A 136,098-nucleotide genomic window follows, 5' to 3' on the forward strand; every position below is an offset into this window, starting at 1 on the left:
ATGGGCGGGGGCATTGTGCCACTCTGAAGGCCTAGGCCGGTGTCGAGGGCCGCTTAGCACCATCCAGGGCTAACGCGCCTGGTTTCTTGAGGCCCGAGGGCAGCCTCGTAATGACCCGCAGGGGGTGCTGAATCCTCGCCTGGCCCGCTCTGGCGCTTGGGACAAGCCGGGGCCTTTCCTTCCCCCTTCCCTCCCTCCGTACCCCGGCAATGACATCCGCGAAGGAAGCGAAGGCTGTTCCCGCGCTGCCGCAGCCGGGGGCAGCAGAAGAGAGTCGCCGGAGCCCCCTGGATCACCTCCCTCCCCCTGCCAATTCCAGCAAACCTCTCACACCCTTTAGCATCGAAGACATTCTCAGCAAACCTTCCGGGCACAAAGCCCCTGCCGCCCGCCTGCTGGAAAAGGTTGCCGGCTCAGCTGGAACCCCGCGGAACGGTGTGCCAGCTCCCGACTCTCCACTCTGCGCCCTGGAAGAGCTGGCTAGCAAGACGTTCCAGGGGCTGGAACTCAACGTGCTTCAGGCGGCTGAAGGTAAGGGCGGTTGGCGACCGGAAGGAGGTGGGCAGAACCGGAGGGGCCAGGCCGCTAGTTCCGCTCCCTGCTTGCTCTGCGGGAATCTGGGGGTCACTTGCTTGCAAAGGGGTTGAGAGCGTGAAGGAAGCAGGGCTACTTCCACCTTGCAGTGCCCTGGAATACCCCATCGCGGCAGCGCTGAGTGTGGAGAAGAAGCGTAGGGTTCTCGCCCGTCGCCCCACTAATGATTTGTGGCCGCAGAATTTCTCCCACGCCACAATCCACAAAAACAGCCCGGGTGGCGCCTTCATTCCTGCTCTAAGCCCAGCTGGTAGCCCGGGAATTTCCTCGTTCGACTGAACCCCAGAAGCTCTGCCTGCTCCGACGATATTCCGCTCCAAACTTCCCAGGGGAGCTCCGCGGGTGGCGGGCCGGCAGCAAAGCGCTGTCGCAATTGTTTCCGAGCTCCTACCGGGCCGTTTTCTCCGCTCCCGCTGGGCGACCAAAAACAGGCGTGTTAAGGTCCAATCTTAGCGGGAGTATCCGATAATCCAAGCCGCCGAACTCAGATGCAAGTCCCGCTATGCACTGAAGCTGGCCTCCCTTGCTTCCCACGGCCACCCCCTTCCGATCCTCCGCCCGGCGTCTTCAAGAACCCCAATTCTTTGTTACCACATCCAGGGAATGCTTGGAACTTGAAGGCCTAGCGATCCACACCCAGCTCAACAAATCCGTCCGGTATCAACCGGTCCTTCCCACTCGGTGGGAAACTTTTAGCCAGAATCTGCATCCACTGTTTATAATCTTTTTGTTTCCCAAAACAATTTTCCATCTGAATCTCAGTTTTAAAATGTTTATTTAAATTGTCTATCCTGACTGTATTTTTTTAAAAAAACCTGATGTTGGTTTCATTTAAAATCATCATCGCAATTATTTTAATAATAAATATTTGGTATTTTAATTTAATAACTAATATTTCAGAACTTTTGGAAATGGTCGATATACAATTTAAGATAATAAAACAAAATAATTAACAGCACCGTGCTCAGAATTTGGGCAGTCAAATTGAAAGATTTCTCCCTGCAAAATCTCCTTCCCAAAATGAAATTGCAACTGTGAGCTACATGAGATTACTGAAGAGTAACTATAATTATTATAATCATAATATTATTATTATATACAAGTACAATTATATTTTATTACATTTTTGCACCAATGCAGTTTACAATTTTTTATTATGGTCTTATTTTATTATATATTAAAATATAATACACAAACACATCTAATCTTAAGAATTTATTACACATCATTATTTATCTTAAATTGTTTTCCCTTTTTCTATCAGAATTTTTTAGCCATTTCAAGAAACCCTTATTTCCGTACTAAAACAAGGAATATTTTACACTCCTCTTCTTCCCTGCTCTGCTTTTATAATTATTTAGCCTTCGGCTATTTTTTTCAAAAGTGCAAATTGAAAAATGCCTCCCAAATTAATTCCTGCGCTCAGTTTTGTTGAAAAAGGGGCAGGCAAGGTCAGCTGATTTGCGCTTCTTTTCATCAATCAAATCAGTTGATTGCTTTAATTTCAGGCTTATTGTAAAGATCTTTGTTTTTTCATTAGGCGCTACTGAAACGCAGTCTTGGACGGTGTTTCTGCATTTCTTCTACCTAGAAATGGCTAGAAACTAGAAGGCACAAAAAACAACTTCTATTAGTGGAGAATCCAACATTTCAGACACGGGTCAGGAGGTTGAGAAAAATTCGGCAGGAGAGGCCAGCCCTTCCAGTCCTTTATGTTCAGAGCAAGTGCGGGATTCGCAAAACAAGGAAATCAGAGAGAGCAAATCGCTGCCGGTCGGTCTGAATCCTGCTTTGAAATTTTGGAGAGCGTTTTGTCATATTCTACAATCAATTTCTCTAGGCGTTCTTAACACATCCAGGACAGGCTTAACCCCTGCGGACCCCTAACTCCGCACTCCGGGCTAACCCCCCTTTTTCTGCCCCTCCCGGCTGGAGGATCGGGTTCTGAGGGACCGGCGACAAAAACATTTGCCCGGCGGGGGCGGAGGGACCCTGCCAAGCTGTAAGGCCTGGGACGGCTTTGATCCCTTCCTCTGAAAGGTGGGAGAGATCAGTGGATAGATTCAAGGGATTCTCGCCAGGTCCGCTTCCGAAGGAGCTGCTGCCTTCTACGAACGCCTGTGCCTGCCCGAGGTTTTCACCCGAGGCCTTCGAGTCCCTGCCAGGAAGGGGAGGCTGCAATTAAGACATGAATTTCCGCGGGGGGGGGCGGGGGCGGGCAAGAGCCTCTTCGCCCTCCTCCCCAAACCAAAGACAAGGATTACCCTTCCTTTTCGGGCCTAGGTTTGGCTCCAAATGTTCGCATCGAGATCGCTCCCGCCATGCAATATCGGAGGAGATGCGCGGAAGGGGCCTTTCCTGCGCTCCCGAAAAGGGGTTTCGTTTTGAAACAGGAAAGAATTGTAGTCTTCAGTGGGGTGCTTTGCAGACGGGAGCGGGCTCCGGAGAGGCGCACCAGGGACCTTCTTTCCCTTTCTCCTGACGCCCGAAGGCCTCCACACCAGGAGCGCAGGAGTGCTGTGATGGTGCTTTTTCTTTCTTGCCCAGGTGCCCCCCCCCACAGTTACATACACAACAGGAGGGTGACTTTCGCTCCGGGAGACGATGCCCGCAGTGGCCCGGGCTTGGTTTGGACGGAGGAGGAGGAGGGAGGGGGAGGAGAGGCAGCTGGTCTGGGCACTCCAGCGCCCTTCTGAGTCCCCGCTCGGCTTGCCTTGGCCCTGGCGCGGCCGAGAGCGCGGGCAAATTGACCAGTCAGCCGGCCTAGTAACCTGACACAACGACGACTTCTTCTTGCCTTTCATGCAGGCCGGGACCAGTTTGGCGCCTTCGGGCCGCGCCCTCCGTCCAAAAAGCGGCGCAAGTCGCGCACGGCCTTCACCAACCACCAGATCTACGAGCTGGAGAAGCGCTTCCTCTACCAGAAGTATCTGTCTCCCGCCGACCGAGACCACATCGCGGCGCAGCTGGGTCTGAGCAACGCGCAGGTGATCACCTGGTTCCAGAACCGCCGCGCCAAACTGAAACGAGACCTGGAGGAGATGAAGGCCGACGTGGAATCGCTAAAGAAGTTGCCCCCCGCAGCCCTGAAGAAGCTGGCCAGCATGCCCGAGCTGGAGCCCCCGGGAGTCTCCGGACCTGCTCGAGCCCGCGGGGGCAACCTCTCCCGGACGTCGCCCCCGCCCTCACCCAGCGCCTCACGTCACACCACGGACCCTTTCTCCGACGGCGAAGAAGAGGAGGAGGAGGAGGAAGAGATCGACGTGGGAGACTGAGGGCCGGTGAGGGGGCGATACGGGAGGGAGAATTGCCCCCTCCAGCTGCCGCCTTCCCCCTTCTTGCCTCTGAATAGCAAGGCCGCTTGAGGAGTACAAGACTGGGCTACAAAACCGTTCCTATCGCCCGTGCCTCCCCCGGACTGCATCTGGCCCTCCTGGATTCCCGCAGCCTCGTCCCCCAACCGCCATGCAAGGCACCTTAAGCGCTCCTCCCATTCCTGATCCGCAATTCCGCATGTGCTGAACGATCGCCAGGCTCCCCTCCCCGCAATCGTCCCTCCCGCTCTCCTCCCCGGCCCCTTTTTTTGGGGGGGGAGGTTTTGGTGCAATTTTTAAAAGTTTAATTTTATTGTTGTTGTTATTGTTATTATTTTTCCAGCGCCCCATTGCCCCTATGGCCTCGGCTATTTTATTTGTGAGTTCGTGTCCTTCCTTGGGTGAGGCGCCACTGGGGCACCTGCGGAGCAGGAGAGCGGGTGACATGCAGCAGATGGCGGGCCGAGCTAGAGTAGCCGCTCGCGTCCTTTCGGAGCCGTGGTGAGGCTCGAGAGATCTGAAGCCGGCATCGCTGGGCCTGCAACCTGGCCTACCGAGACCGCCATGAGACCCCTCCAGGAACTGATGGCAACCCGGCCTTCTGCACCTCCGCCGCTGCTTCTCCCCCATTTTTCGGTCGCGTGTGCTTGTACATATTTGGAATAAAAGGACGTACTTGATGCCAAACCCGCTTCCAGCATTTGTGTGCTGACGGGGGAAGTCCGGGGGGGGGGAGCCGAAAAACTAGTTAAAGTTGAGGTGCTACAAGAGTCGTAGAAATGGCAGAGGCCAGAAGCACGCCGTTGGGGAGTGGCTGGGGGATAGGGGCCCGACTCTTTCTTGGTGTTGGTAGAGGAAAGGTCTGGAATCTCGTCTGACTCAGCTGGACGGGCTCAAAGCCATCGGAGAGAAGGTCTCGGAGATCTTTGCGATCTCAGGGTTGGCCTGGATCCCTGCTGGGGGTTTGCAGGCAGAAAGCCGTTCGAACTGAAGCAGCCTCGGAGGAAGCCAAACGACCGGGGCGGGGAGGGCTCCCTAATGAAGAAAAATGGAGCAGAGCCGAGGCCCCGACAGAAGCTGAGCGGGCGGGGCTCCTCTCCCGCTCCTCCCCGCAGCGCCTTCACCCAGAACAATTCAATTAGCCGCTGGGAGCCGCTTCTGCCATCTGCTCTGCCGGTGAAAGAGAGCAAGCCTGCCCCACCAAAGGACGGAGCAGGCAGGGAGCGACGACCCAAATTGCTGGTGGACTCCCCCAGGAGAGGTGGGGTCGTGAACTAGACGCTCGGCAACCTGAGGTGCCACAAGCCGGGAGCCAGGCAGCCTCAACCCCGGAACGCACGATCCTACTCCGCGAAGGCAAGCCCCAAAGGTCCGCTGGTTCGCCCCACTTGTTCCCCTCCACAACTGGATCGCCAAGGACCCCGCGGGGCTTCGGGACCGGCGGCGTTTGCGAGGGGGGAGGCTGGATGGGACGGGCTTCCGGCAAGTCAGGGCTAGACAGCGGAGATGAGGGTGGGGGAGCTGCGGCACCCGTGCTCGTGACCTGGCTGGCAGAAGGGCTGCACTGGAAGCCCCATTCCCCCGTTTCCCACGGAGGGTTGCCAGAGGGGGTCGGCTGAAATCGAAAGGAATGCCTGGAGGGGAGGGCTGGAGGAACGGCTAAGCTGACTCAAAACCAAACCCCGCCACCGCCAGCAGGCAGCTCCCTGGTTCTCGTCGTCCCAAAGCAGGAGGCCCAGCGGCGAGGAGAATCCCCAGGGAAAAGCAGCGGAAGCCTTTCTGGGCAACCCTCCGCCAGAAGGACAGGGGCAGGCGAGGGTCGGCTTCCAAACGCCGGATTTCCTGAAGAAAAAGTCCGGCACAAGCAGCCGGAGCGGAACTCCTCCCTTCCTGGGAGAGGGAAGACCGCGGCGAAACAAAGCGAGGCCGGACGACGAGCAAGAGAATTGGGGGGTGGGGATGGGGGTGGGGTGGGATGGGATGGGATGGGGGCTTCCCTTCATCTGGAAGGCCCGCACCAACGGCTCGGTTCGCCTGTCCAGACAATCGACCCGCTCAGAGAGGTTGCAAAGCTAGAAGGCAGGCAAAGTCGCTTGCTCAGTCTGGATCACGAAAAAATAGAAATAGCAAAGCTGAATAGTCTGAAATAATTCGAATTGTACGGCCAAGGGAAGCGCCCCGTTTCTCTACCCAGAACTGCCGGGGGAGAATCTGCACAAGCCAGACACAAAGGGAGGCCCGGGCCGCCTCTTCTTCGAGGCGGCTGCCTGGCCTTCCTCGACCTTCAGGGCGCCTGGGGACAGCACATCAGCAGCCCGGGGTCCTCCGGCCAGGAGTCTTCTTCCGGCTGCGAGGTGGGGGTTGTGGAGCAGGGTCGAGGCCCTCGGATGCTTATGGAAGCCCCAGAAGAAGAGCGAGGCAGAGCAGTGTGGAGAGACCACCTGCCAAAAACTAGAGGAGCTCAACGGGGCAAGTGGGGAGGGAGAAGCCTTTAGGCGTCTCTTTGTTCCACAATGGTTTCGCCCTCAGCAGAAACAAAACGTTCCTCCTTGCAGTCTCCCTGCAAGTAAATGATGTTCATTGAACAGGAATGAGTCTGGCATACACGTGCACGTAGGCATCTGTCCAGGTGCCCTTCCTTTTCCTTAAGGAGGAAGCTTGTCTGAGTCAAGGATGCAAATGGCGTGTGTGTGTGTGTGTGTGTGTGTGTGTGTGTGTGTGTGTATGGGGTGAGGGTGGGAGTGCAGCCTTCTTGTGGAACTGCTGGAATGTGGAATGGCGGGACAGCGGTGGGTCTCTGGCAAGTCTTTAGTTGGCTAACAAAGGCACAGAGGCAAAAGCAGGCTAGAAAAAGCTAAATGCTTAAACAAAGATAAAATACTAGAATGGGCTCCTGTGTCCTTCTGCAATGAGAAGGAGATGGATTTTCACAAATTCTCAGAGGGCCAAGCATAACTTCCCAGAGTGTGTGGATGTTCCCTGACCTGGACATCTCACAGGGAAAGGAAAATGGACAGCTTTGGGGAGTGGGCTCCCTTCTCAATTTGGATCCCTCAGACAGTGAAGCCCTAAGTCACAGGGAGGGGGGAGTTGACTTTAAAGTTTTCTATGCAGAGTTAGCCTGGTTAACCAGCTAAGAGCAGCATTTTGCATAACTTGCAACTTCCGGCTGGCAATATCAACAGGATACTTGGAGGGCATGAGGAATCAAATGAGTTTAGGAAGGGCTGCAGCCTGGTGAAAGAGGGCAAAATCTTCTCTGAGTGGCTACAGAGAAGGATGGTGCCCAAATTCCAGGCCTTCTTTCAAGAAGGAGTCTGAAGGCCTCTGAAATCAAGGCCACCTGTTTCTCTACATCCACAATAGAATTTCTCTACATCCACAATAGAAGTTCATTGGGCATTCCAAGGAATTAACTCTTTCACTGGATGGGAGCCCCATTCCAAAACTCCAGGAACCTCTGCCAGTTGATACAGATGTTGAAGAGCACCGGAACCAGGTGGGTCCCAAGGGGGACTGGGGGCCAAAAAGGAGCCTGTCACCCTGGATGCTACCTAGACTTAGCCTGGCATTAAGGGCTGCTTAGACATCTGCACAGCAAGACTCCCAGATGGCCAGAATGCCCTCAGTAATGGCATCCCAAACAGGAGTAAAGCCCTACAAAAACAAGAGGTCCCCAGATAGGCACCCCAGGAAGGCAGCTACACTTCACCTGATGTGTGATCCTTAATATGGTCTAGCAAGGGAGGTGGGACTGTGAAGGAGTTAGGGACCCAAAGTCACCCCGGAAGGAAGGGGGATTGTTGCAGGGAGAGACCCACATTAGTCTGCAATGGCCAATGAAGGACGAGGGTATCTTTTCTAAGGGTTACATTTTGTTGAGAAGCTTTGCATTTGGGCAGCAACAGCATTTCTGTTGGGTCTGACCCTTGTCTCCCCAATCCAGGCCCAGCTCACAGCTATCCGGAGTCTTTCCTCAGGAGGGGCCCTTGGCATCCCTTGCGGGATGCTTCCTTGATGCTGTGATAAACGGTACAGGAGGCCTTGTCCTCGATGGAGGAGCTGGGTTGGCTGAAGCACACCCATTGTTTCACCAAATCTGATCTGGTCACATGACTGATACTAATCCCTTTGTATCAGCTTAAGCAGGTGATGGAGGAGTGAACTGGAAAAAAATCAAACTGACCTGTCTGATAGGGGCAAAAATATAAGTGCTTGGTTTAAGACTGGAAACCTTTTATGGATTTTTTTACTAAAAGTGAAATGATCATTTGTAGATTCAATGACTGAAAAATATGAGAATTGAATAAAGGGCTGAAGGAGTTTTTGGAACTATTAAGAAGGAGGGGAGATGGTGGGTTTGTTAATGTTTGTTGAAAAGAATGTCAGAAGTCTACTTCAGCCTTTTAAAATCACTTTTTCGTTTTTCTTGCATCATCATTTTTCTTTCTTTTTTCCTTCTCTATTCTGTTCATGAGATTTGTTTTTACCTATGGAAAAAAAAACTTCAATAACTTTTTTTAAAAGAAGGAATGAAGTGGAAAAATCTTGAACTAAATACAATAAGAACAGGCAAGTAAATAGAGTTGGAAGGAACCTCTTCTAATCCAATCCCCTGCTCAAGCAGGAAACCATTTCGGACAAGTGGCTGTCCCATCTCTTTTTAAAAAGCCTCCAGTGTTGGAGCACCCACAACTTCTGGAAGCAAGCCGTTCCACAGATCCATTGTTGTCACTGTCAGGAAATTTCTCCTTAATTTTAGGTTCGTTCGATATCTCTTTAATAAGCATCTATCCATTATTTTTGTTCAGCCCTCAGCTGCTTTGGAGAAGCTCTTCTCTGTGACAGCTCCTCATATATGGGAAGGCTGCTATCGTGTCACCCCTCTTGTGACGTAAAAGGGTTGTCAGAATTGGAGGAGGAAGGAAATCTCCCCGTCAACAGAATCCTCGTTCGAAGGGACGTTGGAGGTCTTCTGGTTCATCCTCAGATGAAGGGTGTCCAACCTCTGTCTGAAATCCTCTAGAACGCCCCCTGGCCGCCCCCACAATCCACAAGTTGGGCTGTTCTGCCGTTTAAGTGATCTTAGGCCAGAAATGCCTCCTGGAAGGACTAGGCTTCCATCGGCTGGTCCTTGCTCAACCCTCAGGCACGCGGACAAGAAATCCATTGCCTCTGCCCTACGGCAGCTCTAAACATTGGAAAGCTGCTACCAGGATCCGGACCTCTCTTGGAGCGCCCGTGTAGAGGGAGGCCCTGCTGGGCCCACAGAAAGGAGCTCCCTGGTGAGCGTGCAACCCAGAGCCTCCCGGGTCGAGGGCAAGGGCGCTTCGGAAGGAGAAGCCTTCGCGAAGAAGAGCGGTCGCCCGCCCAGTTCCTGCCAAGTGGGAGACCCGCGCCTTACTTGACCACGAGGGGCGAACAAGGGAGACACCCCCCCCAGCGGCCTCCTCTTCTCTGGCCGTTGTAAGAGCATAAGGCTGTCGAGGACCCGGCGGCGAGGGTGAAGCGTGTAGTGAACCGGCGAGGGTGAATCTGCGAGTGCTGTCCGACTAAAAGAAAGCCCAACGCAGACATTTAGTCGTTGCTGTGCCTCCCGGGACCTTAACACCACCCTCGGGCAGAAAACTGACGGGCAGCTCGGAAGACGAGCTGGAAGAGCGAAGCCCTCTGTCCGCCGCGGCCGAAATGCTCCTGGTCCGCAGTGCCTTTCCCCAACGCCCGAGTGAGCCAGTGTCCCGGAAAGGCGCCCTCCGCAAGAGCCCTGGGGTGGGAGTGAAGGGCGCGGGCACCGCTGCCTTCAACGTTGGGGAACCGGCCGCCTCGGGGGGCCTCGGAAGGGCGTCCGGTCAGCAGTGTGACAGTCGCTCGAGCGGCATCGGCGGGGGTGGGGGAGAACACCCCATCGGCTGCCGACCGAACCGCCCCGCGGCTCCGCTCTCAGCCCGGCTCCTTGTCCAATTTTCCGCTTGATTAGCTGTCTGGCTGCTTCCTGACACCCTCCGTGGTTGGTATTAATTTCCTCTAACTGGTGATTAATTACTCTTCCCGTGCCTCCTCCGTCATGTGCATTTTAATCCAATTCTCTTGGTAGCCGGAGAGTGGCAGGGAGAGTCTCCAGCCCCCTCACCTGGCGACTCCCGGGAAGCACGACCCAACTACACTTACCTCCATGGGGGCACCTTCTTTCTCCCCCTCCTCCCTGCCTGATGCTCCCTAGGGGCAGCAGAGGGAGGATGCCCCCCCCACCGTAGTGAAGTAGATGAAATAAATAGAAGGCTGCCCTCCCCCATCTTTTGAGGGGATCAGGCCCAACGCATCAAGCCCTGGCTGACACCTCCCCCCCGCCCCCCCCCAAGGAGCCCATCTGAGCCAGAGAAGCTGCCTCACCTGCCACAGCCAAGGCAGCCCTACCTAGGGAATTGCCGCCTAGGGAAGCCCAACCTTCCCTTCTCCATCTGCCCTCCTGAAAGGCCAGTTTTGCCCAACCTCAGAAATAATCCCAGGTAGGTCAGAGATTGATGATGCCCCATTCTCTAAAGATGGATGATGCCCTGTTCTCCAAAGTGGCCAGCCTTGCAGGCCTCAACTGCCACAAAGCCTTTGCTTTCATCATTTCCCACTCTTCCTTGGAAGGAAGGTGCCCAATGATCCTTGCAATAAATGGGGTTCTCCTCCTCCAAGCAGAATCCAGGCAGTTTAGGGTGTCAGCAGTGGGATCAGTGACCTGCTTTGGTCAAGTCTGGCCAGGACGCAGGGGATCCTTTGCATCCCTTCCTCCCTTGAACCAGCCTACACAGGACCAAGTAGAGTAGGGAGAGTTGTGCAGGGTTTAGGTGGTCAACAGGATAGCTTTATGTACCAAGGTTGTTGGTGCATGGTTTAAGTGGTGATTGCTGGCCCCGATGCTCATTTTCCTAGGGAGGCCTGCTGAGAGTTCCAGACAGATTGGCTGGTCAGTCCTTTATCTAAGTGGGATGCAGCAAGTGGGGTGGGAGGGCAGGTAGGAAGGAAGAAGCCAAAGCTAGAATTGTATCTCGACAGTAAATCATGGAAGCCATGGTTGTATCCAGTCTAAGAAAGAGAAGGACCAAGGGTGACATGATAGCAGTCTTCCAATATTTGAGGGGCTGCCAGAGAGGAGGGGGTAAACCTAATCACACCAGGATCAAAAGTAACAGGGGGGAACTTATTAAAGAGAGATCTAACCTAGAACTAAGGAGAAATTTCTTGATGATGAAAACAATTCATCTGGTATCTAGACGCTGTGGGTGCTTCAACACTGTAGATTTCTAAGAAATGAATGGCGGAGGGTCTCCTGCTTGATTAAGGGGTTGGACTACAAGACCAAGGCCCCTTCCAACTCTGTTGTATAGTTACAGTTCCTGCTTCCTGGGCCAAAATAGAATAATTTGACCCAGGTACTCTGCAAGTATGTTGTTACCTATGCATCTGCCTCTTGCCCTGTGCAGCTGCAGCTGAGGCTTCCTCAGGATTTCTTAGAAAGGGGAAGAGACGCTATCTCTTGGGCTTCACCCTTCACTCAAACACACACACACACACACACACAGAGCATGGATTTGGTCTATTTGTCTTTGTGAACAATGAGGCACAGCCACCCACAAGGAATTCCACACCCCCACCCAAGGCCATGTAGAAAAGCCTTGTGTGTGCACATGTGCTTCATGCTCACATTCCCCCCACTTCTCTCTGGATCTACGTGGGCGCTCAGGTGTTTCCCTTCTCCTCAGCTCTTCTAAATAGAAGTCTGGACATAAGATTTCTTTTTAAAGGATATTGTGAGATAAACTGCCATATAAATTTGATATATATAAATAAATTTTTAAAAATTTATTTACAATTTAAAAATAGACTTTAGAAACCTTTACCCATAACCTTGGATTGTCCCAGGTCACTGATTCTACAGCTACTACTCAAGCTGAAAATGTAAATGACCAGGGGATAATAAAGAAATAAAATTCCATCTCCTGAAGTCAGGCCGAACTATCCGATTTCAGCTGAATTGACAGAGAAATATGTTTGCCAATTCCCCCGCACCCACACCGCCTCCCCCAAACGCCATCAGAAACCAGCCATGCAGTAAAGCAAATTGACTAAATACAGACTGAGCATAGTGACAGGGGCTGAATCGGCCTAGTCCAAATCTCACATCGCGGGGGGCCATCAGATAAGAGATTCTGCAGCCTTTAAAACCTCCCTTGCTTAAAACAAAATGGGGAAGCCCTCGTGAAAGGGTTACAAGAGCAATCAAAATCACTTTTCAAAATTCATTAAAAAACCAAAAGGAAATGGCGGAAAGCTTGTCTTCCCCTTCAGGCCACGGGATGAGGTGGCTCAGGGAAGAGACAGAGACCCCGGCCAGTCTGGGTGAGATGGACGACAGTTGTGGAAAAGCAGCTCTGGAAGACCCAGCAACCCCAGCTGGCAAATGACCCCCAAACAGGTCAGGAGCACTTCTGCCAGCCACAGATTTCCCTGCCTCGGTACAGATCCAGCCAACAAAAGGCTGAGGAGCACCAAAGAGAAGGTGTTTCTCTTCTGGTTCTGCCTCTTGTCCCATAGAGAGAAGCCCCGCTTTCCTTCTGTAGGTCAGGCCTCCCAGAGCAGGGCTTGGCCCATTACCCCATGCCCCTGGCCCGCTGCTCTCCCTTGGGGGACTCAAGACCCCAGGCAGCCTCAGTGTTCCCTGGGATGCTGGCCTTCCTTCCCCAGCTGCCTGAAATCCACATCCTGGGAACGGAAATTCAGATACCTGAAACAGAGACCCATGAAATTGGGGGTGGGAAAGGCATGACCCGTGGAGGAGGGGCTGGTGGCAGCAATGGCAGCTGCTGCCGGGTCAAGCGGCAGGACCCTCCTGCTCCCTCAGCAGCACCAAGAGCCTGTGAGGGCTTGACTGCTCCTTTCCAGGCCTGCTGGGGTGCAAATGGTTCCCTGGAAGGCAGCAGCGGTGTGTGGCGGCTCTTTCAGCAAAGGCTCAGCAGCTCCGGAGGGGATTAGCAGGACAACAAGTGTTCCTGGCCCAGTGCCAGGCGCTAGGGGCAGAAAGATTCCCAGGAGGAGAAGCAGCAAGGCTGGCAGGAGGGCTGGCTGAGGTTAGTTCTGCCAGGGAAGAGTGGAGGGTTCACGGCAAGGAAGATTCAGGAGCAACTGACAGTCTCAAACTGACACAGAAGGAGAAAACACAGCCAAACCACAGAGGAGGAAGGTGGTGGGGGCAGGGCAGACACCACCCCGAGGAGCGGGCGTGAAAGAGGAAGCCACACAGAGGCCCAAAGGAGAGGAGAGGAGAGGAGAGGCTGAGGGCAGAACCAGTTCCAAGCACAGGAAGGGCAGACTGTGTCTGGGAAGGGAATGATGGGCCCTGTCACCAGGGGAGGGAGGAAGGAAGGACCAGGTGGGTCCAGCTGTGGCTGAAGGGGGCCCACAGAGACAGCCAGCTTCTGACCAAGCCTGGGGCCAGACAGCCACAGCACATGCTGGGTGGGTGGGTGGGTGAACCAGCACCCTCCACCACAGGGAAACCCTGAAGGGGGAAAAGCCACGTCTTTTCATACGTTTATTGTGAACCATATAAAAATAAGGCAACCAACATCAATTCCTGAGCAGGCTGGGGAGACAGGGCTGGGCAGGTGGGCAAAGGGCCCCCTCAATGAAGGCCAAAGAAAAGTCTTCTCTGAGATGTATGTGAGGAAGGCACCCCAGAGCACAAGAATTTGCGGCTTGGACCCTGCGCTCTGGACTGGCAGCTCCTCATTACAGGAGGGGGCCAAATCTGGAGCAGCCCCGAAAGTAGAGTGGGCCGAGGCAGGCTTCAGAGAAAGGAGATCCTGCTCCCTGGTTTCCTCTGGGGCTGCCTTCAAGAGTCTTCCCCCTCCGCAGCAGGTTCCTTCTAGGAAGGCAGGCAGGGCCCTCCCGCCTGGGCCCCCCAAGGATGTCCATGCAAGCCTTGATGTCTGCCCTCACCCCAGCGCAGTCTTCACGCCCAGGAGAGGCAGTGGGGGGGAGGCTGCCTTGGATGGGGGGCATGGTGGCTTGTGCAGGGTGCTTCAGCTGCAGAATGAACTTACGTCCTTCCACTTCCTCCCCCTGGGAGAAAGGTAAGAGGAAGCCACGGTGAGGGAGGCACCCTGAGAAGGCAGGGCTACCGTCTGGAATGCAACCGCCTCAACACAAAGGGCCCGTTGTCCTCTTCCTTCTCTGTCCTTTCCCTACTGGGCACCACAGATTGCGTGAGGAGAGGACCTGACCAGCGAGCCCCATCCCTCCATGCTTCCATAAAGCAGGGCAGCCTCTCCCCAATGGGGAAAGAAAAGCGCCCGCCAGAGACCTCCTCTCTGCAGCTCCTCTGAGTGCCTCTTTGGCTGCCTGAACCAGCTTGTCAAGCCAGCCAAGAGGAGAAGCCACTGGTCTTGTCCCGTTCCCCCCACACACCCCAAGGTTCCCATCAAGGGAGATTCCACAGCTGCCCCGACATCAATGAGGCCGCCCCCACTTTGGTTCTCTGCCTTCTCATCACCTGGGAGCAGAAATGCTAAGGGCCACATCCGGTTCCTTGGCAGGCAGCCCTCCAACCCGCTACCGGCAGCAGTGGGGGTTGAGACCCCAGGAGGCCCAGGCCCTGGGGACCCAGGTGAATATGTGTATCCAACGCTCCCCCCACCCCCGATTCTGACCTCCACCTCAGAGCTAGAGGAGGGAGGGAGGAGTCACACCTGCAGGGCCACCTTCGGCGGCCTCTTTGTGGCTGTAGTTGACGAAGGCACAAGACTTGCGAGGGAGGCACCGGATGGAATCAATGGGTCCAAACCTGCCCCAAACAAAATAGATGCCAAAGTTGGTCTGCCCTGGTGGCCCCCTTACTTCTACGGGATGCCTCCTGGTCACCAGAAGGTGGGAAGAAGCCACAAGCAGAAGCCCCAAAGAGCAGACCAACTTACGGCTGAAAATAGTGAAGCAGAATTTGCTGGGTGATCTTGGATGCCAGGTTCCCCACCCAGACAGCGAACCACTCCCAGCAAGGGAGTACGTCAGTCACCCCCAGGAACAGGAGGCCCACACGAGGCTCCACTGACCACTGGGTCACTCTACCCTCACCCAATTCCAAAGGGACCCTTGCCTCAAGGGTCTGGGGATCCATCTGATTAGCCAACCTGCTCCTGAGCAGCAGCCATTGCGAGGGCAGTGCCAATACCCCCCCCCAAAAAAGGAAGAAGCATTGGGAGGGGCTTCCTCTGCTTCCTCCCCCAACCCCAGTCATTGGCAGTTTGGGAGGGGCAGCTCTGGAAGGGGTGTGCTGGCAGACTCTGGGCTGGTGAGCCCTCCTGCGCTCTCTGGATTTGGCAGTGGTGATCCACTTCCCTGCCACATCCTAGACCCAGCTGTGTATTTGACTGAGGGTCCCCTGAGTAGCAGAAATGGCCCAGAAGAGAGACGTGCTGGGGGCTGCCCAGTTAAGAGTCTAAGCAGAGTCAGAAGAGGGAGGGGGCTGTTGAGAACCAACAGCTGAATGGACACAGAGAGATTCTGCCTGGTGGTAAATCAACATTAACATGCTTAGACCCTGTCCGAATGTTTGGCTGTAATTTTGTTATTTTAGATTCGCTTTTCAAGAGAGCCTGTGTCCCCCACAAGCTGAGCCTGGCCTGCTGGGGCTGCCACCTCTGCTCATGTGCAGGAAGAAACCCAAATGTTCCGGTAAGATGCTTCCTCCCCCTTCCCAGGGCTTCCTGCTCCTCACCTGACTGGGGCCTTTGCAGCCAGAGGTGCCAGCAGGGTGGTGGGAACGGCCTGGGCACTGCTGTTTGGCCACCACTGACCCCCTGGCTGCTTTCCTTGACCGGCAGGGAGAAAAAGAATGATGGGTGAGGGCCAGCAATGGTTTGGTCTCTGCACACCCGCCAGGCAGCCATTGTCCACCCTGTGCCCATCATCAGCATACTTTTAAACCAGTGGTCACCAACTGGTGGTCCTTGGACCACTGGTGGTCCACAGAAAAATTATTTGCATTTATTATATTGCAGTAAATCAGGGGTCCTCAAACTATGGCCCCTGGGCCAGATACATGCAATGAACATTTGTGTTGCTGTAGAGGGTCTTCCCCCTTCGGGGTCTTTTTGTGTGGATCGGAAGGGGACAGAAATTCCAACTCGGGGTCTGTTTCAGCCTCCTGATGTGGGGCTTTGGGCGAAGGATGGAGGGAAGTGCCGCTGGTGGCGAAGAGCTGGAGGATCTTGTTCCAGTAGGACTGCATCATGGCCTGGAATTGGCTGCCATCTCAGCCCACTGATCCTCCAAGCACCGGTAGCTGGCCTTGCACCCCCACAGATCTTTCCTCTGCTTGGAAAGCCTATGCTAGTAGTCTTCACTAAGGTGTTTCTGCTGAGCCTCCTTCCCTGTCAGATCCAATTTGAACTGAGGCAGCTGTTTTGCCAACTGCTTCTCGTGGTGGCTACTTAGCTCCAGCAACTGCTTCCTGTTCGGGCCGTAAGGAGCCCCGGCATGGGACTTTCCAAAGCACATCCCAGACAGAGCCCACTTCTCCCTCAGGCACCCCTGGGGCTCAGGGTTGGAAGCAGAAACTGGCCCCTTCCTCTCCCCTAAGATCCATTCACCTGACGCTGTGCCCAAAGCCTCCGAGGCCAGGGACTGGGAAAGGGCGTGGGAACCCAGCGTTTTCTTTCCCCCAAGGACCCAGATGTGGAGGCTCGGGAGACCCCTGGCTGTGCAACGAGACTTGCTGGGCATCTGATGCCCATCACTCTCCCTCAGTCCTACCTCCAGCATGAGGTCCTCGTGAAAAGAAATGACAAATGGCAGCACCAGGGCACTGATTCCTCTGCAAAAGGAAGGAGGACAAACGCTCCACGTGCTCAGGGTCAAACCCAGCTTCATGTGGATTTGGTCCAGCTGCCTTCTGTGCTGGCTGGCCACCCAGGGAGCCTCCATGCCACCGGCCACTGCCCTTGGCCATGTGGGACAGGGACAGGGCTGCTGCTGCCGGCACAAAATGAAGCCTCTCAGGAGGGGTGGCAGAGCACTCGAGACGCTCTTGCATTCAATCCTAGCAAGCAAAGCATTTCCCCCATTGCCAGAAGAGGGCCAGCACCCCCATTTTCTCTTTCAGCAAGCAGCCCACTTCCAATGGGATGCAAGCCTCCTCTCAAAGGCCCAGCCCCTCTGACATACCCCCACCCCCTGCAAAAGGCCCGGCCAGCGACCGACATGCTCCATTCAAAGGACCAACAGGGATGGAAACATGAAACAGAAGAGATACTGCAGGGTGGCAGGAAAGGGAGGCCAGCTTTGGAAAACAGAAAGGTTCCTTCAGATGGCCAATAGGGCTCTGCGGTCCCTTCTGACCTTCGTGACCTTGTTTCTCCAGGACTGCCTACCCCTCAGAACTTCTGCCATCCTCAGCCTGTCTCATCCGTGAGAGATCCAGCCGCCTCGTTTTCGGTCACCCTCTTTGTTGGTTGCCCTCATCTTTTGTGACTCTTCCCTGTTGCTCTCTGGAGGGAAGCCATGTGAGGTGAGGTGTCTTTGCCGCTTCAGAGTCCAGCTTGCCCTTCCAGCGGTTCTGTGGCCCGCAAAATCTTGAGCCTTATCTCAGCAGGACGGGAGATGAACGCCCATCAGCCCTTAGCACTGCCCCTTTCTCATACTGGAATAAAAATTGATCTTTTCCAATCCCTTGACCGCTGTATAATTGCTCACAAACTGTAACAGGATTTAACCAGGTTATGCTGCAAAGTTTGAAACTGTTTGGCCAATTCATGAACTCCTACAGCTCTGCCACCAGCAATATTCTCCAGGCCCATTTCCAGAATGTCTGGGCCTAGTCTGGATATCACATATTCCTAGGTCCCCTAGATTTGGGGAGAGGCTTTGTTGTATCATTCTTCACAATCTGAGCTACAGTCAGGACCAGGTCTTGGATTTACTGGCTTTTTCTCTATTTTTGCTAGTCAATTCATGTTGAAGTGCCATTTTTAGGTCGCTAGAAGAAAATATTGGCTACAAGCCTTGAATTTCCTTTGATGAATTTTCTCCTCTCTCTTGTTTTGCACAAGGCCGAAATTCCTTTTCTTCCAGATATGATTATATGTCTAACTTAAGCATTTCACTCTCCCAGATGTCACAAAGTGTTCCAAATCACCGTAGAAATGTTCACCCTCCATGTCCTCTGCATCTGGGATGGAAGCACAGGAGCGGCCTGGACTCAAACGAAGATGCTCGTCTCCTTTGGAGGGATGTGTTGAAGTACTAAGTTTGTCAACAATAACAGCCAGCCCATTTCTTCTGTAATGTTCTTCGCTGAAGGTCCGAGTCTCTTGTTATGGCGGAGTGGCTCATTCAGGTTATTTCAGTTTTCACTCTTGACCTCTCTGCTCAAGCTTGTGAATTTTCTCTGAGTCAAGGACACGCAGGCAGAAACAGTGTCTCCGCTTCCCCCTCCATAGCAGCTGGGCACCCTCCTGACGTCCATCCAGCCACCCCGAGAGCCCCAGGGCTAGTCCTGCTTGCCCTCCACTTCTCTAAGCTGCCTGCTCATCTTCCAGCATAACGCTGGCAGTGTCCGAGCTGCGCACCTGGCTCGCTGGAGAGGTTTCTGCATCCTTCTCCAGCAGATGGAAGAAACCTGGGGGAAGCAACTTTGTTCTTTCTTTACGGCTGCCTTGAAAGCAAAACGAAGGTGCAGATGAGTGATAAACTAGACAGGGCTGGCGAGGATGCGGAAGAGAAACAGTGCACAATGTCATCCAGAGCAGCCGACAAAGACCTTCAACTTGAAAGGCCTCCTCCTCCTCCTGCCAGGCTTTCTGGCCACTACAAACCTAAGATGCAGGCCTCCATCCAGGTGGGAAGAGGGTAAGATGAGAGGCCCTTCGGGGTTGCTCCTCCTGAATCATCAGGAATGTTCTCCTCCTCCTCTCCCCCAGCCCCCTTTGCTACAGCTTTCCTAGAGGGAGGGAAAGAGGGTGGAAAGCACGCCACTCTAAATCACAGTGCTTAAAGTGCTTTCCCAATAAACAGGGTGCGCTGGCAGCATCCTTAATTTAACAAACTAAATGCATTTTTATTTATCTGCATTTCTTAACACACCAAATGCAGAGTCCCCTTGCAACAGCAAGATGTCTTATTCCCTCCCTGGCTACATCACACAGTCTTATCACTACACCAAAATGCTTACAGCTCCTTTCAGTATTTCCATTTCTGGCTTGCCTCCAGCCCAGAGAGGGGGAAATAATTGTTTCCTGAATTTTGGTCAAACCTTCCCTGTGAGTCTCCATCTCTCCTTTCCAAATGCAGCAGTGCTACCCAAGACCATCTGACTCTGCAGGGCTCCCTTTCTGATATTGCTAGGTCTTCCCTTCTCCAAGGAGCTTCTCCCTCAACCCTCCCTGGCTCCACAAACCACAAATAGAACACCAACCTCCTCCAACAACTCCCTCCATTTCCTAACAGGTCTGCCATTTTATAAACTTCCACCAAAACGTGTGCAGCTAAATCAGGCACATACCAAAGTGCCTTAATCAGGCAAGAAGCTTCCTACACATCACATTCCATAGTTTGCCAAACAGCCAAATCTCTAACCTCAAGACCAGCTGGCCACGCCAGGCATCCTGGTCCCAGCCACCAGCTTCTTAACATGCTTAATCCCCTTTGGACAATCCCCTCCAATCCAGTCATTCAGTTCAAGGGAGATCAGACAGGTCCTTGGGATCCCCTCTGGCATAGCTACCTTTCTCTTGCTCCCATCCCTGGGACACCGATCAGGAGTGGAGAGCAGCCCGCCAGCGCCCCCTCCAGGCCACAGTTCTTCCTTCCCACCTTTTTGGAGAGGTGCCTAGAAGCAGGAAGCAAAGCAGACTCCATCCTTCCTGCAGCTTCAAAGGAACTGACTGGTGTGCTCAGAAATGCTTCCCAAGACAGGAGGGGAGGTTTGAAGCAAAGGAGCAGTTTTAACTGAATTGTGTTAAGGATGACACACATTTTTAAGAAGCAGCACAACCGTTTTCTTAGAAGGTAACTGGATTTCTGTCAGGAAGACTTTGCTGCCACCATCCTCATCATCCTGGCCATTAACAGGGATTTCACCTCACTTGTACACAGCAGGGAAGTAATTATAATGGTTTGTGGAAGACAGGATGAAGACCTAGGTAAGTCTACAGACAGACAGGAGTTGGCATGCGAAAAATAGGAGGCTTAGGGGTTTTTTAATTAGTTGTTTTAATAGATTTTTTAAGGGGAGTTTTAGAGGGGATTTTAAGGGTTGGGAGGGGGGGAGGGATTTGACGGGTAGGGGAGAGAACCCGTCGGGGAGGGATCCAGCCCCTGTGCTTGTTCGCGACATTATTACATCTGGTCTGAAGGCAGGGGGGGAGGGTTCTGTTCCAGGACTAGAGGCTCGTTCAATCTGTACGGTAAGTGGGAGAGGCAGATATGGCGGAGGGGGGGGCCGTATCGAGAGTTGGGAGCACGTGCTCGATGTTTGAAGGCGATCACGTGCTCCGGCCCCTCAGTCCCTACCCGTTCCTCGGGCGGCCATGATCCTCAGAGCTTGGATCTTCGGTTGATGTTATGTAATGCCCGGTCCGTGGCTAATAAAGCTCCCCTGATTTGCGATCTTATTCAGGGGGAGTCCGCGGACTTTATGGGCATTACGGAGACCTGGTTGGGTCCAGAGGGGGGGGTTCCCCTTGTTGAGCTGTGCCCTCCAGGTTTCCGAGCATTTCATCAGCCGAGGGCCCAAGGTAGGGGTGGGGGGGTGGCGGTTGTCATTAAGGAAGATCTAGAGCCGAGGGAGGCCACTGTTCCTCAGATTGCCGGCTGTGAATCCCTCTATGTGAGGTGGGGCCATAGGAATCAGTTGGGCTTGTTGATCGCGTACCTGGCTCCTTGCTGCGTGACCACAGCCCTGCCCGAGCTGTTGGAGGTACTTGCCTCTGTGGCGGTTGAGACCCCCAGACTCATAGTCATGGGGGATTTCAACCTGCCATCAGCTGGCTTGTTATCGACTACAGCTCGGGAGTTCCAGGCTTCCATGACGGCCTTGGACCTGATTCGGGTAAATGATGGCCCCACGCACATGGGGGGAGGCACGCTGGACCTGATTTATATCTCTGGACAGTGGTTAAATGATCTGGAACTAGATGATTTAGTAACAGAACCGATGTCATGGTCCGATCATTTTCTCCTTCGCCTAGACTTCCGAACCGCCATCCACCATCGCAGGGAGACGGAACCTATACGGTGGTTCCGTCCCAGGCGCCTGATGGACCCTGAGAGGTTCCTGACGGAGCTTGGGCCATTCCCTGAGGATCTGGCCCACAGCACGACTGAGGAACTAGTTGCGGCCTGGGAGCGGGCCGTGGCTGGGGCCTTGGACCGTGTCGTGCCTTTGCGACCTCTGACCCGGCGCAGATCTCGTCTGGCCCCTTGGTTCTCCGAGGGGCTGAGGGAGATGAAACGCCGGAGAAGACGTCTAGAGAGCACCTGGAGGTCCAGTCGTTCCGAAGCTGATTGGACACTAGTTAGGTCCTATTCTAGGACCTACCTAGTGGCAATGAGGGAGGCGAGGCGCTCATACGCCTCCACCCTCATTGCGTCGGCAGATAACCGCCCGGCCGCCCTGTTTCGGGTGACCCGCTCCCTCCTTCATCAGGAGGTGCGGGATGACCCGTTGCAGGGACGTGCCGAGGAGTTTAGTGGTTATCTATACGATAAAATCGCTCAGCTCCGGGATGGTCTGGACCGAAATTGGGATGATCCAAGCGAGAGAGAGGAGACACGTCTTGTTGAGTCTGTTTGGGATGAGTTTGACCCTGTGGCTCCCGAGGACGTGGACAGGTTGTTGGGGAGGCTTCACGCCACTACATGTTTACTGGACCCGTGTCCTTCCTGGCTGGTACTGGCCACTCAGGAGGTGACACGAGGCTGGCTCCAGGGGATTATCAACGCTTCTTTGTTGGAAGGGGTTTTCCCTGCCGCCTTGAAAGAGGCGGTGGTGAGACCCCTCCTCAAGAAGCCCTCCCTGGACCCAGCTATTTTGGGTAATTATCGTCCAGTCTCCAACCTTCGCTTTGTTGCGAAGGTTGTAGAGTGCTGTGGCGCGACAGCTACCCCAATACCTGGATGAAGCCGTCTATCTAGACCCGTTCCAGTCTGGCTTCCGACCCGGGTACAGCACGGAGACAGCTTTGGTCGCATTGGTGGATGATCTCTGGAGGGCCAGGGACAGGGGTTATTCCTCTGCCCTGGTCCTATTAGACCTCTCAGCGGCTTTTGATACCATCGACCATGGTATCTTGCTGCGCCGGTTGGGGGGATTGGGAGTGGGAGGCACCGTGTATCGGTGGTTCTCCTCCTATCTCTCTGACCGGTCGCAGATGGTGTTGACAGGGGGGCAGAGGTCGACCGTGAGGGACCTCACTTGTGGGGTGCCGCAGGGGTCGATCCTCTCGCCCCTTCTGTTCAACATCTATATGAAGCCGTTGGGTGAGATCATCAGTGGCTTTGGGGTGAGATACCAGCTGTACGCTGATGACACCCAGCTGTACTTCTCCACCCCAGGCCACCCCAATGAAGCTGTTGAAGTGCTGTCCCGGTGTGTGGAAGCCGTACGGGCCGGGAGGGGGAGAAACAGGCCCAAGCTTAATCCCTCCAAGACGGAGTGGCTGTGGATGCCGGCATCCCGATTCAGTCAGCTGCAGCCGCAGCCGCAGCTGACTGTTGGAGGCGAGTTACTGGCCCCAAAGGATAGGGTGCGCAACTTAGGTGTCCTCCTGGATGATCGGCTGTCGTTTGAAGATCATTTGACGGCCGTCTCCAGGAGGGCCTTCCACCAGGTTCGCCTGGTTCAGCAGTTGCGCCCCTTCCTTGATCGGGATGCCTTGTGCACAGTCACTCATGCGCTCGTTACCTCTCGCTTGGATTATTGTAATGCTCTCTACATGGGGCTCCCCTTGAAGTGCACTCGGAGGCTTCAGTTAGTCCAGAATGCAGCTGCGCGGGTGATAGAGGGAGCTACGCGTAGCTCCCATATAACACCGCTCCTGCGCAGACTGCACTGGCTACCTGTGGCCTTTCGAGTGCACTTTAAGGTTTTGGTTACTACCTTTAAAGCGCTCCATGGCTTAGGGCCTGGGTACTTACGGGACCGCCTGCTGTTACCACATGCCTCCCACCGACCCGTACGCTCTCACAGAGAGGGACTTCTCAGGGTGCCGTCCGCCAAGCAATGTCGGCTGGCGGCCCCCAGGGGAAGATCCTTCTCTGTGGGGGCTCCCACACTCTGGAACGAGCTTCCCCCGGGTTTACGCCAAATACCTGACCTTCGGACATTTCATCGCGAACTGAAGACACATCTTTTCATTTGCGCGGGGCTGGCTTGAATTGAATTTTATTAATTTTAAGTTTTTATTAATTAATTTTAAATGGGGTTTTTAGTTTATTGTATATTTTTACTTTTCAGGCTAATTTTAAAATAAGTTTTTTAATTACATTTTAAATTGTACATTGTATTATCTGTTTTATTTTTGCCTGTACACCGCCCTGAGTCCTTCGGGAGAAGGGCGGTATAAAAATCAAATAAATAAATAAATAAATACTTTATCCACAAAGTGTGCTGCACACAAGTCTCCCTGGTGCTAGATGCCCCCAGAAGCCAAAGATTCTCCCCATCCTGAGCACCACTTCTCAAGACCAAATTCAGCCTGAACAACTACCTGCACTGGGGGAGAGAGGGGGGGTCAACTGGCAGAAAATGCTTGAATTCAAGGCCAGACGCACAGATTCCATCCAGGGCCCAGGATGACAACAAAGACGGGCTGGGGCAAGGTAGGCCAGGCCCTCCAACAATCCGATCTCACCTGCATTCCTGGGGGTTCAGCTTAATAGCTTCGGTAAAGAGGAACACGGCCTCATGAAAGAGCCCCTGCTTTGCAGTTTCATTTCCACAATCTGGAGCAGGAGAAAAGGATCATTTAAAATGAGGAAAATGTTATCATAGAAGTGGAATTAACCTTCTGACCGTTTCGGTGAGGAGCTGGCAGTTCCCCAAATGTCTTTGCATAACATTCCAGGGCCCTTTGCCCAAAATCCTTAAGACGGGAAATGCAGGACAACCATGTCATAGTGGATGCCCAATTGGACTTTTGAGGGAAAAAAAACGAAAAACAGGCAGGCCTCCACAAGAAATTAACCACCCATCCAGGTTGTCCCACTTTGAATAATAACCCTGCCCATGACTGATCTCATCCCCCCACCATCATTATATGCATCCCTCCGACTTACCAAAATTTCCTGCCCAGCCCTCACCCGACCCAGACCAATGCTTTACTCTACAAGCAAGAGAGCCCCACAAAGGACCTCCAGGGAGGGACCTGCAACCCTGTGGGGCACCTGAGCCTGCGCCCTTCCCATTGGAAGAGACTGTGAATCCCACCCCCACCCCCAATAACCAAACCGAGCCCAGGAATCTGAAATCTGACCAAGTAACTCTCTAGCTCTCCTTGAAATGGGGCCATTATCGCCCCCAGACATCTGGTTTCAATCTCTTAGTGGGTCTTAAGCTTTGAGCCCCCCCATCACCCTCACTGACTCCCTCTGAATAAGTTCCAGTTTCTACGACTCTCTCTTATAGCTGGTGCCAAGAACTGGCTGTGATAGCTGAGCCAAAGGTATCTGACCAAGGCAGAATCAGTGGAGGCACAAGAGCTTTCTGGGATTGTAGAAACCATCCTTCTGCAGAGGTGGCTGAAATCTCCATTGGCTTCTTTGCAGCAATATCGCATGACTGGCTCATATTCCATATTCCATCTGCCATCTAATACTATTCTAAAACAGTTTCATTATTATCTTTATCAAGCCAGGACCTCTATTCTGCAAGCATGAGTTCGATTTTTGTTCCTTTCTTGGAGGGTTTGTTTAATTTTTTTTTTTAAATTTCAGCTCATTTCCCTATCTTATCTAAGTAATTTTAAACTTCATACTGTCTTTTAGGGAATTCTCTCCCTTAATTTTACATCATCTGAAAACATAAGAATTTCCTATCGCTTCATTCTATTTAGTGTGGGACCCAGAATTAAAGTTTGCAGCACCCCAATTTCTCTAATATGAAGAGGAACTGCCAAATCCAGGAAGCGGCCTGCTTGGGCAGGCATGGAAAGGTCACAGCAGCTCAGCTTTGGTGGGAAGAAAGCGTTTCCAGCCGCTCACCTGCCAGCACCAGGCTCTGCTCCACTGCAGTCAACTGGAGCTCTGAAGCCTTCTGAAGATGGGAGGAGGAGGAGGAGGAGATCTGATGTTGCCATCCAGGCTGCCCCATGGCCAACGCGAGGGCTTGTAAGCTTCCCCGGCTACTATTTTTTTGTTATTTTTGTGGGCTTAGGTCATTTTACTGGTTTTGTTCCATTTTGTGAGCCACACACTCTCATGTGTATGAGATGGCTGGCCCACAAATTTATGAAAGATAGACAGAGCAGCCATTGAAATCATACATTTCTCCAATTCTGCTGAACAGAACTGAGAAAATAACCGCACCTCCAATGCGCAAGGACTCAAATTCACGGCTGCAGATTTCATTTCTAGAAATTCCACAGGAGGTGCCATCAAAGAAAAGGAAGACCGAGTATTTTCATGCTGGATAGGTAGCCAAGTAGTCCAGGCACATCTGGAGACCATCAGATTAGGAGGTTGGTTTCCGGAAGACAGGAAATAATTCACAAAACGCCAAATTTTGAAATTTATTTTTATCTCACCTTTATTACTTTACTCATGGCAGCCAACATACCCAATCCTCTTCCTCCTCCTATTTTCCCCATAACAACAACCCTGTGAGGTGGGTTGAGTTGAGAAAGAGGCCCAAAGTTACACAGCTAACTTTCATGGCTAAGGTGGGACTAGAGCTCAGGGTCTCCTGATTTCTAGCCTGATGCCTTCACCACCAGTATCACTTCTGTCCCTACTGGCAATCAAGAAGGAAAGAAGCAGCCTATGAACGGGCCCTAGTGGGATAGGGAGGGACACTCACCCATCATAAACTCTGCCAACCAGCTGCAGACCTGTGTGGGGAGCGAGGGCTGGCCGGCCATTAAGGCAGCATGGACCTAAAGACTTAAAAGTCTGCATTCTTTTCAGCCGGCCTTTCCCTGATGCAGTCACGGGTTTCCTTTCAAATCCTGTAAACTGATAAAAGGGAGAAACTTTGGCTTTGTAGCCGATTGAAACCATCGGCTTGCTTTGCAACAGCAGCGCAACAGACGAGATCCACGGAAGATCGTGCAATGATCTTCCAACACTGAAGAACATAGAGAAAAGAGCAAGTAAATGCTTCTGGGGCAGGAGAAGCATCGCTCTTAGGAAAACAGCCACTTTTTAGATTCTTAGCTTTGGTAAAGGGTGGCTGATCCATGTACACATAGCATGGGGAAATTAGAAGCCTTTCCTCCCTCTTCCCCGTTCTACAGCTCAGAGCATATGAGCTAATGGTGAAATCTTACAGTGACTATGAAAAGTCACTTCCTAAAAGACAGAGTGCCAGTTACAACAGAAAAATGGGTAATGGAAAAATGGACACTGAGGGCTGCCAGTCAGATATGCTTCCTTCATATCAGCATGCGGGAAACAGGAATGGTAGGGGGTTGCCAGGCTGGCTCCTTTCAGAAAAGGGGGCTGGCCTGGAGAGCACTTGGCCCGGCACTGGAACACGAGTCCTCACCTCTGCCTTTTGCTTCTTCTCTGCCTTCCTCTCCCTGGGGTTTTTTCCTCCTTTCTCCTTCCTTGGGAGCATGGACTGGACATCTACTTTGCAGCGAGCTTTGGAGACAAAAGTGCTGGAGAAATCCAGCTCCTCCTGTGAGGAAGAGATGGAAAGCAGCAGCTCAGACAGTCCAAACAGTCCAGACATCCCTTTGGAAGAAAAACTGAACCAGCACTGCCACCACCTTATATGATACCAAACCTTGGACTAACGTGGCCAAGGCCATTTCGCTGCAGTTCTAATGGTTTGGTGTTGGCTATAATGGTTGGTGGAGAATTAGCATTTTCTCTGCCTGCACTGGGGCTCCTGCCTGGGGAAGCTTCATTGAAATTCCCCTCTGAGTTAGGGAGACCATCATACAAAGTTAAAGTTCCCTCATCTTGTCCAGCTGAAGATTTGTTCTACAGAGAGAAAAATAAAACCTTGAAGGACCTAAAAATTAACCTGCCATCTGGACAAAGGAGTCAGGATATTTGCAGAGTTGCAAACCAGCACAGTCTGCTCAGATCTCTGTCTGAGCAAAGCAATTGGCTGGAGTGTCACAAGGCTGCACTGAAGGTGATTTCTCATTCGGGGCTACTCTCTGATTAAGGTTGAGCTCCACCGACTCACTGCAGGCAGGAGGCCCACTGGGCAGAGCTGCCAGCAAAGCCAGGCGATTCACTCACTGCCTCATTCTTTGCCTTTAGCTCCAGGTTCTGCTTCTCCTGCCTCTTCCAGTCCTTCTGTCTCTGAGGATAAGCAGAGAGCATCAGGTTTCCCAGCCACTCAGCTCCCAAATTCCAAGAGACAAACAAGCCACACTGGTACAGTTATCTTCTTCTTCATCCTTTTCTTCTCAGCCTTCTTCTTGAGGCGTTCCACTTCAGCGACCAGCAATTTCGCATTCCGCTCAGCCTCCTGAAAGAGAGCAGGGACCAGCCTCCTCACCCACCAAGCGGCCCGCCACCACTGCACATTGCTGTCTCCCAGGAGCAGCGGAACAAGGAACAGATAGAAAGATAAGGGACCCCATGTGCCGAGGGCTACACCTGCCCGTTGCCTGGCACCAAGGATAATGTGCCAGTTAAGTAAGCTAGCACCACAGAAAGAAACAAAAACTAACTTCATTAGAGAAACCACAACAATGAATGGGATTCTTCTTTAAGTAGGCCACAACGTTTCACATTTTAAAAACGTTGATTCAACAGCAGTTTCTGGAGTCCTCTGGGAAATGGTCTTGTTCAGATCAACAACTATCAGGGAATGTGGTAATTCAGACCTGGGAGCGTTCCAAAGGTGAAGTGGGTCAAATAAGCACTGACTCACTTCAGCTGTAAGTTGCGGTTTCTGGAGCAAAGCCAACCCCAAAAGAGCAACGTCCAGATGGCTGCTTTGGGGAGGGGGTGGGTCAGAAGGTGGGCAAAGAAAGGCCCTCTGAATGTGGTGTAAGGACTATTCTGAACTTCGTCATTGTCGCTGTCTTCCCAGTTGTCATACCTGGCATAGTTAATCACATTATACCAGCAAGGCTCTCCATTCAAATCTGAAAGGGGACAAGAGACTTGAATAAGCAAGACAGAAGCCCATCTGATTGAAGCCTTGAAGCCATCCAGTGTTGCCAAGCAGAAAGGAATGTAGATCTGACCGTGGACAGGGAAGGCGGACACAAACATTAGAGACTCACCCCGGTCTCTAGAAGGTGGAAAGCATGAGAAAGGAGGTCAGTCAAAATAATCCTGTCTTTGTTTGGCAGACAGAAGCCTGGGCAAGATTCTCTAATTTTCTTTCCTAAAACCATAAGGCGCGTTCCTGGAATTCCTGCAGTTTGTTTCTTGACCTGGCCTTGCTTGAAGGGCAGACATCAACCTGGAAAGTCTGTATGAACATTCAAAGCCTCGTTCATAAAGTTGAATTGAAGACACAAAAACATTCTAGTCTGTCTGTATCAAGAACCTCTTATTACTTTGGGTTGCTGAAACAAGCCAAGCAGTTCCCAAAACTGGGCAGTCCAACATTCTTCTTGGCTCACCTGTGAATGAGACCACCTGAAGCCTTTTTCTTTTTGCTTTCAAAGGTGCCAGGGTTACCTCCCTCCCTCTGTCCCGGGTTATCCGAGTTATTCTTTGGCTTGTTTTCCACCTTCTCCGGTTCCAAAGGCCCAGGAACTCCCAGGGCCACGTTCTCAGCCTGCTGCCAGTCGACCTTATTGAGCAGGGAGGGTTCAAGGAGAACGGATTTCTATTCCATCTCTGCTTTTCCACCGAGCCCGAGGCTGCCAACCCGCCGCCTCTTTCCCCCACAGCCACTACCCTGCGAGGCGGGCTGGGCCGCCTTCCGAGACTTTCGCCCCAAAGACGCTTCCGGGCGCTTCGCTCGGCTCTCCGCTGCTTCCCTGCTCATGGCGAGACAGTCTCGCCTATCTCGGCCAGGCCCTTCCCGCAAGCCTTCTTCCGCGCCCGTCTCCCCCGCAGCTCTGGCCGGCTTGCCTCCAGCGAACGCCCCGCCAACGCCCCTCGCAGCCCACTCTCCCCTCCACTCACAGGGGCAAGGCTGGCCCCGCCGCCACCGCTCCCACTGCCGGACAGAGCGTTCGCCCTCCTCCTCTCCTTCCCCGACCGCCAGCCGCTCCATGATCCCGCCAAGGAGGGCAGGCACCGCGGCGCCACTGGAGGGTCCCTCTGGTGGAGAGGAGCGGCGCGGGCATCGGCGGCCTTTCCTCCGGAAGCGGAAGGCGCGGCCTCCTTCCGGCAGGCAGCGAGAAGCCGCCAGTCTGGCTCGACGGCGGAGAAAGGGCGGGGCCTGCTGCGTGAACGCATGGGAGCATGCGCAAAGAGCGCCTGATGGGGAGTGGGAGGGCGAAGGCTACAGTTGAACCGGCGCCCTCTCAAGTGGCCGCGACCGCGAGAATAAGGAGAAGAGCCGTTTGTGCGACGGGCTCCCCGCGACTCAGGCGAATATAGACACAGACACGGGCCTCGGTTCCCCCCACCCCGGGAACACCCGACGGGGTCCGCTTTTCAGGTGTCCTTGGGGGACGGACGGGGGCATCGCCCCGGGAGAGAGCGGCTCCCTCCGCCATCGGTCCTCGGAAGGCTTCACTTCAGCCTCCGGAAGCGCTACGCCTGGCGGGCGGAGAAAGAGGGTCTCCCGGGCTGGGCGGCGGCGGGGTATTGCTGGCGGAGGGATAGTCCCCTGATTCGCTGCCTGCAGCCAAACAGCCTCAACCGCAGCAGCCCCAGATTTCCTGCGTGTGAACAGAAGGGCCTCCTGGACTGGCACAACCTGCCAACCCTGCAAACCAGGGTGAAGGCTCGGTTCTAGGCCTTCAGTTGCCTCGGATGTTCCTAAACTCAGGAAACTGGGCCCTGCAGGGCAGGCTTATACGGCGGCTTATTCTGTATTTTGGCTTTCCGGGGGTGGCTTTTGGTTGGGGTGTCCCCTTCTTTTTGTAAATGCGGATATATTTCAATCAGAATAGAGCTGGAAGGGATCGTGGAGGTCTTCTAGTCCAGCCCCCAGTTCAAGCAGGAGACCTTACATTATTTTAAATAGGTGGCAGTCCAGTCTCTTCTTAAAAACCTCCAGTGATGGAACACCCACAACTTTTGAAGGCAAGCTGTTCCACTGATTAATTGTCCTCCCTGTTAGGAAGTTTCTCCTTAATTCCAGATTGCTTCTCTCCTAGATCAGTTTCCATCCATTGTTTCTTGTCTTTTGTTTCTTTGAAATGTATTGGATGAAAAACAGGGCTGAGACTGCTTGGACTGACAGCATCTCTTTTAACCCTTAAGACGTTTCAAGTGTTTATTTCTTGTAACATCCGTCCTGGAAGTTAGTATCCTGCTTTGTTTCTTGCTAGTCTGAAAAATGCTGAGAGAATAAAAAATGTTGATCATTGAAAATTATTTTATTGTATAGATCACTTACATTTACCATGTTTGTCACTGTCTGCTTCCTACAACAGGAGGGAGTAACTGGCTCAAGGTCACCCAGCTGGCTTTGGGACTAAAACTTGGGCTCTCAGGTTTCTAGCCTGGTATTTCAACCAGTACACGAAACTGGCTGTGTGTTTTAGATGAATATATTAATATTTTGAGTTTTCCTTCCCCTATATTTCACATGTTTATATTGCAATGGAACTAAAACCTTGGTAATTATACTACTCCGGTTGTCTGCTGAGTCAGAGTTTATAGTTCCACCATACATAATATTAAAACACACAACATAGTACAATATTCCTATGCCAAACAATCATAAAACTACTAATCTATAATGAGAACAGAATTAATGTTAAATTCAAATTGGAACTACGAAGGATGAAAATCAAATCAAATACAATGAAACAACTAAGCCAGATGACCCAATGAAGAGCAAAAGTTGTTAGGAGCAATTGTGCTGGTGGGAAAGGACTTGGGGGGACACCCCCCTTCATTAAAGCCAGGGAAACCAGGACGTCCTTTCTTACCATCTGGCCAGGAGCCCCCCAGAGTGGCTACCTTCACACCAGGCCAGGGCTCTTGCTTGCACAGGTGTCCTTCAAGGCCCAGGGAGAGGCTGGGGCTTCCAGCCTGATTCCCAGGACGGTTTCACTCTGGGAATATAAGGGAGTATAAGGGGGAATTGGGGCCTTTACCTAATTTAAAGGGTCTGTATAACAAACTGGATCATAAACTCGATAGGTGGAGAGGTTACCTAACACATTAGGCCATGAACAAAAAAGAAGGGAATGGAGTTTGTGGGGTCTTCCCTAGAGGCTCCCGATGACATCCTTGAGATGGGTCTCAAGTGCAGGAGCAACGGTAGTTTCCCGGATGCGCCGTACTCTTGGCACCGTACTCGGGCCTTCCTGCACAGGACATGAGATCCTGCTGCTCTGGCAGCGGTGGGGAAGGGAATGGGATCCGCCGCTCAGCCTAATCCACCTCACGGTGGTGGTTGAAGGGGAAACGGAGGAAGCAGCATGCTTGCAAAAATAAGCGCCTTAAACATCTAAAACCAGCGCGGTGATCGCGGGCGCCCTTGACTGAATTGGGGCAGGAGGGGTTTCCGAAGGCGGGGCTGCTGCTGCTGCGTTTAACGGGGGGTTCGCACCGCCCCCTCCCAGTTCTTCACCCCGCCTGGACTTCCGCCTGCCCGGAGGCCTCGCAGCCGCCCCGCGACTTCAGTTTGAAACTTTCTGCTCAGGGCACGAAACGCAACCAAAAAACGCTAGAAAACGCAGAAACCACGAAACCTCCGGGAAAAGCAGCCGCGCAGCAGCCGGGCCGCCAGGCTAGGGCTCGTCACCCGCGGTAAGGCCGGGCTCGGGATGCCGGCCGCGCTCCGGCCCCAGATCTGGGGATGCCTCTCGCCGACCGCTCCGGGCTCCCCGCCTCTGCCGCTCAGCTCAGCTGGCCGCCCGCCAGCCCTGCTGCCCGCCCCGCCCCTGGAGCCGAACCGCCCGGCAACGGCGCTTCCGGCGAAGAGTGGCGGCTCCAGGCCCGGCGGGCTGCCTGGCCCGCCCGAAGGACCAGCGCATCCCCAGCCCCTCGGGGCCTCCCTGCGGCCCCTCTCTCCCCGGAGCGCCCCGCGGAAGAGGGCGCTGCGTTATGGAGCATCGCGGGCGGCGGGACGCCGGGCCTGGTAGGCCGACGCATAAGCTGGGGCTGCGCTCCAGTGCCCACTGGCTCCGACGCCTGCCAGAAGCCTCCGGCTGAAGCGCGGCGGGGACTCAAGGGGAGGCCCCTTCCCGCTTCTGGAAGACGCCGGGGAGGGGGTTGCCTTGGCCTCCTCTCGGGGCTCTACTGTGAGGGCAACGGACCCGGGGCTGCTCTCCGCGGGGCTCCCCCTTTTTTCTCTAGGTAGACTCCCCCGCCAGGAAGGCAATGGCCTGCTTGTCCGGGAGGCCTTCCCTGCAGAAGCGGGGGGGGGGGGGCACCGAGGAGGGGCTTCTCCCCCTGGGCCTTTATTTCTGCTCCAGGACCTCAGCCAGAGCATCAACACTTGGGGAGGCCGGAGGGTGGAGGTCTTGAAAGCAGCTGTTTTGTGGTGGGGAGCGGGTGACAAACCCAGGCACCCCTTGTTGTCCCCACAGGGTCCCGTTTGTGGGCAGAGATCACCAGGCCTTTCCCTGAAGCAGAAGTGCCCACGCACGTGCCCACGCATCACCTGCTTCTGGCTCAGCCTGGCAGTGCAGATCAAGAGGAGGAGGGTGAGGAGGTGCCCGGCAGCCTGGCCCACCTGGCCCAAGCAGACAACACCTACCTGGGGATGAGCTGCTGCCTGCGCACACCAGGCCTCCAAGCGGTCCCAGATCCGGCCAGGGGGGCTTTCTCCTACTGGGCCAGGGGAAGCAGTGTGGCCCATCAGCGCAAGACAGTGGACAACCTGCTGCAACACCAACATTGCTTGCGCTTAGCTCGGCACTACTGCCGGCGCCTTAAAGCGGCTTCTGACTTTGTGCGCCGCTTGATGGAAGCTGAGTGCTGTTTTCTGACACCGGCCAGCAGGCAGAGCACTGATGGGGGCCTCCTGCTGCGGGGACTCTGCCAGGAGCTGCGGGTTCACACCTCTCACTGGGGCTGCCTGCAGTGCCACCTGCACAGGGACCCCTGGCTGAGGCCCCTGCTGCTTCAGCAGCCTGAGGCTGTGCAGCGCATGAAGCAGTCCCTCAGGGTGCTGGCCCTGCAGGCGCTCTGCCTCCTGGAGAGATGCTTGGAGGCCCTGCTGCAGCACTCGGCCCCTGCCCCCATCCTTCTGCTCTCAGAGGCCTTCCGGGGCCTGGAGAGCTACAACCAGGGGCTGAGCGAGTGGGGCCTGCAGGGAGCCAAGCCGGGGCCTGGGGCTCCAGGGCAACAAGGGGTGCAGGCCTTCTCTGTGGAGAGGGTGCTGGCTGTCTTGGCTGCTGAAAGAGGACGCCTGGCCGGCGAGAGACTGTCTCTGCTGCTCCCTTGGCAGCAGGCAGGGACCAGCAATCCAAGGCCCACAGCCGCTGATACTTCTGGGGCGGGTGAGGGCCTCCCTGCACACCTGCAGACCTTGTGCCGAGAGGAGGAGGCGGCGGTCACAGCTCTGCTGCCAGAATTGCTTGCATCTACTGGCGGCCTGAGACATCGCCTCCTCCACCGGCCCAAATGGGACCAGCCCCAGGGGCCCCCCGATGCAGCTCAGGCCCTGGCCCCTACCCCACTCCCCAGGTGGAAGTCTTCTGATTGGCTGGATGCTTCCTTTGCCGAAGCGGCTGCAATGCTCTGCGCCGAATACCGGCCCCTCTTCTGGAAAGCAGTGTCAATTTCCTGGGTGCGCCAGCTGGAGCTCCAAGCGCACCGGGCTCGGTTTCATAGGGGAGCCGGGGCTGCCCTGGGCCAGCAGGTGACCGACGCTCTGGTGGAGGGTAAGTCAGGCACGGGGGGAGGGGAGGTCAGGGAGATGCAGGCAGCTCCAGAGGTTTCTGCAGGACCTTGAAATGCCTCCTTGGGCCCTGGCTCTGCCTGTCTGAGGTCTGCCCTGGTCAGATGAAGACTGGATCCTCAAGCATTCAGATAGTGTAAGAAATGTAGCATGGCAGCAGGATTCCCATTTTCTGGAGATATTTGTTTCTTGCCAGTGGAATATTTCGTGGGATTTTTTCTCTTGAGTGGATTTTGGCTGTGTGACACTCAAAACGTTTCCCAGCACAAGTGTTGCCATCTTGGCCCCAATAAGTGCGACTGGAGGAGATGTGGCTTGTTCTCTGCCTGTCCCCAAGTTGGGGTGTTTCTATTTTCGGCATGGGGAGGGCTTCTCTTCCAAGAACATTCTCCACTCAGAGTTCCTGTTCTGTGGGCGGCAGAGGTGCCTTCCATGGAGGGGACTGTGAAGCTTTGGACACCTTGTGTGTGTTGACATCCACATAGGCCCTTTTATGCGTGCTTCATGAAGCACAGGGTGGAGTTTGCATAGCTATGCATGTTGGTCATTTTGATGAACGCTTTGGAATTTGGCAGCTCTCAGACCTTCCACCTCAACCTCCCCGATGCCAGGGAATGTCCCCCAGGAGGGCCCCGCCTGCCTGCTCTCAGACTCTCTACCTGCCCCATGAAGTTCTGCCCTCCTTCGTCTTTCCCAGGACGAACAAAGGCTTTGCCTCCTGTCAGACTGAAACTATCATGAACGTCTGTTTCTGCTTCCAGCTTGCCTGCCTGTGGAGGCTGCAGAGGAACTGAAGGATGTGGCACTTTGCCTGCTCAAGCGTGATGCCCTGTGGCAATGGGACCCAGGTAGGGTCCTCATGGGGGAGAGTCGGGGTGGGTGGGCTGTGGGCAGCCTGGGTTGTGATGGCTCAGGTTGGGCCAATTCCCATCCTGTTTGGGAGCCATCAGGGTTACTGATGCAGGGAGAACTGCATTCCGACCCTCTTTGCCCAGGGTTCTGCCACGCTCTGGGCTCCAGCCTTGTGGACAGATGCTTTCCCAAGCCCACGACTGTGGCCTGCAGCCAGACAGGGCAGGTTTTGCAGAGCCTCTTCCTGCTCCTGGCCTTTAGCCTGAGATGCCTGGAGATCCAGCCTTTCCATAGTGGCCCAGGTGGGTCTTTCAGCTTGTTCTTTGCCTTGGTGTTAAGGGGAGGCAGGTGGGGAGGGCTCTTTGCCAGCTGAGCTGGTTTCTCTTTCACAGGGCAGCACCTGATCCCTGCCAGCTTCCATCTGCATCTGCTTTCTCTTGCGGTGGTTACCTGCCATGCCTCTTCCTACTGGACCATGAGCAAAGCCTACCAGTACTTGGCCTCCTGGTCCCTCGGCCAGTTCTTCCTTGTGGTCCAAGGGGATCTGCAGGTAACCTGAGCCCTCCTAGCCCGCAGTTGACAGAAGCAGGCCTCGGTTTTCCTCGGTTGTATTGTATCCAATGGAGCCTGGAAGGAGGCCTTCTGGAACTCACTATTCCAAAGACAGGAGTTTTTGATGGGCCTCGCCATGCAAGCGTTCCAGAAGAAGGGTGGTTGAGATGAGAGGACTGCCTGGGTGGGAGCCCCAAAGGAAGTTCCTTGTTGTAACCTGCAAGGACAGAAGCTTTTTTCTTGCAGCTGCTGAAAACTGAAGCCAGGAAGATGTTGGTGCTGGTGAGCAGAGCCTTCTTGGAGGACAGGTGGAAGCAGAGCCCTCTGGCCTCTCATCGGGAGCGGGAGCTGAGTCTGCAAGTCCATTCGGCAATCACCAGCATCCAAGTAAGCCTGTGGCCTTGGAGAGCTGGAGTGAGGAGCCTGTGGCCCAGGAAGGTTGTTGTCTATTGGGGCAATTGAGGAGTCCAACAAGGTCAGGAGATGCCGCCATAGGCTTTCTACCTTTGTGCAGGAACCCTGGTCCTAGCAGGCCCATAAGGATGCTTGAAAGTCAGCTCTGGTCTCCATTGCTTGAAATCTCAGCTGTTTTGGTGGAGGCAGAAACTCCACGTTGCTTCCCTTCATCCTCTCCACTTACTTCTTCAGGGCAGCTGCAGCAGCAGCAAGAGGAGCAATGCTGCATACCAGGGTCTGCCTCCCCTAGTTATTTGTGGGTGAAGAGATGATAAGTTCATCAGAAGAGCCCTTAGCCTGATTTCATCTTCGGCTGCTCTAGTTTGTGGGGGGTGGGGGGCAACTGAATGCCCTGGAGAAGCTAGCGGGCCTCAACCAGAGAATGAGAGGCCCCTTCCACTCCTGGTAATCAGTGTCGTTAACCTTGTAATTCAAGGCATAGCAACAGTTACCCATATTAGAGCACTCAGTCCTCCATGTAGGGGTGCAGTCCCCTTTAAAATTTGTAACACTTTGCTAAGGTCAAGCAGATGACCTCCCTGGCAGCCCCCCCACTTGGCTCCCGATCTATGGAAATATTCCTTTTTTGCCGTTGGAGGCATTTATTGCAGGCTGCAGCTCATTCTGAGCCCTTCCTCACATGTTCTCGGCAGTATCTGATAACTTTAAATGTCTCCCCTTTTTTCTTTGAAGAGCTAAGCTTTTCAATCGGCACCTTTTAGTATCCTATTTAGTGTTTACTATCCTGTTTGCTGCTTTCTCCACTGTGTTGGAAGTCCTGTTCTTATATTGAATTCTAGACTCTTCTAGCCCTCCTCCCCTTTTTTTTCTTTAGTTTAATGTCCACCACTTGCTGAAATTGGTGAGGTGCCTACAGAACCTGTCCTCAGTCTTTGTGAGAAGTGGCCCCTCTAGCCTTCTTGTGGGGGGAGGTAGCAGAGCCCACGCTCAAGGAAGAAAACCTGCCTTGCTGGCAACATCTATGTAGTCTGTCACTTTCCACCCCTTCAAAGACTCAGCAAAACTTTGGCAGCCTTCCGTGTTTCCTCAAAGTCTCTGGAGAGCCAGTCAGGTCTCACCACAACCTTGTTCACTCCCAGATGGGTCTTTTGTTAATTACAGCTTGGTTGAAAGATCTTGGCAGCTTCTCTGCTACGCTAACCCTGGCAGAGGAGACATCACATGAGGCTTGGCTCCTCCCTTGCTGGTCTTCCTGAGTCGCCCTTGAATTTCTGGGGCCTGTGGGTGTGTGTGTGGGGGGGGGGGGAAGCAAGGCTTACCTGCTCTGCAGAGCTGTGGGTGGCCCTGAGAGCTGCTGCCAGTTGCTGGCCTCAGTCGGCCCAGAGAGGAACCTGATCTCTTGTTCCTGGACTCACAGCTTCCCCTTGTTCTCCTCCCCAGTTTTTCTTCTCTGACTGTCCTAAGGAGCTTTTCTTGCTTCCCCAGGGGAATCTCCCTCCCTTCCTCCCTCCCTTCCTCCCTCCCGGAGCCCTGAGCCTTTCTGCGAGGCTTTCTTCTCTGCCTGAGGTGGCTCCGGCCTGGTGTGCTTGTTTCCCGTTTGCTCTGGTCAGGAGCTCCCAGGTGATGCTCGGCTGGTGAAACTTTGGCTTGGAATTTCTGAGGAGGATCCGGTCAAAGAAGCTGGTTATAGAGAAGTAATAAGGGCAGTTAAAGGGCTAGAAGCCAGATCTTGGGATGAGAAGACTGGAGTGTGCAGAAGAACTCTTCAAAAACTCACAGAAGGTCCCAGAAATTGTTCACAATTCTTCTCAGCCACCCCTAAGAATATAGAAGTGTAGATTTATTTACAGTACTTCATTTCTGTGCCTTGCTTTCTGAAACTCAAGCTGGTGCAAATAATACTTCTTCCTCCAATGTCTCCCAACTATCCGGTGGGGTGGATCCAGCCAAGAAAGGGGACTGGCCCAAAGTCATCAGCTGGCTTGAGCTTGCAGCCTCCCAGATACACCATATTGTGGGCTGCAGGAAGGCCGGTTCCAGCTTAATGTTACAAGAGATTTTCCGACAGATCAAGGCAATTTCACAGAGAAGGTAGTTCCTTGACTGGGTGGGCCCAGGCAGAAGTGGGGCAGTTGAGTTTGTTCCCTGGGCAAAGCGGGGGAGTGGGGCTCTAAAGACCTCACTGATGTCTTGAGCCTGGAGGAGGAGGAGGAGGAGAATGCAGGAGAAAACAAACTTGGGTTCCTGGCATGGGCAGGCCTGGGGCTGGGCCAGGATAGTGGCATGAGGCAGTCCAGAGTTGCACATGCCACCCTTTCTCACCCACAGCTTTTTGCAAATGACGTGCTGGAGTTGTTTTGTTTGGACTGCAGACGTGTGTCAGCAGAGGTCTTTGGACAGGCCATGCCGCTTGGCAAATACTGGCGTCTCGCCCTCCAGGCAGGTATGCGTGAACGGAAGGTGGCAGAGGTCTAGGGCTCTCTTTGCAAGGCTGGGCACTGGTGGTTCATTCAGGCTGGCCAAACCTGTTCCTCTGACCAGCAGGAGGGTTTGCACATCCTGGAACATGTGGCTCTCCTTCAAACAGCAAGGAGGGGATTTGCAGACCATCCCAAGGGGTGGGGGGACCGGGTGCTGAAGAGGGACAGCAGCCGTTGCCTGCCTCTGACTGCGCCTGCCCTCCCTTGCCCTGTCCTTGCAGAGCCGCCTTCCGCTGCCAGTGAGTATGCCCAGGCTGCAGCCCAAGCTGTCCTAGCTCCAGTCTTGCAAGGCGTCCGGTGGCTGCCCCAGGATTCTCAGGCTCTGGTCCTCAGCCAGGTCACAACGGCCTTCTTGGAAGTCTGGATGGAGCACATTCTGGCCCAGAAGATCAAGTTCAGGTGAGTTGGCCTGTCGGAGAGCCTTTGGCTGGGTGGGCTGGTCCGGCCAGCAGACACCCTTTGTCAACTGACCCTTTCAGCCTCCAGGGAGCCCTGCAGCTGAAGCGGGACTTCGATCTAGTGCGCAGAGCCCTGCAGTTGGAGGAGTATGAGCTGCCCACAGAGGTGAAGCAGCTGGTTTTCTCCCTTCGGGTCTTCCAACAAATGGACAACGCTGTCGCCTGCCTCCTCCAGCAGCCCAGCAAGGGCACCTTGTCCTCACGCACCTGGGACACCCTGCAGAAGTGCTGTGAGTGCCGCCGGGGGGGGTTGTGGGAGGCAGAGCTGCAGGAGGGTGGTGGGTACTTTGCCCTCTCATCCATGTGGCCCTATGGAAGGGGGGCACTTGACTGGCTAGAGTGGAATGGGCAAAGGCTGGGATTTGGAGCCACAGGCCACAGAAGGGTCCCAGCTCAGGGGAAAGAGCTGGGCATGGCTGGCATGGCTGGGAAAGAGCCCCAGATACCCCAGTGCAAGAGCTCTTAGTGCTCACCAATCTATGCTGCCCAGGGTTCTTGCCATGGCTGGCTCTCTTGCTTGGTGGCCTTTGTCCTGCTGCCTCTGCTGAGTCCCCCCCACTTCCTCCTCCTCCACTTCAGGCTCACGTGATCGGATGCGGTCGTGGCATGGCAGCCCAGGCAGCCTGAGCAACCTGGAACACCTGGAAGGGCTGTCCGTCCATGCTCGAGTTGGGCCAGAGAGCTGGGCAGCTGACTTGCTGAGCCGTGCCCCAGGGGGTGGCACAAGCTCCGAGACCTACCTGAGCCTGGCCCAGCAGGAGTGGCTGGCGCTGCGGCTGCATGGGGCCCGCCACTGGTGGATGCCCGCCCTCTCATGCATGAACCACCCTTCAGAGGCTTGAGCAGCAGCCGTGGATCCAGCTGGCTTTCCAGCACCTGATCTCTGCCTGCCCTGCATGAAACAGCCCTCCCTCCTTTGGGACGTCTGAGTTGCTGGGCCTTCCAGCCTCCCTGAAAGTGGGGGCTGGAGTTGTGGGAAGGAGGGCTTTCTTGCTCCAGCAAGATTATGCAAACCCCCACCCCCCGATTTTGATGAGCAAATCCACAAGAAGCAGCCTCTTGCTCTGACTCAGAGCAATTCCTCGTCCTGGCTGGGCATTCTGCAGGATGAAAGAGGCTGGGCTGGGCTGTAGGATGTGGGAACAACTGGTCTGGCTCCTGGGCCGCCTTCTGCTTGAAAGAGGAGGGAGCCAGGTGAGGGGCTGGTCCTGCAGGACACTCACCGTCTTGGTTCTGTTACCCTTTCCCCTTTAGGGGGCATCTGGGACTCGAGTGCTAGTAAGTGCAATTGGGGTATTTCTTGGGGTGTTTGGGAAGGGGAGGGGGAGGCCTGTGCAGGTGATGCAAAGGCCTGGCCACCTCCACTGCCTGCCCAGCCTGCCTTGCAGGAGACGCACAGATGTTATGGCTTGGTCTCTGCTTCTGTGAGGCCAGATTTTCTCTCCTCAGGCAGGGATCTGAAGGTGCGCCATTTGTCCCTAGCCCTCCAAATCCTTTTCCTCTTTGAGGCATCTGCGTCTGACCATCCAACGTCTTGGCCTTAACAAAAGTTGTTACCTCTCAGACACCAAAAAGCCCTGGGTGGTTGCTGGTCTTTTGAAGCTTTTGGCAGCTGTTTGTCTCTACACTGTTGCTGGGCGGCCAGAGGAGGCAGCCGGGTGGCAGCTCAGGCAGGTGTCCTGATGCTCAGGGAGACTCGGGAGCCCCTTCCTGGCCCGATGGCCTCAGAGGCTGGCTGTCAGTGATACATTTGGAGATCTTGGCCTGGCAGAAACAGATTACTGATTTCTACATTCATCTTGTGTGAAAGATGAAAGGCTAAAAAAATAAAGGTTATGATATACCTCGCAGCTTCCCAAGGTGGTTTGTTCTATAGATAGCATCTCTCTGGGGAAACCCGGTGTCATCTTTGGTTGGGGTTTATTTTTCTTGGCTGATTTTGTTATATGAAGTCAGCCTATGGTTAGTTTATGGTTTGGTGCAATGTGTGGACACAGAACATGGGTTAAATTGGTTAAGTATACAAAGGCAGCCCTATTCAATCCCTGAGCCTGAACCTGGCAAATGTCATCGATGCAAGAGTTGATCCAGCAAGACTGGACTGAAAAGCTGCCCACTACCCTGGCCTGGGTTCCCCCCTCCCCAAAGGCCTCGGAGGTGCTATTCTTGACCTGCCCAACCACAGAGCGGCAGGCTTTTTCTGATTTTAAGCGAAAGGAAACCTCTCAGACATATCTGGAATTTAAAGAGAAAAAGGCTTTTAATACATTCTGAGAAAAAGGTAGGATTTTGTGTCGGGAGAGGCCGATCAGGCAACACCAGGTCCCACCCGGAGGTGGATTCAGTAGGTCCTGCTTTCCTCCCTCCCCGAAGAGGTTCGCCAATGCAGCAGTTCTTGACGGCTATTGCCCGAGTTTCCTTCGGGGCAAATGGGGTGGTTGGGCTGGGGGAGGGAAAGTGGGGCTGAGCGGAGCCCGCCAAGACTGGGGAGACGGCAGCTGGAGAATACGGTCCCGCTTTCCCGATCGCCCCGGAGACGGAGGCTGTCCATGGGGAAGGGGGGACGTTGGGCATCACGAGCGCTGCCCGCCAGGCTTTCCCGCAGGGCGGGCGGGCGGGCTGGCTGGGGGATTGCGGGGGGTTCGAGCCCATCCTTTTTCCCCTTCAACAGCCCTTTGCCTTCTTGCCTGAAGAAGCTTTTTGGATGAGAAGCGAAACGTCTTCAAGGAAAAAAACAAGGTCCGGTTGCCTTTTGAAGGGGGGGAGAAAAAGCACCTTTGGGATAACCGTGTCCCAAAGCGCTGGGAAACAGGCTGTGCCGCAACCAGGCCGGGAGGGAACCGGCGGAGCAGCGAGCACGGCTTCCCGGGACAGCCACGACCGAGCCCTCTGCGGGAAAGCGCCACGCCGGCCGGACTACCAGTTCCGGCAGCCTCGGCGCCCTCGGCCCCGCCTCCTCCGGCCGCACTTCCGGCGGGGCGGGGCGGGGCGGCAGCGGCTGGCTGGCCTCTCTCTCGCGCTCCTCATGTCGGCCTCGGCCATCCCGGCCAGTTCGGGGGAGCTGCTACGGGGCGAGCGCGGCCCCTTCCCGCCGGCAAGTGCCGCGCCCCTCCCTGCGCACTGGGCCCCGTCCGGGCGGGGGCGGCTCCCCGCCGCGGCGCTGCCATTGGCCGCCCTCCTGGCCGCCCCCTCCCCCCGCGGGCGCGGCGGGGAAGCGGCCCCCGGCCTGCTCCGTCCCGCCGAGCGGCTGCCCCGGCCCCGATTCCCGGGCGGCCCAGAAGGCGAGCGCTGGCTGGGCGGGAAGCTCCTCGGGCTGCGTCCCCCGCCTGACTCCTTGCCTGCGCCCCCTCCCCCCAGCAGGTCCCGGACCGAGCGGGCGGCGAGGCGGCCGATGCGCTGGCCGAGGAGCTGGAGGGGGTGGACGGAGAGGCGCAGCCGTGGAGCCTGCAGGAGAAGGCGCTGCACGAAGCCCGGCTGAAGGCCAAGGGGAAGCGGCGGCTGCGGCGGACCTCCTCCCGCGATTCTCCTCGGGAAGGCCTCCCCGAAAAGGGGGAGCCGGAGCCGGAGCCCAGCAGCCCGAAGGGCAAGAACCACGACCGCAAGTCCCGCATGGGGAAGGGCCGCGGCCTGCCCAAGAAAGGTAGGGTGGCCCCCGGGCCAGTTCGCGGGGCGGCCCTGGAGCTCGGACGGTGCTGCCCGGGGAGCAGGCCTGACAGCCCCCTCCCTCTTTTCAGGCGGGGCAGGGGGCAAAGGCGTCTGGGGAGCGCCTGGGCTTGTCTACAGCTACCAGGAGCCGGATGCCCGGGACCCCAACTACGACGAGGCTGCACAGGTACCGCCTGGGGGGGCTGCGTTTAAAAAGCCTCCCGGGCAAAGCTTGGAAGTCCCGGCTGAGAGGGTGAAAGGAACAAAAAGGCCCACTGGGCCTTCACGGCCCCTCCACTTGGCCTGGCTGGAGAAGGCACTGTGCTGGGGGGGGTCCTTTAAAGCCACTGCTGGCCTCTTAGTTGTTCAGGAGGCTTGGTGTTCTCAGCCTCTTCTCTTGGAGGTCCCAGCTGAAGCAGACTTGGGCAGTGGTGATGGCCCAGAGGCCAGGTAGCTCTTGAAGGGTCAGGGCTGAGGCCAAGGAGAGGCTAGGCAGGAAGCCCAGGAAGGGGGCTCTTTAATGGCTGCTGGACTTTTTTAGGGAAAGACGGTCTATGCCACGGTGGTGCCTGAGCTGGAGGAAGAGGAGCTGGAGAAGACTGTGCAGCCGATGGTCCTGGAATATTTTGAGCACGGAGACACCCTGGAAGTGGTGGTGAGTCTTAGCAGGAGTAGAAACTCCCCCCCCCCAGTTTTTCCAGGCAGGGAACACCCCACTTGCAAGAGGGAGCCTCTGGACCTCCCACAGGCACAGAGCCTAAAAGAGGGGCTGGGTTGTCTAATCCAGCTCTTCCTTCCAGAGGCTCTAATTAGTACACTTGTCTCTAGTTGAGATCACTGAATTCAGGTTCACTCGGTCAGACAGTGGAACCAGGAGATTCAGTTGGAGAGCCAGCCAAAAGAAGAAAAAAGTGAAAGAGGGTGTCTTGATGAAAGTGGGGAGGAGGAAGGACGACCGTTTCTGAGGCTCTTTCAGGCTGGGCCAGGGTGCTGCCTTCAAGGACTTTCCTCCAAGCCCGTTTCCTCTCACTTGTGTTCAATCATCTTGGAAGTCTGCTTGAGAGGGAAGCCAGGAACTGCTCAGGGTGGCATTCCTGGCACAGGGGAGCATCAGGTGGGGTCCCAGCAGAAGAGCTGATGGAAGCAGCACCTCCAGCCTCCGAAATTAGCTTGACTTGCAGTCCTCTGGGTCTGAGGGCTCCTGTGAGGGCTGTTCTTAGGATCTCTCTTGCTGAAGCCAAAGCTTCATAAAAAGCTGACGGGTTTCTTTTTAAAAGTTCTTTTATATCTTGAAAGTTGGATAGAATTTTTAACACAGATGGTTTCTTTTAATTGGGTCGACTTCTCTGGAGCAGTTTGACCTGCTGTGTGTTTTGGCCTTTCATTGAAATGAGTATCTCTGCATTGTACAGGCCTTTTAAATCATGTGATTATCTTTGAAGATAATCTTGCCTTTACTAAAAGTGCAGCTCCTGCGAGTCAATTTAAATCCTTCACGCAAGACGAGTAAACTCAGTGTCTCTGCTGCTTGCAGAAGCCCTGAGAAGCATATGGGACGGGCTCCGGGGACCCAGCGAGGCCACACCTCAACTGGTAGAGGCACAGCCCTCACCCGACCCCTCTTCCCTCCTTTATCAGGAGCTGCTTCGGAATCTGAACTTGGGGGGACACAAGGCAGCCGTGTCCTCGCTGGCTGTGGTGCTCTCTCTAGAGGGGAAGGCCAGCCATCGTGAGCTGACTTCCCGCCTGCTCTCAGACTTGGTGGGGAAGGTGCTGAGTGCTGAGGACATCGCGGCTGCTTTCGACGGAATGCTGCACGACCTTCCCGACCTCATTCTTGACACACCTGAGGCGCCGCAGGTCAGTCCTTCCCAGGAAGGGGAAGGGGGGAGGGCTTTCCTCTTCTGAACACTGTGGCCCCTGACTTTAAGGCCCCTTGTCTTGCCTGTGCAGATGCTGGGTCAGTTCATTGCCCGGGCTGTGGCCGACCACGCGCTCCCCCTCAACTTCCTCGAGCGCTACAAGGGCCGTGTGGACTGTGAACACGCACGGTGAGAAGGCCGGCCTCATGCATGCCATGCACTCGGGTGGAGGGAGGGCCACCCCCAGGCTAATGGGAAGTGTGTGAGAGACACAAAACACACAGCCCGGCTCTTCCCTTGGTTGCTGGATATGCTTTTCTTTCCCTGCAGGGCTGCCCTGGATCGTGCTGCTGTCCTCCTGCGCATCAAACGAGACGTCAATCGGCTGGACAATGTGTGGGGCGTGGGGGGCGGCCAGAGGCCAGTTAAGCATCTGATCAAGGAGGTGAAGAGCTGGAAGTGGGGGGTCTTAGTTTGCCCTTGACTGCCTCTCTGGCGGTTCTCAAGAGGCCCTTGGATGCTTGGCCATCTGCAAAGTGCATGGGGTTCAAGATGGGGTGACTGACAGTGGAATGTCTTTGGAGACAGGCATGCGGAGGGAGGGAGGGAGGGAGGGAGGGAGGCTGCTCCATGCTCAAGGGAAACAAGCATGCAAAAGACCTGCGGGCCTCAGGAAGCAAAGGCTGCAAAATTGCAAGGCTGCAGGAGAATAAGAAACCATTTCCAGCAACAGTTCTTATTAATGAATTCAAGCTTGGTACTGAAAATAGCTAAATGGGCAAGTGCCAAACCCAGTTTATAAGACTTATTAAAATGCACTGGTGAAACACAGAGCTGCTCCCTGCCTAGGAAGGGGTGCTCCAATACATGGAATAAAGGAGAGGGTCCTTGGGGCCTCAGGAAGGATTGTGCGTAGTGCTGTGAAGTGGGAAGGGGGTACAGGAACTATAAAGAGTCGGGGGTGGGTGGGGCTGTGGGACTCCAGCAATCATATCCTGAAAGCAGAACCCATCCAGGCTGGGGTCTGGTGCAGAGCTCTTCTGCCCTCCAAAAAGTCTTGAGAAGTTGCACCCAAGACTTGACTGGACTGCAGCCCCTAACTCCCCTTCCCCAGATGAACCTCCTGCTGCGTGAATACCTGCTCTCTGGAGAGGTGTCTGAGGCTGAACGCTGCCTGCGCCAACTTGAGGTTCCCCACTTCCACCATGAGCTTATCTATGAGGTAAAGAAGGGCAGGAGCTCTCCTGTTCTGAAGCTGGTGGGAAGGGAGCACACACGATCAGGCAGGGCAGGGCAAGGCAGGGAGCTCTTGCCTCCTTGGTAGGCTGGTGCCTAGTAGGGCCTGCTTTGCTGGCCTCCGGGCTGATGGTCAGCAATCCCTGCCTTGCCCACTCTTGCTGTGTGCTCATGCTCCCCCCATGTTCGTGGCAGGCTGTGGTGATGGTGATGGAGTCTTCGGGAGATACGGCCGTTGCCATGATGGTGAAGCTGCTGAAAGTGCTGTGGCAGACGGGTCTGGTGACCCTGGATCAGATGAACCGGGTAAGACCTGGAGGGGCTCCAGCTGAGCCTTTGTGCCACCCACAGGGTGGTGGCTCCTGAGAACCTGCCTGTATCAAGCCCCCCTCTCCCCCTTGCCATCTGATTCAGGGCTTCCAGCGGGTCTACAATGAGCTTGGAGATATCAGTCTGGATGTGCCGCTGGCCCACAGCATTCTCGAGCGGATGGTGGATCTCTGCTTTGAGGAGGGTGTCATCACCAGGCAGCTGAGAGAGACCTGCCCTGCCCGGTAGGTCCTACCCAAGCCTTTTTGCCTGGGTGGGGGGAACCGTGTTGGCTTCAGGGAAGGACTGACACCGCCCGCCCACCCCCGACTATCTGTGAAACAGCTTCCTGGCCTGTTTAAAGAAAAATGTTGTGTCCAGATGTTCCTCTTTAAGGGCTGTTCTGCACACAAGAGGCAGCCAGTTGAGATGAGAGAGGATCAGATGGTCTTGTGAACAGCTCAGAGGACATGCTGGTCATCCTGCCCTGGCCTCTCACTCCCCTCCTTCTCCTCAGGGGCCGGAAACGCTTTGTCAGTGAAGGAGACGGCGGCCAAATCAAGCAATAACTGGAAGATTTCAGCACCCCCGCTTGCCCCCGCCCCCAGCAATGCCTTTAACCCAGCCAGACCTGCCAGTCAACAGAGGAGCCTAGAAACCTTTGCTGAGCACCCACTGTTCCCCTCCCTCCCTGAGCAGCATGTCCAGTGGGTGGGAGGTCTTTGTGGGGAGTGAGCTAGGGACATGCACTTCTGCCTGACCGATGGTGGTGGGGGGCATGGTTCCCTAGAAGCAGGAGAAAGAGGAAGGCTCATTCTCCCACAGGGCATATCCACCTGTCCACTCCCACAGTGCGGCTGCCACCAGCAGTGCCTCTCAGGAAGCCTCAGGCCAGCTGGAACTGTCGCAGTGGTGGTGGTGGGGCTGTTTGGATCTGCTGGGCAGCAGGGCTGAGAAGGCAGAGGAGGGGCACTTCCCTCGCAGCCTCTGGCTAGCACAAACCGGTTTGGTTCCTGCCTTGTGCAGGTAGTTCCAAGGCACTGTGGGAAGGACAGCTGACTCCCTGCAGCCAAAGAACCTCCTGTTCCCAGGACCCCTTAAAGCCCCCTTGCCATCCACAGCGGGGGAAGGGGGGGCCTGGCTGGGTTGAGAACTGAGGAGAGAGCAGCTGAGCACCACAGGGCTGATTCTGCCTGGGTTAAAGGGGAGCTGCTGCTGCTTGGCACTGCCCACAACTGGCAGAGAGGCTGAACAAATGGACATCAGTGTGGGAGGGAATTGTGCCAAACTGCTTAATGGTCTTGCAGGCAAAGGTTGTAGGGATGGGTGAGTCTAATGGGAAATTAAAATAAATGGTTTACTCAAAAGGGCTCAGGCATCTTGTCTCTTGCTGAAAACAGAATAGCTATTTGGTTATTTGTTTTTGGAAGTAAAGAGTGGCATCTCACTCACGAAAACATGAGTGTAAGGTGTCTTACAAGGAACCTCTCCTTCCCCCCAATGTACAGGATTCAATGTGCAGCTGGAACTCCTGAATAAATTCAAAGAAAGAGCCGTTTTCACATGAAATGCTCAATTGTGAAATTATAGATTTAGAACATAAAATCATAGGGCTGGAAGGGACCACTGGAGTCTAATGGTCCAACCCCCTGGTCAAGGCAGGAGTCTTACATCATCCTGGTCAAACTTGTCCAGTCTGTTTTTGAAGACCTTAATTGATGGAGTGGCCACAACTCCAGGAGACAAGCTGTTTCATTCTTTTCATACTTCTAGGCTGTCACTCTCTTTAACAAGCTTCCACCCATTATTTCTTGTCCTGCTCTCTGGTGCTTTGGAGAATGTCAATCTTCTCTGATGATTCCTCAGGTACTGAATAATAGTTTTCATGCCTCCCCCTAGTCCTCCTCTTCAATAGGCTAGACGTACCCAGCTCCCTCAACCATTCATCATACAAATTTAGCCTCCAGACTGTCATCTTCCTTGCTCTTCTCTGCATACTTTCTCGGGTCTCTTGTATGGTGACCAGAACTGTCACCAGTGTGATATAAAGTGTGATATAAAGCAGTATTATCATTTGTGATCTTGACAGAATAACTGTTAGGAAGGACCTTGGGGGGTTTCTACCCCATGCTCACAGAGAAGACCCTCTACCGTTTTAGACAAATGGCTGTCCAATCTCTTCTTAAAATCCTCCCAAATCCTTGGAGCGCTCAGTTTCTGAAGGGAAGGCCTTCCACTGATCGTTTTCACAGGGAGTTCCAGATTGCTCATCTCTCCTTGATTAGTTTCCATCTGTTGCTTCTGGTCCTGTGTTTGGGTGTTTAGAGAATAGATTGACTCCCTTTTTGTGGCACCTCTGAAATATTGGAAGACTGCTATCATTTGTCTGAAACTATGGCTTCTCCTGCTTGAGCTTGGACTAGAGGACCTCCGAGGTCCCTTCCAATTCTGTTATTTCCCTGGTTCAGTGATTTAGTCGCTTTGTCAAAAGCTGCGATAAGATTTGTCTCTGCATCATGAGGAGAAACGGGGGAAGATCGTCTTCAAGAAAGGCAGGGCTACTCTCGAACAAGCCGCCTTCACCTCCAAAGCAACGGCCGAGGTTGCAACCGGCAGGGAGGGGAGAGGCGCCGACCTGCTCCCGAATCAGGTGGATGCTTGGGCGCAGCTTCCCCTTCCCTGCGCTCCCCGTTGGGCTTAGCCAGCCGTCTCGAGCGCCGGTTGAGCCTCCGGCCTTAAGAGCGAAGCAGCCAGGCCGCCTCTTGAGGGACGGGAGGCCACAAGGAAGCTACCCCGGGAGCGCCAGACTCCACCCCCACTTCGGGGGCGAGGCTACGCCCCGAGCGGCGGGAACTCGCTTTCCCAGAGTGCCCCGGGGTGCGAAGGCGGCGCGAGGCCTGCCGGGAGAGGCGCAGGGACACGTCGGGGTGCGAGCGTGCGTGCGCCGGCCGGGGAGCGCGAAGACGGATGGCGCGCGAGCGGCGGCGGCGTGCGGGCCCGGAGGGCGTGCGGGCGCAGGAGCGGGGGCCCGCGCGGCGGGAGCACGGGACGGGCGGGGGCGCGAGGCCGGCGCTTTTGGTGCTGCCGGCGTTGCTGCTGCTGCTGCTGCTCGGCTGCGGCCTTTACGCCCGGTGGGGGCCCGCCGCACGCCTGGTGGTCCCGCACGCCTCGCCCCGCGTCCTCCAGCCCGGCAGCACCGGCCCTGCGGCCGCGCCCGCCCGCTTCTGGGGCTCCTACCGGCCCCAGGTCTACTTCGGCATGAAGACGCGCAGCCCGCGCTCGCCGGTGGCCGGTGAGGAGGCGGGAGGGGGGCTGTTGCGGCTGCCCGGCGGCCCTTGACCCGCCTGCTGCCGCCCGTCACTTGTGGGTCCTTCTCGCAGGCTTGATGTGGCTGCAGCAGCTGGAGGGGGACGTGAGGCTGCGGCACACCTGCGAACAGAGCGACGGCCTCCCTCGCTACGGCTGGCTGCTTCACGACGGCACCCATTTTGGGGTGCAGGAGATCCAAGACCTGGGCTTCAGCCTGCAGACGGAGTTTGTGAAGCGTCCCGGCGGGCAGCACGGCGGAGACTGGAGCTGGAGAGTGACGGTTCGCCCAGAAGTGAGTGGGGAGAAAGGGGCCTGTTCCACTAGCGCGGATTTCCTGAATGAAACGTTTCTTATTACGATGCGTCTGTTCCACTTCCTTCCCGGTGGGAGAAGGGCGGTTGGTGGCCTTCCGGCTGCTTGCCTGAGCAACGTGGCTGCCCTTAACTGCCATGCCAGGTCAAGCTTGGAAGTTCAGCTTGCAGCCTCCGATGACTGGAAAGGACTTATGGCAAGCCCCTCTCCTCCACACCATGTAAAAGGAAGCAAATAAAAGCTGTTTTTTTCTCTTGGCACTCCAGTTACAACCACAGCTGTAAGGAAGCAAGAAATTAAGGGGGTTGTCTGTTTTCTTGTGTCATCTTTGTGCATTTAGAGGACGGGGCCCAAGCCCCCCTTCATTTCCCTCCTTTTCTACATGGCAACCGATGGGCAAGGAAGACTGCAGCCTCTTATAAAGGAGAAGAGTCGGCTGGCATCACTAAGAGGACAGACAGAAGAATTGGGAAATTTCACTGTGACATTCAGGCCGCCCACCACAGAGGCTGGCATCCCTCTTTATGCCAGGTATGGAACATTGTTGCTCAGGGAGTGAGGGGCCAGGCTTTCCCACAGAGATTTCCCACAACCTTCTCTCTCCCACTAGGTACAATCACCTGCAGGCGATGGCGGAAGGACTGCATCGCCTGACTGACGTGGTGAAATCGAGCCTGAGTTCGCGGTTTTCCTACGCTCCACCGGGGCTTCCCAAGCGCCATTACTTTGGCGTGGATGTGTACCACAGCCAAGCTGGCGACAGAGAGTTACGCAGCCAGCTCCTAATTCACCAGGTGACGGTGGCTGTGCCCTGCCGCGTGGAAGTGGCTTTTGAGTCAGGCAGTGTGCCTGACCGGCCAGACCGGCTCCTGGCACAGACGCTGACGCAAGAGCTGGACAAACGTGTGGCCGCCTTTGAGCGGCGCTTTGAGGAGACCTTCGGCCTCTCCCGCAAGGGCTTCTCTGGGCAGGAGCAACACTTCGCCCGGGCTCTTCTCAGCAACATGCTGGGCGGGATGGGCTACTTCTATGGGCACTCACTGGTGCAGTCCCCCTACACAGAGGCCCCCCAGCCGTACCCTGCAGGGTCTCTCTTCACAGCAGTGCCCTCCCGCTCCTTCTTTCCCCGGGGCTTCCTGTGGGATGAAGGCTTCCACCAGCTCCTCCTCGCCCGCTGGGACCCAGCCCTGAGCCAGGAGGTGCTGGCTCACTGGTTCGACCTCATGAATGTTGAGGGTTGGATTCCCCGCGAGCAGATCCTGGGGGACGAAGCCCTGGCAAAGGTGCCTCTGGAGTTTGTGGTGCAGCACAGCCAGGCGGGCAACCCCCCCACTTTCTTCTTAGTGTTGCAGCAGCTGCTCAGGCAAGGGGCGGTGGAACAGAGCTACCTCCGCCGCATTTATCCTCGCCTGCAAAGCTGGTACAGCTGGTACAATCACACGCAGGCAGGACCCTTGCCCTACACCTTCCGATGGCGTGGCCGGGACCAGGACACTCAGCTTTTCCTGAACCCTAAAACCCTGACCTCTGGGCTGGATGATTATCCCAGGGCCTCCCACCCCTCGGAGGATGAGCGTCACCTGGATTTGCGCTGTTGGATGGCCGTAGCCTCCGCTGTGATGGCCGAGGTGGCCACACGGGTGGGAGAGGCGGAGAACGACTACACGCACATGGCTGAGTGGCTCACAGACAATGAACTGCTGGAGCGGCACCACTGGTCAGAGGGACTGAGCACGTTTGCTGACTATGGCAACCACACCCAGGCTGTGGCCCTGGAGCGCGAGCACCTTCGGCCCCCTCCTCCTGGCCAACCCTTGCCCATTCCAAGGCTGGTCCGAGTGGTCCGCAAGTCACCGCGGTTGCAATTTGTGGGAGGGGCTCTTGGCTATGTGAGCCTCTTCCCCCTGCTGCTGCAGCTCCTGCACCCCAATTCCCAGCAGCTGGGCAGCCTCCTGGCAGACATGAAGAACGAGCAGAAACTGTGGACACCCTTTGGCTTGCGTTCCCTGTCGCGTAGCAGCCCCTTCTACCTCAAACGCAACACAGAGCACGACCCCCCTTACTGGAGGGGAGCCATCTGGATCAACATGAACTACCTTGCAGTGCGGGCTTTGCATCACTATAGCCAAGTTGAGGGGCCCTACCAGGAGGAGGCAGCCAAGCTATACCATGAGCTGCGCACCAATGTCATTGGCAACGTCCTCCAGCAGTACCTGGACTCTGGCTATGTCTGGGAGCAGTATAACGACAGCACAGGACGCGGGCAAGGGTGTTATCCCTTCACGGGCTGGTCAGCTCTGGTTGTGCTCATGATGGCAGAAGAATACTGATTAGCCCGCTGGTGCTCCTGTATCCCTGGGCAGCTCAGCTGGAGTGGCTGGTGCAGGATTCTGGCAAAGGGACACGGGCGTTGACCTTTCCCTCTGCCCTGCTTTGAGGGTTGGCATTCAACTCGGAGAGTAAAGTGGCAGTGCCTAGATGTAAGCAATTTCATATTGAAATAAAGCCGAGAAGCTTAAAAGCTTTAGCTCCCCTCCTTTGGAAGCCTGGGCAGCAAAGCCATCCCTAGTTTTTGAATGGCTGGACAGGAGGGGGTGGGTGACAACTCCATATGGCCCTATAGAAAAGGGAGGGGGGTTACTGCTACCGCCAAGAGACAAAACCCCAGTAGCCGCTCTTCCACAGGCTCTCTGAAGCCAGCTTAGTAGGCTGGCCTGCTTCATCCACCACTGAAGGGAACGTTCTCCATGCCATTTAGAGCAGCTTCACATGATGAATGAACCTGGCAGGCTGGATGTTACAACTGGTTATTACACTGATGCCCCACCTACCACCAGCACACAATGGAAAATGCCTCCGAGTCAGGATTTTCCACATCTGTTTAATAAGAAGCACACAGTGCTACCAGGTGCTGGTAGGACACTGGCCAACGGGAAGGCCAGCTCCCCGCTCCCAGGGCAGAACCGGTGTTGGCAACAGCCATCCCTTCATGCAACCAGCAAACCCCAGTGCAACCTGGAAATGGGGAGGTGCCGCGCCTTCACCTTCGCCATGTCTTACATCAAAGCTGGAGCGCAGCAGGAACCACACATACACTATCACTATAGTTATGATCCAGCAGGTAGCTCCCCTCTGCCCTAGCTGCTGCCAAGGGCTCTGGGTTCCTGTCCCCAGAAGGCTCCCAAGCCAGCACTAAGGAGGGAGTGGAGTGGTAACGGCAGAGCAGGAGAGGACCAAGGAGGCATCCATATGGCTGGGCAGAGAAGTGAGGATAAGGCGGTAGTTCTCCACAGTGAACAAGAGGCAGCTCAGTCTCCAGGTGGGCGGTGCAACAGAGCACAAAAGCCCCCCTTCAGACAGGCAACGTTGGTGAGGTGGCCAGTTCCTCGGCGCCCCCTTCAGAGGGCTCCCCGTGCTGACTGCAGGCCGCCCCTTTGCCAAGCAAGCGCCCACCCTCCTCTTCCTCGCTGTCCTCGCCCGCAGCCTCTTCCTCGTCTTGGCCTCGGCCCACCTCGATCCCGGAGTCCCCAGTCAGGCGCCGGTGCCGCGCGTAGCTACTTTCTTCTCGGGCGTCGGGCCCCTCGGAGAGGCGCCGCGAGTCGCTTCCGAAGAGCTCCACGTCTGAAGAGAAGAGGGCCTGCTTGTGGGAAGCGGCCGCCCGCTCCCAGCCGTCCCGCACGGGGCGGCCGCAGCTGCCCTCGGCCTCCCGTTCGCTGGGGCTGGTAGCCGACAAGGAGGTGCTGCCGGGGGAGGTCAGGCAGCTCGACTCGCAGGAGCAACTGGTGCAGTTCTCGGAGCTGCCGCTCAGCGTCAAGGTGCTGGAGCCCCCGAGGACGGCGGCGGCGCTGCTGCTGTAGGGGGGCGGCGGCGTGGCGGGGCGCCGGGCCACCTCCTCGTAGGCCGGCAGCTTGAAGGAGGCCAGCATCCCTGCAAGGGAGGAGAGGCGAGGAGCTCAGGGCCGGGAAAGTCGGGCGGGCCACCCCTCCTGGGCGCGCAGGGCGGGCCACTCACGGAGCTCCCCCGCGGAGGGCGGGTAGTTGCAGGCACCGTGGTAGGCAATGAGGTTGATCTCGCGCTGCCGCTGCTGCTGCTGCAGGCGCAACTTGGCGCGGCGGTGCCGGTAGGCGCAGCAACAGCTGAACAGGATCAGGACCGTCCAGAGCAGCCAGAACCCTGCGGGAGGGACAGGCGGTCAGCCGGGCGCAGAGACGATGCCGCCCCCGCCGCCCCGTCCCCCACCCCCCCGCTTACACCAGAGCTCGTAGTAGTAGATGCAACAGCCGGTCTCGCCGCAGCAGTGGCCCGTCTCGCACACGTACGGCTGGCTCTTCACGCCGGGACAGAGCTCGCGGGCCTGCCGGGATACAGCAGCACCGTCAGCCCCGCCCATCTCCCCCTGCCCCCCCCCGTCTCCCCCCGCCCGCCGCGCCTCACCTGTCGCTCCCGGCCCAGCAGCGCCGCCCCGCCCCACCCGGACTGCGCCTCCCTGCCCGACGGAGGCGGCCGCGGCACTTCCATGGCGGCCCTACGGTCGGCCCGGACGGCGGCCCGCCTCCGCCCACGCGTCCATCCCGCCCCGTCGCCCCCCTCGCCTCGTCGCCCGGGCCGCCGCTGCCGCCATAGTTCCCGGCGCTGCCCCCGCCCCGCCGCCGCCCGCCGCCAATGGCCTTCTCCCGGGGGCCGGTCCCCAATCGGCTACGCGGCGACCTTGCCCGCCACCCAATCAGACGTCGCCTTCGCCCCTAACAACAGCAGACAAAGGCGAGCGGAGGGCCCGCCCCGCGGACGGCTGACCACCCTGCGCCACTCGGATCCGGCTCCGCCCTCCGGCGCCGAGGACTGGGCTGGCCCTAGGAAGATTGACGTGCGCATCGGCCATCCGGTTGGAGAAGTGGCAGCCGACCTCTTGCGGACCAATAGGAAGGGAGGGATGCGCAGGCCACTCCGTGACGAGGAGGGAAGGCAAGACTTCTGGCTGCCGCCACTTCCGGGCCCTCTGGCCTGGGGGCTCCTTGAGCGGCCCCGGGGGAGCCTCAAGATGCCCCCGCCGAGCGTCAGAGGCCGCCTCTTCGTTTCCAGCCTTGCTGCCACATACCAGGAGGCCGGCTTTGTTTCATCCCTCCAAGGGACCTTCTAGGACTGGCTCGTCAATGCACGTTTCGCAAAGTCGCCCTTTATCTCTGGATTTCAATCAGGTGGTTGGTGCGTTGTTGCAGTTCGATACAAGCCAGCCAAGATCCCCTTTGGCGTTAAACCATCTGCTCAGTCTGACGCCAGTTTTCCTCTTGGAGCGGGCTAGCTGCCTTCCCATGGAGCTTAACCTTCTGGGCACATTAACAAGCTCAATGCGGGGAACGTGAAGCTCTTCCGGCATATTGGTTCGGTAGAGTTGCCCTTTAACATGCTTGGCTATAGGCGTCCTCCTCAGACGACACTGCCCTTTTCTTGTCCGTGTTTACTATGCTGCACATAATGCAAACTGCCTAAATACGTTTTTTGCATTAAAACAGGCTGACTGAGATTGAAAATGCCTGTGATGGTAATTTATATTTCACATTTCTAAACCAACCGTATCCCGTGGGACAAATATTCTGCTTGTGAAATCACTACATTCCATAAGTGACTTCTAACTTCTCAGGCAGGGCTGTCAAACTTGATTTCACTGAGGGCCACATCAGGGTTGTTTGAGGGGGGGCGGAGGGGCCATGGCCAGCTCGATGTCACACATCAAGGCTTCATTTTGGCCACATCGGCCTCCTGCAGCCGTCTGCCAGCAAAAACAGAGCTGGGGGGGGGTTCTGTTTTTGTTGTCAGAAGGTTGCAGGAAGCTGTCGCAGCGGAAAACAGAGCCTGGCCGAGCCACGTGAGGTCTTCCTGAGCTCCGTTTTTGTTGTCAGAGGGCTGGAGGCCGTCGCGGCTGCAAATGAAGCCTGGGCAGGGGGTGCGTGGCCCTCCCAAGCTCTGTTTTCGTTAGCATAGATGTCTCTGAGGCTGGTCCTTTGCTGTTTCCAGGGCGGGCCAGTGAGTGAATCTATGCATCCCGTGGGCCGGATCTGGGCCCTGGACCTTGAGTTTGACACCCTTGTTCTAAGGGATACAAATAATTATGTCCATGTCTTTTTCATTTTCCTATTTATAAAAATATATTAAGTCATACAACAAAAGTATCTATGGAGATTCTTTGTCATCCAGATCTTGTTTGTTCATGGTGCTTTTTCAAAAGGCAACCATTCATTCAGAACTGAAGAAGCTTCTTGGGTGAGAAGTGAAACATCTTTAAACAAAAACAAAGTCCTGTTGCCTTTTGAAAAAGCACCTTTGGGGCAGGGGTGAAATCTAAAAATTTTCTCTACCGGTTCTGTGGGCGTGGCTTAATTGGTGGGCGTGGCTTGGTCAGATTGCTGGGTGGGCGTGGCCAATAACAATAAATAATAAAAATAAACAAAAGTATAAAAAAACAATGAGGTACCAAAAACCAACTTTCACACTTTACACACACAACACAAATGACTCACACACAATGTAAAAGCAGCTGCACTTCACACTGCTACAAAAAGCTCAAAAACCAACTTTCACACATTACACATACACAACACAACTGACTCACACACAATGTAAAAGCAGCTGCACTTCACACAGCCACAAAAAGCTCAAAAACCAACTTTCACACTTTACACACACACACAATGCCACATACAACTTTCTGAGATTTTGTGTTTGTGTAGTTAGAGTGAAACACTACAGAAACACACCAAATCCCAGAAAGCTGCACAAATATTTTATTTTATTATTTTATTTTATTGTGGACTTCAATTCCCAGAGTTCCTCAGCCAGACAGCATTAATCACTCAGTGGTGAAATAGATTAGCTCAGTTTAGATTAGTTCAGTCTAATGCTAAAAGCAAAACATGGGCTTTCCGGCTGTGAGAAAAGCCATGAGGTTGATCAGTAATCAGGTAAGTGGCTTAGACTCTTTTAAAAGGAAGTTTTCTACATGTTTTCTACAGAAAACATGTTTTTTAAGGTTCTGCTGATGAGGAACTCAGGTGAGATCCCCAGAGTAGCCTTTAATTTTATTTATTTTTAAGTTTAAAGGCTGCCGATCTCAGCTGAGGGGCGGGATCCTCAAAGGCTTTTTTTTACTTTTAAAGGCAGGTTTCGGCTGAAGCAAAACCTTCTTTTAAAAGTAAAAAAAAACCCTCTGCTGATGGTGCAGCTCAGCAGACAGGGGGGGCGGGGCCAGGGATTTTTGCTACCGGTCCTCCGAACCAGCAGCCGCCATCGCTACTGGATCGCATGATCTGGTCCGATCCGGGAGCATTTCACCCCTGCTTTGGGGCAATAAAAACACTGATCTACGCACTATGGAATTAAGAATAGTGGGGGGTTGTTTCAGTTTCAACTTTTTTTCTTCCAATCATGTCCAATTCTCTGAGACTGCCTGATCAAAATCCCTGCAGTCTTCCTGATGTTTTTCAGAAGTGTTTGCAAGAACCTCTTAGGCTTGAGAAAGTGACTAGCCCACTTGGCTTTCTGCCTAAGGCAGGATTAGAACTGGCAGTTGCCCGGTTCTACTCCGATGCCTTAGCTGCTGACCTAAACTGGTATAGTATAGGTTTCAATTTATTTCAGAGTATAGGGGTTCTTTGGGAAAAGTGAAGGTAATTTCCATCAGGAATCCTGAACAGCCAGATCTTGACATTTCTTGGAAATGAAAAGGCCACTCTTACCAGTGGGTCAGGTTTACACTACCCCTCCCCAGAGAATGCCTGCTCCAACCCAGTGGTGGGTTTCTACTGGTTCACCCCGGTTCAGGAAAACCGGTAGTGGCGGCAGTAGGAGGCTCCACCCACCCACCCAGACGTCATCACGCTCTGCATGTGCAGAAGGTTCTGTGCATGCACAGAAGCGCCATGTGCAAGCGAAGCAAGCACACACGGACTCTCCCAGTCCGAACTGATAGGGAAGGTAAGTGGAACCCACTACTGCTCCAACCACTTCATCCTCCTGCCTCCCTTGATTGGAGAGGAGACTTAGCTGGCAACCTCTACCCCAAGCAAGATAGGGCATAATGGGGAATTAGCAGTGCCTTAAATTGCTCTTGGAAATTAACTGGCAGTGGACCAGTAACATGGCAAGACAATGCAGTTCCCGCAGTCAAGGGAAGGAAGGGAGAGGGCAAGTTCAAAAACAAGTTACACCACCACTCCAGGTGATCTGAACGTCTCTTGTTCCAGGAATGGCTGCAATCAACACACAAGGAATCTGGGACAAAGCCTTTCTGACCAGAGCACCTAATTATTCCATCAGCACAAGCCTCAAGACCAGGAGGGTCCCAAGTTGAGGCGGAGACATAAACCTACCCAGAGACAAAGTTGTGCTATTGCAAATGCAGGATTCTGAGTAAACCTTCCATGTTTCAGTCTGAACCCTCTTTCCCCCATCCACACATTCCTGCCCCTTGGCCCTGAACACATAACCAGTTGTCACTGGCATTCAGGTGACCCTCCCACCAACCGCATGGATTGCCTCATTCTCCCCAGCTTTGGGCAACAATTCAGGGAGAGGATTAGTACATGGGGCACCCCAAACTCAACCTTTCCTTCCCCATAACCACACTGGCATCTTCATGGGCAACCCAGGAACCACACTCAACGGCACCCACAGGGCTGAGGGTCCTCTCACCCAAAGCCCTCACAAGACAGAAACCACTACTTGAAATCACTTACAGATTCTGGCCAGTCCCAGCAATGCTAGGCTAAGCGGCTGGGCAGTACCAAGGGCAGGGGGAAAGTAGATGGACCTGCAGCCACTGCAACTGGTAGCTTCTCTGAAATCACTTGCCAAAATCTCTCTTAAACCTTCCCAGTTTCTCCTTGGAGAGCTCCCTGGTAGAAAAAACTGAGGAACAAGGAGCCCATCTGGGTTTCTCAAGTTAGTTTCAGGGTATCTTTAATGTGACAATAAATCAATTTTCCTGCCTGACTTAGTGAAGACCTGCCAGCAACCAGCCACTTTTCTCTGCATCCTATACAAATGACAAAGAGTACTGCTGCTTCCATCAGTCTTGAGAAGCAGCAACCCCCAGAAAGGCAAGAAATAATGCCTGTCAACACTGGCACCATCTTCCAAGTCCCTACACACACACACACACACACACACACCATGGTCCTGTCCTCTCCTCCCCACTGCAGCTCATGGGGAACAGAGCCCTCCATTTCCAACACGGTCACTGCAGCAAGAAGAGCTGTCCAAGGGGCTCGCATTGTGCACAGCCAGAGATGTGCTTGTTGCTAAATTGGCTGCCGTACAGATCCCAAGGCTGTTTGGACACCACATCTTGCCCCTCTGCCCACAGCCACCTGGGAACAGGGCTGGCACGCCCCTTCCAGACCACAGAGGCCTTTAGGGTGATGGCTGGGCACCAACAGTCCACCAGAGTGCCTATGCTGGCACCTCCTGAAGCAGCAGGTTCTTTTTGTAACAATCCAAGCTACAAAGAGGGATCCCAGTGCGGGAACAGGAGTACCGCTTGAGGTTGGGACAGCCGATAACCCCACATGGCATGGGGAGAGGCACTACCCTCGGGAGGGAGGGCAACATGGGCAGGGAAGTTCCTGGTGGGAAGGAGACGGTGATTCCAGAAGCAGCACTGCGGTAGCTCACTGTGGGGACTGCCGAGCTTTTGGCCTTGCGCTCACGCAGCGTCTTCACTTTGGCCTTGCTGGTCTTGGTGAGGCGCTCAATGGTTTGATTCTTGTTTTCCTCGGCCTTTTTAGCAGCTTGGAGCCGCCGCTTACGAGCCCGTTCTTCTCGCTTCACCAGCATCTCCTCTGTCAGCTCCTTGGCCTTGTATCCCATGGGCAGCTCCAGCAAGGGCTGACTCTGCTGTTTGTGCAAGAGGGCTTTCTGTGGACAGAAAGAGGAGAAGGGATGGCTGACAACACCCATCTAGATGCAGAGGCAAGAGGAAGGCCTCAGTGCCTTATGGCATCACTAACAGCCAGGAGGTACCAGAGAAATTATGCTATCCCAACAAAGGGCCTTCCCTAATGCCATCTTGATATGGGAGAGATCCTCCTTGGCTACACACCCTACATCCTCCTCTCTGGACCCAACCCAGGTTGAATGCCCCCTCTGCTCTTAGAAGTGGCAACTAGGATTATGGGGCTGAGGAGGGGTATAGATCAAATGTAGACAGGAAGGTCCTGAAGTTCAGAAGGAAGGAGGCTGACTTTCCACCTGGCATGACTGTAGAAGAGACACCTGCCTGGCTGCTAGGAAGACATTTAGCCGAGTAAAGTAGCTGGGGACTCCTAAGATCCTCTTTCCTTCCCCCATCTGAGCTCACTGATGCTGCCGTGGATAAAGGGTTTCTTCATTGCTCAGTGGTCTTCTTGGCCACAGGAAATTCTTGCATTAGGCCTAGTTCCTCACCTGCCGGGCAGTGAGCAGGGACTCATCCACCTCTTTTTTCAGTTCCCCGTTGTCATCCAGCTCCCCACGCTCCAGGGCATCCAGCCACCGCTGCTCCTCTTCTTCCTCCCGTGCTGGGAAGCCCATTTCTGGATCAAGTTCTGGCAACGGGGATGGCTCCAGGTTGCTGTCTTCATCTGCGGAGAGAAGAGGATTCAGCTTGAGTCTGGCCAGGGAGATGAACACCTTCTTTTTTGATGCTAATTTGTATGTTGGCATTTAATTCAGCATATGCGGGATGAGTACCAAAGAATAAGGAGATGTCAAGATGGCAGCAAACCTTTGAGAAAGTTTATTAAGAAAACAACAGCATTGGTAAGTCTTCCTCTATCAGCTGCAACGAGCAATAACAATCTATGGAATTCTACTCTAAAAGGGGTTGTTTTCATTGGGAAAATTATACAGCCCTTCAATCCCCCCCCCTTTCAACTCTCACAGCTCTTTGGTTTTAGGTATTAGACAATGGCCACATACTGTGAGGACGAAGAGGCACCTGCTAGGACAAAAGCGGGAAATAATTATCTGACTGGGGTTAGACCTGGAAGCTTGTCTGGCAGCTCTCCAGAGTAAATAGGAAGAGCTGGCGTGGCTAAGCAATCACTCTGGATGGAAAGAAGGGACCCGCTGCTTGTACTCCTTCCCACCCAAAGAATGTTCAGAGCCGGTGCCGCTCACCCAGCCACGCCCGGTACTGTTCGATGGGCACGCCTTCCATGGGCTCCTCCTCGTCGTCTGCCCCCATCAGTGGGGAGGGGGAGCGGGGCCTCTCGGGGATCACGCTGAAGGTTGGGACACTGGAGGGAGAAGAGCAGGGGGGGGCTTCGAGCGGGGCGTGGCAGAAGCGGCCGGTTAGCTCAGCCCCGGAGGGCCCCCGGGGGAAGCAAAGGTGCCCCCTCCCTCCCCCGGCCACCGACCGCGGGCCAGGCCGGGCGACAGCCGGCAGGGAAGAGGCGCCCGCCTACCTCTTGGTGCCCAGGATCTGACCGCCCAGCTTGATCTTGAGCTTCAGCTGCGGCTTGGGCAGGGCGACTGCGGGGTCCAGGCCGGGCTCCTCTCGGTGGTGCCGCTTCTTGTGCTTCTTTTTGTGCTTCTTGTGCTTCTTCTTGTGGGCGCCGTGCCCGCCCGGATCCTCCGCCGCCGCTGCCGCCTCGCCTGCCAAGAACGAGCCGCTCAGGTCCCCGCCAGGCAGCGGCGCCCCCGGCCGGCCGCCCCGCCGGGCCCCGCTTACCCCGCCGGCCGCCCTCCATCCTGCCGCCCGCGGCCTCCGCGCGACGCCACGCCTTGCTCATCCTTGGCCGCCGGCGGGAGCGCCGCCGTTCCTCTTCCCCCGGAAGGAACCGGAGCCGGAAGTTCAAGGCAGGCGGCCCCGCCCGCCAGGGGTGACGCGGCGCAGGCGCCTCAGTGGCCGTGGGTTACGGCCGTCTCTCCTCCGGGTGCGGCCGACGAGCGGCTGGCACCCCGCTTCAGCCCCCAAGGAGGTCGAGACAGCGGAGACGGGAGGCGCAGAGGGAGAGGCCCCGCGGGGCAGCTCGATCGGTTTCGCAGCTCCAGCCACTTCAAGCAGGGTTGGCCTTCAACTCCCAGAATTCCCAGCGGGCCGCGGGAGTCGCAACCTGGAATCGCCGGAAACCGCCGATCGAGACGGCGGCCAATTAGGGACAAAAGCGAGTAATCGCGCAGCGTCCGTGGCTTCTGCACGGGGGATGGGGTGAATCCTTCCCGTCCCCGAGCGGGAGAGAGGAGCACCCGGCGGGGCAGGGCGGGGGCGGAAAACCGGCCGCGCTGCTCCCAGGGACGCGCCTTAGTCCTCCGGCAGACGGGCCCCGCCCCCCGTTCTCCCCAGTTAGGCCTGCATACGGCGGACGAGGGCGGAGGCCCCTCGGCCGCTTCCCCGTCAGGAGCTAAAGGGAGCCCGGTTTGTGGATCGCCGCTGCGCAGTGACCCTCAGGTCGCTCCTCATAACCAGGCCCGGCAAAAGGCGGGCGCCTCTTTGGGTCTCCGGCAGCGGTTCCTGCTCTGCGTGTGGTGGGTGGGGGTGCACACGGTGGCCACTCCTAGCCCCCCCCGTGCGTGCGCGCGCAGTCTTCCTGGAGGAAGCGCAGAGCCTGCCTTGAGCTCAGCATCGAGCCCAGCCTGGGCGCTTCAGGGACCATCAACAATCCAGCTGTCAGGACGGCCACGATGCGCTGAACTAAGGGAGGGCAGGGCTTCGGAGGGCCGCTTTTCTTAGCTGCTTGACACGCTCCTCCTGTCAAATGAGAATCAGAAATGTCACTTTTGACATCCCTTTCGAGGAGGTGCAAAGGGGGAACCCTTGCTCAATTTCCAATGCAAGAGGAACACAATACACAGCGCACTCCCTCTTCGCTTCTCAATGTTGTTATGCTGCAGCCTAATTCTAAGTCGTTGAAATTCATATTTTTTTTCTCATTAATCTACACTGGTACCCCATAATGACAAAGTGAAAACAATTTTAGAAATGTCTGTAAAATTTATTAAAAAGAAAAAAACTTGAAATATCGCATTGGCATAAGTATTCAGACCCTTCACTCAGTACTTTGTTGAAGAAATCTTTGGCAACAATTACAGCCTGGAGTCATTTTGGGTATGATGCAACAAGCTTTGCACACCTGGATTGGGGGATTTTCTGCCAATCTTTGCAAATTGTCTCAGTCAGATTGAATGGCTACTGCTGGTGGACGGCCATTTTCAGTCTTTCCAGAGATGTTCCATAGGGTTGAGGTCAGGGCTCTGGCTGGGCCACTCTAGGACATTCACAGTTGTCCCTAAGCCACTCATGGGTTGTCTTGACTGTGTGCTTAGGATCCTCGTATTCGAAAATGACTCTTTGGCCCAGTATGAGGTCCTCAGCGCTGTGGAACAGGTCTTTATTGAGGATATTCCTGTACTTTGCTGCTTTTAACTTTCCCTCCATCCTGACCAGTCTCCCAGCCCCCAGGGCATGAAGCTGCCACCACCAAGCTTCACTGTTGGGATGATGATATTGGGCAGGTGATGAGCGGTGCCTGGTTTCCTCAAAACAACATTTAAAATTGAGGCCAAACAGTTCAATCTTGGTTTCATCAGACCAGAGAATCTTGTTCTTCACAGTCTGAGAGTTCTTCAGGTGCTTTTATGCAAACTCCAAGCGGCCTTTCATGTATTTTGCACAGAAGAGAAGGTTCCATCTAGCCACTCTTCATAAAGCCCAGATTGGTGGATTGCTGCAGTGATGGTTGTCTTTCTGGAACTCTGTCCCATCTCCACACAGGATCTCTGGAGCTCAGTCAGAGTGACATCGGGTTCTTGGTCACCTCTTTTACTAAGGCCCTTCTCTCCCGATTGCTGAGTTTGACTGAGTGACCAGCTCTTGGAAGAGTCCTTGTTGTGCCAAATGAATTATGGAGGACACTGTGCTCCAGTGCAGCAGAAATTTCATTTTAGCCTTCCCCAGATCTGTGCCTTGCAGTAATCCTATCTCTGAGCTCTGCAGGCAGTTCCTCCAGCCCAATTTCTTTATGAACTCTGGTGTCTCTGCCTGAGCTTATCCAGAGGGCACCTAATGTGGCACTGCCTGGATGCAGGTCTGCCCAAGGGAATGCCGGTGCTTAGGGGAGGATTCATCATATTTGGCTAGTGGAATTTTCTGCCATGAGGCTTCGTCCTGCTGGCATTGACAGGCAAGCAGAGAGAACGTGTCCTTTGGAACATGAGGGTAGTCAGCACAAGGTGGGCTATTCCTCCCTTCCTCCCGAATGCTCTTAAAAATGGGATCTGATTGCTCAAGGGATAATCTGAAATGGAGAGAGATTGGTCTGGACAGAGAGGAAGAGCAGACCAGGCTTTTGGCAACTGAGCCAGCTGGCTAGTTAGGACTTACCCAGCAGCAGCTGGACAGCTAAAGCAGGGTCTCCCAAAGTATCTCAGAGTTTTTGCTCTTGCTTATTTGGATATTCTCCCATTGGCCATCCTGGAAAATGTTGTACCTTGATGAACGTATCTTTTCTTTTATGTACACTGAGACCATATGCACCAAGACAAATTCCTTGTGTGGCCAATCACACTTGGCCAATAAAAAATTCTATTCTATTCTATTCTATTCTATTCTATTCTATTCTATTCTATTTTATGGAGGTGGATATAAGAAAATTCCCCATCGGAAATGTCTGCCTACCTGTGGAAGTTCTTGTCCGTGAAATTTTCTACTGTGGTGTCAACACACACTTAGATCTGTGATGTGCAAAATTCCAGATGCTTCAGATGGCATCTGTCTAAAATATTTTCTTGAAGATAAGGATTCAAAAATCACGTGGCACATAGAAAAATATGAAAGGCATGTTGAATGCAGAGGAGAATCAAATGTAGCAAGATAAGGGATTTTAGGAAGGTGTTTATCAATAATGATTTGTTGTTAGTTGCAAAGTTGCGTCCGACCCATCGCAACCCCATGGACAACATCCCTCCAGGCCTTCCTCTCCTCTACCATCCCCTGGAGTCCATTTAAGCTCACGCCAACTGCTTCAGTGACTCCATCCTGGCACCTCGTTCTCTGCCTTTTCCTTCTTTTGCCCCCAATCGTTCCCAGCATTAGGCTCTTCTCCAGTGAGTCCTTCCTTCTCATTAGGTGGCCAAAGTATTTCAGTTTCATCTTCAGGATCTGGCCTTCTAAAGAGCAGTCAGGGTTGATCTCCTCTAGGACTGACTTGTTTGTTCGCCATGCAGTCCAAGGGACTCGCAGGAGTCTTCTCCAGAACCAGAGTTCAAAGGCCTCGATTCTTTGGCGCTCAGCCTTTCTTATGGTCCAACCTTCACAGCCATACATTGCAACTGGGAAAACCACAGCCTTGACCATACGCACTTTTGTTGGCAGGGTGATGTCTCTGCTTTTTAGTATGCTGTCTAGATTTGCCACAGCTTTCCTCCCTAGGAGCAAGTGTCATTTAATTTCTTGGCTGCAATCCCCATCTGTGGTGATCTTGGAGCCCAGGAAAATAAAATCTGTCACTACCTCCATTTCTTCCCCATCTATTTGCCAGGAATTAAGAGGGCCGGATGCCATGATCTTAGTTTCCTTAATGTTGAGTTTCAAGCCAACTTTTGCACTCCTTCTTCACCCACATCAAGAGGCTCTTTAGTTCCTTTTCAATTTCTGCCATTAGAGTGGTATCATCTGCACATCTGAGGTTGTTGATATTACTTCCCAGCAATCTTAATCCCAACTTTTGATTCATCTAGCCCTGCCTTTCTCATGATGTACTCTGCATATAAGTTAAATAGGCAGGACGACAGTATACAGCCGTGATGGCGAACCTACGGCATGCATGCCAGAGGTGGCACACAGCGCCCTCTCTGATGGCATGCGAGCCGTCACCCAATTTCAGCTCCACTGCGCATGCGTGCATGTTTCCCGCCGTCCAGCTGGTCTTTGGGTCTCTGCCACACATGCACAGGGTGCAGGAGACATGCAGGGGGGGCGTGTGCCTACACGGGGAGCAGGGCGCATGTGGAGGGCGCACGTATGCACAGGGATGGGATGCATCTGCGGGGGACACACGCACATTGCATTTTGGGGGTGCTTTGGGCACTCGGTCCAGAAAAGGTTAGTGTTCTGTTTCCCTTCCCCCAATACTCCCAGCAAAGAGTCCGTCAGAGGCCTTCCTTTTTTTTCCTTTTATTTACATAGATACATGTCCTGGCCACGTCTACCCACGGGCCTGCCAAGTTTCTGGAGATAACGAGGAAATTATAGATAAGGCCAGAATTACTCACGAATATATTCTTCCCTCCATGAAATAGTTAGCTCGCGCCAAATTCATTGCTTTGTCCAAGACAAAAAACCAGGAAGTCCCGCCTCCTATTTATAGTCTCTGCAGATGTCACTGCATGACAATTATGACTTGGCTTTGTCCCAACTCTTCCGCTGCTGCGCACGTCGATCAAGTCTTCGTAATCTTGCGTCACTCCAAAACTGCTCTTGGGGCGTTGCCAAATCAGAAGAAGGCCCGGGAGAATCAGGCCGTGCCGGCCCCTCCTCCTCCCTTTGAGTGGGTGCCAGGGAGGGAGAGGGCTCAAGAGAAACAGGGCTTGCCAGGTCTTCTCCCTCATTTTCTGAATCATCCGAGTCCAGGAGTCTGGGTCCAGGAACCTGGGTCACAACAGTTAGCCATCACTGGTATACAGCCTTGCCGGTTAATGATGCATTGTAATAAATGTGTTGAAAGGGTATAGAGCTTCCCAATCAATAGGTCTTAATCTTAAGTATTCCAGGATTTCAAATGTTAAAAATCTGGTAATATATTAAAATAGTATTTAAGGATCTAAGCATTACATTAAATCAAGCATTTTATAGATCCAGCATCTTATCAAGTTAGTTGAATCATTTTTTTATTCTTAACCTATTTTGGCTATTTTTCTACTTCCAGTTGTCTTACAGCACATGTTTTATCATCTTACAGAAACTCTTTGTATTTTGATGTAGGTATATTTTATTCATCATTGACTGCCATAAAGGCCGTTCATTCACATAGTGGTAGGGTTGGAATAGACAGTTTCCAGCACTATCTGGCAAACAGCTACAGCCAGCTTTTCTTTGGGCACTGTCAAGCAGGCATGCACAAAGGGCCACCAGGAGCATTTCTTGCTTACATGGTTACAAAAATTCTAGAAGAATTAATCTGGATAGAGGGGGGAAACGGGAAAGAGACGCACAATCTGTTTTTATTTCATGTTTACTTGTAACACGTAAAAGAGGAAGCCCCGAGTCATTTTGGTGCCAAGTGAAAATGCATGTTAAAACAAGCAGAATTCCAACTTCCTGAAGTCTGTGCTTTGTGCTCTGAAGCACTCCCTATTCCCCAGCTAGTGAAGTCACCAGCTGGATCATCTGAGCCTGGCATCCTAGAATACAAGCAGATGCATTATGAACCACACAATGGATCAACGCAGGGCAGAAACAGCTGGGGGGGTCAGTGGGGGCAAAAGTGCTTGGCCAAGAGAGGTCCGAGCTGGGACAGCTGTCCTCATGGACAGTCACAGGAATCAATGATCAGGTTTAAGAGGAGGCAGTTCCTTCTGCTCTGACAAAAGGCCTGGCATGTTTCTCCTGTGCTGGCCATCATCCCTGTGAGAGGAAGGCCCCTGGCTAGCATTCTGCCCTTTCTGGTGTGAGACACAAAGGTGGTGTCTGCCCCTCCCCCACGAGGCAGCACTCTTGTGAGGATAAAGAAGCACAGGCCTTGCTCCAGAGGGCAGGCTGAAAAGCACACCTGGAGTTTCCAGAGCTTGTAATAGGCACCCTCACAAAATGGCTGTCACAACACAAAGCTCCATGGCTCAAAGGAGCAAGGTTGCCTCTGTGCTGCTGAGGCTTTCTTCCCCGTCAGCCGACTGCTCTTTCTCTGGCCTGGGAATGTCTGCCCCTTCTGCTGGGGTGGGGGGTGGTGATGGTGGTGGTGGTGGGGATACCTCCAGTCCCAGGAGCATTCTGAGAAACAAGGATTCTGCACAAACCCCAAAGAATTTCATTTGAAAAATCAGATTGGGCGCAGAAGGAGCCCTGAAGCTTCCCTGGAGATCTCAGCTCTGGCCATCCTGGCTCCGTTTTTCGGACCCCCACATACCCCAGTCAGGCTGCAGCAGTGGACAGGTTCCCCCTCCCCCACCGCCGAAGAATTTAAGCTGCTCCTGACTGGGAGGAAACCACCCAGAAAGCAGCACCCTTTTTCCTCATTGCGCCCCTCTGGTGTGAGGCAGCTAAGATCAAGTTGTGGCAAGCATGTCCCCCCTTCTCCCCCCACCTTGGGCCCAGATGTTTCCCAACAGGAGGAACTTTCCCAACTCAGCCCAGGCCGAGAGGGAAGGTGCAGCCGCATTCCCTGTACCTGCCTGAGTGGTGTGGGCGAGCCCAGCCCTTCCCTCCCAGGTGCTTTCTTTCCTTGCCTGACATCTGGGAAGGTCTGGCAGGTTTGGAGGGGAAGGGAGGTTTCCGCTTTGAAGGACTTGCCCAACAGAATTAACCCCATTTCTGGCTCTGGGCAATACATTGAACCATTAAGAGGCCACCTGGCAGCTCCACACCAGGCGAGTAGGAAGGGTTGGATAGTCTGCCACCAGGTGGACGAGACAGAGGGCTGATCCAGGACTCACTCCACTGCAGCCTTACTGGAACTCTTACCTGCTATTTTGCTTTCTCCCTCTCCTTTTGCTTCTCCTGTTTTCCCTTTTAGGCACTATTAAGACAACCAGCAGGGCCTCCTTCTCAAGCCACTCCCTTGGTGACCGGAGGCCAAAGGGGTTAAGGTCTCCAGCTTTGGGAATGAAGGCTTCAATTTTAAAGAGTACCCCGACAACTGGGTTGGATATTGTGGGTAAAAGAGGCTGCAATTCCCTGCCTTGATTTTCAGGTTTCCAGATCATCTGATGAATGGGTCCTATCCTGCAAATGTCTAGTTTGGGTATGTCTGATGAAAAGAAGGACTAAGAGTGACATGATAGCAGTGTTCCAATATCTCAGGGGCTGCCACAAAGAAGAGGGAGTCAAACTATTCTCCAAAGCACCTGAGGGTAGGACAAAGAGCAACAGGTGGAAACTAATCAAGGAGAGCAATTTCCTGAAGTTAGAACAATTAATCAGTGGAACAACTTGCCTCCAGAAGTTGTAAATGCTCCAACACTGGAAGTTTTAAAGAAGAGATTGGATAACCATTTGTCTGAAATGGTATAGGGTCTCCTGCCTAAGCAGGGGCTTGGACTCAATAGTGAAATCCAATTTTTTTTTGCTACCGGTTCTGTGGGCTTTGCTTGGTGGGCATGGCAGGAGAAGGATACTGCAAAATCTCCATCCCCACCCCACTCTGGGGCCAGCCAGTGGTGATATTTTCCACAAAATTTTCGAACTACTCAAAATTTCCGCTACCGGTTCTCCAGAACCTGCTGGATTTCACCCCTGGTTGGACTAGAAGACCTCCAAGGTCCCTTCCAACTCTGTTATTCTATTCTAAATCACTCTTCCATTTTAAGTAAGTTTTTTAAGAGTCACAGTTGCAACTCTTAAGCCTTCATCGCTAGGACTCAGGGCATTTGTAAGAACCGCTTTCCTTTGTTGCATATTAATTCTGTTGCAGCCAAACGGGCAATTAAAAAAATCCAGAAGGCCTTCAGAAGTAAGGCAAGATCCACAGCCTGCTATCCGGGGCCCTTATCTTTGGGTGGGGTGATGGCTCACCTGCTTGGGGCAGCCAGCCCCACCCTCAAGGCCAAAGAAGCCAGCTGTATCTCCTTGCCCCAGACTGGCCTTGCAAGGAAGGTCAAAAGATGGGCCCGCCTGGCATTTGTCAGCTGCCCGGGGGGACTTGGAGTCTTCCAGCAGGGCCTCCCCTGCATTTCACCACACCGCACTACACCACCCGGCAGCTGCAAGCCTTATCCGCAGCTTGCTCTGGGCAGGCGGCCCGACCCTTCTCTTGCAGGCACCGGGCGGGTTTGAGCCCTCCCCCCATTTTCCGAGGGCGTGAGCGGGCGGGGCGGGGCGGCCGCTATGAGCCCAATAGGCTTAAGTTGCTGCTGGTTCGGTGCTCGCGCCGAGCGGAGACTCAGAATCAAGTCGTGCGAATTCGCCACAAAGTTCCAAGGAGAGAGCCCGGCCTCGCGACACCCCCTCCCTCTCTCTCGGTAACGGCTAAACCCTCCGACAGCAGTCCCGCGCCAGGATCTGAGCGGAGGGAGGCAAGCTCGGAGGGGCCGCTCGGCTCCTGCGGGCCGGGCTCGCGGAGGGCGGCGCCGTCTGCTGGGGCGCGGCAGGCAGGAGCCGCGAGCCCGCCCAGGTGGGCCGGCCGGCGCAACCGGGGACTGTCCGGGGAGAGGGCGAGGAACCGGCCCAGAGGCCAAGTTCTTGCAGCGGCTGAGGAGGCGCCAGCAGCGCCCGGCGGCCGGAGCATGTTCCAGCGGCACCACCGCAGCAGGGTGACGGTGGCGCGCGGCTCCGCGCTGGAGATGGAGATCCGGCGGGGCCGCTTCCGCCTCAGCCTCCTGGGCGAGCCCGAGCAGGTAGGGCTGCGGATCGGGCTGGGAGGCGCTCGGCGCTTTAAGCCGTGCGCGAAAGCCACTCGTGGGAAGCGCGGAGCTGCTGCGCCGGAGCCGGCAGAGGCCGCCCACCTGTGGGGTTCCGGGAGGCGGGCAGATGCCCCTAGGGCGGGGCGGGGCGGGGCGGGGAAGTGAGGGGGCTCGGTCGCTTCCCCCTCTGCCCTTCTGGGCACCCGTGGGAGTTCCTGCCCCCCCCTTCTATAAAGGAGGGCCCCGCGCCGCATCCTAAGTCTTGTGGCTTTGCCGCACCTAGTTAAAACCGCGTCTTCGGCGGAGCGCCGCCCAGAGTCGCGTGTCCGAGTGGGGGTCTCTGGATGAGATCCGAGGCCCAATGCAGCCCTGGCCTCTGAGGGGTCCAATCGGCTTCAGTCCTGGGCCGGGGACTTTTGCGGAGGGGAGTGACTGGGCAGATGCCACGACCCTCAGCTTCCCATCTAGACTGGGGGGGGAGGGGTATCTGGAAGGAAGGTGACCAGGTTTTGTGTGGTGACCCCCACCATCTGGAAAGGTGTCCAGAGCCCTGACCCTGCCTGATTCTAGCTCCCAGGTGAGTAGGGTCCCTGGGAAGGAGCCGTGGCCAGAGGAGGCTGCCTGTGGTGATGCTGCCGGTGGCAGGAGCTGCGGAAGGAATTGCTGCTTTTCCAAGGCTGGGGCTGGGGGGCAGGAAGAAGGTGGCTCTTGCCCAAGTGACAGCTGAGGTTCCCAGGCCTTTTGGGGCCACTGACCAGCAATGTGGGAGGTTGTGAGGTGGCTTTGTGATCCCACTGGCCTGGCATGGCCCTCTTGGTTTTCCCTCCATTGCTTTTTCTCCTTTGGTTGGCAGAATGCTGCTGGGAGAGTTCCCCAGACATGAAGGCCCAAGAAGCAGATTCATTGTGGTAAAACCCTGAAGCCGTTTTGAAAGAATTCTGGCAAGGGAGGGAGGCATATTAAATGTGAGCTTTATTTGTAGATGTGTTCAAATTTCTCATACTTCTTTTTCTCACCTGCTGTCATCAAAGATTAAAGCAGTTCCCTTCGGAGGCCTCTGCTGGACACATCTAATCCAGTAGCAGGTTGTTCACTTCTGACTGTTGGAAAACATGTATATAATCTTCCCTGATTTGGTCTTCTATAGAGTTAACACATTTTTGAAATTTGAATTCCAGGCCAAATGTCTTTTTCATATGCCTGAATGATTCCTCAAAACCAGAGGCAGATGATGAGACCTTTGGTGTCCAAGATGGCACTGTCTATTTTGCAGGATTAATGTAACCCAGGATGGGAGCAAAAGGAAGGAGAGACAAAACTCTTCCCCCAAAATGTCTGGGAAGTGGAGATTAGTGGAGGGTTTGCTGGGAGTACCCAAAATGTTTATCCACAGTTTAACGGCTGCCTTGGGCTCCTGGCCACACAGATGGAGAAGGACATGCTGTCCAGTATGGGGCACGTGGCCACAGTGCAGCTCTGGGCTTCCTTGTTTGTCCCATTGGCCTTGTTGTCCTTGGGCAGAAAGTCACCATGGAGGCAGGCTGGAGGGCTGCAGAATGGTCCTTGGCAGGCCTAGCCTTCTCCTACAGTTCCTATGAAGCCCGGATAAAAAGGGGCAGCATCTGGATGCTGTAGGAACCAACTGCTCCTACTCCTTGAGGATTGGTTGAACCAACCAACAGGGTTGGTCAGGCAGGTAATTTTGCAGACAACAGCTAAGGAAGCCAGCAAGCCCAGTTGGGACCATCTGGTACAATGCAGGCAGCATATGGTGGCTTGCAAGGTGGTCTGTTAGACTAGGATTTAGTTTGCCTTAAACAGATCAGATTGCTTGGGATAAAACTGGCATGTGCCATGCTGGTTCAAGACCCAAGGAGTGACATTGTCCCTCCTGTAACAGGAAATTATGCATGATGTGCCCCAGCTGCAATGAAGACTAATCACCTGCTCTGCATCTTTTCCTACAAAAGATAATGGGATAGTCTCAATGGCCCAGTGCCCCTTTGGGCATGGAGGCCAGTATCTATGGCTGATCCCATGATGACGCATATAGAAGACTGGACTTGGTCAACAGTAAACAGCATGAATTTACTGATGAAAGAAAGACAATCCTTCGGTTGTCTGTCTGTAGAACTAAGAAAGAAGATGAGACCTGAAAGGGGCATGGGGGGGGTGTGCCTGATCCTGGTGAGTGGAATTGAAGGGAAGGGTTAAAAAGTGCAAATGAGTAGAATCATTATAACATAGGAATCTGTATGTTGGCGGATACTTGCATTTAAGGAAATAGCTGAAAGGAGTTGGGGAGAAATTGCATGAAAAGAAAAATACATTGTAGAAAGTGTCCTAAGTGGATAGCTATGAAGGAAGAAGAGCCACTGGGTCGTAAGAGATTAAGATGATTGAAAAGAGGGAGTTTCTGCTTAGAAAATTCTCTATTTAAGCAAACCTCTGTATGTGAACATGGTGAGGGGCGCAGTAGAAATAAGAAAACCCTTACTCGATTCATTTAGGCTGAAAATCTCCCTACAAACTGAAAAATGGAAATTGAAAGTGGACCCCACACACATTCCTGGATAGTAAATTATATTGCAGAAAAAACAGGAGGGTGCAGATTTGTGCTAACAAATTGTGCTCACAAAAGAAAATGATTTCTGCATAAAATGTGTATCAGAGAAAGATATGGAATAATCCATACAGAGAATTGCATTTTCTCTGCTGAAAACTCCTCATTTGGCTGCTTCACCCATTTCCAAAATTGCCTGTTCTCTTCATCAAAACTGCTCTGCATTTTCTCCTCTTTTAAATGTTCTTTGGTCTTCTGATCACATTTTCTTGCAATGATCTTTGTATGGATTATTCCACACCTTTCTCTGATCCTCATTTTATGCAGAACTCATTTTCTTTTGCAAATTGTTTGTAGTCTCTTTCACTTGGTTCCATCAAGCCTTCTTACTCACAAAAGAAAATGAGTTCTGCATAAAATGAGGATAAGAGAAAGATATGGAATAATGGAATTAAAAATAAATGAAGTGATCCAGGATGAAACCTGCAACCTGAAAGTGAGGGAATTCTCAAAGAAGCCTGTCTGAGTTGTGCAGCAGAAGGATGATAGTTGTGGAAATGGCAAGTGCTGTATACATTACAAAAAATATTGAACAGGAAGTCCTAAATGCTCTGAAAAATAATGAAGCTTCAGGTAACTGATGAATGTTAAAATATGGATAGGGTTTCCTTACGGGGGTGGGAGTTGCCATTTTCAGGGATAAAAATGTGCATAAGATTCCTGCTAGGCTCAAGAAGTACTTGATATGGTCCAACCCAAACTTCTTTTAGCAGGTGTGTAGAACATACAATAGGATTAGAAGGGATCTTAGAGGTCTTCTAGTCCAACCCCATAGAGGACATGGATGGAAGGGCAGGGAGCTGGATCTCACAGGAGGGGAAATTGCCTTGCCCATCTGCCCAGAGAGTCTCTGCAGGCCCCGGAGGAAGAGGGGGGCTGGCCCCATGGCGTGTATATCTCGAGAACTGCTGCCTCTTCCCTTGTGGACTGCAAGCCGGGCAAAGAGAAAGAACTGCAGGGTGGAGGGGGATAAGTGGGCACTTTTCTCGCTCTGGATCCCTTGAGGATCTCAGCTGGGACCACGGTGGACCACTCAACGGTGATTCAGATGTGGGCTGTGAATTGGCCATTGATACAAAATCATTCCCGATGGTCAAATCTGGTAATGACTGAAAAGCTCCACCCAGTCAGCCACACGGCGGATGTGGTTCAAATTTGGGGAAAGCCACGAGGGGACAAAACTGCTCAGATCTCAGGGAAAGGTGCTAGGGGGGCCAGAAGCTCTGAGAAATGCATATGCCAGGCTGTGCCACTTTAGGAAAAAGACTCGAGGATGAAACTGTGCAAGGCCTGTAGCCCCATTGCACAGATCCCCCCAGCTGCATTGGGGGCAGAGTGGGGGATGCTCTTTGAAGCAGGATTCATAGTCATAGCACTGTCACAAAGATACTTTTTCAAGAGGCAGCTGTATTTTCCTTGTTTGTCTTTGAAGACATTTCGCTTCTCATCCAATAACAACTACTGTTGCCTGCCAGGCCGCTGCCTGCAATTTGGCAGTTCAAATCTCACCAGGCTCAAAGTTGACTCATCCTTCCATCCTTCCGAGGTGGGTAAAATGAGGACCCAGATTGTTGGGGGCAATATGCAGACTCTGTAAACCACTTAGAGAGGGCTGTAAAGCACCGTGAAGCAGTATATATGTCTAAGTCCTATTGGTAAGAAGCTTCTTCAGCTCTGAAGAACTGAAGAAGCTTCTTGGATGAGAAGCAAAACATCTTCAAAGAAAAGAAGAAAATGCAACTGCCTCTTGAAAAAGCGCCTTTGGGGCAACCATGGCCTGAATGGCTGAGAAGCTTCATATAGACATTCAGTCATAGGGCTGGGAAAAAATGAAAGCAGGAAAGGAAAGTCTGTGGAGCAAATCACTAGCCTGGGAAAATCCCAGCTGGCCATTAACTCGGATCGTATTTAAGGGGTTAAATTAACTGAAGACTGATTTCCAAGGACCTCCTTGGGAGGCTCAGGGGTACCTCCAGCTGCAGAAGCCATAGCCAGATCTCTCCTGCACCCCCCACCCCATCTGCTCAGCCCTAGAAGGGAAAGTCCATAGCGGGGCCAGCTGGGTGTTCTCATCAAGAGGTAACACCTCCCCCCATCATCCCACTCCCCTGCCCAGGGCACATTTTTCCACACTGCCTCACAGAGGATGGCACCCCAGGAAGAGCCACCTGAAGAGGCGATTGGAGGTGGCACAGGAGCCCCCTGGCATCTCTCTGGGGGTTCAGCTTCTCCTCTTGACCTTTTAAGGGATGTTGGCTGCCCCCTGGTGGCCGAGGGCTGGCACAGCCTCAGGGGCTTCTGGCTGGGGCCGAGACCTCAGGGAGCATAGAAGTTTCTGGGCTAGAGCTGAGAAGGTGTCCGGCTGGGGTTGGTGGATAGAGAGGGCTCCCCTCCCTGGCCAAGAATGCTGGGGGCAAGGGGCCGCCCACCCGCCTGCTTTCTTCCATCGAAGGGCGGGTGGGAGGGAGGGACGTGTCTGAAGGGGAGGCGAGGCTGCTGGAAGAGCCAGCTTGGAGGGGCGGCCCTTGTAAGATGAGCTGGAACAGGAAGGCTGGCAGGGGGTGGAAGCAAGGCAGATTTCCTGTGCATGGAGCGCCTGCTACGACCCAGGAGGGAAAGGCAGGGGGACATGGGCAAGGCAGCCATCCTCGCGTAGGAGGTAAGGGCTGGGGAGGGCCAGCAGGGCAGAGCCGCCACTGCTCCCACTCTTGGCTGGAGAGAGCAGGGGAAAGTCCCTGGGCCGGTCAGCAGGGGGCAGCAGCATCTGTCTGCCCAGGGCACCCCAAAGCCCCTCGGTCCAAAGGGGCCATTCCAGGAAGCCATGCCTAGGCAGTGGGAGCCCCCACCCCCAGGCTCCTGTTGGCTGAGGGTGGTGGCACTGCAGAGCCTGGAGACAGAGGGGGAGGGCTGTGCCCTGCCTGGCAGCTGGGTGCAGCCTCTGGGGCCCCCAGCCCTGCCCTTTCAGGCACAGTGGCTGCTTGTTCTCAGGGTGGGCGTTGGAGCTGCTGGGCTGGCATGAAAGAAAGGGCCTATTCTTTCCACAGCTGGCCCAGGAGACCGGCATCTGCTGACAGAGGGGCCGGAGCAGTGAGCCTGCTGCATCCACCACCCCTCATCTTGCCTCAAAAGCAGCCCCAGAGTCTGCTGGGGTCGAGCTCCATGGGAAGCTGGGTTTGGGGGTCTTTGCTCTGAAGCCACACCTCCAGGTGGGCCTTGGGGGGGGGCGCACAGGGGGGCTTGGGGCAATGCAGGACAAGCTGCACATCCTGGAGGACCTGAACATGCTCTACATCCGGCAGATCGCCCTCAGCCTGGAGGTATGGTGGCCGGGCTGCCCTGCTGCTGGGTGTTGCTGCTTTCAGAGGGGAGGGATGTTTGTGGGTCAGCACGTGGGTGGGTGTATTTCAATTTATATTGTTGCCCATTTCACCAGTGCGACTCTGGGGGTTGGGGGTGGGCATCTACAGGAGGACTGGAGGGCCAGAGGGAAGCCCTCCTGCAGATGCCTGTTCCTAAGGAGGGGCTGCAAACTGAACCCAGGGACTTTGCAGGTGTGTCCCTCCAGTTTGGGTGGCAACTGTGTGGCTGCCTTCCAAGATACACTTTTGACTCCCCTGGGGTCCCCAGCAGCCCTCACATGAGAATAGCAGTGCTGCTCTCAGCCGGCAGCCTCTGGTGACCTCTGAAAAGATCCTTCTCCTTCACCCATCCGGCTGGTCCCTCCACACTTCTTGAGAGGTAGAGAGACGTGGCGAGGGGCTCTCTGGGCTGGGCGCCTTTAACTGCGGCTGCCATGCATTTTGCCTGTGGCTTCCTTGGTGACATTGCTGCATCTTGTGAACTCCACCTGTTGGATCTCTTACTGCTCCCGTTAGCCTGAGAAGTCAGTGGGCATCTGGGCTTGGTGGGCGCTGCCCAGCTCCTTCTTGCTGTGTGCCCTTCAAGGGCGGAGCCCTGGAACTCGGCATGTTTCTGCTTAGCTGCCCAACAGAGGAATTGTGTTGGGCTGGCAGGATTGGAAGGAGGTGCCATCTCTCACATTTCCCTCCTGGATCTTGGAATGGGGCAATGCTGGTCAGGAAACATCTTGCCTGGGGCCCTAAAGGGCATCAAGTGGCTCCATAGAGTTGGAATGGTGGTGGATGACCCCATTATGGCTGCAGATCCATGGATATTTGCTGCTTGCAGCTGCCCAGCCTTCAGACCCATCCACCCCCATTGCATGGCTGAGCCAGGGAAGGGCCCAGAGCCTGGGGTGACCACTGTCTCCTTGGGGGAGGGGGACAGGGGGCCCTTCAACCTGACCTCTGTCTCCCTTCTGCCTTCCTGAGCTGAGAAGGCTTCTTCACCCCTTTGCTTTCTCTTTGTCCAAGCGCCCTGGCAGGAGAGGGGGGCATCTGGTCTAGGGGTGAATAAAGGCAGATCATGCCGGAGAGAAATGGAGTGGCCTCTTGGGGACGAGAGTGCCCTGCCTGGGAGCAGAAACGGCTCCGAGACTCCTGTGCTTTGGCACGGATGGCAACGGGGACCCCTCCCCATTTGCCTTCTCAGCCTTCAGCGGATCGGGCCGTCTCTGTCCCGCTCTCTGCTCGGAGAGAAGGCAGCCGCGCCCCCGCGACAAGGGCGGTGGGCTTTGGGCAGGGGTCCCTCTGCAGTTGTCTCCTCCCCGCGGGGCATTGCGGCCCCCGCAGATCCCAGCCGGACTATTTTTAGGCAGTGGTGATGTCACAGCCCCCCCCCCCGCAGACCCTGCCCAGGCGCCCCCTCCCCGTTGGCGCAGCTGCCGCCAGCAGGAGAACCACGCCGCAGCGGAGCGAACGGGGCGGAGGCGGTCCCAGGCTATGAGCCTGCGGCATGGAGAACGGGAAGCCGGCCAGGGTGAGCTGGGGGAAGAGAAGGAGGCGACTGCCGGAATAGCCAGCGCTGGGTTGGGGAGGGCCGAGCGCATTCCGAGTGGGGGTGACCTCCCTACGTCCCAATTAAGGCACTGGGGGGAGGGGGTCACAATCCGTCCTGCTTTCCTCCCCCCTCTGGGTTGGCCTCTGGGCCAAGGGGGCATCCCGAAAAGAGCTGATCCTCTTCTCTCCCCCACCCCGCAGCATTCCAGGCCCAGGCGGTGGGGGGGTGAGCTTATCTGCGTTGCAGCTGCTGCAAAAGCTGCCCCCCCCCTGGCCAGCCAGGTGCCCCCTCTGCCCGAAGTGGGCTGGGAATGAGACTCCAGGAGGGGGGGGGAGGTCTTAGGGCCTTCTTGCCCAGCTGCCAGATGGGGGAGGATTTTCACCTGGAGGGTCTGTTGTGAACTCCCCCAGTCCCGATTTTATAGCAGTGACAGTCCCTGACATTTTTGGGGGGGTCAGGTCCCTGCTCCCCCTGCAGTGAAATGCCTCCTTTCAGAGCAAAACTGTATTTCCATGAGTGGGAGATAAAGGAGGGGGTTAAGGGGGGGACGGTGCCCTCCAGATGTGTGGCTGCTCTTATGGCGCTGGTTCCGCCAGGCTCTTCTCTTCCCTGAAAGTGGATCAGGGAGGGGGCTCTGTGGAGCCGCCTCTTCTCTCCCCACCGGCCCCTAAAGCCAATCGGCACCAGGCCAGCTCACCGGTCATCCCTCCCCCACCCACTTCCAGAGCCTTCTGTCCCGAGCCCCCCCTTGCTACCCCCACATTTTTGCACTCTCATCCTTCAGCTGCGTCCCCTCCCCCTCCAGGGCACAGACCTCCAGAAGAAAATTGACCATGAAATCCGCATGCGGGAGGGCGCCTGCAAGCTGTTGGTGGCGTGTACGCAGCGGCCACAGGCGCTGGAGGTGACCAAGAGCCTGCTGGTCTGCAACAGCCGCATCCTGGCCTACATGGCGGAGCTGCAGCGCATGAAGGAGGTGCAGGTGATGCAGCACATGGCTCGACGGTGAGTTGGCGTCTGGAAGTCTTGCTGGGTTGGTGTGCAGGGAGGCACATGCAGCAGGCCTGGGAACTCTGGTCAGGCATCCTAGAGCATCCCCACTCCCCCCCACCAGTTCCTCCGTGCCCTGCTGGGTTCTGTTGCCATGGAAACCTGCTCATCCCCCCCCCATCAGGGGAGGCGGCTGGCTCCCTCCACCTGGCAGCCCTTTCCTTTCCCTCCCTGCATCTTCCGTGGAGATTGGGAGCCAGTCAAGGATCTTTGCCTCACTTAGGGAATGTGGGAAAGGGGTCAGGAAAGCCTCTCCTCCTGGCAGCTTCAGGGTTTTTGACCTCCCTTCCACCATGCTGGGCAGACAGCAGAGCAATTCCCTCCCTGTCCTGCCCCCACCCCTCTGCTCTGAGCCCTCCATCCCTCCTTTGGTTTCCTACAGGTGAAAAGTGGTTAGGGATTCCCTTGTTCACCTTAATCCCCACTGATAGTAGTTCTCCCACAGCACACCTGTTTCAGTTCATGCTTGATTTTCTCAGCTGCTAATAAGAAATACTGTCTTTCAGAGCCATACATTCTGTGCTGATATCAGAGCGTTTTAATAATTGTAAATGTTTTTGATTTAATATTACTTGGTTTCACTCTCTCCTCTCTGTCCTGCCCCACAACTTAGTCCTTCTGAGGCTGGATCCACTGACGGTCGCTTACCATGTCGGGGCCGAATCTGTGTCTCAGGTAAGGAGGGGGCTGGTTCTCGGGTTTCAAACCTGGCCCGGCTTTGCTCCCCCACGCAGGCCAATGTCTCAGTGGGCAAGAAAAGAAATGGGAGGGAGGGTCTCGTCCAGGGGTGAAATGTAAAATTTGTTACTACCGGTTCTGTGGGGGGGACTAATGTGACTGGGGGGGGCAACTTTTTTTTTTTTACTTTTAAAAGCATTTTTTCTACAATCTCTTTGACTGAAGAGGTTGTAGAAAAAATGCTTTTAAAGGGCTTCTGACGATCCTAGCTGAGTTGCCTGATTGCCAGAATCCTTTAAAAGCATTTTTTTGGCCGAAGCAAAATTGCTTTTAAAAGTAAAAAAAAAAACCCTCAGATGATCGCGCGGCTCAACTGGACATGGGGGGATGGGCAGGGATTTTTGCTACTGGTTCTCCAAACCATCTGCCGCCATCGCTACCAGATCAGGTGATCTGGTCCAAACCGGGAGCATTTCACCCCTGGTCTCGTCCTAGTCACTGACTCCTCAAAGGGATGTTGTATTTTGCAGCATGTACAGACCTGCCCAGCCTCAGGTAGCATGTTAGTTAAGAGAATAGAGCAAATCCTTTTTCAATACACCTTTTATGGTTTGAAAGAAGAGGAACCTAACAGTCGAACGATAGTATTGTTAGCATTCATATTTGCTAATCAGGAAAGTTGTGCTAGAAATGACAGAAGAATCACATTGAAGGAGGAAAGATCTCAGCTACCCCAACTTCATTTCCCCTGATCTGGGCTAAAGAAGCAGAGTCTCATAAGGAAGCCACACAAAGCTTCACCTCCTGCCCAATTCCTGGCTGCGCTGCCTCCTCTTCTCCTGCAGGGGAAACCACAGATGGAACCGACCATTCAGACATGCTATGAAACTGGCACAGCTCCACTGGTGCTTTTGTAGCTGCTTTCTGGTCATCTCCAGCAGAGATGCTGGTTTTTGCTTCTTCCATTTCAGCTCCATCTCACCCAGCCAGGCTTAGCTTCTGGTCCCTTGGACCTTTGGGGCCAGGGTAGTGCACAGGTGAGGCTTCCCCAAGCCCAAAGCGCAGCCTGTGCACAGCCAGGATTGGTGTGGGGCAGCAGCCCCGCAGGCCCTGTTGAAGCCCCTGTTGAAGAGCTCCCCGACCTGCAGCGGGAAGCCCTGGAGCCTGGCCCCCACCCAAGGGATCAGTTGCCCAACTTCTGCTCAGGAGGGATCCACTTCCCGACTTGCTCCCAGGGAAGTGCAGAGGTCCCTTGGAGGGCACTGAGCTCAAGGTGGGCGATTTCACCACCGCCATCCTGCTGGACTCAGGAGAGAAGCCTTTCCCCCAAAGACAGGCAGAGCAGAAACTGAGTGAGCCGGTCACCGCCTAAGAGGCCCCTTTATGTTTGTCTCAAAGATGGGGGACTATGGTTTGTGACTGTAAACAAGCCGTGCATCGGGGGGCCTTAATGCCATATGTGGTCATAGAGATCGTGGTCCCTAACTCTCTTACTTTTTTCCAGATCTACGGATCCCCCTGATGTGGAAGGACACAGAATACTTCAAGAACAAGGGGGGTAGGTTCTCTCGCTGGTGCTCCCCACATTGTCTGTCTCCTCCTCTCTTCCGTTTGTTTCTCACCTGAATCCAACAGCTATGTACAGACTTCACTCAGGGCATTATGGATCTGCAAGCTTGGAACAAGCTTGTGTACCAGAAACAAATTCCTTGTGTGTCTAATCACACTTGGCCAAATAAAGTATTCGATTCAAAGATGCCACGAGGCTGAGTTTAGCTGAAAGCTCCTTTGCTGAAAGAAAGAAAGGATGGCCGTATTTGACCGATGTCTGTGATGCTGCAGACGCCCAATCGACCTGCAATGTCCGCTCTTTGTCTTTGCACTGCATTTTTAATAAAAAATGGTGTGTAGAAATGATCCTGGCCCTTCCCAGCCCAGGCGCCCTTCAGATGTTCTCAATTCCCATCATTTCAAGGAGACGGGGCGGTTTGAACTATTGTTGAGGAACTTTAGGCCGTGGAAGCTAGATCTCGGGGAATCCTTCCAGGCCACTGGAAGCAGGAAGTCAGCGTTTCCATGGGGTCCTGCTCCTTCTGAAGAGCTCGGTACCCTTTTGGGTTCCGTTGCTGAGGGAGAGTTACCCGCAGGGACCCAGGAATGGGGCTTTTCCCCAATGGGCCCCCTCCTGTGCCTGGCTCTTCTTCCTGGCCGGATAGTCAGTTTGTACAGGTTAGTGTGTTACTGTGGCCCCCTGGTGGATGGAACTATTAATGCTGCTTTTGCTTTTCATGCATTTTTTCTTGTATGCCACTTGGTCAGTTTGGAATGGAGCTGAATCGGAGTGGAGAGGGATGGGATGGGATGGGTGCAGAATGGCAAAAAGAAATGACATCTGCCAATTAAGACAGGCCCGCCTGAGGTGAAGAGCGATTCCAAACTCTGTCCCGAACTCGAGGTTAAACAGCCTCTGCTCCTTTGGCAGCCGGACGGTTGAGCCCAGGGATCAGCAGGTCCTGGCCAGCCTCCCCCCCCCCCCGCTCCCTCCCATACTTTGGAAGAGGCTCCTCTGTAACTTCCAGCACCTGTGGAGCCACCGTGAAAGAAACTGATCAACTGTGCGGTGTGTTTCGTGCCCCCCACATGGCCTCAGAGCTGCAGGGATCGCAGCTGGGGCACTAAATGCCCCATTTCCCCCTTTTTTCCAGACTTGCATCGCTGTGCGGTGTTCTGCCTGCTGCAGATCGGCACAGAAATCTATGACACGGAGATGGTGCTGGTGGACCGGACGCTGGCCGACATCTGCTTTGAGACCTCCGTGCTCTTGTGAGCCTCGCCTCCCTGGCTGACCACTCGGCAATCCCGCCTCAGCCCCAGGCAGTGAAGGGGAGGAGGGGGACCCACCTGACTCCGGATCTGACGGGGTCCCCGGCACATCGCATTTCGGGTGGAATTGGGCATTTCGGGGCCTGGTGGGAATGGCAAAGTTGGTGCCCCAGGGAGGCTTCAGGAGGAAACCTCAAGGCCTGCGGAAGGTGGGTGCCCGCAGGCCTGGCCTGAGCCTCTAGGCTGCCCCTGGGACCTGGCGTTGGGGCTTTGGCCAGCCAGCCGGGATCCTGGCTGTGCTCAGAGCCTGCGTGGGGCGTCTCCTCCTCTCTCCCCAGCACCGAGGCTGGTCCAGGCTTTGAGCTGAAAATTGAGCTGTACAGTGCCGCCCTGGAGGAGGACTCGGCCCTGGGCGCCACCCCCAAGAAGCTGGCCAGCCGCCTGAGCAGCTCCCTGGGGCGCTCCTCGGGGAAGCAGATGCGGGCTGCCCTGGACGGGAGCAGCTCGGGCAGCAACGGGGGGTGCAGTCCACTGCTGCTACCCCCAGCCCCCAGCACAGCGTAAGTACCCTTCTCACCTACCTGGGGGAGCCTGCAACATCCCCCCCCAGCTGCCTCACCAACAGGATGCCCCTTCTTTTCCAGGGGGCCCAAATATCATCTGCTGGCCTGTGCCCACCTTGGCCTGGCACACGTCCAGGACGCCTTTCGCACCCATGACCTCCTCATCACTGGCAATGGTAGGCACAGAAGATGACTGTGGGCATCCCTCACACTTGGTGTCGGGGCCCTCCCAGGGTGACTGGGGGTCCTGGGAGGCTGACGAGTTCCACGTGCTTGAGCCAGTTGCTGGAGACCTTTCACTGAACCCCCAATTTGGCCCCTGCCTGACACCCCCTTCTTCCCCAGAGGAGAGCTCCTTCTGGCTGCCTCTGTATGGCAGCCTCTGCTGCCGCCTGGTGGCCCAGCCCAGCTGCATGGTGGAGCAGGTGATGGCTGGCTTCCTGAAAGTGCAGGTAAGGGCTTCACCTGTGGAAGGAGGGAAGCAGCCCCCCACCACACTCCCAGGGGTCAGGGACATGCAGTGCCCCCACCCTACACTCGAGCTGACCAGGGTGCTGAGAGAAGCACCTTCTGCAGCTGGGTGGAGGGCTTTGGCCTTTGGGGGGGAAGGAGAAAGGATGCCAAGCCACTTGCTACCCGTCTGTGCAGCAGGGGGATCAGCTGGACTGGCCGAGGCTCTTTTGTGTCCTGCGTGGCACCAACCTTCTCTGCTACCGGTGCCCCCAGGATGCGGAGGGCCAGGAAGAGGCTGCCTTCACCATTGCCATCAACAAGGTAAGGCTGGGGCACTGGGACCTCATGGCTCGTGGGCAGGCCCTCTTTGCTGTTTACTGTCCATGTGGGTCAGCTGAGCAAACCTTGCCAGACTGCCCTCCCTTGCCCGCTCCCATGCCACCTCTTTGCTGGCAGGCTGGGACCTTCCCTTGCCAGGTTTCAGATCACAGAAAATATCCTGGCTCTTAAACTCACCCTATCAGAAACCTCTTCCAAAGCCTTCCATTCTATTTAGAATAGAATAGAATAGAATAGAATAGAATAGAATAGAATAGAATAGAATAGAATAGAATAGAATAGAATAGAATAGAATAGAATAGAATAGAATTCTTTATTGGCCAAGTGTGATTGGACACACAAGGAATTTGTCTTGGTGTGCATACGCTCTCAGAGTACATAAAAGAAAATATACATTCGTCAAGAATCATAAGGTAGAACACTTAATGATAGTCATAGGGAAACAGTCAATATAAATCGTAAGGATATCAGGAACAAGGTTACAATCATACAGTCATAAGTGGGAGGAGATGGTGATGGGAACGATGAGAAGATAAATGGTAATGCAGCCATAGTGAGTAGTCTGACAGTGTTGAGGGAATTATTTGTTTAGCAGAGTGATGGCCTTTGGGAAAAATCTGTCCTTGTGTCTAGTTGTTCTGGTGTGCAGTGCTCTGGAGCATCATTTTGAGGGTAGGAATTGAAACAGTTTCTGTCCAGGATGCGAGGGGTCTGTAAATATTTTCACAGCCCACTTTTCCACTCGTGCAATATACAGGTCCTCAAAGGAAGGCAGGTTGGTAGCCATTGTTTTTTCTGCAGTTCTACTTATCCTCTGAAGTCTGTATCTGTCTTGTTGAGTTGCAGAACCAAAGCAGACAGTTATATATTTCTGGGCTTCCCTTCTTTCCTAACACCCTGGTAGAAGGGAGGCGTCCATTTCCCATCGCTTTGGGCCAGGGGTGAGATCGGTCTGGATCGGCCGATCTAGTAGCGATGGCGGCCGGGTCGTTCAGAGAACCGGTAGCAAAAATCCCTCCCCCCACCACGCCCAGCTGAGCCACGCGATCATCAGAGGTTGGTTTTTTTACTTTTAAAAGCATTTTTTCTTCGGCCGAAAAAATGCTTTTAAAAGTAAAAAAAACAACTCTGATGATCGTGCGGCTCACCTGGGATTGTCAGAACCTTTTAAAAGCATTTTTTCTACAACCTTTTCGTCCGAAAAGGTTGTAGAAAAAATGCTTTTAAAAGTTTAAAAAAAAAAAGTTGGCCACGCCCACCGTCACATCCAAGCCACGCCCACAGAACCGGTAGTAACACATTTTACATTTCACCCCTGCTTTGGGCCCCTTCCTGCCTCTGTCCCAGCCCAAGACACACGGCATCTGGCCCCACAGCCATGGTGAGCGCTGGGCCTCTTTCCCTGGGCAGGAGACGCGCATCCGGGCTAGCGAGAAGAGCCCCAGGTGCCCCGTCCGCTGCATGTCAGTCACTAACCACTTCGGAGGTGAGGAAGTGACTCACACGCTGCAGGCCGAGTCTCCCGCGGAGGCCCAGCGCTGGATGGAAGTCTTCTGGCAGCACTTCTACGACATGAGTGAGTGGAGGAGAGGCAGGGGCCGGGGGGGGGTCGGGTGGGGTGGTGGTGGTGGTAAGGAGAACAAGCCTCCCTTGGACGCAGCCCTGATTCATTTGACGGGGGCAGCCATCCGAAGACACAAGGAGGCCAGGTGTCTGGGGAGATTGGGGCACAACCTTCACCTCAGAGCTGGATCTGGGGCACTCCCCACTGCAGCCAAGAACATTTGGGGGCCTCCAAAGCCAGCCTTCCTTTGATGCCACGGGAGACCCCTCCCAATCCAGGTGACTGCCCCCCTTTACGCATCTGTGCTCCCCCAGGCCAGTGGAAGCATTGCTGCGATGAAGTGATGACGGTGGAGGTGCCGTCTCCGCGCCGCCCTCCGATGCTGCTGCCCAAGCAGGGATCCCTGTACCATGAGATGGGTGAGGCTGACCGGGGCCGGCATCCCTGGGGCAGAAGCGTGGGCTGTGAGGGTCACGTGTGCCTCCCAAATCTGGAGGGGAAGGTCTCTGTCCTTTCTGCCCCCTTTTCCAGCTTCACGTCTCTAGGGTCTCTCTTGCCCCCGATCCAGTATCTGTGTCTGTAACTCTCTGCTCTCATCCTACTCTCCTCTCTCTGCATGTCCCTCCTGTCTGTCTGTCCTGCCCCAGCTCTCCCTGGCGCTGGGGGGCCGCCCTCCAACTGCGAGGGGCTTCTGTTGCAGGACAACGCTGTCTCTGCAGAGATTCGGGCCCTTCTGTCCAACTATTACAGTGACAGGTGAAGTAACTGCACCGGTGGAGGGGCCGGCAGGGCCGCAGGGAGGAGGGCTGCTATGCTGTGGAAACCTCGGGGAAGGTGGGGGGAAAGACAGGAGGAGTCGATATGTGGCTGAATGCCCACCAACTGACCAGTGGGCTGTTTTCGGAGTGCTTTTGTGCTGAACGGCAGCTCTCCTGGGTGGGTGAGGGGGTTTGTCCCTGCAGGAACCAGAAGAGTCCAGAACGCCTCTAACGGAGCCCCTCTCCCCCTTTCCTGCAGCTATTGAGCCGGCCGATGACATTGAGGCAGTGACTGAGATCCTGGCCCGGCGGGTCTCCAACCTGGGCGAACCTGTGTGGCTCTCTCTCTTCGAGGGCTCCTCACCCGGCATCGCTTCCAACTGCAACTCCAGCACCGGCCCGTGTCCCGCTCAGCCCCCCTGGAGTCGGCCTCGCACACTCTCACTGGACGCCAAGCTCAGCAGATTGAAGGGGCGTGCGGGACGGCCACCTCCTTCCCCTCTGCCCAAGGCCCATGGGCCTTCCTGTTCCAGCTCAGGGTCGTCCAGCAGCTGCAGCTCGACTCCGGACTCAGAACGGACCCTGCAGACCCCTGCCCGGCCCTGGTTTGACCCACGCTTGTGGCTGCAGTCCCAGGTCTAAGGCTGCCAAGAACTGAGGGTCTGCACTGTTCAGGGGCTTCGCCTTACAGAGACAAACTGGCCGAGGCCACATTCCCCATCCCTGACCGCATTGGGGGGCCGACCTGGCTAGAGAAGCAGCTGGCCACGGAGTGGGGCCCCATGGCCGGAGCCCTCCCTTTTCAGGAGAAAAGCACCTTGCTTTTTTTTGTAAGAAACTGGAATATTTGCTGTTGAAATGGAAGAGAGGCCGAGCTCTTTCCTTGCCAGGGGCCAAGGGGCCCCATTTGCCTTCAGCCTGGCCTCTTCCTGACGCCCCTCCCTCCTCAAGCTGCAGGGATTTGCATGGAGGAGGAAGCGGGGGAGGGCAGCCCTTCCCTCCAAACGGTGTGTGTGGAGGCCAGCAGCCTCCCTTCCTGTGAATATGCATTAAAGGGTATTGACTTGCCGTCTGTAGTGCAGGCTGGGTCTGTGGGAGGGGGCTGGCAGAGCCGCTGTGAGTGGGGAAAGGCTTTGCAGGGCTGGGTCCAGCACTGGGGGAGGGGAGGTAGGAGGTTACAGACACAGACATAATCTCAGGCTCCACCCTGCCCCTGCAGACCCCCATCTGCGACCTAACAGGACCTTCCATGAACCAAGGTCTTTGATAAAGCCAAAAAGTGGTTTATTTGCTTGGACATTGCGTGTTTATGTGACCACAGCACTAGTAGCAGGCGGACCCAGTTTCAGCCCATGTGAACGTACAGGGAGCCAGTGGCTGCTCTGGTCTGGCTGCAGGTGGGCAGCAAGTGCAGGTGGGGGCCTCCCTCGGGCACAAGGACAGTGCACCTTCTCCAAGCAGGAACCCTCAGCTCTGCTGAGTGGGCAGAAGCCGGGCACTCAGGCCAGCTGCCCATCGTGGGGCTGGTTGTCCTGCAGAAAGAAAGCAGCCGTTAACCGTCTGGCTGGAGAACTGGAGGGTTGTTGTGAGACAGGGACACATTCGACTACCTGCTAGAGCCAGAGGCAGCCTCGGCCCTTGGGGGCTTCTGGGTCGGTCACTTTCACCCTGGCCTACCTTGCAGAGGTGGTGCTGGAATCAACCGAAGGGAAGTTCCTGCCTCAATTGGGTGAGGAGTGATTTAAAGCAGGAGATTAACAACATCTGAGCCAGTGACCCACCTGCTCGGCCCAGCCTCTCTCTCCCTCTGACCCTCTGCGCACAGAAGTCAGGATGGACCCAGCCTGGCCTGGAGCAGCTCCTGGTGAAGCACCTGGGAAGGGAAAGGTGGGGCAGAAGTCTGACTTTGGGGCGTCCCCCATACCTGCCCCCCCCGCCCCCATCCCGGTCCCTTAACCACAGGTCAAGCCAAGTAATTCCTCCAAATGCAAGCAAAATGGACGGACTTAACAGAACCTGGGACTCTCATCTTGCAAGCCATATCCCCCCCACCTCAAGAGACAGGATCCCAGCAGGTGGTGACCGAGGGTCCCAGCTCAAGTACACACACACACACATACACACACACCAGTTCTGGCTGTTTGCACAATCCTGCACTGCCTGAATCTCAAGCAATAAGCAAAGGCAGCCACCCACACTCCCACCCCCATGGCTGGTGGCCTGTTCATTCCACCCCCTGCCCATTTAAACAAGACTTGGGCCTTACCTTTCTTGGGGCTGTCTCCCCTAGGCCAGCCCTCGGGGGAGAGTTCGCTGTGGGGCTGGGCAGCTCCATCCAGTCCATTGCCCCTCCATTAATGCCCTGGGCTGGGCTGGGGGACATTTGTCCCTTGGGGGTATGGCTGGGGGCCTGAGTTTCCTCCATAAGGGGGAAGCAGGACCCCAGAGGAGTCAAAAGGGGGCTCTCCTGTCCCAGAAAGTGTTCAGATTCAGGAGAGGGGCCCAGGTGGGGAGGCTCGGCTAGGGTGCCATTCAAAGCACAGGCAAGGGCTGGGGGGAGCAGGCAGGGGGGGGTGCATGGTAGTGGCACTGCCTCTGCTTCCCAGTGAGCTGGCAGAGTGCTGGTGGGCGGCGAGGCTGGCTTGGGGGCAGTGCTGGGCTTAGGGCCGATGGGGGCCTGGAAACTGCCCGGGAGGTCCAGCGGTGGGGGGCGGCGAAAGATGTAAGCAGTTTCCGTGAGGCTGCGCTGGTAGCGGAGGAAAGGGCGCCGCGGCACTCCTATCCGGCCAGCATGGGGTGGTGGGAAGAGAGAGAAGATGTATCAGCAAAGCCAGCCTAACCCCCACACCTACCCCACACACCTACCCCACACACTGTACAGACCAAAATCCCCCCCACCATCTGTTAGGGTTCAGAAGTCGCCAAGCCCTGAATTACTCTGATGTCAAAAAATGTGGGGGGGGGGTGAGACAGAGAGTCCTCCCCATTCCTTACTCCAGGAAGTAGCTTCCCCCACTCCTGCCCCCGTTGTTCCCACGGGGCGGAGGCAGGGGTGAGCAGGGCTGGCCAGGGGGCTCACCTGGCCCTGGGTCTCGCAAGGCGCTCAGCTGCTCTCTCGTCTGGAAGAAATCCCTCCTGGGAAGCTGATGCCCACTTGGCCCTGCCACTTCCTGCGCCCAAAACAAAAGCTGTGAGGGCCCCACCTGCTGCCAACTCCCCCCCTCCCCCACAGAGGCAGATCCCCTTTAGATCCCAGACAGGCGGTGGCTCTGCTTCCACCAAGGGTGGGAAGAGCACTGGTGGGAAAAGGCCCCGCAGATGAGTGCCCTACAGTGGCCACATGCCCCCCCCAGCCCACACTGGGGTTCTACTTGGCCACAGGCCCCCTCCATGGAGCCACCAAGTGTGCCCCCGGCCCTCGGCACCTCAGCACCCCAAGCTTCATTGTCAGCCCCCCCCATCTGCTGTCTTCTCACCTGGGCCGTCTCACTGGCCCAGCTCCGAGGACCCGTCCCAGCCATAGCTCTTGCTTGCTCCCGCTGCCAAGGGAGAGAGAAAAGGAATGCTGGGGGCCAGAATGCCCTTGGGGTTGCAGACAGGCATCAGTTCAAGAGGTGCAGAAAAGTCACTTGTTGGACTTCAGCCTGCCAAACTACCTTCAGCCCTGCAGACAAAGCTCCCGCAGCCCCCCTCCCAGGATCAACCAAGGGCCCCACCCTACTTGTCCCCAGATGTGGAGGGGGGCCATGTGGTCACTGCAAGGCACTCACCCGCCGGGCCTCTTCCCACTGGTGCTCTTCTGCTTCCCGCTGGGCCTGCTGCTTTCTGTGGAGGGAGGGGCAGAGCCACTCAGGAGAAGCCCCTACCTCCCACGGGGGCACAGATCTTCCCCTAGTTGCCCCCCCCCCCGCATCTGGGAACACCAGCGTCAAAAGTAGATGGAGGCAGGACAACAGCTGTATTTGATTCCATGTGTATCTTTTAAATGGTTCATTGGGGTGTGCAGCTTTTTGCATTTGAGGTACTTTGGAGCCAACAGAAGCACATAGGTAGCCCCACTCTGTGGGCCTTTTAAGCGACTCTGAATTTTCATGGAATTGCTTGCACTTTTTCAACAGTTTTCAACAGTTACGGATGCTGCTACATCTGCATTGGTGCATGTTCAGAAACACTCCACTAAAGGACCCGTCCTGGGGAAGCCCCCCTTTTGTGGGGCTTCCATGCCTAGGTTGAACCCACCTGATTTAAAATGCTGATTTTTAACATTTCTTTTTAAAGTCTCTCACCCACCAAGAAGTTCCCAGGATGATGTAGAAATGAAAGCAATCAGGAAGCAAGTTTTTAGGATGATCTGCCAAATGTTCCCCAGTCGACGGGCCTTGTCCTGGGCCCCAGAGGCCCCCAGGCTGCTCTGCTCAAGTGGGCAGAGAAGGCAACGGAGCCGCGGCTGATGCAGCCCAGCTGAAGAGAGCGGAGCTCCAGCGCTGGGTCAGTGGGTGTTTCTGGAGCTGCCTCATCCAGCAGTCCAGCACTGGCAGCAGCCACTTAGCTTCCTGCAGGCACCCAATTGGCAAGGGCTGCCCGGGCTCCCTGACAAAGTGGGGCACGTTCCCAGAAAGCCCAAAGGGAGGTGCCTGCCCCTCAACTTTGCTCAGGGCAGGTCCTTCCCCTTCATTTGGCGGGACCAGAGCAGAACCTCTTATGGAGAAGGGGGGCCAGGCTCCAGGCCGCTCTTTGGCTCCATCATGACTGCAATAGCCTTTGTTGCTCTGCTGCCCTGGAGCTGGCAGCTAATTCAACCGTTTCTAAGGGAAGTAAAGGAAAGAGCCACCAGCCCATCAGGGTGGCCCAATTCCGGGACAGTCCGAGCCATCCTCCCCACTCAGGCCCCCCCTCATCAACCAGGCTCTCATCCCATCTCCGTCTTTCTGGACAGAGGAACCCTGCGGTGGAGCACGTGGTCACAGGGGGGGGTGTCAAGGGGGTGTATTTCTCCCTGGGCGAGGGACGGGGTGAAATGCTCCCAGTTCAGACTGGATCGCCTGATCTGGTAGCGATGGCGGCGGGTGGTTTGGAGAACTGGTAGCAAAAATCCCTGCCCCTCCCCCCATGCCCAGCTGAGCTGTGCAATCACCACAGGGTTTTTTTTTAACTTTTAAAAGCATTTTTTCTTCGGCCAAAAAACTGCTTTTAAAAGTAAAAGAAAAAAAGCCTCTGATGACTGTGCAGCTCAGCTGGGATCATCAGAGCCTTTTAAAAGCATTTTTTTACAAACTCTTTGGCTGAAGAGGTTGTAGAAAAAATGCTTTTAAAAGGCTCCTCTGGCGATCCCAGCTGAGTTGCCTGATCGTCAGAGGTTTTTTTTCTTTTAAAAGCATTTTTTTTTGCTTTTAAAAGAAAAAAAAGCCTCTGACGATCAGGCAACTCAGCAAGGGTCATCAGAGAAGCTTTTAAAACTCAGCAGAAGAGGTAGTAAAAAAATGCTTTTAAAAGTAAAAAAACAAAAAGTTGGCCACTCCCACCACCGGCGAGGGGAGGAAGGCAGAGACGCTGGCAGGGGCCCAGTGTGGCTGGAGGGGTTCAAAAAGGGAGGCTGGGCACTTCAAGTGTTTCTCAAGCTTGGCGTCTTAAAGCGGCATGGATTTCAACTCCCAGAATCTCCCAGGAAGTACTCACATCATCAAGTCACCAAGCTTGAGAAGGACCAGAAGATGATTTTTGCCCAAAGAGAAGCCTCTTTCCAGGGTTCCGTCCCTATTCGCCCCACTCAGCGAGGCGAAAGGTGTTGGGAGCACAGGGCATCCAGAACCTGCAGCAACCAAAGGAAAGGAGCCTGGCATAAAGCCCGCCTGCCCACCTCTGCTCCTGGATGAGCCTCTCCTTCTCTTGCACCCGGCGCTCCCGCTCGGCTGCTTCCCGGCGCTCCTCTTCCATGCGCAAGCGCTCCCAGCACCGCCTCTCCTCCTGGGCTCTCCTCCTCTCCTCCTGGCGCCTCTCCTCCTCTTCCCTCTGGAGGGAGGCAGAGGGCAGAAAGGCATCCCCCACCCCACTGCCCTAAAGCCCTCAGCCAGCCCAGCAGGCAACCCCCTCACCTCCACCTGCACCCAGAAGGAGGTCCTCTTGGTGTGCAGGATCTCCAGGACAGGATTGGTCTTCCGGTAGTTGGTCCCCTGAGGAGACCAAGAGGGTCCCTGAAAGCAGCCCCTCTCAAACGGGAGGGGGGACCTCCCTCAGGTGCCCCCCTCGTGTGCAGCTGCTTAAAGGCAAACGGGCAAGAGGCTCTACAGGCAGGAAGCTGGGAGGGCCACTTCCATGCCAGAGCACCGAGTGAGAAGATCCTCCGGGCAGCTCAGTCCCAAGCTCAATCCTTCTCTGCACTGGGGAGGAAAGGTGGGGGCTGATGGCCCCCCCTTCCGTCTCCAGGGGCAGCAGCCACCTTTCTGGAAAAAGCCCCAAGGACCCCCCAGTCCTTCATGATCGAGGGGCCTGGCTGTCAGAAGCAGAGGGGAAACCTGGCCAGTGCCCTTGCCGCAGTGAGGAGCTGGGGTGCAGCTATTCATGGGGATCCCTGCCCACCCCTCCCCTTTCTCCTCACCACCACTTCCTCAGGGTCACCACTCAGGTCCTTCTTGGGGAAGGCAGCTTCTGGGGGGGCCACCAGGGACAGCCGGCAGTTAAGCCCTTCCTGGGTTACCTCCTCCACCCGGCTGGCCTTCAGCACCAGGTGGGCTTCCTGCAGAGGGAGAGAGGAGATGTTAGTGCAGGGATTCCCTCCAACCCATCCCTTCGTCTCTGGGGGAGCTAGGCCCAGATGGAGCCTCCTCCCCTCCCGTTTCCCAAGCCTATCCTGTCTTCTCATCCACAAAAGAGCTCCCCCCCTACCAGCTTCCCATTCTTGGCCCAGGAGCAACCTGGGGCAAGGAACACTGAACCGCTCTCTGCATAGAACCCACCTTAAAGAAGGCTCGGATGGCTGGCAGGTGCCCAGCGCAGGCTTCTTGGCGTGACTCCAGGACTTTCTCGCCAACCTATGCCAAAGAGGGAGCCGGGGGCTCATCTCAAAGACCCCTGCAGCAGCTGCACAATTTTAGCAGGGATGGGCCCTTCCAGAAGCCGCCAATTGCTGCCTTCCGTGCTCTTTGGGCAACGAGGGTCAGGCTGGTCCCCAGCAAGATCAGCATGGCATCCCCCCCCAACAAGGGATAGCCTGCCTTTTTCTCCACTCAGGGTGGTGAACAATGGGGAAACAATCAGGATGAAGGGAGGCCATTGTGAAGGCATCCAGAATGGCCCAAGGGGGAGATGCAGGAGCTCGTTCCGCCCTGGCAATACGGGGAGGCTGAGTTCAGTTGGACCAACTGTGCGAGGTCCAGTTTCACATCCCTCACAGAGGCATCTGGTTCTCCAGCTGCAAGCCCCCCACCCCACCCCACCCCCAGCTGCCCCTCCCCCACTCTCACCCAGTGGATCAGGACGATATGTGGCACCCCTGCGGTGGGCTCCAACAGGCGGCACAGTCCATACATGATGCACCCGCTTTGGAAGCGCTTGGCCAGTTCATCGGGGCCTCCTCCTGCAGAGGGAGGCTGGGTTAGGCACAGCGGGTCCCGGGGCACCAAGCCCACCAGCTCCTGCCCATACAACCACACCCTGATCCCCCTTCCCAGGGAGCTGCCCTGTTGTCTCCACTAGATGCCCCCTTCTTCCTTCAGGAAATGCTTCCCACCAGGGTGGGCAGAGTGGAGCGCTGCCCTGCCTCACCTGGAGGCTGATCAGACTGAGAAGGCCCCCGTTGCCCCCCATCCCCGTCTTTGGGGCACCCTGCCCCACTGGAGGGAGGGAGAGGCAAGGGTTCCTGTCTTACCCCCTGAGTCCAGGAGCTTCAGCTCGTTGGCCTTTTCATAGGCAAAGAGGGCCCTGGATGGCGCAGAGACAGGGGGGTCGGCATTAGGAACCAGTTCTGGGGTGGGGAGACCCAGGCCAGGGTTCTACGTTTTGACTTCCTTGTGTCAGGCTGTCTGGCCTGGCGGCTTTCTCCAAGTGCCCACAAACTGACCACCTGCTGGAGTCGGTGTGTTTGTACCAGCTGCAGAGGCTATTTGGGCCCAGGTCCAGCCCCCCAGCTGTTCTGCACAGCTGCTCTCAGTGTGGGCACAGATGAGGCAACCCTCCCCTTTTATGGCCAGGGGAAGGGAAAAGACCCTGCCATGGGGCCTCAGAGGGTGGCAGATGGGGCTGCCCAACAGGAAATCACTTCCCCCACCAGAGGCAGATTTCCCTACCAGGCACCCCTGTCCTTCGGGAACCATTTCTAAAGAGAAAGGCATTTGGGGAGCTTCAGCTTGGCCCTTGGCAGGTGGAACACCTCCCCCTCAGCTACTTCCCCGTCCCCGTCTCTCCCTCTGAACAGGAGGAAGCACATCTGCTCTCAGACAATGGAGACTGAAGGGGTGGCATGGAGGGGGGGCAGAGGGGGCCCCTGCCTGCAGACTGAGGCCAAGTCCTCCACCAGCCCTTCAGAAGGAGATGACCTCAGCATACCCTTCCTGCTGTGCTTCCGGTAGCCTTGCTAGGGTGGGATGGCCACGGGTGGGGGTGGGGGCTGGCATCCGATGAAAACTACAGCTGGTTCCTTCTATTCCCTCTGGGGAAGCCAAGCCCCCAGTGTCCCCCTCCCATCCCCTCTCAAATATCTTGCAGATCTTCTGGCAAAGGCTGGGCCAAATGGGGAGGGCAGTTCCCAACTCTCCATCCTCCCCATTTCTTGCTCTGAAATGGACCCCAATCCCCAAAACCTCTGCTGATGCCTAACCCTGACCTTGGCCTCCATCCAGCTGTGCACTCATGCCACTTGTGGAGGGAAGGGTTGTGAGTGCACAGCTGCCAGAGGACAGATGATCCCAGGAGCTGTGCTGTTCTCCTTTTCCTGCTCAACTGGCCTTCCTTACAGCAGCCTGGATGGCAGGACCCTGGCAGGATCAGCCCCCTGGACTAGGGTGGCCAGCTTCCTTTCTCCTGGCCTGCCCACCAGCTCTCCCAGCTCTCCCACCCTGAACAGGAGCCTTCCAGGATGGGGCCCAGGGCTTCTGCCTCCTTCTGCTGCCCCAAACTCACATCTGGCCCTCAAGCCCCCAGGGCTGGTCTGCCCAGTTCCTGCACCCAGAACTTCCTTGTAGAGCTTAGCTCACCCTCTGGCCGCCAGAAGCGCTTGCTTTCCATTCTCCAGCCCCCCCCACCACCACCCCATGCCAAGTGTGTAGCCTGGGCTTCCACATCCTGAAGATGGCAAAAGGATGGGCAGAAGGGTCCAGTGCTGAGCTGAGCTTCTCGCATGCAGGGTGGTGGGGAGAGGGGCACTGCGGGCACAGCCATCACCCGCCAGTCTGCCCCAGGCACACACCACTTTGCCACCCACCTCGCCAGAAGTTCCTGGGGCTTCTTGGGGTGGGGTGGGGGGAGAGACTGTCGAAGCAGATGGGAGGCGGCAACAGCAGCAGCAACGCCCGTGTCCGTTGCCGAAGGGCGCCTCCTGCAGCCCTGGGTGGCCCCCGAGACGCCTCCCCGAATTCGAGCAGCTTCCTCGGCCGGTCGAGACTGGCGAGAGCCAGGAGCCGAAGGGGCGAGGCAGGGGGTGGGACAGGCCGGACTGCGAGGGAGGTTCCTGGACTGCGCTTCTCCCGTCGGCGGAGGGCTCGGGGCGGCCGAGGCGGGTGGGTCGGGCCTCCTTCCCCGCCCGACTCGGCTCCTTCCCTTTGGACTCTTTTCCCGAGTTTTATCCGTGGATTTCCTGGCGGACCGGCGGAAAGGGCCCCAGCTGGTCTGCCGGCCGCTTTGCTCTGCGCAACTTCTCTCGCCCGCAAGACACGCCACGCCACGGGACCCCTCCCGATCCGGGGGCCAAATCAAGGGCGAGAGTGGAGGGGCGCTTGCCCTGCTCTGTCCGGGCCCCGCCGCGGCCCCCGAGCTCCGGCGCTGCAGAGACCCCCCATCAAGCGGGAGTCCACCCGCGCGGAAGCGGCGGAGCTGGAGCCCGGCCGCTGAGGGGAGCGCTGGCCGGCCGGGGAAGGGCAGAGGCGCCACTCACCAGCTAGCGGCCGCTCGGCCGTTCACCACGTCGCTCTTGGCGGCCAGCAGCGCCAGTCCGTGCTTGTCCAGGTCCAGGGCGCTGCTACCCATCTCAAGAACCTCGACGGCAGCGGCCCGCGATTCCGAGGTGGCGGCGAAGACGGCGGGCCGGGAAGAGGCGCCCCCCCTCCCCTCCTCCCCCGCCCCACCCCCGCCCCCCGCGGGGCGGGGCGGGGCAGGGCAGGGCAGAACGTATTGGAAAGCCAAGCCAGCGTCGACTTGGGGCAGGCCCCCCTCCCCGCGGTGGGCTGACTCGTTTGCCCGGTGGCCTGGCACGCGGGTCTCGAGAGGGATGCCCTGCGGAAGGAGCGCAAGCGCGGGGAAGGAAGACAGGACGGGGCCTGTTCTTGAAAGTCAGTCTCTGCCCTCGTTACCCCGGGCGTGTCGGACGGATCTTTCATTGGCCAGTCCTGCGAGGCCCACGAAGGCCCCTGGGCCGGGGCCAAGCCGAGGCTGGGCTTTCCCGTGAGGACAGAGACCGGAAAGACCTCCGGGCTGAGTCTCTTTCTGGGTGTCTGGGACAGGAAGAGGCCTAACCGTTTGAAGGGGCAGAAACGACCTGCTGCAAACCCTGTTCTTCTCCCACCCCAGCAGCTGACCTCCTGAAGCATCCCAGGGGAGCCTGGAGTAGGACCTGCCTTTTCCTGGGCTGCACTTTGGGGGAAGCAGATGTCCCCACTCCTCCCTCTTTCAATCCTGGTGGATTCATCCCTATGGCTCCTACAGCCCCCCACCCCCAAGAATTTTAGGGAAAGTTCAGGGTTTTCTGCAAGCCGCCGCCCCCCCTTGGGACCGTCTAGTTGGCCCTTTGGCAGGCCTGGCCTGGAACCAGCCACTTAGCTCCTTTCTTTGCCTTATTTAGTCAATTAAATGATCTCCCAAGCACAAAGTCCTCTTACAGCTGCACAGGACAGGTCCTTTTTGGATACTTGGCTTGGGTATTGTGCTAGGTAGAGGAAACCCATCACTGCCCTGGGCTGGAGGACAACCTGAAAGCCAAGCTAGGGTCTTCCTTGGAGGCCCCCCCTTCCTCAGGGTGCCTTTGCCAACCAGCCCCAGCCCCTCTCTGATTCCAGTGGAGCCACTTCTCTCTCCCAGCCAGGCGCAGCACAAGTTGCTTTCCTTCCCCAAATGATAGAGAAGCGACAGTTCCCCCCAGCCCCGAGGGCAGAAGGCAGTTCTGTGGCTCTGCGCCCACATTCTCTCCTCCACTGTTGGGCTGTGCTGCTGGGGAGGAGGCTGCTGTCCTGGGCCATCCCCTTGGGAGGCTTAAACCAAGGGTAGGCATGTAAGCTGCCCACAGGAGTCAGGCAAGAAAAAACAAACACACACAAACAGAATAGGGGGCAGCTGGCTCAAGAGCAGTAAATGTGAGAGAGATCTGGGCTGCATCAAAAGAGGGATAGAATCCAAGATCATGCGAAGTTCTAGTAGCACTTTGTAAGGCCTTAGTGAGGCCACACTTGGAGTACTGCATCCAGCTTTGGTTGCCATGGTGTAAAAAAGATGTTTAGACTCTGGAAACAGTGCAGAGAAGAGCAACAAAGAGGATTAGGGGACGGAGGATAAAAGTATGAAGAACGGTTGCAGGAACTGGGTATGTCTAGTCTAACGGAGAAGGTCGGGGGGTAAGTGATGGCAGTCTTCCAATATTCCAAGGGCTGTCACAGAAAAGAGGCTCAACCTATTCTCCAAAGCACATGAAGGCGAGACAAGAAGTAACAGATGGAAATATATCAAGAATTAAGGATAAATTTCCTGACAGTGAGAACAGTTAATCAGTGGAAGGCCTTCTCTCCAGAGGTTGTGGGTGCTCCATCATTGAAAGTTTTTAAGAAGAGATTGTCTGAAAACGTATAGACTGGAAGACTGCCAAGGTCCTTTCCAACTTTATTGTCCTGCTATTTGAATCTCCTTGCTACGGGGCAGCGTCTCTGGTGGAGCAGGCTCTGTTTTCCCTCTGTCTGCCAAGATCAACCAAGGCAGTACTGTCCCTGATGCCACCAGCCCATGGCTTCCTAGCCCAGCTGGGTCAGGGCCAGCCACCCCAGAGGGTGGTATGGGCTTCTTCCTTACCCCTCCCATCCCCATTCTCAAACTGAGTCCAGGGTATGTACAGCTGCACTTCATTTAATTCTTTCTTCTTTGTAAACAAAAATGTTTTCCTGGCATTCGATCTTCCTTCCTCTAACTTGAATCCATTATTCTGTGGCCTCCATTCTGGAGAGGGACAGAAAACAAGTTTTGCCCTTCTTTGGTGTGTTTTTCCAGGTCTCTGAAGAGGGCTATCATGTTGCCACAGACACACACACACACACACACACACACCCCAGGAGTCTTTGCCCAGACTCCACATTCCAGGCTCCTCCCACCATGCCCTTCCTTCGGATTCCCTTTCTCTGCCCCAGTTCTGACTCCCTTTGAAAGGCTGATGCCCAGAGTTGCATGCAGAGCCCCATGGGTGTCCCGTCAGGGCAGAACTGAGTGGAAATGACACTTGGGTCCATCCTGGTTCCAGCCTGGAACTGCATTTGCCCTTTTCACAACTATATCAGGCTACTGATCCATTTTTCAATTGTAATTCATTATGACTATCCCAGAAACTTTTCCACAAGAGATAATAAGTCAGTCATTCCCCTTCCTCTATCGATCGTATTTTTCCTTGTGCCCCTTTTCCTTCTTGTCTCTGTCAGGTTCTGGACAGGCGCTTGGAAAAAAGACAAACCAGGTTCCTGGGTGTAGCAATCTTTATCCAGCACTCCAGCACATTCCAACCATCAATCACAGTGAAGAAAAATAGCGCTATCATGCAGTGCTCCCCTCCACCTTTTAATGTCTCTCGTGCTTCACTCGTGACTCTACCCCCCCAACCACACCCCCAACACTCTTTCAGCTATAACACAGCCAATAGGCCGCCCCCTAATCCAAGCTGGCTGGCTCCACCCGTGACTCCACCCCTCAGCTGCGCCCCCAACACGCTTTCAGCCTATAACACAGCCAATACGCCACCCCTAATTCATGCTGGCTGGCTTAGTTCCTTATACAAGCCGAGCAAATCCTCCGTGGCTTGGCTCTGTTGGCTGTTCAGCAGCAGCTCCAGTGATGGCGTGGCCTGGACAAATCCACAATTGGCGTGGACCCATAGGTGAGTCACCTGGCCCTGCCTGAATGACAGCTTCGAGTATCATTGAGTCAGGGCTGACATGCAGCCCCCCTACCACAAGGACGGCATCTGGAAAATAAAACTCAACGTTAGGAAGGTTTTGGCATTCCTGTACCCACCCCTCCTGGTTTGTTTGGATGTTTGTGATGGAATCTGGTAAGCAACCTTGCTGCATTAACATCCTGCAAAGGTACCCAGAATGCCTCCGCTAGATAATATCCCTTCCACAGGACAAGAAACTGCAAGTCACTTGAATGCCAGTGTGCATCCAGGATTTCCTCTACCATGTAATGACAGCTTCCCCTAATGTTAACAAGGGGAGAAGGAGGAGGAGGAGATCCTCTTAACAGAGACGTCCTGAACGGACGCAGCAAGCTGCTATGGAATATTGAATGGGTCTTTCCTAACAGAGGTGGTGGTTGTAGATGCATTGCCACAGAATTTATTATTTCCACTATGGGAAATGGTCCTATATACTTGGGCCCAAATTTTCTGCTGGGCACCTTCAGATTCAGGTATTTAGTGGACAAATATACTTTCTGGCCCACATGAAATTGACCTTGTGGTTTCTTTTTGCTGGTGTAGTATTTGTATGTTTCCCTTGCTTTATGTAGGGCCTTCCTAACTCCCACACATTTTGCATACATGATATCTATTCCTGTAATCCCAAACCTTCAGTTTCTGGTTGGGGAAACTCTGGTGTGGGTACAAGCTCCATTCCTGTGGCTACTTGAACGGGATGTATCCAGTGCTACTATGGATGGCATTGTTATATGCCACCTTCGTGAAGGGAAGTAGATCCGCTTGTTGGTGTTTCACGTAGCACTGGATGTACTGTTCTATCATAGCATTGGCTCTCTCTGCTGCACCATTAGTGGCTGGGTGGAACGCTGAGCTGCGACCCTGTGATGACCAGGAAATTTTGCCAAAACCTGGTGGTAAACTGAACCCCTCAATCAGATATAACTCTCCGTGGCACCCCATGTAACCTGTAAATATGAGCAACCTCCACCCTGAGACTACTTTGTTTGTATATTTTTGACTCTTTCCAAGCCAATCCAGACCTCCAGCTGAGGGTGTTTTGGTGTCGTTGGAACCACTCATCCTTGAGGAGGGCCTTCTGAATGTCCTTGGTTAGTTCAGACATCTGGGGTTTTGAGTGAGCAGGGGCCTCTGCTAGTTGTTTTAAACTGATGTCATTGTGAATTGACGCGGGTATTGTGGCCTGTACTACCTCCTCCCTGTCACTGGCATACTGTGGCATGCAAGATAATAGAATTTATTTATTGGCCAAGTGTGATTGGACACACAAGGAATTTGTCTTGGTGCATATGCTCTCAGTGTACATAAAAGAAAAGATACGTTCATCAAGGTACAACATTTACAACACAATTGATGGTCAATATATCAATATAAATCATAAGGATTGCCAGCAACAAGTTATAGTTATACAGTCATAAGTGGAAAGAGATTGGTGATGGGAACTATGAAACGATTAATAGTAGTGCAGATTCAGTAAATAGTCTGACAGTGTTGAGGGAATTATAAGGCATCCACCAAGAAGTTTTTTCCATCAGGAATATATTTAAATTGAAAATTAAAGCGTCTGAAAATACATACACCATACCTGTTTGGGTGATAGCTTTAGAGGGCTTCTCAGTTCTTATGATCTGTCCAGACCTCGAATGGTAAGCTGCCGCCCTCCAAAAGGTGTCGCCACATCATCAAAGCCCACCAAACCACAAATGCCTCCTCCCATATGGCCCATTTGTGTTTGGTTTCGTTTAATTTGAATGAAGTATATGCACATGGTGGCAGCCGTCCCTCCCTATTTTATTGCAAAAGAACTGTCACCACCGCAACGTTACTGGTATCTGCCTGTACCACAAATGGCTCAGCAGGGTCTGGATGTTTTAAGACTGGTTCTTTGGCAAACAACATCTTTAGCTGCTCGAAACCTTGTTGACACGCCAATGACCACTGCACTGGTTGTCCTGGACATGGCTTTTGGACTAAGTGTTTGGTTTTCCAGAGATCCATTAATGGAAGTGCCGCTCAAGCGAAGGACAGGATGAACTATCTAAAAATTTGCAAACCCGAAGAAGCTCTGCAGCTGTTTTTGCATTCTTGGGTCTTGCCAATCCAACACGGCCTTTACTTTTGTGAGGTCCATCGCCATACCCTTTGGAGAAATGCAGAACCCCAAATAGTCTAATTGCGACGTGTGGAACTCACATTTTGACATTTTGATGTATAGCTTGGCAGCCAACAACTTGCTTAGGACCTGCTGTACAAGGATGACGTGTTCTTCCAAGGTTTTTGTATATATTAATATGTCATTCAGGTACACGAGCACCCCATTATATAGATGTTCCTGCAAAACCTCATTGATCAGTTGCATAAATACAGCAGGCGCTCTCTGTAAGCCGAATGGCATCACACAGAACTGATAACTTCCCAGCAGGCAGTTGAACGCCATTTTCCATTCATCGCCAGGTCTTATGCATACCCTATAATACGCCTCACGGAGATCTAACTTAATAAAGACCCTATCCTTTGCCAAGTGGACCAGCATGTCTTTCGTTAATGGTAGGGGGTACATATGTGCTACACAAACAGTGTTGATTCCCCTAAAGTCAACACATAGTCTTAATCCTCCGTCCTTCTTTTCACGGAAAAGAACAGGAGTGGCTACCCTAGACTGAGCTGGCTGTATAAACCCTCTCTTCAAATTCTTTTCTATATAATCTCTCATTTCTGTTAGCTCCTGGGGAGTCATTGAATACATCTTAGGCCCTGGCAGAATTTCAATAGCGCAATCCGTAGCGCAGTGTGGAGGTAATTGATCACTACAAACTTCGCTCAGATCACTATATTCTTTAGGAAGTCCAGTATGCTTCCTGGAGGGACTGTTCTGTGTGGGGGCATTTCCCACCACCTGGGGAGGTTTTTGCTCATGTGGGGGCGGATCAGGGAAGATGTTGACAACCCCCCCCCCAAGATTGTCGAACCCCATTTATCGAGCCAGGCCAGGCCCAGCATTATCTCTTCGGTTATTTTGGGGATTACCACAAAATGGATACGTTCCTTGTGGGGCTGTTGTGACTCCCGCCCCTGAACCTGGCCCCATGCCCGAAAGTGACTCGGAGCCGGGCCTGCTGCCAGAAAGTGACTCGGAGCCAGGCCTGCTGCCAGAAAGTGACTTGGACAGTGAGGGGGAAGGGCCGTCAGGACTTACCTCGGAAGCACTGGCCTCCCTGGATCAGCTCCACGAGCCAGAAGCAGGCCAAGTGAAAGAGATAACGAGGCCTCCTTCCCCTGACTCTTCCCCCCCCCAGGCCACGCCTGCAGACCCAGTGGACAGCAATCAGGCTTGGCTCAATCCCAGGTTTCGTAGGCAGGAGAGAAGGGAACAACAGAAGCAGGGGAGGGGCAGGCCTAGGAAGTGCTGAGTCATGGAGCCACACCCCACAGGATATAAAAGGCAGCAAAAGCTGGTGTGTCTCTTTGTATCAGGCAAATCCATGGATTGACTAGAGCTGAAGGTTGTGACTCACCAGCGCCTTGGCAGCTAACGAGGGCTCTTGGCAGATGCTGGCTCTTTTGCTGCCAGAGCTGATAAGAGCCGGCTAATTAAGCCATCGTTCGGACGGAGGCGAGGAGGACATAACAGGGGCCCTATCTCCAACGTCAATTGCTCCGGACGTGTGTTGCTGGTTGGCCCCCTAATAATGACCCATCCATTTGTTCAAAATGGATGGGGTGTTTCAATTTGTGCACCCCAACCCCCAACCTCTCTGCTGTAGCCTTACTTATGAGACAGCGAGTACAACCAGAATCAACCAGCGCTTTGCATTTCAGGCGGCATTTGGCGGTAAGCACCACTGAGATGAGGAATGGTCTAATCGATTTGCTCACCATGGGGTCCGCCTCCCCCTCATCATTGCTTCTGCTTTTAGCCTCCTCCTCAGTCTGGTTCGGGCTGTTTTCAGCAGGGCTTGGATGGGTGATTTGCTGTGCTGCCCTCACTGGGGTCTTTCTTTTTTTTTATTAAAAAAGTTTTACAAAATTTTATCAAATATCTCTCCTCCCCCCTCCCCCCTCCACCAAACTCCCCCTCCCCCCATTTCCCAACTCCCCCCCCCCCAGACTTCCCAGAGCAAAATAAAGGGTATAACAACATCTAACAATCATAACCTAAACTTATTCTAACTATCCATAAACTCTCATCCTCCCCTAGGACCTTAACTCTGCTTTTACATAAAGAGAAATATAAATATAATTCTTGCAGTCTGTTTATTCAAAAGCTATTTGATATTTCTTGGTCTGATATTTATTTTGAATATAGTCAATCCATCTTCTCCATTCCACTATGTATCTTTCTTGTGAACAGTCTTTCAAATATGCTGAAATTTTTGCTATCTCTGCTAAATTTGCAACTTTTAATATCCATTCTTCAATTGTAGGCAGATGTTCCTTCTTCCAATATTGCACTACCAATAGTCTGGCTGCTGATATTAAATTTAAAATCAATTTACTTTCTATTATCGTACAATCTGAAATTATACCCAGTAAAAACAATTGTGGAGTAAATTTTATCTTCTTTTTCAAAATATTTTGCATGACCCACCAAATTCTTATCCAAAATGGTTTGATTTTTTTACAAGTCCACCATACATGATAATAAGTAGCATCATCACAGTCACATCTCCAACATTTAGCTTGCAAATTTGGATACATGCAGGCTAATTTTTTAGGATCTAGATGCCAACTATAAAACATTTTGTAGAAATTTCCTCTTAAATTTTGTGCTTGTGTAAATTTAACATTTCTCACCCAAATTTTCTCCCAAGTTTCCATCATTATAGGTTCCTGTATATTTTGTGCCCATTTTATCATACAGTCCTTAACTAGTTCCATTTCTGAATCTATTTCTAGCAATGCATTATACAACCTTTTAATATGCAATTGACTTTGGTCTCTAATCTGTTTTACCAAGTTTTCCTCGTTTTGCATGATACCAATTTTCTGGTCCTCTTTCCATCTAGCTTGCAGCTGTCCATACTGAAACCAAGTATGAATTATAATTTCTTCTTTCATTATATTTAGGGGTTTCAATTGTAATTTACCCTTCTCCATAAGGAGAAGCTCTTTATAAGTAATCACCTCCTGTTTTTGTTCTGTACTTATGTTCTCTATTGCATGCCTGGGACTTGCCCATATAGGTATTTTGTAGTTTAACTTATATTTATACTTTTTTCAAATCTGCAACAAAGAATTTCTAAGTATATGAGCTTTAAAAACTTTATCCACTTTTTATCATACAGTAAGTAAGCATGCCATCCATATAACAAATCATAACCCTCTATATTCAATATTCTTTCTTCTGTTAAGTTAAACCAATCACTAATTAGTGATAGAGCAGCTGCTTCATAATATAATCTTAAATTAGGCATTTTAAGACCCCCTCTTTCATGTTATCCTGTATTATTTTCAGTTTTATTCTCGGTCTTTTACCAACCCATATAAATTTATTAATTAAGTTAAAGTCCTTTAACTGAGTCCTTCGGGAGAAGGGCGGTATAAAAATTAAATTATTATTATTATTATTATTATTATTATTATTATTATTATTATTATTATTATTATTATTATTATTATTATTATTATTATTATTATTAATTCCATTCTGCCATTCCTTCAAATTTGCATCTTTTTTAAGTATTGGTATCATTTGAAACAAAAATAAAAACCTGGGCAAAACATTCATTTTTATTACTGCTATTCTTCCCAATAAAGATAACTGCAACTTTTTCCAATTCTCCATTTCCTTCTGCACTTTTTGCCATAAGACTTCATAATTATTTTTATATAATTTCACATTTGAAGCTGCAATATACACTCCTAGGTATTTAACCTTTTTTACTATTTCAAATCCCGTTATTCTCTCTAATTCTGTTTTTTGCTGTATAGTCATAGTTTTAGTTATTATTTTTGTCTTTTGTTGATTTACTTTAAATCCAGATACCTTTCCATATTGACTAATTATATTCATCAAGTGTACAACCGATTGTATTGGTTGGGATAAAATAACAACCAGGTCATCTGCAAATGCCCTTAATCTATAATCTTGATGTCTAATTTTAATTCCCTTTATTTTATTTGACCCGTGTATTTTATTCAGTAAAGGTTCTAACATTAAAATAAACAATAGTGGCAACAAAGGGTATCCCTGCCTTGTCCCTTTTTCAATTCTAAAAGCTTCTGTTAAACTACCATTAACTATTATTTGTGCTGTTTGTCCCTGATATATTGCCCTAATTGTTTGTGCATTCCCCAAACTGCATCTTTTCTATTATTTTAAATAAAAATTTCCAATTCAATCTATCAAATGCCTTCTCTGCATCCAAGAAAAAGAGCACTGCAGGGACATGGTTGTTTCTCTCCAGATATTCCAATAAATTCACAATTTGTCTAACATTATTTCTCATTTGCCTCCCTCTTATAAAGCCAGATTGATCATTGTGAATCTTTTGTTGTATAACTAACAATCTATTTGCTAGTATTTTAGCAAAAATCTTGTAATCAGTATTCAAAAGTGATATTGGCCTATAATTTTCTGGTTTAGTACAATCTTGATCTTCCTTTGGTATCAGTGAAATAAAAGCGGATCTCCAGGATGGAGGTACATCTCCTCCAAGTTGAATTTTATTAAATAACTCCTTAAGCGGATCCACCATTTCAAGCTGTAAATTTTTATAATAAACAGCAGTTAGTCCATCTGTTCCTGGAGCTTTACCTGTTTTTAACTGCTTAATAGCTAAGATAATTTCTTCAGAGGTTATAGATTGATTCAATCCTTCCCTTTGTTCTGGTGTAAGTTCAGAAATATTCTCTTCCTGTAAATATTTATCTATATCTATATCTTGAATTGAGTTGCTAGCATATAATTTTGTATAAAATTCTAAAAAAGCTTTTTTAATCATATTCTGTTGATATACTTCTTTACCTTTGTATTCTACCTTTCCAATAATACGCGATTTCTGTTTTTTTCTTATTGCATATGCTAGCCACCTACCTGGTTTGTTGGCATTACAAAATGTATTATGCTTAACGTATTGTAGATTAATTGCTATCTGGTCTGCTATCAAAATATTAAACTGCCCTCGTAATATGTTTATTGTCTCTTTAACTTTTTTATCTTCTGGATTAAGTATGAGTAATTGTTCTTTCTTTTTTATTCCCTCTTCTAAATCCCTACGCTTCTTCTGCTGTTTAAGTCTATATTTATTATTCAGATATATTAAAATTCCCCTCATATATGCTTTACTTGCATCCCAAACCATTTCTATCGGTGTACCCTTATTCATATCTAAACAAATTTTCATTTAACCTCCAGGATCTCCTAACTCCCTTTTCCTGATCAAATTCCACCCATACTGAACTATGATTAGTCAAAGTTCTTGAACATATCTTCGTCTTCTTTACCCTGTAAAGAAAATCAGTAGAAACTAGTATAGAATCAATCCTAGAAAAGGATTGATGTCTGTCAGAAAAAAAAGTGAAGTCTTTTTCTGCAGCATTCCGTTCTCACCAAATATCTCTCAGCTCCAGATCTTCCACATCAAAAAAAGCTTTAGGCAATTTCGCGCGACTTGAAATATTTCGAGAAGTACTTTTTTATATCTTTTCACGTATCCAATACTCCATTCCAATCTCCCATTAATATAAACGATTTATAATTCCACTGTATTATTTTGGTATGCAAAACTTTATAGAATTTTTTTTGCTGTTGATTAGGTGCATATACTTCAATTAGAAGTGTTCTCTTCCCCTCAATTGCAATTGCAATGTATCTTCCTTGAGCATCTGCCTCAACTAATTTAGCTATTAGTTCTTTCTTTAGGTATTTAACTATACCATTCTTTTTCTCTGGGGCCGATGCAACAAAATATGTACCTAATCTTGAATTTATCAAATTTTTTTTTTTTTATTGAAAGAGTTTTAAAAAAACAAAAACATTTTTCCCCCTTTTTTCCCCCTCCCTCCCAAAAAAAAAACACCCCCTCCTCCCCACCCCGGCTTCCCGGGTCAATCACAAGGTAAAGTCCAATCCAAATAACCACATCCAAAGCTTTTCGTCTCCCAACCCCCTCCCCATTACATAAAATAACTTTCTAATTATTCAAAGGCAATCTGATATTTCTTAATCTGATATCTGTTTTGTAGATAATCAATCCATTTTTTCCATTCAATTAAATATCTTTCCTGCGTATTGTCTTTTAAAAACGCTGAGATTTTAGCCATCTCAGCCAAATTAATAACTTTCAATATCCATTCTTCTATTGTAGGTATCTCTTCTTTCTTCCAGTATTGTCCAATCAACAGTCTTGCTGCTGTTATTAAGTTCAAAATCAATTTAGTCTCAATCCCTGTACAATCCATTATAATTCCCAAAAGGAAAAATTGTGGCAGGAACTTTATCTTCTTCTTCAGTACATTTTGAATAATCCACCAAATTCTTATCCAAAAGACCTTAATTTTCTTGCAAGTCCACCAAATATGAAAATATGTAGCATCATCACAATCACACCTCCAACATTTCGCTTGGATATTAGGATACATACATGATAATTTTTTGGGATCTAAATGCCATCTATACCACCTTTTTTCCCTTGTAATAATTCCATCCATACTGGGCTATGGTCAGTTAAACACCTCGGAAATATCTTCATTTTCTTCACCCTAGAAAGCAAGTCATTAGAAATTAAAATAAAATCAATACGTGAGAAAGATTGGTGCCTATCGGAAAAAAAAGTAAAATCTCTCTCATCTGGATTCCGTAACCTCCATATATCTCTAAACTCAAAGTCTTCCATCATTTCAAAAAAGGATTTTGGTAATTTTGCATGTATAGGTATCTTCTTGGAGGAGGTTCTCTTATCCCTTCTTGTATCAATTACTCCATTCCAGTCTCCTAATAAAATAAACGAACTATAATCCCAGAGGGTCAACCTCTCATGTAACATTTTGTAAAACTTTTCTTGTTGCTGATTAGGTGCATAAATACCTATCAACAAAGTCTTTTTTGCATCTATCACCAGTTCAATAGCAATAAATCTTCCTTGAATATCTGCCTCAATTAGCTTAGCTGGTAAATCCTTCCTGATATATACAACAATTCCATGCTTCTTTTCCAAAGCTGATGCAACAAAATGGTTACCCAATTTTGAATTAATTAAATATTTTTGGTCTGATAATTTTATATGTGTCTCTTGCAAACAAATCACATCATTTTTAAATTGTTTCAAGTAGTGAAATATTTTCCTTCTTTTCTGAGCTGAATTCAAGCCATTAACATTCCATGACAAGATTCTATTTGCCATTACTGGCCTCCTGAAGCTTTGAAGCAGACAACGGAAACTCCTCCTCCGGTATCTTCCGTCTAGCTCCTCCCACAGCTTCCATAATGGGATCCTGACTTTTACTTTGAGACTGTTGCTCTTCTTACGCTTAAGGGCTCCTCTTGTCACCCTTTGCTCTTGTGGTTCCTCTAATACTGGCAGCAATAAAGGCTCTTGGGTCACCACGCCTTCTTGAGTCTCTTGAAGTTTTTCTATCACTTCTATTTCGACTTTCAAAACTGTAGAAAGAAAATCCTTTGCCTTTAAAACCGTGTCAATTCTATATCTCCTTCCTTGATAGAATAGTGTCAGTCCAACTGGCACCTCCCATCTGAATTGAATCTGATGTTTTTTAAGTTCTTGTGTAAAAAAAGCAAATTCCTTCCTGTCTCTTAACATCTTTGAAGGAATCTCTTTCAACACCTTCAACTCCTGTTCTCCAATTTTTAAAGTTGTCTGATATGAAACTTGCAGAATTTGATTTCTCATAGTCCTTTTCACAAAATAAACCACAATGTCCCGAGGAAGCTTTCTCTGTCTTGCAATCCAAGAATTAACTCTATATATTTTATCAATTTGGTAAGCTACCTCTTGGGGTCCGCTTCAATAAATTCAGCCAATGCTTCTGATATAATTTTTCTTAAGTCTTCTCACGCTCTTCTCGCATACCACGAATTCTAAGAGCTCCTTCCATAAGTTTATATTGTAATATCACAACCTGATCTTCATTTTGATCCACTTTTTTCTGAACACCTTTCATTTCGTCTTCTAAATACTTATTTGACTGAGAGATCTGTTGCATTTCCACTTCCAATCCTTCAATTTTTTACTCAGTCCTTGAACTGCCATAAGAATATCTTCTCTTATTTTTGCATTAAAATTCTCCATCATCTCTTTTTGCCTATCTTCAGAAAGTTTTAATTGTTCTTTCAATATTTCCTCAAGACTTGGTTCAGATCCCCTTCTTCCAGAAGGCTTTAAAGGTTTAGCTGCCATTCTGTCTTCAAAAGAATCAGGAATTCAAAGTTAATAACTCTCCTTCCCTCCTTTCAGTATAAAAAAACTCCGTTTGTAACAATCCACAAGTAACGCTGCTTCATCGTACTAAAAAATTTTTACTTTCACTTTTAGACGCCATTTTAAAAGTCAATTAATCAAAGACAAAGAAAGGTTTCAAATTTCAAAAAGGGAGTCGGTACTTGCCGTGCTGATTCTGCAGCAAAGATTGAACGCTTGTGAAATTCCCGTCTGCTTGGAATATCAATCAATTTAATAAGTCCTCTGGAGCAGAAGCGACATTCCTCTCCTTTTCCCTGATAAAAACAGGGGCGTGCTGAAGTTGGAAGGAGTGGAATTCGGTGGGGTCATAAATCCAGGAAAATTCGCTCTTGAGAGCAAACCCCCTGTCAGACCTGCCACTCTTCCACAATTCTGATAACCTCTTTCACCCAGAGATTATGCTAAGCTCAGTGAACAGTGATTTATTTTCTGTTTCACTGACTTTTACAATCTTCTAACACGGAGTGCTCTGTTTGAGCACCCAGCAGGAGGGTGACGTCACTGGAGCCTCCTATTTATCAAATATTTTTGATCTGATATTCTAATATGTGTTTCCTGCAAGCAAATTACATCATTTTTAAATTGTTTCAAATAATGAAATATCTTTTTTATTTTGTGGTGAATTTAGACCATTAACTTTCCAAGTTAAGAATCTAGTTGCCATTCTTGGCACCTTGAAGCTTTTGGAGCATCGGCTGGAGGTCTTCCTGCATCTTTCTCTTCGGCCTGGCCCCTCCCACAGCTTCTGTTTTAGTAATTTCTTGAGTTTTTGCTTGAGATTGTTGCATCTTTTCTTGTTCTTTACGTTTAGTCAATCTTTACGTTTAGTCAATCAAAGATTGACTGGTCAATCTTTGCTCTTTTGCATCTCCTATTTTTTCCATTAATTTTGGAATTTGGGAAGTATCCAATGATTGTGATTAATCTTCTTCAGTAATTGCAGCTTCCGCTTGTGCTTGTATCTGCTTTCCTTCCTTCTCAGACTTTTTTGCCATCTCTGCTTCTCTTCTCCTCCTGACATCTGGTGATGGTGGGCTTCCAGCCATTAAAACATTAGTATAGAAATCTCTTGCCTTCCAAACTGCATTAAGGCAATATCTTTCTCCTGCGTAAAATAATATTAATCCAGTTAGAACATCCCATCTAAAGTGTATCTTTCAATTTCTAAGTTCATTCACCAAGAAAGTAAACTCTTTTCTGTTTCTTAACATTTTAGGAGGAATTTCTTTCAACACTAATAACTCTTGTCCTGCTATTTGGATTTTATTTTTGTAGGAGGCTTGTAAAATTCCATTCCTAACCCTCCTGGTTGTAAAATAGATCAAATGTCTCTTGGTAATTCTCTCTGTCTAGCAGCCCAGGAATTGACACGATAGATTTTATCAATTTGGAATAAAAGGTCTATTAGTTGCTCTCCAGTCAATTGTGCGAAGGCCTCTGAAAAAATCTCTTTTAAATTCTCTTGTTTATTTTCTTTCAATCCTCTCACTCTCAGGGCAAACTCCACCAATCTATATTGTACCAAAACCACTTCTTCATCTGCCCTGTCCACCTTGATTTGGGTCTTCATCTTGGTTCTTCTGCGCATATCCAAGATGGCCGCTTGCTGAGATCTCGGAGCGGCAGAATGAGAGACCCCCGATCGACAGAACACCTTGGCCGCTGACCTGGCCGATTCTTCCCTCAGGCCCAGTGATAAGAGCATTCAGGCAGCTGCGGGAGAGGTTTTTCGCCCTCTCAGAGTCCGCGGCTGCTGAGAACGAGGCCGAGGGGAGTGAACGGTGACTGGCGGCGGCCATGTTGGCGCAGGGCCTGGAGGGGGCGGCGTCTCGGCCAAGAACCGCCGCAACGGAGTTGTTTCCTGGCGTTTTTGCCGGGAACGACGTATGGAGCCCTCCAGTCCATCGTGGAGGGCTGTGGCGGTGGAGCCGGCGGAGGAGGCAGAAGAGGCTGAGCTCCACCACAGCAGCGTTTTTGTTCCCGGCTTCTTTGCCGGCAACGACGACGGCGCCCTCCGGTCCAGCATGGAGGGCAGCAGCGACGGATTCGGTGGAGGAGGCAGCCCCAGTAAGGTCCCCCACACGGAGAGAGTGTGTTGGAGGGGGGGATACCGAGGCCACAGCTGGGGTGGTGAAGATGGCCGCGGCATCATCCGGGGTAATTAGCTTCTGGGTGATGATGGCGGCGGTGAAGCTCCCTCGGCTGTGGATTCGGCTAATTACCTCCTCTTCGCCCTTTCTCCTCGGTATATTTTCCACCTGGACCTTATGTGCTATCTGCTTGCCTGCGGTTCGGACTTTTGGACCAAATGGACCAGGCTGGGAGGGAGGTGATAGGAATTGGTATGCTCTGCCTTGAGTGGTCTCCCTTCCTTCCTCCCCCTGGACTCTGGATTCTAGATTCTGTGTTGGGGTCTGAACTCTGGAGCTTGAGGGGGGGTTTGACGATCAGGACTGCCAGTTCAGGGTCGTAAGATCTGTAGGACCCGGCTGAGGTTGGACTACTCTCCGGTGCCTGCCTGGACCTGCTCCCCTCCCCCTTCTTGTGGAGTGGGTTGTAGGGTGGAGAATGCTGGCCTAAAGGAGGCCTACCATGGAGGAGCTGCTATCCTAATGACATCAAACGCTGGTTCTTTTAAGATTGGGTCAAGCCGGACTGTTTTAACATCGAGGTCAATTGGGATGAACTCATTCATATGCCGATTCGCTTTATATGCGTTATTCTCCGACCGAACTTCTTGACCTGCGGGATTCCCCCATCTCGCGGGAATGGCCCTCCTCTCTATCGAGGGCCTACCTCTACGAGGGGTCTTGGGACCCGGAGAGGTGGCATGTGTCTAAGAAGAACCTTTGGGGGTTTTTAAAGAGGTTTTTTAAGGGGGGGAGGGTAGTGACGGGTGCTGGGGGGAACCCGTCGGGGGCGGAGTCAGTTCCTGCGTGCACTCACGGCATTTCTTCAATAGGTCCGAAGGTAAGGGGGGAGGATTATGTTCCCAGTATTGATGGTGGTTCCATCTGCACGGTAAGTGGGAGAGGCAGATATAGCGGAAGTGGGAGGCCATATCGTTCTCCGGGGGCGCGAGTTCGCTGTTTAAAAGCAATCGCTCGCCCCGGCCTCCCAGACTTTTCCCGTTCCCCGAGTGGCCAGAATCCTCTGGGCCTGGGCCTTCAGCTGATGCTGTGCAATGCACAGTTCGTCGGTAATAAAGCCCCCCTGATTCATGATCTTATACAGGGGGGATCGACGGACTTTATGGGCATTATGGAGACCTGGTTGGGCACAGAAGGGGGAGTTCCCCTTGTCGAAATGTGCCCACCGGGTTTCCGAGCATTTCATCAGCCGAGGGCTCAAGGTAGGGGTGGGGTGGTGGTGGTTGTCATTAGGGAAAGTCTAGAGCTGAAGGAGACCACTGTACCTCAGACAGCCGGTTGTGAATCCCTCTTTGTGAAGTGGGGTCATAGGGCTCAGATGGGCTTGTTGATCGCGTGCCTGGCTCCCTGCAGCGTGACAACAGCCCTGCCCGAGCTGTTGGAGGTGCTTGCCAGGGTGGTGGTGGAGACCCCCAGACTTATAGACTTGGGGGACTTCAACTTGCCATCAACTGGCTTGTCATCAACGACGGCTCTGGAGTTCATGGCTTCCATGACAGCCATGGACCTGACCCAATTAGTTAACGGCCCAACTCACATCGGGGGTGGCACACTGGACCTGATTTTTGTCTCTGGACAGTGGTTGAATGATCTGGAACTAGGAGAATTAGTTATTGAACCTCTGTCATGGTCGGATCATTCCCTCCTTTGCCTGGACTTTTGGACCGCTACTCAACACCGCAGGGAGACGGAACCAATGCGTTGGTTCCGTCCCAGGCACCTGATGGACCCGGATATGTTCCTGATGGAGTTTGGGCCGTTCCCTGAGGATCTGGCCCACGGTTCGGCCGAAGAGCTAGTCGCCCCCTGGGAATGGGCTGCGGCTGGAGCCTTGGACCGGGTCGTGCCTTTGCGGCCTCTGACCTGGCGTAGAACTCACCCGGCTCCTTGGTTCACCGAGGAGCTGAGGGAGATGAAGCGCCGGAGAAGACGCCTAGAGAGTGCCTGGAGATCCAGCCATTCAGAGGCTGACCGAACACTAGTTAGGTCATATAGTAGGACCTACCTAGTGGCACTGAGGGAAGGGAAGCGTTTATACGTTTCCTCCCTCATTGCGTCGGCAGATAACCGCCCGGCCGCCCTGTTCCAGGTGACCCGCTCCCTCCTTCAACAGGGACATGCTGAGGACATGCATTACAGGGACATGCTGAGGAGTTTAGTGGTTATCTATACGATAAAATCGTTCAGCTCCGGGACGGGTTGGATCAAGATTGGGTAGATCCAGGTGAGAGGCCGGAGACTCGTCTTGTTGAGACTGTTTGGGATGAATTTGACCCTGTGACTCCTGAGGACATGGACAGGTTTTTGGGGAGGTTGAATGCCACCACGTGTTTACTGGACCGTGCCCCTCCTGGCTGGTGCTGGCCACGCAGGAGGTGACACGAGGCTGGCTCCGGGGGATTACAAATGCTTCTTTGTTGGAAGGGGTTTTCCCTGCTGCCTTGAAAGAGGCGATGGTGAGACCCCTCCTCAAGAAGCCCTCCCTGGACCCAGCTGTTTTAGGAAATTATCGTCCGGTCTCCAACCTTCGCTTTGTGGCGAAGGTTGTAGAGAGTGTGGTGGCACGTCAACTACCCCAATACCTGGAGGAAACTGTCTATCTAGACCTGTTCCAGTCCGGCTTTCGGCCCAGATACAGTATGGAGACGGCTTTGGTCGCGTTGGTTGATGATCTCTGGAGGGCCAGGGACAGGGGTTATTCCTCAGCCCTGGTCCTATTAGACCTCTCAGCGGCTTTTGATACCATCGACCATGGTATCCTGCTGCACCGGCTGGAGAGTTTGGGAGTGGGAGGCACCGTTTATCGGTGGTTCTCCTCCTATCTCTCTGACCGGTCGCAGACGGTGTTGGCAGGGGGGCAGAGATCGACCGCGAGGCACCTCATGTGTGGGGTGCTGCAGGGGTCGATTCTCTCGCCTTTCCTGTTCAACACCTACATGAAGCCGCTGGGTGAGATCATCAGTGGTTTTGGGGTGAGGTACCAGCTGTACGCTGATGATACGCAGCTGTACGTCACCCCAGGCCACCCCAACGAAGCGGTTGAAATATTGTCCCGGTGTCTGGAAGCCGTACGGGTCTGGATGGGGAGAAACAGGCTCAAGCTCAATCCCTCCAAGACGGAGTGGCTGTGGATGTCAGCACCCCGGTACAGTCAGCTGCAGTTGCGGCTGACTGTTGGGGGCAAGTCATTGGCCTCGATGGAAAGGGTGCGCAACTTGGGCATTCTCCTGGATGGGCGGTTGTCTTTTGAAGATCATTTGACGACCGTCTCCAGGAGGGCATTTTATCAGGTTCGCCTGATTCGCCAGTTGCGCCCCTTCCTAGACCGGGATGCCCTATGCACGATCACTCATGCTCTGGTTACCTCTCACTTGGATTACTGCAATGCTCTCTACATGGGGCTCCCCTTGAAGAGCACCCGGAGGCTCCAGTTGGTTCAGAATGCAGCTGCGTGGGTGATAGAGGGAGCCGGTCGTGGCTCCCATGTAGCACCGCTCCTGCGCAGACAGTCTCCTGCGCAGACTGCACTGGCTACCTGTGGTCTTTCGGGTGCACTTCAAGGTTTTGGTTACTACCTTTAAAGCGCTTCATGGCTTAGGACCGGGTTACTTACGGGACTGCCTGCTGCCACCGATTGCCTCTCACCGACCCGTCCGCTCAGGGTGCCATCGGCCAGGCAGTGCCGACTGGCGACACCCAGGGGAAGGGCCTTTTCTGTGGGGGCTCCCACCCTCTGGAATGAACTTCCCCCAGGACTTCGCCAACTTCCCGACCTTCGAACCTTCCGCTGCAAGCTTAAGACACATCTATTTATTTGCGCAGGACTGGACTAGAATTTTTAAATTTTGAATTTGGTTTTTAATGGGGTTTTATTATTTGTATTTCCATTTTAAATATTCGGCCTTATTTAATAAGTTTTTTAATTATGGTTTTATTCTGTATTTATATGTATATTTTATCCGGCTGTAAACAGCCCTGAGTCCCTAGGGAGATAGGGCGGTATAAAAATGCAAAAAATAAATAAATAAAAATAATAAATAAATAAACCTCCAGCACTTTTAGAAACTCCAGGCTTTAATTGCTTAGAGGCCATCTTGCATTAAATATACTTAGATAAGTCCAATAAATCCAATTCTCCTTGATTCTTCAAAAACACAGTGATTGAGTTAAATAAGTCAATTCTGTCATCTATGAAGCTTTCAGTTTCCACTTTTAAGCCTCTCCACTTCAATATAAAATCCAGCAGCCTTAAACAGCGCTAAGGGCGCTAACAGCATTAACAAGCCGTTTTTTAACTTTCACTTTCACGCCCTATTACATTACAGGCTCCATTTCCTTTGTTCTTCTTAAGTTGATTCAGAAGGAAACAATGTAGAAACAAAGTTAAGGTTTGGTACTTGCAGTTACAATTGCCAGCGCTCCTGTTTTTGCTCCGTCTGCATTGGGATCAGGTTAGAACTAATATTAGGCACAGAAGTGGTCGCGGCATCTTGTTCTGCTTAAGAAGAAGCGTCCCGGATCCAGAGCTCTGTCAGGCTTTATTCCTGGGGCTTTCAGGGAGCTCTATCCTCACCTGGCTGCTCTCCTTCCCCTCTTCTCCCGAGGGAAAGGTTTCCAAACCATCAGACAGCTGATTTGCGCTGTCCAAGCGGTTTTTAACATGATTGTGGGGCTGGCGATCCGAAGGATCGTCTTCAATGCTAACGGCACCACTGGAAGTCCTGGTCTTTCTTATATTCTTCCTGGCAGTGCTCTGTCATGGCCCCGGAGTTCCGGTTGGCACTTTGGGACCTGCTCCTGGGCAATTTATGGCTTGATGACCCAGCTTTCCGCACTGGAAACAGAGCATCGGTGTTCAGTTGGAGCTAGTCTTCCTTGGTGAAAATGTGGAGGATACCAATGGTGTTGGTTCAGGTGGCCGTATTGACTGGACAGGACGGGTTGGTTGTTCTGGTGACTTTCAGCTCCATGCAGACCAATCCGTTTTTGACCTCTCGTTTCTACAAAATTCCATGTCGAGTTCGGTAGCTGCTTGAAGCCAAGCCACCATCCTGGGTGGCAGGCCACGTGTGACACAGACCTGACACAATGACTCATCTAGTCCAGCCTTAAAGTGATAGACTAGCAGTCTCTCTGGCCATCCCCTTTGCCTGCTAACCTACAGAAGTCCTTGATATAGTTGCCTACCGGCCTACCTCATTGTTTAGTCACTAACAGTTCCCCCTCAGCCCATTGCATCCTTGTATTATCTTCGAATCGTTCTTAGCTGAAAGAAATAGGCCTATGTCTCCTAGCTCTGCAGTGTGGTCGCTATATAGGTCGACAAGCCAGTTGGCTGCCTCACCCTGCATAACCAAGGCCACTGCCATTACCATAGACCATTGGGAGGAGTATAAGTGGCCATATTTATCCAGGTGGTCAATCACCTGTCCTAAAAACAGCGCCACCCTATCTGGGTTGCCATCAAAGGTAGCTCTCACAGCCAGTGGCTCCCACCTGCCTACTGGTCCCAGTCCCGGTCCCACCAACGGCCAGGTTGGGATAGTGGATTGGTTATCCTGGCCAACAGGGTATTCAGGGCGGAGTCCGAGAGGTGGAGGGGTATTCCTGGGTGGCTTCTGATCTCCTGGGTTGTGTCACTCCCCCCCGCCCCCGCATCAACTCCCGGGAAGTGAACTAAACCCTCTGCCTGGAGCTGTGCACCACTTGACAGGGTAGGGGCCACCGGTCTTCCCCAACCCCCTCCAGAACTTGGATCTTTAAACCCAGCTGGGCCAAACATTTCCCTCAAGACATCTAGAATTTGGCTCCCCAATGCAGTGGAGTAGCTCCACTCAACCTCAGAGATATGTCTCTCCCGCCACTGAGTGAAGTGACTCCTAGAGGGGATGAGCATTGGTGGGGGCGGTGTTGCCTTATAACCCCTCTGCCTCATATGATCTAACCACCACTCCCCCACACCCCCTGTATTTGGTATCCCCCTCTGGTCGGAAGTCACTGGTTCCCATTCCAAACATGGTAGCTTTTGTGAGGTGGTACACTCCTTCGTTCTAACATCTGGCTCCACCTGCTGCTGCACAAGCTCTAACTCCTGCTGCACAGGCTGGTCTTCGGGGATATCAGGCTCAATTGGCACCACTGACTCTGCTAAGTCCTCAGGTTCCAATCTTGGCTGTGTTGCCTCTGCCATGCCTGCTTGATTGAAGTATATGGATAGCGCTGACTACCTGTCAGGTTCCGGACAGGCGCTTGGAAAAAGACAAGCCAGATTCCTGAGTGTAGCAATCTTTATCTGGCGCTCCAGCACGTTCCAACCATTAATCAGAGTGAAGAAAAATAGCGTTATCGTGCAATCTTCCCCTCCACCTTTTAATATCTTTCGTGCTCCACCTGTGACTCCACCCCCCCAGCCGCACCCCCAGCACACTTTCAGCCTATAACACAGCCAATACGCCACCCCTAATTCATGCTGGCTGGCTTAGTTCCTTATACAAGCCAAGACTCAGCAAATCCTCCATGGTTTGGCCCATGCCCCAGTGATGGCATGGCCTAGACAAATCCACGTTTGACCCATAGGTGAGTCACTGGGCCCCGCCTGAATGACAGCTTCGAGTATCATTGAGTCGGGGCTGACAGTCTCTCTATTTAAACTTTTAAATGTTTTTTGCATTTATGATTTTAATTGTAAGCCACCGAGAAACACTTTTCAGAGAGAGATGAAGGGCATGTACAATAAATAAATACATACATACATACATACATACATACTTGGTGAACAACGTTGCATTTATCTCCATTAAAGTTTTACACTATTATTACGATTGATGGCTGCGCTGATAGATGTTGAGATTCGGCATTTTTATCCACATGCCTGAGGACCTGGGATAGACAGCTGTGGATGTCTGATGGTGGTAGGTGTATCGTCCACAGGGTATCAGCTGTTCTAAATTCCAATTGTCTTTTGCAATTGACCGACAGCGACTTTGTCAATCCAATGATATGCAAGTGGTGCTCCAGGTGTTTTGGGATTGCATGTGCGATGAAACGAGGGGTCTGACTCTTGGGGGAACCTCTTCTGTCCTTTTGATAATGTTCACAGTTTTCTCTCTCCCTAGTAGAGAAATGAGCCACTCAAAAAAGATGTATATTAGCCCAATAAGATTTTTTCTTCATAATCCAAACTGGCCTAGCAGCCACTGCCTGGTTTTTGAGAGGCCTCCAGGCCAGCCTCTTTCTCATCTGCTTGAGAATCTCCCAAGCAGGGAGCTTCAGGTCAATGGAAGGAAGCACTTTTCTGCAAAGAACGCTGTTCAAATGACTGGAAAGTATTTCCCTGGACCCGTGCTCCCCCTGTACCCCCCACCTTTCTGAACTCTACTGGTCTCTTCGTTGCTTCTCAAGGCTGTCTCAAAAAGAAGATCTAAAGATTCGGCTGGCCATCAGCGAGATCAGGTAGCTAAGGACACAACCCGCGGCTTTGAGCTCCTTCCAGATCAATGCCTGGCTTGGTCCCAAGGAAGTCTCAGCTGGGATCCTTCTTACTGCTTCCCATGGGAGGCTCCTTCCAATGGCCCAGGGGAGGCCCTTTCCTCCCTTGAGATAACAGGTTCCCAAACCATTGGTGATTGTGTGTTTTCTTTCTCATCTGACCTCTGTCCAACCAAAAGCCTGGGTTATGTCCAGCCTGTGTTTGTCCTTCTCAGCATCACCTATAGTACCTTCCCCTTGGGTGGAGAGCTGATACATGACACCAACAATCATATTGTTGTTCTTTGTGCTTCCACTCATTTGAACCCAGATACAGGGCAGTTCATTCACCTGACTTCTGAGCAGGTGTGCAGTGTAGAGTGTTGCTCCACTTCTCTTCCCCTTCCTCTTGATCAGATTGCAACTTTAGCTGCTGAAGCCACATCTGCATTCATGTTCTCATACACCACCACCCCGCCCTCGCCATGTTTGTGTTCCAGGTTGGACCCTGAGAGGCTGGGCAGATTCCTCCCAATGATTCACTGGGCCACTCAGGGGAGCCAACAAAGGCCCCACCCCCGCCCCGCCCCTGCAGTGCCTTTGTGGGCTGTTGTGTGCTTGGGATGCCCTGGATCCCAACCTCTGCTGTCCAAAACTCTTCTCTCTTGAGGAGAAGAGAGCCGCCTCCTCCTCCTCCGCCAGAAGCCCCTGCTAATGTGGGACTCGGTCCCTGGAAGTGGCCTTTCCCAGGATACCACGCATCTGTCCTGCCAGATCCAGGCTCCACCTCCCTCCATGCTGGGGGTCAGCTGGCACAGGTCATTGGCTGCAGAGTCCATTAAAAAGGGCAGAGAGGGGGGCAGTGTGGGGCTTTCTTTCTTTCTTTCTTTCTTTTTTTCTTTCTTTCTCTAGGTTGGAAGCACCCCCTCGAGGCACACGGAAGACAGCAGGTCCCTTGCTGCTTCCACTTTCCCACCGGCAGGAGGAGAAGAGTGGTACAACCACTCGGAGGGAAAAGGCGCTCCCGGCGCTGCCTCGTCCCACAGAGGCCACGCATGTGCTGCGAGCGCAGGGCGCAGCCACCGATTCCGGCCTGAGGAAACGGCGGGCGGGATTGTCCGCCTCCCTGCAGAAACGACACGGCATGGAGGCGTCTCAGGCTTCTCAGTGGAGGGCGGGAATTGCTGCCCAGGCAGCCTTCCATGGAGCCAGAGCTGGGGTCAGCCCTGCTTCTCTCGCCCCGGGCTCCCCAGCCTGGCCCGGGAGGCAGTGACGCTCTGGCGTTTCGGAGCAGCAGCTGTAGTGCACTGATACCCTCCGCGCTTCCCTGCTGACAGGCAGAAACCCCGGGCCCTTTTCCTGGGTGGAGGCTGGGAAACGAGGGGTCTCCCTGCCTCTGGGATGCGACTGGACGCTCCAGGAATTTGTGGGAGGCCCATGAACTTTGGAGGAAGAGGAAAAACTGGTTAAAACATTTCTACCTCTGATTGTTATGTTGAGAGTCAGGCAGCAGCAAAGAAATTTGATAAATTATTATTTTCATCCAATTATTAATATCCTGTCCTGGGCCATATTGTGGGCTTGTTTTTCTGTTTGAGACACAAGAACAGTTTCTTCCTGAATGCCATCACTCTGCTAAACAAATCATTCCCTCAACACAGTCAAACTATTTACTAAATTTGCACTACTATTAATCTTCTCATTGTTCCCATCACCCATCTCTTTCCACTTAGGACTGTATGTCTGTAACTTTGTTGCTTGCATCCTTACGATTTACCGTATATACTCGAGTATAAGCCGAGTTTTTCAGCACGTTTTTTGTGCTGAAAAACGCCCCCTCGGCTTATACTCGAGTCTACCCTTGCAGAGCCGACCCAGGGAGAGGGTTTTTTGCCCTCGGGAACAGCTGGGCCGGCAGGACGAGCCCAAATGCTGCCGGCATGCTTTGCCAGCTCGGCCGGCTGGTTTTGGGGCGGCGGCTGGCCTCCGGCGTTTTCTTCCGCCGCTTTTTGATGGCGGCGGCGGCGGTGGTCGGCGGAGGGGGCGGGGGGCGGAGGGGCGCTCACATTTTCGCCCCTCTCACTCGTCCTCCTCTTGCCCGCGGTGGGGCGGAGGGGCGTTTGTCACGAATACATCCCAATAAAATGCAAAGGTTTCAAAGCATGTTTTGGAAAAGCAGCGAGGATGGGGAGAATGCTGCCTTGAATGTGAAAGAAACGTGGAAAACTCCAACTACAGTATAAAAAAAAAACATTTGCACTCAGTACTTTTTATTTTATTTTATTTTTTGCCAAGTTTTCCCCAGGGTTTTTTTTTTTCCCCTATGGAAATTGGGGAGGTGGGGAGAAAGAGGTGAAAAAGAAAAGCCTCTTGGAAAGCGGAGAAATACGGCAAGAACAAACAATTTCTCCCCCTCCCGGCGCCGTCCTTCTCTCCCGCCAGTCACACGGTTCAGTTTTTTTTCAGGCTAACTATACTTTGCGTTTCACTCCCCCGAGTGAACATTGTAACCCGAGACTTGCTCGTAAACAGTGAGCAAAATTACGGTAATCTCCTCTGCCAAATCTATTCCCAAACCCTCCCCCCCCCAACACCTCCGCTCCGCAAAGGCAAGAAATGAACGCCGAATCCGAGAGGGGGGCAGGAGGAGGAGGAGGAGGAGAGATGGGGGCATTGCAAGCTAGGGTGGGAAGAAGGAGGAGGAGGAAGAAGGGAGGCAAAAGAAACCGACCTCGCGCAGATCAGCAAATTAGCTTTCCTTCTCCAAACCAATTTTTTAAAAACCCGTTCTACCCAGAGCAAATGGCAAATAAGCAGCCCGTTTTGAGTCTGATTATTGTTTCATGGTGGTTGCCCTCTCTGATCTCCTTGTACATGACAAGGCACCTCTAACCCAGCGCTTTGTGTTTGTTATTGGTAATTCTCCTCTCCTTCTTCCATTGGAGTCCTCTCCTTCCTTTCCGAACGGGCGGGCGATTTACCTTCTCTGCCTCTTTTATTTTCCTGGAGGTGGAGGTGTATTCCTAAGGATGCCTTCAGTGCTGGGGAAGGAGCCGATCCATGGAGGGGAGGGGGGCGACGCTGCCGAGAAGCCGCTGCTTACAGAGAGCGAAAGAGCCAGGGAGACCTTGGCATAGGTGGGCGGCTGGTGTAAGGCAGGGCAGAACCTTCGACCCGCAAGGATCCCGGGAGGTGGGGGACGAAAGAGAGGCAGAGAAGGAGGGAAGGAAAAGAAAAGAAAAGGGGGAGTGAAAATAAGAGCAGTCCGAGCAATAAATAAATATTGCTGGGCTGCTTTCCAAAAATCCTCAGCACGGAACTAAAAGTTGCAAGTGTTTTGTGAGTTCAAACAGTCCCTTCCAGACTAACACGTTTCATTAAAAGATACAAAGTTTGGTAAACTGAAGCTCGCTCTGTCCAATGCAAAAAAATCATCATCATCATATAATAATAATAATAATGATAATAATAATAATAATAATAATGATGATGATGATAATGATAATAATGATAATGATAATAATAATAATGATGATGATGATGATGATAATGATAATGATAATAATAATAATAATAATAATGTTGATGATGATGATAATGATAATGATAATGATAATAATAATAATAATAATAATAATAATGATGATGATGATGAAAATGATAATGATAATAATAATAATAATTAATAATAATTATTAATAATTAATAATAATTAGTAATTAATAATAATTAATAATTATTATTATTAATAATAATAATGATGATGATGATGATAATGATAATAATGATAATGATAATAATAATAATAATAATGATGATGATGATGATGATGATGATAATGATGATAATGATAATGATAATAATAATAATAATAATAATATTCAGCCGTGCTTCGCTTTGATGGCAGCCTGACGTAAAATGGGGGGCAGGGGGATACATACACGGTTAGGGAAAAATAACAAAACAACGTTTTGGGCTCAATTGCAGTCTTAAATTGAGGACTACCGGTACTTGCAATTTGAACCTTATTGGACACTTCATTCCTGGAGGGTTTTTAAAGAACAGACTGGACAATCCTTTGTCTGAAACAGTATAGGATCTCTTGCTTGAGGAGTGGGGACTGGACTAGAAGATCACTGTTAGTTTGGGATATGTTCAGAGCCCACACATCTGATGACATAAAAAAATTGGCAAAGTCATCTCAAGTCACTTTGGCCGTTATTCCAGGTGGGCTTACATCTGTATTGCAGCCCCTAGATGTCAGTTTAAATAAACCTTTCAAGGACCGTGTGCGAAGGATGTGGCATGAATGGATGACATCTGGTCAAGCTCGTCTGACAAAAGTTGGAAATCTGAGAAAGCCAGACATAGAACTAATAGCACAGTGGGTTCGTGATGCATGGGAAGATATTCCAGAGGACATGGTGCAACGTGCCTTCAAGAAATGTGGCATTAGTAATGCTATGGATGGCAGTGAAGACAGCGCATTGTATGAGAGTGACAGCAGTGATGATGACGACTGTGAACTCAGTGATGACGACAACGTATATGCGGATAACATCACAGAAGCTGAAGTAGCTGAAGCTCTGTTTGGACAAACAGATGATGAGGAGGAGAACTCCAGTTTTGAGGGATTTTAGCTCTCGTTAGCTTGGTTGCTGTTACTTTTAAAGATACTGTATTTTTGATACCATATTCTTTTTGGGGACCCCCTTTTGCACTTTTATTGTTTTTCGTTCAAATAAATATTCATGTTATTTTACTTGGCTCTATCTTTATTTTTTACATTGACCAGTAGCTGCCTCATTTCCCACCCTCGGCTTATACTCGAGTCAATAGTTTTTCCCAGTTTTTGTGGTAAAATTAGGTACCTCGGCTTATATTCGGATCGGCTTATACTCGAGTATATACGGTATATTGATATTGTTTTCTGATTGCTTATTTGTACTATATGACTATCATTAAGTGTTGTACCTTAGAATTCTTCATGAACGTATCTTTTCTTTTATGTACACTGAGAGCACCAAGACAAATTCCTAGTGTGTCCAATCACACTTGGCCAATAAAGAATTCTATTCTATTCTATTCTATTCTATTCTATTCTATTCTATTCTATTCTATTCTATTCTATTCTATGTGTTGCTAGCTGTCCATTTCAGGGTCCATTATAGAAACCTTGAGCTGCACCTTCCCTTCTAGTCTGTGCCCTGCAGTCGGGCCTCTTCTGCAAAACTCATAATTCCCCAGGATCTGGCTGGCTGGTGCAACCACCACCTGCAGAGGTCAAGGGAAGGCCCACCTTGGGCAGGAGAGCATGCGGGAGACTCTGGGGAGTGCAGAAGGACAAACGTTAGAGGCTGGCTGGGGCTCCAGCTCCACCAAGGCTGGGCTGCAGGCCAGGAGAGCAAAGCCATTTTCTCTCTCCCTGGGAGAAGTTGTGCTGAAGCACAAAAGATTGGCAGATGGCTCTTTCCTTATTTATTTAGATTTCTATACAGTACAGCTGCCCAACCAGCAAACAGCAACTCGAGGTGGCCTTAAATACGATACACATATGAGACACAAGACAGCAAATGCATACTACACAACATTGCATAATAACGCAACCACATATTCCACACACATCCCTTTCACATCAGACTCACCCAACCTCTGTCAAGTGCAGCATTTGTGATGCATGAATCATTCCTGTGGAATTTGCAAGCCTGACTTTGTGTCTCCACCATCCTGCATGTGTCACCCCAGCCAATGCTTTGGGGCATTGCTCTTACTTTTTTTTTCTTTGAAAACTGAAGAAGCAAGTTCTTGGTGAGATGTGAAAGGTTTTCAAGGGAAAAAAACCCAGTCGCCTTTTGGGAAAAGCACCTTTGGTGGGAACCCACTCAGAAATGGAAGACCTCCGGCCTTGTCTAGCCACGAGGTCGTCACTAGCCTGGTGGCCAAAAAAGGGGTGGGTGGGCAGCTTACCCCTCCCTGCCATCTCTGGGGAACCTCAGCAGGAGAGGCCAAGAGCAGAGCTGCTAAGCCAGAGCCACGGGAAGGCAAAAGAAACCTCTTGGAATGGTTGAGCCCTCCTGAGATTGCCAACGCAGCAACCTCTTGCTGGATAGCGGAGGTCTTCTGAAAGAGTCATTTTTTTTGGAATTTTTATTTTATTTTATACACAAACAAACATTTAATACATCAGTCATTCATTCCATGTGACATCTCAGTGTTTTCTCCTTGACTTCATCTTTTTGTTGTTTCTTCTATCTTCATTTTCATTACAATTAAAATGTTACATTTTTCCCCACAAGTACAATATTCTAATTATACAATTTTCTTACATAATTATTAGTTTGCTTATCTATATCTTTTTTCTAACCAATGGTAAAATTGATCCCATATCTTAAAATATTCTGAATCCTCTCTTTCTTTAATCATCAATCTATTCATTTCTGCACAGTATATTTTTTTAATAACTTCCCCTTCCAGAGGTATTTTCTCTGCTTTCCAATTTTGTGCAAAAACAATCCTTGCTGCTATTACCTGTATAATCAAGTAAATATTTTCTTTACTAATTTTCTCTGAGAGGATACCCAATAGGAACAGCTCCAGTTGTAAATCAATGTGTTGTTGTGTCATTTCTTCTAACCGTGTCTTAATTTTAATCCAATAGTTTTTAGCTTCTGGGCATGTCCACCACATATGATAAGATCCTGGTAACTGGTGACATTTCCAACATTTGGCTGATTTATCTTTAAAAAAATTTGCCAGTTTTTCAGGAGGCATATGCCATCTATAGAACATTTTGTATTGATTTTCTTTATAAGCAGTGGACATTATTATAGTTCCTTTCCCATAACTGTTGCCATTTGTCTAAATCAATTGCGTATCCAAAATTTTTAGCGCACACTATCATTGTTTACTTCTTCTTCTTCTAACTCAATACCAAGTAAAAAATTATAGATTTTTTAAAATTAATTTATCCTCTGTTCCTGTGAGTATTCTATGCAGCTCTGTCTTTTCTAAGGAAAAACCATATGGTTTAGCATCTTTTTCATATCTTGTTTGTATTTGCATGTATATATACCAATCTAGTTCAATCCCGTTCTTCCAATTCTTGTTTCTGCTTCAATTCTCCCTTATCTGTTAATAATTCCTTGTATCTGACAATATTTCTAAAATTAAAAGTATTTGGATGTATTAAAGCTTCCATTGTTGATAACCATGTTGGAATTTTCACATAATATTTGTCTCTAACTTTCTCCCAATGCATTTCTTATATAATGTCTATGAAAGTACGCATGTATCTTACTTCTCCCGTACCATAAAAAGGCATGCCATCCCAGTTGCAAATCATGTCCTTCCAAAGTTAATAGTCTTTGTGTCTCTTAATTCCACATATTCCTTTATCCAAGTCAGTGCTCTGCCTGGTAATATAGTTCCCAGTTCGGCAGTCCAAATACTCCATGTAGCCTCATATCTTGTAACATCTTTATAGTTATTCTAGCTTTTTTTCTTTGCCATACAAATTTTCTTATTATCTTGTTGAAATGTTGAAAGTAAGTTGTTTCAATTTTTATCGGTACTGTCTGAAATAAGAATAATAGTCTTGGCAGTATATTCATCTTTATGACTGCAATCCTTCCCATAAGTGATAGTTGTAAGTTTTTCCATCCATTTTTTCTTTTAGTTTGTAATAATTATCCTCTTTTATTGTTACACATCCTGATGTTAAATGTATTCCTAAATATTTCACTTTTTTCACAACTTGTATGTCCAATTTCTCTTTTATGTCTCTTTTCTGTTTTTCTGTAATGTTTTTAACCAATATTTTCATTTTTTCCTTGTTTTATTTTTAAGCCAGAGACTCTTCCATAACCCTCTATTTGTTCTAATAGTTTGAGCAAAAGAGTCATTCTGAGGTTGGCCAGGGAAGACCAAAAGCTTCGATATCCTTTTGTCCTCCTTTTGAGTCCTGATGCCAAACTCGTGTCTATTAATTCTTTTGCACAGAGTTGGTGCCATTTGCGTAGCCTGTGATGGCACTGTTGGCATAGATGTGGCGTCACAGTCATCACCTGGGTTTGTTGTGGAGTCTGGCTCCCACGTTAGCCTCTCTTGCTGTTCCCTGATGCTTAGGAGAAGTCCCCACATGTTGGGTGGTTGCCTGAATGCAAGGGGGGGACTTCTCACCCAAGGCCAGAGGAAGTGCAGTCTCATTATCCACAAGTCATTAATAAGGCATTTGAGTTGCGAGATGTGGGTGATGTTCTGTTGTTGCTACTATGGTCTGTCTTTTAATATGTCCACCCTGGGAATCGATCCGGCTCTATTGATTCATCTATTGAGCCTTTCGGTGGACAGGCAGTCTGCCTGGTTTAATTCCATCAGATGTGCATCTCTGTCAGAACAAATGCAGCTGGAGCCCAGAGCCGGGGTTGGGGGTGGTGTGCTCTGGCAGGGCAACCTCTGGGGTTGATGTGTCTGTCAGAAGTAGATTTACAGTGATATCAAGGAAGTGGATTTGTTCTTAGGGAGGTCTAGACCCACGTTTCTTAGCCTTGGGCAACTTCAAGACATGCGGCCTTCAACTCCCAGAATTCCCCAGCCAGGTTCCACATGTCTTATAAGTTGCCAATGTTGAGAAACACAGGTCCAGATTGAAGTTGATGTGGGTGGTGGAATCTGTTGACCTCGTAATGGAATTTGATAAGAAATTCATTTCCCAGGCTGTCCATGGCTGATGAAAATGCCATCCTTGAAGGAGCAGCTCCAGGGAGTAAGAGTTAAGAGGTTTTTGTTCTAGTCCGACCATGAAGATGTTGATGTACTTAGAAGCCATCAAAGAGGCTGTGCCACTGAGTTGCAGCAACATTTTATCTCCAAAGGTAAAATACTTCTGAGTTCGTACACAGTCACAGAGTCCGGTGGGCAGGCAGCCTGTTTTAGTGTCAGTGATGACATTCTTGATGGCTCAAAGCCATTTCTGTGGAAGATGTTCCTCAGCATCCATCCATGGTGGCCAAACTGATGTTAGGAGGGAGCCCACGGAGTTCAGCCTCCTTAGGTGTCCAAAGGCAACTGGGAGTTCAGGAGAAGGTAGACTCCCCACCCTTTCCCCACTAGGCTCAAACAGAGGCCTCCTGGAGGAAGGGGAGGAGGAAGGGGAGGGTGGGCTAACACAATCTGCCTTGCAAGATTTTAATATTATAACTTTAATATTAATAATTTTAGCCTTCTGCTAGAGTTCACATCTAGTGCGATTCTACTAGTCATAAAGATTTAATAAATACATTCAGAGAAATAATAAAAAAATATTAAAAAGCAAGGCCATGCAAAAACCCCATTTAGCAGAAGCAGAGGGAAACCTGCAATGCCCCCAGTGCTGACTCAGCTGGCAGAACTGGATTGGCTTTCCCAGCTGAAATCCATCTTCCACCAGCCATGCAGATCTTGCTCTTTTTCAGAAGTGCCGTAAACTTGTACTTACAAGAAGCCCACTGAAGACTTGACGAGCAGGATGGAAATCACCAGCTGGGCATTACTTGGGCAGAGCCACTGCAGAACAAGGGCAGGCCAACCAAATTTGGATCCCAAAAGAGCCATGAAGAGCGCCAGGCTGGATTCATAGCAAAAAAATAATAATTTTTTTTTTCTGTGGAAGAAAACAACAAAAAAGTTGTTTTCTTCCACAGAAGAAAACAATGACCTAACACACGTGGACTTTACAGAAGATAATGTTGAAAAAGCCCTTCGCAACCTGAAACCATCATTATCTATTGGACCAGTTGGACTATGTGCATACTTTTTAAAAAAACTTTCAATTAATATAGCTGAACCCCTAAGCATTATCTTTAATAAAGCCTTCAAAACTAGTTCCCTTCCAAAACTCTGGTCTCTAGCCACAGTCATCCCTATCTTCAAAAAAGGAGATCCATGCCTTGTTGAAAATTACAGACCTATCTCTCTATGTTGTGTCTCATGCAAAGTAATGGAATCCATCATAAACCAATCCATTACACTCCATCTCGAAACAAACAATCTTCTCTCTAATAAACAATTTGGTTTCAGAAAAAAAATGTCTTGTAATCTACAACTTCTCCACTGCAAAAACATATGGACTACCAACCTTGATCAAGGAAAAGCAATAGATGCAATCTACATAGATTTCTGGATAAATGCCTTCCTGTCAAACAGACAACAAGTGGTCAAAATTGGCAACGCTATATCCAGTCCTGTTCCTGTCAAAAGTGGCGTTCCCCAAGGTAGTGTTCTTGGACCAACACTCTTCATAATATACATAAATGATCTCTGCGATCTCATCTCAAGTTATTGTGTTCTCTTTGCAGACGATGTCAAACTAATACCACTAATAATACTTCTACCCTTTAAGAAGACCTCGACTTAATTTCCGATTGGTCTAAAACTTGGCAACTCCAAATCTCAACCAACAAATGCTCAGTCTTACATATTGGAAAAAAGAACCCTAACATCAAGTACAAACTTGATGGACATTACCTAACTGATGACCCCCACCCTGTCAAAGATCTTGGAGTTCTCATATCAAATGACCTTAATGCCAAAGCTCACTGCAATTACATAGCAAAAAAAGCCCTAAGAGTTGTAAACCTAATTTTACGCTTCTTTTCTAAAAACTCTACACTACTAACTAGAGCATACAAAACATTTGCCAGACCTATTCTTGAATACAGCTCATCCGTCTGGAACCCATACCACATCTCTGACATAAATACAATAGAAAGAGTCCAGAAATATTTTACTAGAAGAGTTCTTCACTCCTCCGAAAACAACAAAATACCTTATACCAACAGACTTGAAATCCTGGGATTAGAAAACTTACAACTCCGTCGACTTCGACATGACCTGTGTTTAACACACAAAATCATCTATTGCAATATCGTTCCTATAAAAGACTACTTCAGCTTTAATCGCAATATTACAAGAGCAAAAAATAGATTCAAGCTAAATGTCAACCCCTTCAAACTTGATTGCAGAAAATATGACTTCTGTAACAGAGTTGTTAATGCTTGGAACTCATTACCTTTTCTTCTGCGCATGCCCGATATGGCGGTGTCTTGAGCTCCTCGGTGACAGCGGGTCGGGTTTCCTGAGCCGGGAAACCGTGTGGAGCCGACCACCGAGCTGCCGAAGCCCTCCGCCTCTTATTTAAGCTCTCCGGCGGCCGATGGAGAGGTTTTTGACCTCATTGGTTTCTCGGCCGCCGAGAACAAGGCTGGAGTTATGACTGGGCAGCAGACAGCGGCGGCCATCTTGGGGGGACGGAACGGCGCTCCCTGAAGATTCGTCGGCCAGCTGGCTTTCCGGATTGCTGGCTGGCCGGATTGCTGACTTGCGGGCTTATGAGTTTGCCGGCTTGCAGGAAACGGACGGCGGCGACCATTTTGGGGGGTGCGGTTCGGCGCTCCCCGAAGATGGACTGCCGGCCTTGCCGGCTTGCGGGCCTGTCGGCCTGTTGGTTTCCGGCCTGTTGGCCTCCCAGATTGCCGTTTTGCCGCAAGTACCATCGGCGGCTGGAATTTTCCGCTGGACCTAACACCATCGGTCTGGTCATGAGCCTGGACATCGGCTTCATCATGAGCCTGGACATGAGCCTGGACATCGGCTTGGACATTGGCCCTGACATCAGTTGGACATTGGCAGCTTGGACAGTTTTTGGCATACGGTACTCACCTCACCGCGAAGGACATCAGCGGGATTATCATCTTAATGGGAACGACATTGGTGGCCTCTTTACCACGCCAGGCTTTAATGCCTAGATTATGGCTGACGTTATGTTAACGATATCTGCCACTATATCTGTCATCAGCGGCATTGTAGACATAATTGTTATCTGTCCGACGTAGTTAACTCCGAATATGGTTGTTCCTCACGGTGATTGCCTGGCAGCGATGTACCGGTCCGCTAATTCCATCAGCGGACTTCGAACAGTTCGATCCCCGTTTGATACATCTTATACATACAGTGGGGTCGGTTTTATTATACCTGTAGTGATCTTGCCGGCTTGGGATACCCTTTTCTTCCGCTGTTATTTTTAACTTTCTACGAGTTACTCGGCGCTTGAGCTCTTACGGCTGCAAGGTTCCCCCGCCTCGCAGGAGTGGCCCTCTGCTTTATCGAGGGCCTACCTTAATGAAGGGTCTTGGGACCCAGAGAGGTGGCATGCATCGAAGAAGAATCTTTGGGGGTTTTTTAATAGGTTTTTAAATAAGGGGTTTTTAAGGGGGGCAGAGGTCGACAGGGGGACAGGGGGGCAGAGGTCGACCCCGAGACACCTCACTTGTGGGGTGCTGCAGGGGTCAATTCTCTCGCCCCTCCTGTTCAACATCTATATGAAGCCGTTGGGCGAGATCATCAGTGGCTTCGGGGTGAGATATCAGCTGTACGCTGATGATACTCAGCTGTACTTTTCCACCCCGGGCCACCCCAACGAAGCTGTCGAAGTGCTGTCCCGTATGGGTCTGGATGGGGAGGAACAGGCTCAAGCTTAATCCCTCCAAGACGGACTGGCTGTGGATGCCGGCACCCCGATACAGTCAGCTGCAACCGCAGCTGACTGTTGGGGGCGAGTTATTGGCCCCAAAGGAGGGAGTGCGCAACTTGGGTGTTCTCCTGGATGCACGGCTGTCGCTTGAAGATCATGTGGCGGCCGTCTCCAGGAGAGCCTTTCACCAGGTTCGCCTGGTTCGCCAGTTGCGCCCCTTCCTTGATCAGGATGCCCTATGCACAGTCACTCATGCTCTTGTTACCTCCCGCCTGAATTATTGCAATGCTCTCTACATGGGGCTCCCCTTGAGATGCACTCGGAGGCTTCAGTTGGTCCAGAATGCAGCTGCGCGGGTGATAGAGGGAGTCTCACGTAGCTCCCATGTGACACCTCTCCTGCGCAGACTGCACTGGCTTCCTGTTGCCTTTCGGGTGCATTTCAAGGTTTTGGTTACCACCTTTAAAGCGCTCCATGGCTTGGGACCTGGGTACTTACGGGACCGCCTGCTGTTACCTCATGCCTCCCACCGACCCGTACGCTCAGACCCATAGAGAGGGCCTTCTCAGGGTGCCGTCCGCCAGACAATGTCGGCTGGCGGCCCCCAGGGGAAGATCCTTCTCTGTGGGGGCCCCTACTCTTTGGAATGAACTTCCCCCTGGTTTACGACAAATACCTGACCTTCGGACTTTTCGCCACGAACTGAAAACATGTTTGTTCGTGCGGAGCTTTCTTAATTGTTTAGTTTATAATTTTAAATTTTTAGTTTTAACTGGGGTTTTTAGATGTTAATTATTTTAATTTCGGCCACACTGTGTAATAAGTTTTTTAATTTATTTTTTAATTGTATATTGTCTCTTTTTATCTTGGCTGTACACCGCCCTGAGTCCTTCGGGAGAAGGGCGGTTTATAAATCTAATAAAATAAAAAAAATAAAAATAAAGGGGGGGAGGGGATTGACGGGTAGGGGGAGAAACCCATCGGGGAGGGTATGTCCAGTCCCAGCGCGCACTCATGACATTATTTCAGTTGGTCCGAAGACAGGGGGGGAGGGGATTGTGCAGAGCAGAGAGTGCTATTCCATCTGTACGGTAAGTGGGAGGGGCAGATATGGCGGAGGCAGGGGGCCACATCGTCCTTCGGGAGCACGTGTTCGATGTTTAAAAGCGATCACGTGCTCCGGCCCCTCAGTCCTCACTCGTTCCCTGGATGGTCAGGACCCTCAGAGCTTGGGTCTTCGGCTGATGCTTTGCAATGCCCGGTCCGTGGTCAATAAGGCTCCCCTGATTTGTGACCTTATTCAGAGGGAGTCCGCGGACTTTATGGGCATTACGGAGACCTGGTTGGGCACAGAAGGGGGTGTACCCCTGGTTGAACTGTGCCCTCCGGGTTTCCGTGCATTCCATCAGCCGAGGGCCCAAGGTAGGGGTGGGGGGGTGGCGGTTGTGATTAAAGAAAGTCTGGAGCCGAGGGAGTCCACTGTTCCTCAGATAGCTGGTTGTGAATCCCTCCTTGTGAAGTGGGGCCACCGGAATCAGATGGGGCTGTCGATCACGTACCTGGCTCCTTGCTGCGTGACTACAGCCCTACCTGAGCTACTAGAGGTGCTTGCTGGCGTGGCGGTTGAGATTCCCAGACTTTTGGTCTTGGGGGATTTCAACTTGCCATCGGCCGGCTTGTCATCAACGGTGGTTCAGGAGTTCCAGGCCTCCATGACGGCCTTGGACCTGATTCAAGTAACTGATGGCCCTACACACATCGGGGGAGGCACGCTAGACCTGATTTTTATCTCTGGTCAGTGGGTAAATGATCTGGATTTAGGAGATATAGTGAAGGAACCGGTGTCATGGTCAGATCATTTTCTTCTTCGCCTAGACTTTCGGACCGCCGCTCACCACTGCAGGGAGACGGAGCCAATGCGTTGGTTCCGTCCCAGGCGCCTGATGGACCCGGAGAGGTTCCTGATGGAGCTTGGGCCGTTTCCTGAGGATCTTACCCACGGCACGACTGAAGAACTGGTTGCGGCCTGGGAACGGGCCGCGGCTGGGGCTTTGGACCGTGTCGTGCCTTTGCGGCCTCTGACCCGGCGTAGATCTCAATTGGCTCCCTGGTTTTCTGAGGAGCTGAGAGAGATGAAACGCCGGAGAAGACGCCTAGAGAGTACTTGGAGGTCTAGCCGTTCCGAGGCTGATCGGACACTAGTGAGGTCTTTTACTAAGACCTACCTAGTGGCAATGAGGGAGGCGAAACGTTCTTACGTTTCCACCCTCATTGCATCGGCAGATAACCGCCTGGTCGCCTTGTTTCGGGTGACCCGTTCCCTCCTTCATCAAGAGGGACGGGATGACCCCTTACAGGGACGAGCTGAGGAGTTTAACGGTTATCTATACGATAAAATCGTTCAACTTCGGGATAGTTTGGACCAAGATTGCGATGATCCAACCGAGATGACAGAGACGCGTCTTGTTGAGGTTATTTGGGACGAGTTTGATTCTGTGGCTCTCAAGGACGTGGACAGGTTGCTGGGGAGGTTACATGCAACTACATGTTTACTGGACCAGTGTCCTTCCTGGTTAGTGCTGGCTGCTCAGGAAGTGACATGAGGCTGGCTCCAGGGGATTATAAATGCTTCTTTGGTGGAAGGGGTTTTCCCGCCGCCTTGAAAGAGGCGGTGGTGAGACTTCTCAAGAAGCCTTCCCTGGACCCAGCTATTTTGGGAAATTATCGTCCAGTCTCCAACCTTCACTTTGTGGCGAAGGTTATTATTTATTTGATTTTTTATTTATTTGATTTTGATTTTTGAAGGTTGTAGAGAGTGTGGTTGCATGGCAGCTCCCCCGGCACCTGGAGGAAGCTGTCTATCTAGACCCGTTCCAGTCTGGCTTCCGACCTGGTTATAGCACGGAGACGGCTTTGGTCGCGTTGGTGGATGACCTCTGGAGGGCCAGGGACAGGGGTTGCTCCTCTGCTTTGATCCTATTAGATCTCTCAGCGGCTTTTGATACCATCGACCATGGTATCCTGCTGCGCCGGTTGGAGGGATTAGGAGTGAGGGGCACCGTTTATCGGTGGTTCTCCTCCTATCTCTCTGACCGGTCGCAGACGGTGTTGACAGGGGGGCAGAGGTCGTCCTCGAGGCGCCTCACTTGTGGGGTGCCTCAGGGGTCGATTCTCTCGCCTACCCTGTTCAACATCTATATGAAGCCGCTGGGCGAGGTCATCAGTGGTTTCGGGGTGAGTTATCATCTGTACGCTGATGATACTCAGCTGTACTTTTCCACCCCGGACCACCCCAACGAAGCGGTTGAAGTGCTGTCCCGGTGCCTGGAAGCTGTACGGGTCTGGATGGGGAGAAACAGACTCAAACTCAATCCCTCCAAGACGGAGTGGCTGTGGATGCCGGCACCCCGGTACAGTCAGCTGCATCCGCAGCTGACTGTTGGGGGCGAGTTAGTGGCCCCAAAGGAGGTGGTTCGCAACTTGGGCGTCCTCCTGGATGGACGGCTGTCCTTTGATGAACATCTGGCGGCCGTCTCCAGGAGGACCTTTTACCAAGTTCGCTTGGTCCGCCAGTTGCGTCCCTTCCTTGACCGGGATGCCTTATGCACGGTCACTCACGCTCTGGTTACGTCTAGGTTGGATTACTGCAATGCTCTCTACATGGGGCTCCCCTTGAGATGCACCCGGAGGCTACAGTTAGTCCAGAATGCGGCTGCGCGAGTAGTAATGGGAGCCGCTCATGGCTCCCACGTGACATCACTGTTCCGTAGTCTGCACTGGCTTCCTGTGGTTTTTCGGGTGCGCTTCAAGATTTTGGTTACCATCTTTAAAGCGCTCCATGGCTTAGGACCCGGGTACTTACGAGACCGCCTGCTGTTACCCTTTGCCTCCCACCGACCCCTACGCTCTCACAGAGAGGGTCTCCTCAGGGTGCCGTCCGCCAAACAGTGTCGGCTGGCGGCCCCCAGGAGTAGGGCGTTCTCTGTGGAGGCAGTGACGCTCTGGAACGAACTTCCCCCTGGCCTACGTCAAGTGCTTGATCTTCGGACCTTCCGTCATGAGCTTAAAACACACTTATTCATTCAAGCGGGACTGGCATAATAGTGTTGAATTTTAATTTGGGGTTTTGTTAATATTTTAAAATTTTAAATCTAAATTTTAATTATCAGCCTTTTATAATCTGCTATGTTTTAAATGTTGTTTTTAATTGTATATATCTTGTGTTTTATTTTTGGCTGTACACCGCCCTGAGTCCTTTGGGAGAAGGGCGGTATAAAAATTTAATAAATAATAATAAATAATAATAATAAATAATAATAATAATAATTACCTAACTCCATAGTCTCTACTCAAAATCCCAAAATCTTCAACCAAAAACTGTCTACTATTGACCTCACCCCATTCCTAAGAGGGCTATAAGGGGCATGCATAAGAGCACAAAAGTGCACA

The 136,098-nt window shown here is 52.4% G+C and overlaps 8 protein-coding genes across 23 annotated transcripts in view; 5 read left to right on the forward strand and 3 right to left on the reverse strand.

Moving 5' to 3' along the window:
* LOC131202758 (transcription factor LBX2-like) overlaps window positions 1–6,503 on the forward strand; it is a 6,909-nt gene extending 406 nt beyond the window's left edge. Inside the window, exons 1-3 of one of the 2 annotated variants that reach the window (XM_058192001.1) lie at window positions 1–531; window positions 3,403–3,875; window positions 4,252–6,503. The exon at window positions 1–531 is cut by the window's left edge and continues 406 nt beyond it. In XM_058192001.1, the coding sequence (XP_058047984.1) occupies window positions 210–531; window positions 3,403–3,869 (789 nt within the window). In that variant the 5' untranslated portion in view covers window positions 1–209 and the 3' untranslated portion in view covers window positions 3,870–3,875; window positions 4,252–6,503. Of the gene's footprint in view, window positions 532–1,822; window positions 3,142–3,402; window positions 3,876–4,251 lie in introns of those variants that run through there. The other variant, XM_058192002.1, reaches the window with a different exon arrangement.
* A 25,016-nt stretch (window positions 6,504–31,519) lies between these two features.
* On the forward strand, window positions 31,520–40,668 carry CCDC142 (coiled-coil domain containing 142). Of its 3 annotated transcripts, none has more exons than XM_058191995.1 (10): window positions 31,520–31,967; window positions 32,750–34,048; window positions 34,827–34,913; window positions 35,061–35,219; window positions 35,310–35,467; window positions 35,716–35,856; window positions 38,215–38,329; window positions 38,588–38,765; window positions 38,846–39,054; window positions 39,404–40,668. In XM_058191995.1, the coding sequence occupies exons 2-10, from the start codon at window positions 32,926–32,928 to the stop codon at window positions 39,664–39,666; spliced, it is 2,433 nt and encodes an 810-aa protein (XP_058047978.1). In that variant the 5' UTR covers window positions 31,520–31,967; window positions 32,750–32,925; the 3' UTR covers window positions 39,667–40,668. The 3 variants fall into 3 exon arrangements, with proteins under 3 accessions (XP_058047978.1, XP_058047977.1, XP_058047979.1); XM_058191994.1 differs by lacking the exon at window positions 31,520–31,967 and adding an exon at window positions 31,978–32,298; XM_058191996.1 differs by lacking the exons at window positions 31,520–31,967; window positions 39,404–40,668 and adding an exon at window positions 31,978–32,298 and having other exon boundaries at window positions 38,853–39,017.
* Window positions 40,669–41,513: 845 nt separating this feature from the next.
* On the forward strand, window positions 41,514–47,246 carry LOC131202757 (programmed cell death protein 4-like). Its single transcript, XM_058192000.1, has 11 exons — window positions 41,514–41,918; window positions 42,185–42,464; window positions 42,559–42,656; window positions 43,011–43,124; window positions 44,108–44,329; window positions 44,423–44,520; window positions 44,662–44,776; window positions 45,446–45,553; window positions 45,763–45,873; window positions 45,982–46,121; window positions 46,394–47,246. The coding sequence occupies exons 1-11, from the start codon at window positions 41,529–41,531 to the stop codon at window positions 46,443–46,445; spliced, it is 1,728 nt and encodes a 575-aa protein (XP_058047983.1). The 5' UTR covers window positions 41,514–41,528; the 3' UTR covers window positions 46,446–47,246.
* Window positions 45,983–52,018, forward strand: MOGS (mannosyl-oligosaccharide glucosidase). 3 transcript variants are annotated; one of them, XM_058191998.1, is made up of 4 exons: window positions 45,983–46,121; window positions 49,257–49,477; window positions 49,838–50,028; window positions 50,108–52,018. In XM_058191998.1, the coding sequence occupies exons 2-4, from the start codon at window positions 49,262–49,264 to the stop codon at window positions 51,825–51,827; spliced, it is 2,127 nt and encodes a 708-aa protein (XP_058047981.1). In that variant the 5' UTR covers window positions 45,983–46,121; window positions 49,257–49,261; the 3' UTR covers window positions 51,828–52,018. The 3 variants fall into 3 exon arrangements, with proteins under 3 accessions (XP_058047981.1, XP_058047980.1, XP_058047982.1); XM_058191997.1 differs by lacking the exon at window positions 45,983–46,121 and adding an exon at window positions 47,396–49,168; XM_058191999.1 differs by lacking the exon at window positions 45,983–46,121 and adding an exon at window positions 47,396–48,526.
* Window positions 52,019–52,358: 340 nt separating this feature from the next.
* WBP1 (WW domain binding protein 1) lies at window positions 52,359–54,165 on the reverse strand. Its single transcript, XM_058192854.1, has 4 exons — window positions 53,932–54,165; window positions 53,749–53,851; window positions 53,509–53,670; window positions 52,359–53,424 (listed from the first exon to the last, which is right to left on the reverse strand). Exons 1-4 carry the CDS (start codon window positions 54,013–54,015, stop codon window positions 52,850–52,852), a joined length of 924 nt encoding a protein of 307 aa, XP_058048837.1. The 5' UTR covers window positions 54,016–54,165; the 3' UTR covers window positions 52,359–52,849.
* A 4,267-nt stretch (window positions 54,166–58,432) lies between these two features.
* INO80B (INO80 complex subunit B) lies at window positions 58,433–62,482 on the reverse strand. The gene is made up of 5 exons (XM_058192450.1): window positions 61,202–62,482; window positions 60,936–61,125; window positions 60,649–60,767; window positions 59,935–60,110; window positions 58,433–59,406 (listed from the first exon to the last, which is right to left on the reverse strand). The coding sequence occupies exons 1-5, from the start codon at window positions 61,260–61,262 to the stop codon at window positions 58,942–58,944; spliced, it is 1,011 nt and encodes a 336-aa protein (XP_058048433.1). The 5' UTR covers window positions 61,263–62,482; the 3' UTR covers window positions 58,433–58,941.
* Window positions 62,483–69,198: 6,716 nt separating this feature from the next.
* Window positions 69,199–86,841, forward strand: RTKN (rhotekin). Of its 9 annotated transcripts, none has more exons than XM_058192439.1 (13): window positions 69,199–70,017; window positions 78,351–78,550; window positions 79,209–79,270; window positions 80,778–80,831; window positions 81,979–82,096; window positions 82,435–82,656; window positions 82,741–82,835; window positions 83,005–83,111; window positions 83,308–83,433; window positions 84,799–85,027; window positions 85,330–85,434; window positions 85,663–85,771; window positions 86,033–86,173. In XM_058192439.1, exons 1-13 carry the CDS (start codon window positions 69,286–69,288, stop codon window positions 86,037–86,039), a joined length of 2,166 nt encoding a protein of 721 aa, XP_058048422.1. In that variant the 5' UTR covers window positions 69,199–69,285; the 3' UTR covers window positions 86,040–86,173. The 9 variants fall into 9 exon arrangements, with proteins under 9 accessions (XP_058048422.1, XP_058048423.1, XP_058048420.1 ...); XM_058192445.1 differs by lacking the exon at window positions 85,663–85,771 and adding an exon at window positions 70,877–70,988 and having other exon boundaries at window positions 69,905–70,017; window positions 86,033–86,841; XM_058192444.1 differs by lacking the exons at window positions 69,199–70,017; window positions 85,663–85,771 and adding exons at window positions 70,244–70,600; window positions 70,877–70,988 and having other exon boundaries at window positions 86,033–86,841.
* Window positions 86,842–87,035: 194 nt separating this feature from the next.
* LOC131202884 (drebrin-like protein B) lies at window positions 87,036–96,088 on the reverse strand. 3 transcript variants are annotated; one of them, XM_058192447.1, is made up of 13 exons: window positions 95,858–96,088; window positions 93,638–93,690; window positions 93,234–93,346; window positions 92,727–92,801; window positions 92,369–92,506; window positions 91,866–91,943; window positions 91,631–91,782; window positions 89,544–89,598; window positions 89,250–89,312; window positions 88,853–88,943; window positions 88,040–88,551; window positions 87,555–87,646; window positions 87,036–87,305 (listed from the first exon to the last, which is right to left on the reverse strand). In XM_058192447.1, the coding sequence occupies exons 1-12, from the start codon at window positions 95,947–95,949 to the stop codon at window positions 87,602–87,604; spliced, it is 1,467 nt and encodes a 488-aa protein (XP_058048430.1). In that variant the 5' UTR covers window positions 95,950–96,088; the 3' UTR covers window positions 87,036–87,305; window positions 87,555–87,601. The 3 variants fall into 3 exon arrangements, with proteins under 3 accessions (XP_058048430.1, XP_058048431.1, XP_058048432.1); XM_058192448.1 differs by lacking the exon at window positions 93,638–93,690 and having other exon boundaries at window positions 87,555–87,673; window positions 95,858–96,016; XM_058192449.1 differs by lacking the exons at window positions 92,727–92,801; window positions 93,638–93,690 and having other exon boundaries at window positions 87,555–87,673; window positions 95,858–96,017.
* Between the last annotated feature and the right edge of the window lie 40,010 nt (window positions 96,089–136,098).

Source organism: Ahaetulla prasina, chromosome 8, assembly GCF_028640845.1.
Source record: "Ahaetulla prasina isolate Xishuangbanna chromosome 8, ASM2864084v1, whole genome shotgun sequence".
Classification (NCBI taxonomy): Eukaryota; Metazoa; Chordata; class Lepidosauria; order Squamata; family Colubridae; genus Ahaetulla; species Ahaetulla prasina.

Bases quoted from the DNA above. Each gene is read 5' to 3' on its own strand.
- LOC131202757 (XM_058192000.1), top strand. From the start codon at position 41,529: ATGAGAAGCGAAACGTCTTCAAGGAAAAAAACAAGGTCCGGTTGCCTT. The intron at 44,330-44,422 runs GTCAGTCCTTCC...TTGCCTGTGCAG, and splicing joins ACACACCTGAGGCGCCGCAG to ATGCTGGGTCAGTTCATTGC. The intron at 44,777-45,445 runs GTGAAGAGCTGG...CCCCTTCCCCAG, and splicing joins TTAAGCATCTGATCAAGGAG to ATGAACCTCCTGCTGCGTGA.
- LOC131202884 (XM_058192447.1), bottom strand. From the start codon at position 95,949: ATGGGTAGCAGCGCCCTGGACCTGGACAAGCACGGACTGGCGCTGCTG. The intron at 93,347-93,637 runs GTAAGACAGGAA...CTCCCTCTGCAG, and splicing joins GAAGCTCCTGGACTCAGGGG to GAGGAGGCCCCGATGAACTG. The intron at 88,944-89,249 runs GTGAGAAGACAG...TTTTGGGCGCAG, and splicing joins GGGCCAGTGAGACGGCCCAG to GAAGTGGCAGGGCCAAGTGG.
- CCDC142 (XM_058191994.1), top strand. From the start codon at position 32,265: ATGGAGCATCGCGGGCGGCGGGACGCCGGGCCTG. The intron at 32,299-32,749 runs GTAGGCCGACGC...TTGTCCCCACAG, and splicing joins GCGGCGGGACGCCGGGCCTG to GGTCCCGTTTGTGGGCAGAG. The intron at 35,468-35,715 runs GTAACCTGAGCC...TTTTTCTTGCAG, and splicing joins TGGTCCAAGGGGATCTGCAG to CTGCTGAAAACTGAAGCCAG.
- INO80B (XM_058192450.1), bottom strand. From the start codon at position 61,262: ATGAGCAAGGCGTGGCGTCGCGCGGAGGCCGCGGGCGGCAGGATGGAG. The intron at 61,126-61,201 runs GTAAGCGGGGCC...CGTTCTTGGCAG, and splicing joins GATGGAGGGCGGCCGGCGGG to GCGAGGCGGCAGCGGCGGCG. The intron at 60,768-60,935 runs GTAGGCGGGCGC...TTCTCCCTCCAG, and splicing joins CAGATCCTGGGCACCAAGAG to TGTCCCAACCTTCAGCGTGA.
- RTKN (XM_058192437.1), top strand. From the start codon at position 69,286: ATGGGCCCGCCTGGCATTTGTCAGCTGCCCGGGGGGACTTGGAGTCTT. The intron at 82,097-82,434 runs GTGAGCCTCGCC...CTCTCTCCCCAG, and splicing joins TTTGAGACCTCCGTGCTCTT to CACCGAGGCTGGTCCAGGCT. The intron at 83,434-84,798 runs GTAAGGCTGGGG...CCTCTGTCCCAG, and splicing joins TCACCATTGCCATCAACAAG to CCCAAGACACACGGCATCTG.
- WBP1 (XM_058192854.1), bottom strand. From the start codon at position 54,015: ATGGAAGTGCCGCGGCCGCCTCCGTCGGGCAGGGAGGCGCAGTCCGGG. The intron at 53,852-53,931 runs GTGAGGCGCGGC...GTATCCCGGCAG, and splicing joins TGCTGGGCCGGGAGCGACAG to GCCCGCGAGCTCTGTCCCGG. The intron at 53,425-53,508 runs GTGAGTGGCCCG...CCTCCCTTGCAG, and splicing joins GCCCTCCGCGGGGGAGCTCC to GGATGCTGGCCTCCTTCAAG.
- MOGS (XM_058191997.1), top strand. From the start codon at position 48,844: ATGGCGCGCGAGCGGCGGCGGCGTGCGGGCCCGGAGGGCGTGCGGGCG. The intron at 49,478-49,837 runs GTGAGTGGGGAG...TTGTGCATTTAG, and splicing joins GAGTGACGGTTCGCCCAGAA to AGGACGGGGCCCAAGCCCCC. The intron at 50,029-50,107 runs GTATGGAACATT...CTCTCCCACTAG, and splicing joins GGCATCCCTCTTTATGCCAG to GTACAATCACCTGCAGGCGA.